Genomic DNA, 144,179 nt, shown 5'->3' with positions numbered 1-144,179 from the left:
TGGAAGTTTTAGGTGAAGTTATTTACAATGTGTGAGACATTGTAGATTTGTCTCAGGATAAAAGCTCCCTAACTAGGCCCAGGTGGTGGCACAACAGGTAGAGTGCACATGTTACCATGCATAAAGAACCAGGTTCAAATCCTGATCCCCACCTGTAGAGGGAGGCTTCATGAACAGTAAAGCAATACTGAAGGTGTCCCTTCTCTCTCTCTCTCTTTCTCCCCCTCCCCTCTCAATTTCTCTCTATCTTATCAAATAAAAGAAAACTGAAATATATATATGTCTCTGAGAATGATGGATTTATTGTTACTCTGGAGTAACTCTGGTAGTGATTGATTAATTAATTAAAATTAGAAAGCACTATAGTAAATAAGAATCAAAAGTGAGAGACAAGAGTATATAATCATAACTGATACTTTACTATGTTAAAAGAGAACCACTAATGTGTCCTGGAGCTCCACCTCCCCAGATCCCTACCCTACTAGAGAGAGAGACAGGCTGGGAGTATGGATCAATCTGTCAATGCCCATGTTCAGCAGGGAAGCAATTACAGAAGCCAGACCTTCAACCTTCTGCACCCCATAATGGCCCTGGGTCCATACTCACTGAGGGATAAAGAGTGGGAAAGCTATCAAAGGAGGGGATTGGATATGGAGTTCTGGTGGTGGGAATTATGTGGAGTTGTACCTCTCTTATCCTATGGTCTTGTCAATATTTCCATTTTATAAATAAAAATTAAAAAGGAGAGAGAACTGATGTATAAGTATATATATATATAAATGCTTGCATGAAAGTTTTCTACCTCATGTTTGCTTTTGCTCTGGTCATGTATCTCTACTGTTGTACATTTATGTGAAAAATGAATGTGTTATTCTGGTGAATCTTGAAGCTTTCCTTGGTTACAAATTATATGACTTTCTATGATACTGTTTTTTTTTAATTAGGGTTCATATATTGATAGATGCCACTTTGTATGTGGTATAAATACACTCTTGGTGTTTGTCTATTGCAGTCTATGTGTATGGTTATAATGGATCAGCCTATGATCTAATTGGAGCCAGATGCATGATTATCTGTCCTTTCTCTCTTCCTGGTCAACTAGGTACTGTTGAAACTTGGGAATTTACAGAATTCATCAGAGTTGATGATATCTGTAAAAATTAATGTAGTGTATCAACTTTTCTGGGCCGCAGATATTTGACTGAGTCTTACTTTGGGGTTGTCTGTGAAGGTATATTTGAAAGAGTTTGACATTTGAGTCAGTAGTCTTAGTGAAGCAAATTATTCTCCCTAAAATGAGTGGCTTTCATGTAATCAATTGAAGAAACAAATGGAATACAAAAGATGACTTAGAACTCCTCCTTGATTGCTTGAACAGGATCATTGATCTTTTCCTGCCTTTGGACTCAAATTTAGACATCAGTAGTTGTTGGATCTGGAACATTCCAACTTTTGGGCTGGAACTATACCAGTAACTCTCCTGGGCCTCCAACTTACTGATTGTAGACCTTAGCCTCCCTAAAATAAGTAACACTGGATATATGTGTGTTCTCTCTTTGTGTTTCTTTAAAAATATTTATTTCATATTATTTTAATTAAAGAGATGCATAGAGAAAGACAGGGAGAGAGACCAGAACACGGCTTAGCTCTGGCTGATGGTGATGCTGGGGGATGAACCTATGACCTCAAGAGCCCCAAACATGAAAAATATTTTCCGTAACCATTATGCTGTCTCTCTAGCCCAGTGTGTTTCTCATACTGATTACTTTTCTCTGGAGAACTCTGACTTATAAAACAACCATGGGATCTGTGAGTATGGGATATGCTTCAGGAATCCTGTTTACAAGTGGGGACTTAACAGGGACACTAGAAATACTGAGACAGGAATGCAGGGCTTGAAATGAATCAGAAACTGTTTTCATTTTCACAATAGTCGGCATATCTTTAAGAAGTCAGCAATCAATATTAGGATTACAATAGTTTAGCCTTGTCTGAAATGTGTACATGGGAACTTTCAAACCTGTGTAAGAATCCTTCCCATAAACTTCTTGCACCCAAAAATTGGTCCTTTAATAATGTCCTTCTGTTTAGCTCTACCTTTACCCTATACATAACTATATTTTTATTTCTTGTAGTTTGACATTCCTAAATAATTTAAATGTAAAATGATTAGAAACAAAAATAGTAAAAATCTTAGAGAAAGTATTGGTTTCTTAATTTATAATTTTCTTTGACTTGAATTATATGTTCTTTATTTTAAGGTGCTGGACTTTCTTTTTTTAAATGTCATTTTATTGGGAAATTAATGGTTTACAGTATTGTTGTTAACACATGGGTACAATTTCTAATATCTCCAGGATAGGCATCTGCAGAATACTCTCACCCTGAATTTAGGACCTCTTTCAGCTCATGAATGAGGACTCTAATCACTTCTCCCTGTCCTTTTCTTTCCCATAATCCTTTTCTTTGGTGCTGAAGACCACATTCAGTCTGGTTCATCTTGTGTTTTCCCTGTCTGTCCTTCTTAAATTCCACCTATAAGTGAGATCACCTGGTGTTCATTCTTTTCTCTTTCTTTTTTTTGTGGGGTGGGGGTTTAACATGTCATAAGGTGGGCTTTTCAATTTCATGAAACAATATTAAAATAAAAAGAGATTGATAATCTTTCTATCATCTCTCGTACTATGTGATTAGTATACAAAAGAATCATGAAGGAAAACTCATAACATTCTTTTTTAATTTTTTATTTTATTTATTTATTTATTTACTGTCTAGAGATAGCCAGAAATTGAGAGGGAAAGGGGACATAGAGATGGAGAGAGACAGAGAGACACTGCCTCACCACTTGCAAAACTTTCCCCTTGCAGGTGGGAACTGAAGGGTTGAACCCGGATCCTTGAGCATAATCACATGTGCGATTAACCAGGTGTGCCACCACCTGGCCCCTCATAACTTATTTTTTATAGAACTTTGATCATCTACCAGAACTTAATGACACACTCCTTGGCGCTTCTAGCAAGGGATTGTTTAATATTGTGAAGAAGCTATATAGCTCTCACAGAAAATATTGTAATTTGATTACTAGTTTTAATTTCATTCATCTCTCTATATCTTCAAATTTGAGATTGTAATTATTGGAAACCCTTTCTTTGACCATGTATCCCAGGTCGAGTGACAGACAAGCAATGATTCTTTCAATGATTTGTTTCATAAAAATAATCTTTCCTCTCAAGACAATATCTGCTAATACCTTGAACATTTTATATGTTTATACTTGGTGGGGTTTTTTAGAAGAGGTGCCAAAGAGTGAACTCATGACATGTGAGGCACCAGTGATTATCCTCTAGCCCCGTTTTTTTCACTTTTAATTTAGAGGGAGTTAGAGAGAGGAGATAAGGAGAAATTGGTAGAAAATGGAAGGCACATCAGCAGTGTCCTCCCATACATGGAATACGTTTTGTGCAATCCACAGTGACTCCTGGACTCAAATTCAGAACCTCATGCATGGTAAAGCACCCACTTTACTTGGAGAGCTATAACCTGATCCCTAGTTTTACTTTGTATGCCTTATTTCAAGTGGGACAACAAATTCTCAGCTAGTTCCTGAATTCTGTGGAGACCCAACTCTGGGTTTCCAGGTTTCTCTTGCCCTATGTCACTTTTAGGCTTCATGCATTTGATTTATCATTGACCACTAACAGGTCTGCTCATTTGACATTGGATGTATAGAGAAAATCTATGGTTCAAATGCATCAGAGGATCACTTAATGATGTAAGTGGGCATGGTAGTCCTGAAGATGACTGAGAGGGTACTACAGAGCAGAGGTTCTTTAAGAAGAGAGGAAGGAGAAGATAAAATTTTATGTGAGATGTCACAATTTTTAGATAGATTAATGTGTCAAGTATCTTACAAAAAAACATGGGTCATATTCTACAAACTGAACCTAGCTCAATGCCCTATCCTTGGTGACTTATCCTTACAAGTGCTTTCTTTCCACTGTGATTGAGAGAAGGATGTACAAATCATGTAAGAATGCTTGGGACCTTAAGTTAGAGAATCTAGCACTTCACAACTGCACGAACACTAAAGTTTTTTTTTTTTTATTAAAAAATAAATGTCTTCTCCTCCAACAAAGCAACTTTCATTTATTTTTCTTGCCTTAATTCCTTTCTTTATTTTTTAAAAATTATATAAAATGTTTCATCTAGGCGTCAGGCAGTAGTGCAGTGGGTTAATCACACATGGGTAAGAGCAGGTGGCAAAGGACAAGGACCAGCGTAAGGATCCTGGTTTGAGTCCCTAACTCCCCACCTACAGGGGGATCAGTTCACAAGCAGTGAAGCAGGTCTGCAGGTGTCTATCTTTCTCTCCCCCTATCTGTCTTCCCGTCCTCTCTTGATTTCTCTCTGTCCTATCGAACGACAGCAATAACAACAACAATGATCAGTAACAAGGGCAACAAAAGGGAAAAAATAACCTCCAGGATCAGTGGTTTCATAGTGCAGGCACGGAGCCCCAGAGATAATCCTGGAGGTAAAAAGAAAAAAAAGTTCCATCTAATGCTGGCAAAATAAACATATATTCTATAAGTTTCATGGATATTAATATACTTACATATAATATTTACTTGTCATAGCTAATTGTATATTTATGAATGGTTTGACATACACAACTATTTGCAACCCCTGTCTCTTATTTGGAAAGCAGATGTTAGACAGTTCGAGCAAGTGGAAAATAATTTTGAATATAGAAATGAGTACTGAAAATCTGTCATGAAACCTGTGTTTTCTTTGGAAAGGGGCATTATTGTCTTTCAGAGAGTCATGGAAAATGAAGTGGTAGGTTAGAAGCAGCATGGAGGGAAGGTGGGGCAATTACGATGATCCCTTATGAGACTGATAGCGCATCCAACTTTTCAAAAGGAGGTGGGTAGGCACCAAAGCAGAGGTCTTCCTTTAACTGTAACTTTGCAGGCCCAGTGACAATCACCTTCAATGGATTGAAATTCAGTTTTCCTTCTGTTTCAGTGTACCCACTGCCCTAATACCAAAGCAAACTTTTATTTTTTAAATTTATATTACATGCTGAGCCTTCTGAAGTCCTTGGGATTTCCAAGCTTTGTGTGAAAGAATATTGTGGAAGTCAGCAGAAATGAAGGCACTTGGAAAAGGGAGAACCTATGTAGTGCTGAACCTAAGAAGTATTTTGTAGAATGAATAAATGGCTTCTTTGTTAATTTGGAAAGATCCTGGGGCCTGTTGTTGGACATCCACCTTGGGGGGTTGACAAGCTCATGCCTTAACATATCTCGTTTCTTTCTTTCATAGGCTTCTTTCTTTTCTAAAACCATGACCAGTGACCACTTCTTGGAGTTATGTCACTTACTTCTCACTTGTAGTTTGGATAAAGTGAGAATCTTTCCAGTTTGGCATAGTTTACTGTTTGTAAAATTGTAATTTATTCTCAATATTATTTGTTTGCTTTGGATAGAGAAATCAAGAGGAAAGAGTAAGGTAGAGGGACACACACACACACACACACACACACACACACACACACTGCAGCACTGTTTCACCACCTTTTTGGAAACTTTTGCCTTGTAGGTAGGTTCTGGGAGTTTGAACCAGGGCTCTTGAGCACTGTAATATACATGCTGTATCAGATGCACCACTGCCAAGTCCCTATTCTCAGTTTTAGAATCTGTGTGTGTGTGTGTGTGTATTCATTTCCAATCCCCAAATTATAAGAGTAGTGACAAACATAGCCAAAATAAAGTCACAGTATTTGAAGATATCAAATATTTATTTTAATTCTAATCAGTTTTCCCCAGAAGCCCCTTCCCATATTTTACCAAAAACTTTAAAAGTATAGTTAGAATTTTAGTTTAGATGTCATTATCCTAAACTATGTATATTTCAACTCAAAGTAAAATAGGGCTAAATTGGTCTTGTTCTAATGGAAAACTCTACCCAGGATAAGCTTATTTACTTACCTTATTCCTGTGCTTCAGTTCCTGTGCTAATTGCTTCAAATGAATGAAGCCAGTTTCAACTATTGGATCTCCTTCAGCCTTCAAACATCCTTCAAGGAGACAAAGACTTTTATCTGGTCAAAAGATTCTTTTCCCTGGGTTTCATAGTGTTGGTAGTCACCATTCTGGAATTTCCATTTAAGGCCTCTTTTGGCCCCTGTCTTTCTGCAGAGTTAATTTTATGAGTGGTTTTTGTGAAGCACCCTTTTGTCTTTCAATGTTGTTTTTATTTTTCACTTATTTTAATTCTATATCTGTTCTTCTTCGAAGTCATGGAGTCCCTAGGGGGAACCTGATGATGCCACATCTCACAGTAACTCGTCTCTTACTAAATGCATTGATTCATCCTTTTAGAGTCTCATCCTCTAGTGAACTGTGTTGATTTCTTTGAAGAGAGGGAGAGAAAGAAAGTCTGTTTTATCAGCTCAGAAATACAAACCTATCAAATGTTAAGTGGACACTAATGACTAATTTGATGCTGCATTTTCAAGGCATGTTTCATAAGACCCTATTAATGTCCATAGAATAAATTTAGGAAACATTGCACACCGTAGTTCTTTTGGGAAAACCATCATTTGCATAATACATGAAAGACTGTGAGGTTCCTGAGTAAATCTAATTGACTTTTACTTTTATTCCAAGCATATTCCAACTTAACTGACCATGGAATAATGGGATTATCTTGTAGTCCCAGCAGAATTTTTTAAACACTTTTTAATATTCTGAAGACCACTGACAAACATGGATCTAAGTCTTCCCACTATCATCTAACAATTTAACAATGCAACCAATTTCCCATCAATATTCTTTTCCAGAACACCACTTAGCTCTGTCTTGTGGTGGTATAAGGAACTGAACCTAGAACCTTAGAGTCTCAGGAATGACAGTCTTAAAAATAAAAGCATAATCATATCTCCCCCACGTTCCCATTTCCTTAGAGGACTGTTTCCCTCCATCATTTGCTTCCTCAAACCCTAACAGCTCCCTCATTCTCCTTACTGTGTATTTATGATTTGATTCTGCCTTTATTCACAGAAAGAATAGAAACAATCATATCAAAACTTTTTATTATCAAACAGCACTTTGCTGTGCCTGTGGCATACTTCCTGTCTTCTCTCCTACTATAGTGAATCATATTTATTATACTATACTAAAAAAAAATTGTGATATCTCTTATTTAAAGACATAAAAACAGAAATCTCTCTCTTAATTCCCAGATTCCCTTCTAGTTACTACCTGCTTTCTCTACTCTTTTTTTACAGTATGATTTTTAGAGATGTGTTCTATATTGAGTATTATTTTTTATTTTTTATCTTTATTTATTGGATAGAGACAGAAATCAAGAGTGTAGGTGAGATAGAGAGGGAGAGAAAAGAGAGACACCTACAGTCCTGCCTCACCACTTGCAAAGCTTTCCTTCTGCAGTTGGAGTCCACGGGCTCAAACCCGGGTCATTGTGCACTGTAACATGTGCACTCAACCAGGTGTTTCACTATATTCAGTATTTCATTTATCACTTCTCATTCTTTTCATAGTTCACTCCAGTCATGATTTTATCTCTCAAAGTAATTTTATTTGGCAACATGATCTCCTCATTGAGAAAATAAAATCAGGAGGTCCTCACTTAATATCATCCACAGGTTCTTGAAAATGATCTCACTCTCAGGCCGAAGTTGAAAAACAAGATTAGAAAAGAAAACACAAGTTGAACCTGAAATGGAATTGGAGTATTACACCAAAGTAAAAGACTCTGGGGTGGGTGGGTGGGTGGGTGGGGAGAATACAGGTCCATGAAAGATGATGAATGACATAGTGGGGGTTGTATTGTTAAATGGGAATCTGGGGAATGTTATGCATGTACAAACTATTGTATTTACTGTTGAATGTAAAACATTAATTCCCCAATAAAGAAATAAATTATTTAAAAAAAAAAAACTGACAGCACCCACTGGTGAAGAGAGGAGGCTGCGACATTGTGTAGGGATCCCGGTTCGAGCCCCCGGCTCCCCACCTGCAGGGGAGTCGCTTCACAGGTAGTGAAGCAGGTCTGCAGGTGTCTGTCTTTCTCTCCTCTCTCCATTTCTCTCTGTCCTATCCAACAACGACATCAATAACCACAACAATAATAACCAGAACAATAAAACAATAATGACAACAAAAGGGAATAAATAAATAAATAAAAAGAGACATAGAGACATGCTGCCCCAAAGCTTCACCACCTGTGAATCGACTCCCCTGCAGATGGAGAGCCTGGGGCTCAAACCGGGTCCTTATGCTGGTCCTTGTGCAAAAAAAAAAAAAAAAAAAGAAAAAAGAAAAAAAAGAAAATGTAACTTTAATAGAGATAGTATACAATTAAATTATGTACTGAAATAATATTCCTTTTTTAAAATCAAAGTTGGTCAGGACTTATTTTTCTTACTCACCTTCTGTTGAAATGTGCTTATATAAAATGACACTTTTCAAAGACATTCAATTCTGAATGTCTCCATTTTACTAGGCTTATCACTTATTTTTTCCTTCAAATTCTTTTCCACAGTGCACATAAAGCATTCAGATTTTCTTTTTCATTACTGACACAAAAGGTGATATGGACTTATTTCCACTATTTCTCCTTGTACCCTGTCTCAGGGGGTATTACCAAGATGAGGTAAAATGAATGATATATATATACTCAATAATCTATTCTGCAGTTTCTAAAAACCAAGCTACTAGAAAACCTTCCTAAACTTTGGACCACAGGGAGCGATGATCTTTCTTATTATCCTTGTTTGACAAGACAAGTACCCTTTGCCCTAAAGGGAGACACCATTTCTATCTTCTAATATTGTCCACTATACCAATATCTTTGACAAATACTTCAAACAAGGATATTGGAAACATGTATAAAGGTCCCCCAAATTTTTTTTCTAAACTTCTTTTCTAGATATAGGCATATCTTTTGCCCTCAGGTTTTTCAGATCACTTTTCATATATTACCTCATGGAACTGTGTGGTGGTGGTGGCACACCAGGTTGAGTTCACACAGTTACTGTGTGTAAGGACCTGGGTTTAAACCTCTGGTTCCTACTTCCAGGGGAGAAGCTTCACAAGTGGTGAAGCAGTAGTTTAGATCTCTCTCTCTCTCTATTCTCTCTGCTTCCCCTCCTTCCCGCCAATTTCTCTCTATCTCTATACAAAATAAATAAATAAATAGTAAAATATTCAAAGAGAAAGGTCTTCCTTGATCACCCCACATTTCCATAGCCCCTTATTTTTTTTTGTTGCACTTCAATCTAACATTAATACTGTATTATCTATTATTCATAATAGATTCCAAGTTTTATGGTGACTAGTAATCTGCTTTGTTCATTCTTGAAATACAGCTCCCAGAATAGGACCTGACAGAATAGGTGACCACTAAGTAGTTGCTAAATGAAGATGTCAATAATTCTATTTAGTATCCATTCTCCTCCTCAGTTTAGTTTTTTAGACCTGATCATCCCAGTGTTGGCCAAATGAAAAGAAATAAAGTTGTTTTAGTTTTCTAGTTTTCTTTACAGAGTCATCACCTGTAGAATCCCACCACTCCGTGTGTGTGTGTGTGTGTGTGTTTCTTTTGTTGTTTCGTGACAGAAGATGAAAGAGAGAATGAGGCAGAGAGAAGAAGAGATACCATAGCACTGCTGCACCACTTGTGAAACTTCCCTCATCTTCTGAACTCCATTTTCTGGCATGGTGAACTCTGCACTCTACCAGTTGACCTAACTCCTGGCCACCAGAAGTGAGATTTGAAACATCATGTTCTCACAATATAAAAATGTAGCTGCAGGGAGTCGGGCTGTAGCGCAGTGGGTTAAGTGCAGGAGGCGCAAAGCAAAAGGACCAGTGTAAGGAACCTGGTTCGAGCCCTGGCTCCCCACTTGCAGGGGAGTCGCTTCACAAGCGGTGAAGCAGGTCTGCAGGTGTCTTATCTTTCTCTTCCCCTCCTCTCTCCATTTCTCTCTGTCCTATCCAACCAGGATGACGACATCAATAAAAACTACAACAATAAAACAACAAGGGCAACAAAAGGGAATAAATAAATAAAATACATTTAAAAAATGTAGCTGCAATAAAATAATGAGCAATGGTACACATGATGTGCATGAAAGGAGGAAGAGAATGCTGTGTTAATATATTCCTTTGAGTGATGAGTGTTATCTGGACCATGGGTGACAACAAAGGAAAATGTGTAATAAAGTTTAGAGTGGTTTCCAACAAAAGTGGTTAAAGAGTTTAGAGAGACTAAAATCTAAGATAAAAGCTTCAGCTAACAAGAAACTTTACTAACATCAAATGCAACTGTATGATATTATCTAGGTTCTTTAATGAGGTGTTCACTATTGAATTATCTACTTCAGTCCTTGACAGAACATACTTAAAATAAACTAAATGACTCTTGCAACTAGGTTAAAAATCAGCACAGTCATTACAGAAGCCAGACCTCTTCCCTTCTGCACCCCATAAAGATCTTTGGTCCATACTTCCAAAGGGATAAAGAATAGGGAACATTCCAATGGGGCAGGGGGGATAGAACTCTGGTGCTGGGAATTGTATGGAATTGTAACCCTCTTGTCCCATGATATTGTCGATCATTATTAAATCACTAGTTAAAAAAGTAAATAAACAAAAAATTAAAAATATTATCATGCTCACAGCATTGACTTTTTGCAACTTCCACCAAAAGTTATTTGGAATAACATCTATGGGTCCACTCTGCAGGACTATTAACAGGTCTCTTTAGTTTTCAAAAGTCTGTGTTATACCTGAGTATTTGTTTGTTTTTCTATACAAACATTTCTGTCCTACTTTATAGGACAGAAATGTTGAGAGTGGAGAGAGAGATATAGAGGGAGAGAGAAAGATAGACACTTGCAGACCTACTCCACAGCTTGTACCTGGGTCCTTGTACACGACAATGTGTGTGCTTAACCAGGTTGCCACCATGAAGCCACTCTGCCTGATTGATTTTCTTTAATATTTATTTTCCCTTTTGTTGCCCTTGTTTATTATTGTAGTTATTATTGCTGCTACTGCTGTTGTCATCATTGTTGGATAGGACAGAGAGAAATGGAGAGAGGAGGGGAAGACAGAGAGGGGGAGAGAAAGATAGACACCTATAGACCTGTTTCACCACTTGTGAAGCGACTCCCCTGCAGGTGGGGAGCCGGGGGCTCAAACCGGGATCCTTGTGCCCATCCTTGCGCTTCGTGCCATGTGCACTTAACCTACTGTGCTACCGCCCAACTTCCTACCTCATTGATTTTAATATCAAGTTCTGATGCCATTAAGATACTTGGCCAGTTGATCATAGTTTATCAGCTCTTCTCATCTCCCATTCAGTAGCCTTTTAGTCCTAAGCATAGATCTAAGCTGCACTTCTTTTATTCCTTAAGCTTTCTGTGACTTTATTTTCCTAGTAGAGTTATCTAGGTATGAAACCAATCAGCTTCCATGCACTGTTCACTAGTTCTTCAATGGATTAGAAGTTTGGGAATAGAAAGACAACATTTCAGCAGCAGCAAGCAGGGAAGCAGGCCTCTGTGGCCTGTGCCTTCATTCCTGATTGAATCATCTGAGTGCCTGGATAATAGGCAGGCCGATTTCAGGCCACCATGTGGGTGTGAGGCCTGGCTGTGTTCTTCTTCTGGACTTTACTGTGGGTGCTAATTGCTGTAGTGAGAGAGACTGTGCAGAGCAATTAAGCAGCTTCTTTCTCCCATAGTCCTGATTCTCAGAAGCTAGGAGCTGGGAGAGGGCTCCTGCTCTCCCAGTGGGTTGCAAATTGCTCAGAGTGAATAAATACATTTGTTCACTTTTCAAACTGTGACCAGCCACCTGGTCTCTTGTGTTGCTCTCAGAGCAGAGAAGGCAGATGACGGGCTCCTAGTTGTTGAACTCCAGCCTATAAAAATGCTTCACCAAGCTCTGAGCTATTTTTTGCAAGGACATCTGTTGCCAAAAAAGAATTTTAATTAAGCAAAAACACATCTCTGTTTTGTCCATGGCAAGGAGGCTTGTGAAAGCTTTCTTGTCTCTGATGCATGTTAAATCTGGAGAAATGGAAGTCTTAAGGTATTTTGTGAGGAATATTTTGCTGCTCAATTGGAGGGACACAACAGATTTTTTCCATGGGAAGGAAATTATTGGAAGGATATGTTTCTCCTTTTCAAAATAAGGTCCGGTCTGCATTAATAATTAATTGTCTGTAATACAGTCTGACATGTTACCCCGTGGTTTGATGAAGTTGAAAGCTCTTTCCATGAGGCAACTTGCCAGTTCTTTTGCTCTCATCCAATCTTCTTCCCAGGTGATGTTTATCATTTTAACATCGAGCTTCCAGAATTCCACATTAGCACATAAATTAGAGGACCTGATGCTGTGTTGGCTGTTATAACTAGTCTAGATGAAACTGCCCCATCTGAGAGGGGTAAAAAGATGTGAAGGGCTGAATGAAATCAGAAACCAGGCTGTAGACATTAATATTGTGTATACTGCTTAGGATTGGTTTGCAGAGGCTGGATAGCAGCCTGTCTCTAGTTTTCATAAGAGCAAGTAGATTGGGCATATGTTTGTCCCGTCTTCAGGTGCTGATATAATGGCAGATACAAATCCTTGAAAGATGACATTGATCCCGTAACTATACACCCTTCAAATCCCTTAAGTGCCTTCAGGGGCTGCAGCCTACGAAATAGGGTGATTATAAAAGAGGCAGGTACTGAGGGACCAAAGGGGACTGTTGGGCATTGTGGGGTAGTGGGGGGGGGGAGGGGAAAACAGATTCCCTCATAACATTAAAATTGTTTCTGACCACTTCCATTATTGACCAGGGTCACTCCTTGAAAGCTAGACAGAGAAGATGAGCGAGGTTACAGTAGTTCATGTATCTACATGATGTTAGCCTTACAGACAGGAAGCTGGTGTTTTTTTTTTAATATTTTTTAAATATTTATTTATTTCCTTTTTGTTGCCCTTGTTGTAGCTGTTATTACTGTTATTGATGTCGTTGTTGGATAGGACAGAGAGAAATAGAGGAGGAGAAGACAGAAAGGGGGCGAGAGAGACAAGACACCTGCAGACCTGCTTCACCGCCTGGTGAAGTGACTCCCCTACAGGTGGGGAGCCGGGGCTGGAACCGGGATCCTCACGGGAGTCCTCGCGCTTTGCGCCACGTGAGCTTAACCCGCTGTGCTAGTGCCTGACTCCCATGTTTTTAAGGAGTGGAATAGAGAACTCCACACTGCTTATCAAACGTGGGATGCATTTCTTTGTTATGAAAACTATCTCGGGAGTCGGGCGGTAGTGCAGTGGGTTAAGCTCACGTGGCACAAAGAGCAAGGACCTGAGTAAGGATCCCAGTTCAAGCCCCCGGCTCCCCACCTGCGTGGTAGTCGCTTCACAAGCGGTGAAGCAGGTCTGCAGCTGTCTCTCTTTCTCTCCCCTCTCTCTGTCTTCCCCTCCTCTCTCCCTTTCTCTCTGTCCTATCCAACAACAACGACATCAATAATAACTACAGCAATGTAACAACAAGGGCAACAAGAAGGAATAAATAATAAAAAATAAATATAAAAAAAACAATCTCATAATTTAAGAATTCCTTTTGGAGATTTCTAGTCACGGGGGTGAGGGAGAGAATCCCTTGGGGGGGGGGTGGATGGATAGTGGGACGCCTGGTAGAGTGTACACATTACTGTGTGCGAGAACCTAGTTTCAGTATCCAACAGCAAGAGGGAAGCTTTACTAGTGGTGAAACAGTGCTGTAGGTGTCTCTCTTTCTCCCTCTCTATATCCTTTCCATCTCAATTTCTGTCTCTATTAAAAAGAAAAAGAGAAAGAAAAGAAAGAAGAAAACAGAGTCCTCTCATAACTCTGCCCTCAGCACATAATTTTTCACAGGTTTTCCCTATAGGATTCAATGTTAATATGTTCTGTTCCAGCTTGGATCTCTCCCTCTCCCTCTCTCCACGCACCACACTCCCCCCCCCACATAAATGGTGACTATTTTATTTATGATTGTTAGGCCCCTCCTTCCTCAGATCTTAACAATATTAATTTTAATAATATAAATAAATAGAGCATGGATTCCCTGTGGCCTTGACCCATTACATAAATTAGTTACATGCTATATATGTTGACATGTATAAACATATTTTCACCAGTACTTTCAATACGTACTAGATGTATGAGCACAGCCAGCAATACTTGCATGTGAAAGTTTGATGTAAAGTTTCACTTTCAGGGGACCAATAGATAAGTCACCAGGGAGGCTATGTGCCTTGCCAGGTGCTGGTTCCATCAGACTCTGACACCACATGGGAGTGAAATAAATGAAAAAGCAGGCTGGCAGTGGTGAAAATGCATTTGCATGAATCTTGATTGCAGGAAAAAAATGACTTTCAACCTAATTTCTTTTAGGCTAAGGATTTGTAATACCCTGATTTTTAAAAATTATTTTTAGAATGGAAATATTGACATGACCATAGGATAAGATGGGTACAATTCCACACAATTCTCACCCCCAGAACTCTGTAACCCATCCCACCCCTTGATAGCTTTCCTATTCGTTATCCCTCTGGGAGTATGGACCCAGGATCATTATGAGGCCCAGAAAGTGGAAGGTCCAACTTCTGTAATTGCTTCCCTGCTGAACATGGGTGTTGGCAGTTCGATCTATACTCCCAGCCTGTCTCTATCTTTCCCTAGTGGCACAGGGATCTGGGGAGGCAAGGCTCCAGGACACATTGGTGGGGTTTTCTGTCCAGGGAAGTCTGGTCGGCATCATGGTAACATGAAAAGAGTCAAGATATAAAGCAGAACAAATTGTTGACTAGTCATGAACCTAAAGGCAAGAATATTGCAGATGAAGATTTGGGGTCTCCATTTTGTAAAGAGCTAGTAGGTCTATTTTAGTTATATTCCAAGGGGCCTATGACTTTACCAGTTTTTGCCTGAGGCTGACAGATAACAGGCAGATTGACTTCATTAATTATTTAATTATTATTTATTTTATTATGAATAATTTAATAATTATTTTTATCTTCAAGGAAACCGTTGAATTAATGAGGAATAGGAGATGGGGGGAAGGCTACAGTGTCTCATTGTCTGAGTAAAGAAGTTGGCCTAAGAATGGTGAAATTAACACATGTTCAAGACACTGAGCATAAAAGGAAGAAAAAGAAGAATGAGGAAGAGGAAGGGAAATGGGAGAGAAAGAGGAGGTAAATGAAGAGGAGGAGAGGGAGGAGAGAGAAAGAAGTTTAGACAGGCTCTGTTTTCCCCCCAACAAATGCACATATTACCATGCTGTAGCACCCGGGCTCAAGACTCTAGTCCTCATCTCCCTGCAGTGGCTAAGCTTCACAATTGGTGAAGTAGTGCTACAGGTATCTCTCTTTCTCTCCCCCCCCCCACTCTCTCCCTCTATTTTATTCTCTGTATCAGAAAAGAAAAGGAAAGGAAGAGACAGCAAAGGAAAGAAAAGGAAAGGAAAAAAAGGAAAGGAGAGGAGAGAAAAAAGACAAGAGGAGATGAGACAAGACTGTGGCCACCAAGAATGGTGGAGGCACTGAGTTCCAGATATAACCTAGTGGTAAAATAAAATGAAACTAAACATATACACAGAAAGGGAAAATTTACTAGCTAACCAGATTTTCCAATTCCAGGCTAAAGATTTCAGAAACTACTAGTACCAAGTCCTCTATCACTGTTATCAGAACCTATATTATTCCATATACTTTCTTCTACAATGGCTGTTTTCTTAAGCAGTTATTTCTGCATATTGGTATAAAACATCTCATTCCTTAGTTTACTTCGACAATATTTCCTTTCCCGTGAACCTAGTTAATACCTAGATTCTTAGTACCATGGTCAGAGTACAGACTGATGTAAGCTGCCAAGGTCTGCATCCTAAGCCTACTATTACCATCGTCATGTGCCATCCACAAACAATACTACTTAGGTTACAGGATAAAATGCATTGATTGAATAGACCTGTGCCTCCTCTAAAGATTGAAGATCTTCTTCCATTGAAACCAATAGTGTAGATAAAGACAAGAGAAAAATCAGGGAATCTCTTATGTGTTAAGGTAAAGTATGGCAGTAATATTAATAAGTTTTACAACTAGCTAAGGTACTCTGCAATACTGGAATTGCTTGGAATCTAGTTAAGCAAAACAGTGACGGTGAAAATGTTTTTTTAAATAATAAAGCACTGTTTAAATTCAATTTGGTTGTGTCGGTGACATGTTCTAGGACTCAGTAAAAGTGCAGCACTAATCCTAAAGGTTGACATTTGGCAGATCAGGCCTTTCTCAAGATGTATTTCATTACATTATAAAAACACATATTTTTTTGGGAGAATAAAAACTGACTTGTATTGAGCAATAAATAGGGCAAATTATCTTTACATATATTAACAATGGTAAGGTTGAGAAGTATAGAATTTGAGTAATTATATATTATATAAGATTTATTAAAGGAAATCATTTTCTAATAGAAATTTGCAACCACAGAATAAAGTAACATTGAATTTTTACCCACAAAATAATTTTTTACACATCTATAATAGGTAGTTTAAGCAATTTATGGTTGTTTTAATTTCATTCCAAGTTAAAGGGCCAATTCAAACATTTATCCAATTATCAAAACATCTTTTCTTGTTTAGGGATTGTGCATGTTTTCCTCAACTAAAATCGAAGAATTCAGCACATTATTTTCAAAGATTACCAGAGGATCATAATAATTTCTTGCAGACCTTCATAATCTTTGAGGAAAGTGGGATAAAACATAAGGAGAAACTTCTATACCCGTGTTCTTTAGTTATCCACACACACACCCCTGTATCTTGTTCATTTTCATACATTCTAGGGCACCTTTTCTTTCATTTTTAGTACATATAACGTATAAGAGGAAAATGTTAACATTTTACTGCTTGACAATGTTTATGCCTATACTTTAGAAGGCAGTTTGCTCAGCTATTGGTAGAGTAGTGTCAGTCAAGATTATCTTTAGGAGATCTGTTCCTATAACTGTGGCAAATTGACTTGTAAAGGTAATTTAGCACAAAAGTGATGGGTATCTGAATGACTGGTTTATCTAATCAGCAACCTATATAAAAAAAACAACATGACCTTTGCAGCAGTCTGTGTACAATCTCCATTGTTACACTTTATGGGAACTGCTAAAGCATTCATTCAAATACAGAGTCTCTAGCTATACTCGATTTGGTGGTGTCTTATCATTATAAAATACCATCCTCTCTCCCTTTTATCCTTGTGCAGTTGGATAATGAGATGTTTATAGGGCATTTTGAAAACCTATTAGCTTATTCTTGTGAACTTAGAAAGACAGATGCGTGTTCAGGGCTCTGTGCCTCTACAGGAAGGAAACAAACGTCTCTTAATCTCGCCTCCGGCTAATTTTGAGTTTGGACATTCAGGGAGTGAAAGTTATAGTGGCCTGCTAGGTATTATAATACTGGATTACTTCAGGCGTGAATAAACATACACAGAGTCCTCAACAAAGATTGGGAAACTAATTGGGTCGAAGAATTTGAAGGCATCTACGTGAATTAACTTACTGATTATTAGACTAAAGATGGAGAAAGTTACTAAACTAAAACACTTACCTGTGTTCACTGAAACACTATAATAGCTGCGATTTGGAAACTACTCAAACCTCCTGTGACAGATGAATGAATGAAAAAAATGTAGCATAGAATAGTTTGGAAAATATGAAATCTTGTCTTTATGAAAACACAAACTATGACTATCACGTATAGCTGGAACTGCAGTGAAATAGGCTAAACAAAATAAAGCAGAAGGAAAAAGGAAATTACTACATGATTTCACTCATAAGTGGCATTTAGAAAACAAAGCATGGGAACAGACTGGATAAAACATAAATAAGCCACCAGTTAATATCTGTAGTTATGAGTTGACTACAGAGTAAGTATGGTTAATAGGGGAAAAGGAATTAGGTGTTAAGTAAGGTGTGCTAACACATGACTTAATGAGGTATGGAGTTGTACCCCTGGAGTAACAATCTTGTAAAACAGTATTTCCCTCAATAAAAATGTATATAGCACCAACCACAAAAATCAACAACAAAATCATATGGCAATTGATCAGATATCCAACACTGCTACTGATAACTAAGAAATAATAAGACTGACTATGATGACTCAGAAAACATTTATTCCAGAATAGGAATGATAATTATGGTCAAAAACATAAAGGTAGTTCCAGATTGTGTTTTAAGAGAATTAGAGCATAGGGGATTTTTAAAAGTATGAAGTAGCATAATTTTGTTGAATCATTTGAATTGGTTGAAAAATATTCAGTATCTTCATATAGAAAATTAATGTGGAATCTTTATTTTTGTACTGTTATTTTATTGGGGAGTTAATAGTTTACAGCACATGGTGTATTTTACCAAAGTAAAAGACTCTGGACCAGTGGGTGGGACGGAGTGTTGAGGTCTTAGAACATGATGACAGAGGGGGACCTATGTGGGAGGGTTAGAATGTTATATGGAAAACTGAGAAATGTTACACATGTACCAATTACTATTTTATTGTCAACTGTAAGCCATTAATTACCCTCCAATAAAGAAAAAAAAAGAGAAGCCATAAAAAATTTAAAACAACCAAAAATAGTTTATAGTACAGATGTTGACAGATGGATACAATTTCTCATCTCCCTGTGATGGCTGTCTGCAGAATACTCTCTTTCGTTTATATTTTGAAATGCCAAGGTTCGATGTTATTATATGCAGAGGTACCATGTATAGAAGGTAATTAGACCATCAGTCACACTCATGAAAATGACTAATGTCCTAATACAAGAGGCCCTAGGGGAACTGAGAAGGTGGCTCAGTGGTAGGGTGTGAGTCTTGCTTTACCCCCAGCATCTGGATCTGCGCTCTCTCTCTCTCTCTCTCTCTCTCTCTCTCTCTCTCTCCCTCCCTCTCTGTCTCCCTCTCTGTCTCTCTCCCTCTCTGTCTCTCAATGAAACTTTTAAAGAAATTAAAGAAGCCCTACAGAGATTCCTCACACTTCATACTATGAAACATAATGCTTTAGCTCCAAACCAGAAAAAGATATTTGACTGGTACTATACTGACTATGAAAAACAAAAAAATTTTTTTTGTCTATGTAAGCTATTCAGTCTATGCTGTTTTGTTGTAGCAGTCTTAATAGATTAAGCCAAATCATAAAAACTTGCTGTATTTTAACTTTGGTTTGTATTTCTCCTTTTTGTTTTCTACATGATTTAAGAAACAAATTTATAAAAGTTAATTCATCTGTACTGCAGTGAAAATATAAAGACCTAATTATATGACATAAGTAACTGAAAGATGTGGGAAGGTAGCACTATTAGGCAGGCTTTTTTCAGATTTTCGTTAAGATATTATAAATTCAAACACGAGTGTTATGACTTCAGGATATTAGATGTAATCTCCATGGTAACAACAACATAAACAGTTACGAAATTCAAAAACATTGAAACAAAGAAAATGGAATGGTGGTTGCCAAGGGTTGAAAGGAATGAATAGTCACTGTGTAATGGGCACTTTTAGTTTTTCAAGAAGAGTTTTTTGTGGTTGAAAGGTAATGATGGCTGCAAACTTAGGCAAATGTATTTAATGCCACTGAATTACATAGTAGAAGAAGATAGTTGAAATGGTTTAATTTATGTTATGTATACTCTTACCAGAATTTTTAAAAAAGTTATATCATAAAAAGTCATTGAAGTATTATTCATACATATTAAAATGGCAAATAGTAAGCACTGATGTGAATGCAGAGAAATATAATCTCTCATATCCTCTTGTTGAGATTTTTAATTTTTTTAAATTATCTTTATTGGATAGAAACAGCCAGAAATGGAGAGGGGAGGGGATGATAGAGAGGAAGAGAGGCAGGGCGACATCTACAGCACTGCTTCACCACTTGCAAAGCTTTCCCCCTGCAGGTGGGGACTGGGGACTCGAACCTGGGTCCTTGTACATTGTAACATGTGTGCTCAACCAGATGTGCCACCACACGGCCCCATAGTTGAGATTTTTGAATGATACTGTCCATATGGAAAACAGTTGGGCTTGTCCTCTAAATACTAAATATATCATTGTTTGAGTTGTCATATGATACAAAAATTGCAAATATTTTAGTTTAACCATCAAGATAATTAAAGAAAAATATCCACATAGGGGCCAAGAGATAGCGAACCCAGTAGAGTATCTGATTTGCCATGTGTGAGTCCTTGGGTTTGAGTCCTGTCACTGCTTGGCAGCACCATGAGCTGCACCAGCAATTCCATGGATAATGGAGCCAGATTGTAGTATCTCTTCTGCTTGTCTTTCCCTCTGCCCTCCTTTCTCTATATCTCCCCCAAATAAATAAATAAAATTACTTTTAAAAGCCTACACACTATCCTCTACGTAGCTGTAAATATAGATATTGTTTACAATAGCTGATGGAAACAACCAAAATGCCCATCAAATGATAAGTGGTATAACCACATGTGGCATAGCCATACAAACTAATATTACTCAGTCATGCAAAGAGATGAAAGATGAACTGTGAAAACATTAGTCTAAGTGGGGAAAAAAATCCAGTTGCAAATTGACAATTTTTATGTATTTATTTATTTTTGCCCCCAGCATTATCACTGGGGCTCAGTACCTGCATGATTCCACCACCCTCTGTGGCCAACTTTTTATCTTTTCTTTCCTTTATATAGTGGGGAAGAGATACAGAGAGAGGCAAGGTACTGAATTACTGCTGCACAGCAGTTGAAGTTCCCCACCTGCAGGCACTCCTCTGTGGTGGACTGCGGTACCCAGCTTAACAAGCATGACAACATGTGCACTGTGCAAGCTGAGGCCACCACCAGCTTCATACCTGGGTCTTCTTATATAGCTATGCAGAGTTATAGAATGAAGCAGGTTAATGATTGTGAAGGACTTGGGGTTGGGGGGGAATGAATAGAGATAGAGATGGAATCTTTTTTTCACAATGACGAAACTTTCATGAAGTTGGAGTAGTGGTCATTATAATACTGTGTAAATGCATTAGAACGCTCAATGCTGTACCCTGAAATTGTGATATGTGAGTTATATCTCAATAAAATTGTTGCCGAAAAAACAACGCACATGAGACGGCAAATTTAGCTCTTCTTATAAAAGAAAACTGATGAGTGAAATGAGCAAAGGATGTTAGTGACTTAGTAAATAGTGATGTTCATTTTCCATTAGGAAAAACTATTTTAATTTCAGTACAGTGGTTTGCATAACATTAAAATAGTTTCTCCTTTTCGCCTCCAGATGTGTTTCACTGATGCTTCTTATTGCATAACTGAGTATAGATTTGTATAAGTTACACAACATAAATCCTTTCAACTACATCTGGAACAAGACTTATCAAGGGCAGGTATATCTTGTGAATCATAGGACTTACCTAGGTACTTCTCGTATTTGTTATCCCAGTTGTACTTTAACAGTAGGAAACAAGTTCATTTGAAAATTGGTTTGGGCACTGTATTGCTGTTGTGATGTTGTTACCAGTGTATGCTTGCTTTCGAACTTAAAGATTTTCATTTTTCATAAATATTTCCCAAATTTTTCTTTAGTTAAAAGTTTGAATTCAGGGCCTGGGTGGTGGTTTCACTGGTAGAGTGCTTACATTACTATGTTCCAGGACTGGGTTTGAGGATGCCAGTTAAAGTCACTGTTTTCCATCTGCAAGGCAGAAGCTTTAGGAGAGGAAGAGTGGAGCTACTGGTATATATCCTTCTCTCTGTTTCATTCTCCTTCTTAATTACACTCTGTCTCTCACTCTGTATCCAAACTGAAAAAGGAAAAGAAAATATTTACGGGGAATTATAATGTTAGGAACTATGCCTGGAGATAACACTGGTGGAACATAAAATTGAATCTTTCTCTAGTTTTTTTTTTAATGTCCTGCAATTAATATACTATTTTTGCATAGTTTGATATAAAATATATGTATTTGGATTTATAGTGAAATTTTCAGTCTCTGTGTATATGTATGTATATGTATATTAATATTCAACATATTTATATTCTCTGTGTGTGGAGAGGGTAAATTATGTTTAATTATGTCATATATATGCTGTTTCATGAACTCAGAGCTGAAAGAATCCGTGGAAGGTCCTCAGGTGAAGTACTTTATGCTAGTAGATGACTCCCAAACACAATCTCATGTCAAAAAGAAATCTTTGCCAATTTTTCCCAACTCTAAAACCCCTTAAGGGAGATTTTTTTTCCCACTCAGATCCTGTATTTTTCCTTTTGAAAGCTCTGACTTTATTGTATTATGTCTTGCTCACAATTCTATCTTTTTTCTCGTCACTATTGGGTTTACAAACTATCTAAGGGTAAAGATTCAGTCCGTATCATTTCCCCATCATTTTTCTCTATTACCTAACACAAGGCTTGTAATAACCAGACTTATTGAATTAAATTCCATTAGTAACTAATCTAAGTACCCAAATGTTAAGAAATTTGCTCAAGTCATATGCATTTTTATTATAAGAACCAGGAAGATTTCTCCTGCATATAATTTATACCATAATAATATAGCCCATTATCTCGGGTATTTGTCTCTTTGCATGAAGTGAGGCTCCAAGTATTCTTTTATAAATATGTTCCTTTGGACATTCTGTTATTATTCTTGGTTTATTTTTGCACACTTATTTTCTATGTTGTTACTTATTTGTTAAAGCTAGAATTTAAAAAAAAGTAAAATGGTAAGTGTAGGAATATTTCATTATCTTTCAGATGTGATGAAAAGATGAGAACTCTAGATTAGGAGGAGCTAAACCAACTTTTTTATTATCTACAAAATCAGGGACAAATTATGGAATTAGGCAGTAAAATCACTTAAATTGACGGGGAGCAGGACTTGCATACTTGAAACTCCTAGTTCAGGTCCTGGTGCTGCATATATGGAAGTGGTGTTTTTGCTTTTCTCTATTTCTCACTCATGTGAAACTCAATTTCATGTGAAATATATCTTTTTTATAAGTTGGAATAATTATCTGTTATTTTAGCTCTAGTTGTATTTGAACCATACCCTATATAATCTTAGAGAGAGCTTAAACACAACTCATGATGATAAATGCTTTCAAAGTCAATGCCCATAATCAAGCCTTATTTGTCTGTATATGGAAGATTACTTGATTTATTTTAGTTTCCTGGAGCTAGGTTCTCCTAGGTGTGCAATACCAGGTCACATTTTTTTCATCAGAGTCAGAGATAGATGATAGATAGATAGATAGATAGATAGATAGATAGATAGGGATAGGGAACTACATCCCCAGAACTTCCTGTAGTGACATAGCACTACTAATGTGGTGCTGGGTCTCCAACCTGGGCCATCTGCAGTCAGTCACACATCCTACCTTGTATCCTATGGCTACAGTACTTTGTATGCTGACTTTGGGGGGTGGGGCAGTAGAGTTAGGGGGCATTTCAGTTGGAGGTAATTGGCTTTTTAATTTACATTTTTGTGTTTCCCACAAAAATACATAATTTAAAAGTTCAGAATGAAAGTCACATTTCAGCATATCATTTTCCTCCTGCAGAGCAAAAACTCTGGATTCATGAAGACTCTTGAATTTCAGAAAATGCATACGAAACTCACTCTTGTACTCACTGATCACTTCACTACTAATCCCCTGTGATTTTTCCCATCACTGTTCCACTACCTATTCTACTAAAATTCCTGAGAGAGAGAGAGAGAGGGAGAGAGAGAGAGAGAGAGAGAGAGAGAGATTGTCCAAGATAACCTGAGAGTTATTATACCTCTCTACACATTCTCTATTGTATGCAGATTACAAAGCTGTCTTTCCATCAGATGTCAGTTCCTACTGTCAAAACTTGGGGTGGACCCACATGCTACAAAAGATATTTGACTGTGTGAGGGATAGGAAAGTTTCTGGGTAACTCTTGCATTTGGTAAACCCATTAAAAGTTTATTTTTCTTGTCTATTTTAACCACTGCAGAAGGAATGAATTATATATATATGTGTGTGTGTGTGTGTATATATATATCTTGTCATTTCCAGACTGTTAGTTATTTCCTTGCCTTAGTATCTTTTGATTCATTCTTAATATATTTGCTTGAAGTTGCCTTTGTATATCACTATACTGTAAGACCTCTAAGGAGTAGACTTAAAATTGCTTAATGTGATATTCTAGACACTCAAGGAGCTCTTCAGCAAATACATTTGAATGAATACATGTCTTTCAAGATTATTGGGAACTGTTTGCATTTGCTAAAAAAAAAAAAACAAACACAACACTTTCATGTTTCAGGAGCATGAGTATCATCTTTTATTCATCTATTACTGATAGTAATGAATGTCCTTTGTATTAGTGATTCTGCAATGCAACCTGAGATCTAAGCAGGTCTTCAGAGTATTGGCATGATTCTGTGTTCTTAGAAGTGGTTTGTAAAGATGGCACTGACCAGCTAAGTCAGGCAGGGGAAGCATGGTTGAGATGGGAACCAGGTTACATGTTAGAACTGATTATGTAACAGGAGCAACAACCCAGCCATCTGGAAATGTAAAGTAAACGGAGACTGCAGGTCATATCTGTTTCTGTCTCTCATTTAGAAAGCTCAGAGAGGGTTGTCAACCCCCCTGTTTGGAAACATACAGATTCTGCCTGTGATATGACTCCTGTGTTACCCACACAATTACAGCATTGTGCCAAGTACACAATAAGCATGCCATAGCCTGGAGCTCTCATGCAAATACAAAGGCTTTGTACAGAGATATGAGAGCTCTTTGAGAAGCCATTTTCCTTCTGCATAATTTCCAAGACATTTTTAAATGTCACCTACCAAAGCTCAATCTCTTCTCATGATACCTAGCCTGCGAAAGCACTATTCAGCACATTTGGGTGGGAGGCATGACGTCAAAGTCAAGTCTGAAACTGCCTAAAGGTCAGAGGCCCCCTATCCCGCCAAGCCCTCGTTGATGCTAGAGCAGTTGATTGTTGTGTTTTCTAGCCTGTTAGGAAGCATGTCTATGACATGAAAGAACATAGAGTCTATAGCTGTTATTTTTATTTTATTTTATTTTTATTTTTTTTCCTTCAGGGTTATTGCTGGGGCTTTGTGCCTGCACTATTATTCCACTGCTTCTGGAGGCCACTTTTCCCATTTTTGTTGCCCTTGTTGTTACTCTTGTTATCATTGCTGTTGTTGGATAGGACATTGTTGTTATTGGATAGGACAGAGAAAAATCGAGAGCAGAGGGGAGACAGAGAGGGAGAGAAAGACAGACACCTGCAGACCTGCTTCACCACCTGTGAAGAGACAGACCCCCCCCCACAGGTGGGAAGCTGGGGGCTCGAACCGGGATCCTTAATGCTGGTCCCTGTGCATCATGCCATGTGCGCTTAACCTGCTGCACTACTGCCCGATCCCCAGAGCCTACATCTGTTTTAGTCAGATTTACATAATGGCAGTTAATACTAATTTAAGTCAATAGCATTTCAGGAAATTTAACAATTTCTCAAATTCTTCTCAGATTCCATCTAATGTACATGGTTTATAAACAACAAAGGAAAGGGATTAGGATAGAGGTATAAAGATGTGATTATGTTTAAAGATTGTACACAGATACTGATGGGAATAGAGACTGTGATATGCGTATTTTATTATGTATTTATTTATTTTCATGAGAGAGAGAGAGAGAGAGAGAGAGAGAGAGAGAGAGAGAGGGAGAGGGAGAGGGAGAGGGAGAGAGAGAGAGAGAGAGAGAGAGAGACCAGAGTTCTGTTGCTTAGATCCGGTGTATTGTAGTAACAGTAAGTCCCAATCAGCCTGGGTCTTAGGCTATCTCAGGCATGCAATATCTCCATGATCTGATGATGGTTATTTTAAAAAAGAAATGGTGACCACTTTACCTCAGTATTCTAAGCAAATAGGCAATAACAACAAAGAAAACTCAATATAAACTATAGTTTATTTTTAAATAGTACTGTAGGAAACAACTTAGTTTTGGTACCTTAAAAAACTGGGCTGTTCCTATACCCCTTAAGCTCTTCCAAAATAATGAAGACACAGAAACTTTCCTTAACACCTGTGAAACCAACATCACACTACATCTATCTGGGATTGAGAGCTGGAAAGAAAGAAAGCTCCTTTCTCTAGTGCAGTGCACATGTGTACAGCCCAGGTTTGAGTTCAGCCCCTGCCACATTGAAGGAGCCTTCTATGTTTTAGTTTCTTTCTCTCTCTGTTTCACTCTCTCAATATGAAAAAAGAAATCTGACTTTTGAATTCAAAGAATTTTTTCCATACGACCTTCCAAATTTACCTTGAATCTTTCTTGTGAGAGAAATATATTGAGTGAAGCATTGATAAGGATGGTAGTGGTGATGATGATTTTCCCTGCTGTGACTTTACTGGGGCTTTGTTTTTGCATCTCTCTCTCTCTCTCTCTCTCTCTTTCAGGTGAGCACTGCTCAGATCTGGTTTATGGTGGTTCAGAGGACAGAGCCTGGGACTTTGTTGCCTCAGGTGTGAGAGTCTTTTTGCATAAACATTATGCTACCTATCCACCCACCCCCACCCCCTGGACTCTCTTTTAGATAGAGGTTGAAAGACATACAGGTCCAAAAAGGATGACAGAGGACCTAGTGGGGGTTGTGTTGTTATATGGATAACTGGGAAATGTTCTGCATGTACAATGCAAACTCTTGTATTTACTGTTGAATGTAAAACATTAATTCCCCAATAAAGAAATTAAAAAATAAGAAAGACATACAGGGAGAGAAGAGAGCTACCACAGCACCAAGCCACTGCTTGTGAAGCTTCCTTTTTGTATAGTGCTCCAGTGTGGTGATTGGAAGCTCTCACCTAGTTCCTCACTCTTGGTAAAGATAAGGGAGAGCTATTGACAGCCCTTAGGGATTGTTCAATATATAGTAGTCTGTAGGTAGTCTGTAGTATAATTCCTTTAGAGAACATTGCTTTCCTTATGACCTGCCTGCCTTTGTTCTGTCTTATCCAAGCTTTTATTGACTTTTTTTGATTGATGGGAACCTGTAGAGGAACACCAAACCTGGGCTTGCTTTCTAAACAAAAAAGGAAAAAAAAAAAAAAAAAAAAAGCTAGACACCAGCATTGGCAAATGATCTGGGGAAATAGCAAGTCCTTACTGAAACATTGCCTTTGAACCCCGTCAAGACTGGTGCCAGTGTCTCCTTGTAAATAGTGGAGTGACTTACTCTTTGTCTCAATTTGGTTTGTACTAGATACACCCACAGATGCCTGTCAAGCTTGGAATTGCATGTTCCCACAGGCCCTGTGTATGACTATAAAGAAATGTTTTCCATTGAAATACATCTTGTCTTCTGTGTTTACTGATATCATTGCTACTGCTTTATTTATCAGCTTATTGAAGTTCTACTTGCTGTGTTGTAATTTCCCAACTATAAAATTTAAGTGTTCAGTTTTTTAGTATAAATTTCAATCATTTTGAATCCTGAATTAATGTATTAACTTATCGACTATAAAGTTTCAAATATATAAACCAAGTATATCAGTTGTGACGTGATGCATCCTACCACAGTATGGTGACTAAGAGCACAAGCATTTGTGTCTACAGTTAATTGTCTAATCCCAGAGCCTAATATGTACATAAGCCATGACAAGTTTTTTTTAACTCTTCTGGACCTCAGTTTCTTTTTCTTTATAGAATACTTGTTTTGATTAAATACGTTCATATATGTAAGTCACTGAACACAGTTCCTTCATGAAAGCACTAATACAAAAATACTGTATACACCACTATTTTCATAGCCATACCAGTCACAATGGCCAAAAAATGTAATTAACCTAAATGTCCATCCACAGATGTCAAGGTTAAAAAAAAGTGACATTGTGTCTTATGAGACAAAAGAAATAGAAGTAGAAGTTATTATGCTCAGAAAAATAAGGATGAAAATACAGTTAAAACATGAAATGGTTCTACTGATGTAAAGTAGAAATAATTGAAACAAATGATCTTACAAAAATAGCAATGATCAAACCAGCACGATAGTTGTAGATATAAACTTAGGCTTCATGGAACCCAGGTCTTCTGGAAAAGGGGGGAAAGTTTGTGATGGTTTGGAAGTATAGAAATATAATAAAGAGGAAGTCAGACAGCAGTGCTGTGGGTTAAGCGCACGTGGCACAGAGCTCAAGGACCCGCGAAAGGGTTCCAGTTCAAGCTCTGGGGCTCCCCACCCACAGGGATTTGCTTCACAGGCGGTGAAGCAGGTCTGCAGGTGTTTATCTTTCTCTCCCCTCTCTGTCTTCCCCTCCCCTCTCCATTTCTCTCTGTCCTATCTAACAATGATGACATCAACAGCAATAATAACTACAACAATAAAAAAAGAAATATAATAAAGAGAACAGAGAGGCTCAACTTCATCAACATACTGCTCTCTGCTAAGATACAGACCGAGAGCCGACAATGGAGACCTAGCAGCATAGAATTCCTTGTTGATCTTGAAAGGAACTGTTGAGAAAGTGGGCATTGAGATGAACCTTTGAGAAACCAGACAGCTGCCTGGAGTCAATTTAAGAGAGAATGAGAGGGAAATATTTGAAGGTAATAAGTGGAGGGAGGATAGATATATTGCAGGAATTTAAAGATTTTATATTTGTAATGGAATCTGAGAGGGTACATGTGACAGTGGGAGTTTGATGTTCCCTTAGTGAGTATCTTATAACACATTGTCCTGAGACTTTTAAACTGTAACTGTATATCCACTCCATTTTTAAAAATTATTTATTTATAAAAAGTAAATACTGACAAAACCATAGGATAAGAGGGGTACAACTCCACACAATTCCCACCACCAGAACTCCGTATCCCTTTATAGCTTTATAGCTTTCCTATGGGAGTATGGGCCCAAGGTCATTGTGGGATGCACAAGGTGGAAAGTCTGGCTTCTGTAAATGCTTCCCCACTGAACATGGGCATTGATAGACTGACCCATACTCCCAGCCTGCCTCTCTCTTTCCCTAGTGGAGCTAACAACCATAGAGTTGTGCTCTATACCAGCATTCCATTTTAAATGAAGATCCATCTTTCATTAAGAGTTTATCACATTATAGTGGAGAAGTGATTACAAAATTTACTCTGGTATAATAGCAGATTATTAATAATATGTTGTTGTCATTGTCATTAGTATTCCTCTGGTTGACTCAGGGAGAAAAACAAACAAATACATAAAACTTCACTATTCCAGTGAATAAGAGTGAAAGTTTTTCTTTTCTTTTCTTTTGTATTATTTTTATTTAATTATTGGATAAAGGCAACCAGAAATTGAGAGGGAAGGGGATGATAGAGAGGGAGAGAGGCACCTGCAGCCCCGCTTCGCCACTCGCAATGCTTTCCCCTTGCAGGTGGGGACTGGGGGCTTGAACCTGGGTCCTTGTGCTATGTAACATATGTAATCAACCAGGTGTGCCACTGCCTCTTCACGCCCAAGTGAAAGCTTTTGGTAGACTGTGGGGCTGACACAGAGAGCTGGAGTTTGCTGTCAGGCAGGGTACTAAAACATAAAGAGATTAAAATTTGGGGATGTTGTTAAATTTGCTAGCGAAAGAGAGATAGAGGAATCTGAAAATAAAAAGGATGTATGTGAGATGATTGCCCATGACTGCACTCTGAAAGTGAAGAAAAGTTGCAGAAAAGTGAAGAAAAGTTCTTTTTCTTCTTCTCTCTCTCTCTTTCATTTTCTTACTTGATAAGACAAGTAGAAATTGAGAGGGGAGAGGGAGATAGACACAGAAGAGAGACTTGCAGACCTGCTTTACCACTTGTAAGCATATTCAGGAAGGAAGTCATCACTGGGTTTGAGGACTTGACCCAGTCTCTATCAGTATAGGCCTTTTGAATAATCCCCTTTAATTTCAGGTTTAAAATTAACTTTTCCTCATTAAACTGATTTAAAATTATAGAATTGTTACCATGCATGCCTATGGGGTCTCCACCAGCTTATACATTCTGGGGATAAACCAGTTTTTAATTTTTTTATTGTTAATTTGATCTATTTAATTTTTATTGCCAGCATGGTTATTGGGGCTTGGTGCCTGCTGAGTGAAGCCACTGCTCACAGTAATCTTTTTTGCCTTTCTTCTTTTCCTTCTTCTCTCTCTCTCTCTCTCTTTCATTTTCTGATTTGATAAGATAAGTAGAAATTGAGAGGGGAGAGGGAGATAGACACAGAAGAGAGAGAGAGACTTGCAGACCTGCTTTACCACTTGTAAGGCTTTTTCCCTGCAAGTGGGGTGTTGGGGCTCGAACCCAGGTCCTCACGCATGGTAATGTGTGTTCTTAACTGGGTGTGCCACCACCCTGCCACCCACTTCTTTATTTATTTTTCCTTTTTAGTTCACAATGCCTTCAATCAAGAATTGTGACCAGTCCTATTAGCATGTGGTGAATAATAAATAGGAGGAGAGGGTAGATAAATGGAAATCGATGGCAGGAGGCTGGTCACTTGGTAATTCATTTAGTAGCAGTTGGACAGCTCCTCAGTTGGCTGTGGTCTTCATTTATCAGAAAGGCCAAGAGTAATTTTAAGATTTTTTTTTTTCTATTTCTTGATGTTTCCTTTTGGGGATTAATAACTGTCAAGTCTCTAATGTGAAATCTTTTTTCTTCAACAATATTGAAAGAAAAACTCTTATACCTTATAGATTGTAATTTGTGGTTAAAGTCATAACATTGGGTTTCTCATTGCTTCCGTTTTAAGATGAATGAACATTATAAACCATTCCAAATTCATACCTATTTATTTTGAGGACAGTTATTATATAAAGTGATAAATCAATGAACTTCTAATTTCATTTAGAAGCTGTCACTTTCTACATCTATTTCCAAGGTTTCATTGATTTAGTCCACAAATAATAAAATATTGAATGCTATCTATCTAAATTTTACATAGTACATTTTGTGTTGTTCTAAATTTATTTATTTATTTTCTTTTTTTTCTAAATTTTTTTTTCTAAATTTATTTTCTATTGACAAATTGTTTTTATTAATTGATAACAGAAACAGTGTGGTAATGGTCAACAGTGTGGTAATGGTAATGGAAATGTATCTTTTCCATTTGTGGAAACTCTTAGTATTTTAGTATTTGTGGAAACTCTTAGTATCTTTCAAATATCTTCTCTCAGATTTCATATTTCCCCACCCTACATTATCTTGACTTGCCTTATCTTTTTCTGTATGACTGGTAGCATAGTCTTATTTCTGCAACAGCATAGATATATTAGCTGGGGTTACCTGTAAAATTTATAGAATAACCAACTACATAATACATATTCAGAATAAATGATCAGCTGATGCGCAGCTCTATCTCTTTGTCTTAGTAACAGTTGTCTTGCTGAACAATTACTATGCTAGTAGCATGACTTGAGATCTTCTCTCATTTGTCTAAAAAATATTAGGAATAGTTTACAGACATGAGTAAACATGTCTAGTTCTCAGGAATGATGTGGGAAATGATTTAAAACATAAAATTTGAAGCTCTTAGAGAAAAATTATGTGTATTAGAAACACACCCTACCATAATTATGATTATTTTTAATACATTAATGATATGTAATATCCATTCACCATGTGTCATGTCATTATCTTAGCATATAGTGAATGTTTCTTTTTTTAATATTTATTGATTCCCTTTTGTTGCCCTTGTTGTTTTATTGTTGTAGTTATTATTGATGCCATTGTTGTTGGATAGGACAGAGAGAAATGGAGAGAGGAGGGGAAGACAGAGAGGGGGACAAAAAGATAGACACCTGCAGACCTGCTTCACCACCTGTGAAGCGACTCCCCTGCAGCTGGGGAGCCGATGGCTCAAACCGGGATCCTTACTCTGGTCCTTGCGCTTTGCACCACCTGCACTTTACCCACTGTGCTACTGCCTGACTCCCATAGTGAATGTTTCTATCTATACTTTCTTTGAAAAATACTTTTTGATTTACTTTCATAAGAAAGAGTAAAACACACTAAGAAATCAGAGCACTGCTTAGCTCTGGCATATGGTGATATGGGAGACTGAACCTGTGACTTGGGAGGCTCAAGTGTGAACGCTTTGGGCTGTTTTCCTAGCCCATCATTTGTATTTTCTCTTCTTTCCTTCTCTCTCTCTCTCTCTCTCTCCCTCCCTCCCTCCTTCCCTCCCTCTCTTTTTGTCTCTCTTCCCCCTCCCCTCTCTCATATTATTTTCTTTCCTTCCTACCTCCCTTCCTCCCCCCCCCCTTTATTTTTCTTTCCATAGCACTGCTCAGTTCTCACTTGTGGTATATTAATTAAATATTCAGGGTACTGAATCTGGGACTTTAGAGCCTCAGGCATAAAAGACTTTTATAGAACTATTATGCTACTTATCTGTCCCACTGTTTTTGTTTTCAGCCTTCATTAAAATGATGTAATAGGGACCAGATATTGGTACACCTGGTTGAGAAAACATACTATATGTTGGTCCCACCTTCAGGGAGGAAGCTTCATAAGCACTGAAGCAGTGCTTCATCTCTCTCTTTGTTCCCCTCTCTATTTCTCTCATCCCTCTTGATTTATCTCTGTTTCTATTCAATAAATAAATAAAAATTGAAACAAATAAAAACACGATAGGTTGTCATTACTAAACTATACTCTTCCTTTCTCATTATGCAAATATTTTTTCTTAGTAAAACAAAAGCCAAATATATGTATGAATTTTAATATGGTCAAATCTTTATCAATATGTCAGAAACCAATCAATAGGTGTGTCAATAATTTGATCTGTACTGTTCAAAGAGAATCTTTTTATTATAGATTAGAAGCAAAATCCTGATGGCAAAAATACCCAACATCCTCTTCCCTTTTTATTGACTCCAAAGATCTTAAATATAAGAGCAGTGTTTGAGTCACTTATTATAGCAATCTTTAATTCCAAAATGAGTTTAATTGGAAGATGAGAAAGGACAATGGGATTGTAATGTTTTCTCCTCTTTGTTCCAGTAAAGTTGTGTTCCTCCAAGGATTGAAAGCATGGTCTAAGGTCTAAGGTCTAAGGAATTGCCTTGTCTACTAACCTTCTCTTAAATAGATGCATCAAGGGCATAGGTTATGTAAGTTCCTTCTGAATGGTGACTCAAACCCCAGTTGTATGGCAGAGCACAAAGTTAGGTCTCAGCACCAGCATGGATATTGTGTTAATGTCATATCTTGTCTATTAGATGAAATGGGATTTACCCAAAGATGCTGTTATCTGCAAAAATCCCTGTCTTTTCTTGTACTATGACATTCTTACTAGCATTAAATGTCTAAAAACTTGCCAAATAAATCATACACTACACTGTGAGTGGTCTCTTATTCTCCAAACTAAAGCTCTCTTGAAATGCTGGTTGGCATTCTAGGAAGTTGTAGTGCTCTACCTACAATCATGAACCTAAGTAAGCCTTTGAATTAGGTACTGCAGCAGTGAATTTCACTTCCCTTTATCTACTTAGTAAGAAGTCTATAATGTGATTTGGAATGCTATTGAAGTTCATAGACCACATTTGCTAGTCTTACTGGAAGGTTAGTAATATAACTATGTCTGAGCATTGAGATGAAAAAAATTATTATTGTATGAAGCTTCCAGGGAAGTTCAGAGAAAGAATAAAGGCAAAGGTTTTTTTTTTTCTTACACATATACTCTCTAATCTATTCCCATGACTTAATATGATGATTGGAGCTTCAACACTACTTTCATTGAGACTTGAAGTTACTGATTGAAGTCCTTTGAATGGATCCCAACACTGTTTCTCTGAGGAACACAGAAGTGTCAGCTGACTACCAGTAGAGTATTATTTATTTATTTGATAGAGAGAAATTGAGAAAGGGGGGAGAGTAGAGAGGGATAGAGATAGAGAGATATCTGCAGCCCTGCTTTACCACTTGTGAAGCGTTCCTCCTACAGGTGGGGAACAGGGGCTTGAACCTGGGTCCTTGTGCACTGAAAACCAGTAGAATATTTTTTAATGTGTGAGATAGACATATACCTTATATAAGAAAATTTTAGATGTTTATCTCTTATATGCAGCTTTATTTCTCTCTTTCCTTTTTTTGTATACCAAAAATATAGTAGCCAAAAACCATAAATTAATTTACTTAAAGAGATACTAAAAGTTTTCATATATGAAATTCACTCTCTTGATTATATGTTTTACTTCCTTTTTAGGAAACTGTTTTGTGAGGCCAGGCAGTCACTCTCCTAGTAGAGCTCTCAAGTTATCAATTTTGAGGACCCCCTTTCAAGCCCCTGGTCCCCACATCTACTGTGCTGCAGATATCTCATCTTATCTTATCTCACCTTATCTTATCCTATCTTATCTTATCTTCCTTTCTTGTCTATATTTCTCTCTTGTCTCCCATCTTTTATAGAGAAAGAATAAAGAAATACTGGCTATTTGGAGTAGTAGTAGAGTCACAAAGGGACCAAGCCCCAGTGACTTCACAACAAACAAACACCCCTGATTTGACACTTTAAAAACAACAACAACAACAACAACAACAAAAAACCTTTGGGGAAGTGGATCCAAGATGGCAACTCAGAGACAATACTTGGCCTGAGCTCTGCAAAGAGGTTGCTTCAAAACTTTGAAGTTTGGGTGAGAGTAGGAGTTCTGGGTTAGTAGTGGGATAGGGGCGCACTAGGTAGGCAGACAGGAACTAAAGAAGAGTCATATAATTCATTTTGGGGCTGGCAAACAGAGACCAAAAAGGACAAAGGAAACAGGGAGATTGGCTGGGAGTTTTCTGTTTTGCTAGTTCCCAACCCCCACACCAGTTACTCCTGGTCGGACTCCTGTGGAGATAATTTCTTTATCAAGATTCCTGGATCAGCAGGAGTGTCATTCTAAAGAATGTCATTCAAAGGACTTTGAAGGGAGCAGGAGCTCTTTCTGAGTGACAGAATATCTGACCAATCAGTCTTACCATTCAAAGGAGTGTCATTCAAAGGATATTGAAGGGAGCAGGAGCTCAGTCTGAGTGACAGAATACCTGACCAACCAGTGCCTCAGTCTTGCCTGCTATAAAGTACCTGTGTCTCTCCTCTAACACTTGAGTTTGCCTGATAGTTACATCTTGTAATTGCTGCTTTTTAGCTTGCTTTAGGAAGGAGATGAGGCTGTGTGGAGCCAATCTGTACTGGTTCAATCTGCAGACTGACTGTTAGAAATTTGTATTTGATTTTATTCTAATAATAATATTATTATTTTATTTGTGCTTGTCTCTTATCCCTCCTCTCCATGTTGAGCAAAATTAGCTGTTGCTACATTTTCCATTGGGTGTGCTACAAATTCTGGGAGGAACTCAACTCCTCTCTCTCTCTTTCCTCCACTACTCTTTCTTTCCTTAAAGCTGATCTTAAAAATCTCTTTCCTTTCACTGTTTTTATTTATTTTTTTAATTCACTAGCACTCATTTGCTAATTACCTTGTAGAAGAAGTTTAAGAGTGGTCTCTTTCTTCCTCTCTTTTTCTCTCTCCTTGTGTCTCTTTCCTCTTTCCTTCCCTCTCTCTTCCTACTATCTCAATAATATATAGTTGACAGCTTATTTCTGTAATTGTCTATTCTTGATTTTCCTTTTTTCTTTCCCTCCTTTTTCTTTCTTGTTATATTGTGTGTTTTTGTTTTTAGAGTGGATGTGTTGTTTTACTAACTGCATTAATCTTTTCTTTGGCTGCTATTGTACTTTCTGAGGTTTGTGACTTTATCCGAGAAAAGGCTCTAGTATGGCCTATACTCACAAAACAACTGAAGAAAAACAGGACAGAAAAACACAAACCATACCAAAAAAAAATAAATAAATAAATTGAGAGCAAATAAAATTGTTACCACAATGAATCAGGACAGGAATCCCAGAAGAAACTTCAAATCAGTCAGAAGCAATTATAGATAAAAAAGTATCCAAACAATAATTGACCTATTAATCATAGAAATGAGGATAACTATTGAGGAAAGGGCTATCAGAAATAGGTAAACAATATGAGACCTTCAAGGAAAATATCAGCTACCTCTAGGTAGTTAGGGAACTGAAAACTGAAGTAGCTGAGCTAAAAGGACAACTAGCAGAACAAGGTAACATTATAACTGAACTGAAGAAAGAAGCTGAGGGAAAGGAAAGCAGATTAACAGAAGCAGAAAACAGAATAAGCCAAGCAGAGGATGAGATAGAGAAAAATAATAAAGAAGTAAAAGAGCTAAAAAAAGAGATTGAGAGACACTGAAAACAATAATAGAGACATATGGGATTATATCAAAGGAGGAACATTAATATAATTGTCCTACCAGAGGACGAAAGAGAGGAAGGGGAAGTAAACATCCTAGAGGAAATAATAGAAGAAAACTTCCCAGACCTAAACAACAGAAAGGACATTAAGATTCAAGATGCCCAGAGAGTCCCAAACAGAATCAACCTACACCTGAAGACACTAGACACAACATAGTTACAATGAAAACAAGTAAGGATAAAGAAAAGATTGTAAAGGCTGCAATAGAAAAACAAAAGTCACATACAGGGGAAAACCTATAAGACTATCAGCAGACTTCTCCACTCAAACTCTAAAAGTCTGAAGAGAATGGCAAGCTATCAGAATATATGGGACACAGATAAAGCAGTACTTAGAGGGAAACTCATAGCCATACAAGCACATATTAGAGAACAAGAAAAAGCTCCATTAAACAACCTTACTGCATGCATTAAAGATTTAGAAGAATAAAGGAACCCTAAAGCATCCAGAAAGACTGAAATCATTGAAATTAGAGATGAAATAAACAACATCAAAAATAAGAGAACCATACAAAAAATCAATGAAGCCAAATGTTGGCTCTTTGAAATATTAAACAAAATTGATAAACCCTTAGCCAGAATTACTAAAAAAAAAGATAGAGAGAGAGAGAGAGAAATCACAGAAACATATGCCCTTCCATAACTGAACCAAGAAGATCTACAAAGGCTAAAAGGACCAATCACAGACAAAGAAATTGAAACAGTTACTAAGAATCTTCCCAACAACAAAAGCCCAGGACCAGATGGCTTTACAAAATAATTCTACGAAACCTTCAGGAAACAGTTAATACCTATGCTATACTTCGGTGCAATACACCAACTCCAGTTCATGTTGAATTGGTGTTTTCTCTTCAGATCCTGTTTTTCAACATCTGCCTGAGAGTGAGGTCATCCTATATTCATCCTTCTGTTTCTGACTTATTTCACTCAACATGATTTCTTCAATCTTTATCAAAGATGGGCTGAAAACGATGACATTTCCATTTTAATAGTTGAGTAGTATTCCATACCACAACTTGCTCAGTCATTCGACTGTTGTTGGACACATGGGTTGCTTCCAGATTTTGGTTATTACAAATTGTGCTGCTAAGAACATATGTATACACAAATCTTTTTGGATGGTTGTGTTGGATTCCTTAGGATATATCCTCAGGAGAGGAATTGCAGGATCATAGGGTAGGTCCATTTCTAGCCTTCTGAGAGTTCTCCAGACTATTCTCCATAGAGGCTGGACAAATTGACATTCCCACCAGCAGTGTAGGAGGGTTCCTTTGACCTCACAACCTCTCCAACATTTGTTGCAGTTACCTTTTCTTATGTATGACATTCACACAGGAGTGAAGTGGTATTTCATTGTTGTATTTATTTGCATTTCTCTGGCAGTAAAAACTTGGACAATTTTTTCATGTGTTTCTCAGCCTTTTGGATCTCTTCTGTGGTGAATATTCTGTCCATGTCCTCTCCCCATTTTTTCTTTTACCAAAGCACTCCTCAGCTCTGGCTTATGGTGGTGTGGGGGATTGAACTTGGGACTTGAGAGCCTCAGGCATGAAAGTCTCTTTGCATAACCATTATGCTATACCTCCCACCCATCTCTCCCCATTTTTGGATGGGGTTATTTGTTTTCTTGTTGGTGAGTTTGGCAAGCTCTTCATATATTTTGGTTATTAAACTCCTGTCTGATATATGACAAGTAAAGATCTTCTCCCATTCTGTGAGGGGTCTCTTTGTTTGAGAAGTGGTTTCTTTTGCTGTGCAGAAGATTTTTAATTTCATGTAGCCCCATAGTTTTATACTTTGTTGGTCATTACATCATTATGCATTGCTTGATGCTGTGGTCTGTTTACATAATCATTGTTTTGCCTGAGACCTGCCCTGCCTGCAGGGTATTGGTTTAATCCCCACTGGTTAGAACCTTCACAGCAGCTGCTATGGAAGCTTGCTACCTTCATGCTGTTTTCTTCTCTCCACCCCCTCTCCTAGCCTTTTCCGACCTACCACTTCCATTTCAAAAGATATAAAGGCGTTTTCTCTGAAAAATAACGGTATTGCATTGCATTCCCGCTCAGCCACGTGTTCCAGAGTCTTCAGTGGCACTAGGTTGGCAATATTTGACTTAACTTCTTTATAATTGGATTCATTTCATCGAAGATGTCTTTAAAATTTACATGGAAAAGAGTTCTGCCAATATTTTCCTCTAAGTATCTGATAGTTTCTTGTCTAACATCCAAGTCGTTGACCCACTTGGAATTTGCTTTTGTATTTGGTGAAATATAGTGGTTCAGTTTCATTCTTCTACATGTTTCAACCCATTTTTTCCAACACCATTTGTTCAAGAGACTTTGTTTTCCCCATTTAGTAGTCTGGGCACCTTTGTCAAAGATTAGATGTCCATAGGTGTGGGGGCTTACATCTGGGCTCTCAATTCTATTTGGCTGGTCAGTTTGTCTATTCATGTTGTAGTACAAGCAGTTTCTCTCCCCCTCTCTGCCTTCCCCTCCTCTCTCCATTTATCTCTGTCCAACAATGATGACATCAATAACAGCAACAATAATAACCACAAGATTAAAAAAAAAGCTCAACAACAGAAAGGGAATAAAGAAATAAATACTTCTAAAAAAAAAGAAGCAAGGTTATATTTTAGTTAAAATTATATTGTGTGGCCCTATATCTTAGTATCTTTGATATTTTCATTTTATTTTCATGATCTCTTGAATATTTATGACATAGAGAAACATCTTTTTATTTTTTATTAATTTTTTAAAAAATATTAGTGAGTTCATATTGATTAACAAAATTGCAAGATAACAAGGGTACAGTTCCACACTATTCCCACCACCAGAGTTCTGAATCCTTAATATCTCCATTGAAAACTACAGCAGTTCTCCTAAGGTTGCAGATATGGGTTAACTATTATTTTTAAAAACTATCTATATTTCTATATATCTGACTCTCCTCCACCCTCTGTTTTTTACTATGGTCCATCTTCTCCTCTTTTCCAAATCACACATACCCTTACTTCTATATCCATATGTCCTTCACTTTTTCCTCTTCTCTCTTCAGCTCCTGATGGAGTCGGAGTTCAGAACTCTCTGGTCATCTTCCCCCTATCCTGTCTCCTCAAATGGGAGTATGGACCAAAATTATTTTTGGAGTGCAGAAGGTGAGAGTAATTGCTGTAATTCAGGTTCTTGTGCATGGTAACACATGCACTTAACCAGGTACATCACCACCTGGCTGGCCCCTCCTGATTTGATACCGTAACATCAAATAATTATGGATTCTGTATTTGCCTCTCCATTGCACAGGGGCATTGGCAGGTTGATCCATACCCTCAGCTTTTTTCTGTCTTTCCCTAGTGGGTTAGGGTTATGTAGAAGTGAGGTTCCAGGAGATATTGATGAATTTGTCTGCCCAAGGAAGTCAGGATAGAATCATGACAGTGCCTGCAGTTTGGTGGCTCAAAGGTGGCAAGATATAAAGCAGGAAAAAATTATTGATCAGCAGGAAACAAAAAGTATGAACAGAGAAGATGAGAATAGAGGTCTCAGGGTAGAAAAAAGCTAGGAAGTCCATTTTAGGCATGTTCCTAAGGGGCCTACGGCTATTGTAGTTTTTGTTTCTTTGATAATTAACATAGAGTTGGACAAAAATATTTTTTGAGAAGATGGTGTCAGAGTAGAGAAATGGGCTAGATAATGGTACTCGGGCAGGGAGTATCTCTCAATCTTGAAAAAAAAAATCTATGGATTAAATCGTCTGTTTGCCTTATCCACTTGACCTAGGGCCCTTATATATTTACATTTAGTACAGGAGCCTTTATAATTTTTGTTTCCCTGTTAGTCTGAGCTTATAGTTCATGGCCACAACTGGGAACAGTTAGACTGCACTCATTTTAGGACCAGTCTTTGAGTGTGGCATGACCCATCCTTTCTTTGGAGACTGGGGCAGTCCCTACCATCGCTGCTTTATAGTGAGGGCAAGGCCCTGGGAAGGTCCCCAAGAGGGCTTATGATAAAGTTCCTCACAGAAGTGACCAGTGATGGTGCAGAGAGGAATCCATTAGAGGTTTAGGCCCATCATCATTGTGTGGGAATCCAGGGATTTCCTGACTAGGCCCCCCTTGATAGTGTAGTCTGGTATTGACCAAAAAGGTCATTATTAAGTGAACTAGTCTCTTGCCTTTAATCCTTTCTTTGAACACCTTAGACCTTCTCCCGGTTGTTTAAACATTGAGTGTTATTTGTTGTTGCTGGGCTAGCTTCGCAGGAGAGAGAGACGAGGAACTCATGGCAGAGCAGGAACACAATGCAATGCCTTTATTGATTAGAGACAATGCCTTTATATATATATCTTCAACTGGAAGTGGTAAGTGGGAAAAGTAAATGGCTAGGAGAGGGGGTGGAGAAAAGAGCGCTAAGGTAGAAAGCTTCCATAGCAGCTGTTGAGAAGGTTCTAACCAGTGGGATTAACCAATACCCTGCAGGCAGGGCGAGTCTCAGGCAAAACAATGATTATGTAAATAGACCACAGCATCAGAGCAGGGGGGCTGCCCGACATGTTGTGCCCAACCAGAAATAGGTTTTTGGGATCTGTCTTCTTGGGAACTTTCTCCTAGATTGCCAAGCTAATTTGGTCTATGTCTGATGAATTAGAGAATTTATGATGCCTCCTTTAGGCCCTTCTATGACAATTCCAGGTTTATTATGTCTTAAGTCTAGTCATGGAGGTCTATGAAGCACTTTTACTTTAAGTTATACAATTATCCCTTGCTTATGGATAAATACACACCTGTACCCAGTCACATATACCCTAGCCTGTATCCAGTGTCTGTAACTTTGTTACATGATGTGCCAGCTAAAGTGAAACCTGATAGTCTCATGTGTTGGGAAAGATCTCACCAGATTTGAGGAATTGGGAGGTTGACATCTCAGTCTTGGTGTCTCTGGCAACAGTCTGCATTAATAATTTAGTCGTGGGGAGTTGGGCGTTAGTGTGGTGGGTTAAGCACACGTGGCACAAAGCACAAGGACTAGCAAAAGGATCCCACTTTGAGCCTTGGCTCCTCACCTGTATGGGGGGGTCTCTTTACCTATAGGCGGTAAAGCAGGTCTACAGGTGTCTATCTTTCTCTCCCCCCTCTGTCTTCCCCTCCTCTGTACATTTATCTTTGTTCTATACAACAACAACAACATCAATAACAACAATAATAACTACTACAACATTGAAAAAGAACAAGTGCAAGAAAATAAATAAATAAATTTAAAAAAATAAAATAAAAAAAGAATTCAGTCGCAGGGCTGGGTAGTGATGCACCTGGTTGAGTGCACATGTTGCAATTCGTGAGGACCCAGGTTTGACCCCTGTATCCCCACCTTCAGGAGGAAAGCTTTGAGAGTGGTAAAGCAGGGTTGCAGGCATCTTTCTATATCTTTCTCTCTCTCTCTCCCTTCCTCTTGATTTCAGACTGTCTCTATACAATAAATAAATAAATATAATAAAAAATTCGTAGCAGCATAACATGGGATGGCAGCACTAGTACCAATGATTTAGTTGAGGTCAACAAAGGTATTATGAGGATAAGAGAAGAAACATCATGAAATATGGCCATAGTCCTAGAGGTACCAGGACCAGGAGAAATATCATTTCTTAAACAGAATGGGAAGGATTCCTTGTAGTCTTAGAGTTTATGGTAGTGTAGTGAGTTAAGCTCACATGGCACAAAGCACACAGAGCAGCATAAGGCCAATTTGAGCCCCCGGCTCCCCCTGCAGGGGAGTCACTTCACAGGCAGTGAACCAGGTCTACAGGTGTCTATCTTTCTCTCCTGCTCTCTGTCTTCCCCTCCCCTCTCCACTCTCTCTCTCCTATACAGCAACAATGACAGCAGTAACAACAATAATAATAATAACAACAATGATAAACAACAAGGGCAACAAAGAAGGAAAAAATAGCCTCCAGGAGCAGTGGATTCATAGTGCAAGAACTCAGTCCCAGCAATAACCCTGGAGACAAAAAAATAAAATAATATAAAATAAACAAAAGAAGTGGACCTACCCTATGGCCCTACAATTCTTCTTCTGGAGATATATGCTAAGGAACCAAAAATAAAATCCAAAAAGATTTGTGTGTACCTATGTTCATAGCAGTATAGTTTTTAAATTTTTTTTTGATTTTTTCCTTTTTGTTGCCCTTGTTGTTTGTCATTGTTGTTATTGTTGTTATTGATTACCAGGCTAGTGTGGGGGTGCCTTTTCCCAGCGTGTACTCTCTGGGTTGGAGAGAACATGACCGGAGCCAGCTTGGGTTGCTACTCACTCAATGATATGAGGGAGATGACTCATGAACCAAGCTTGTGGCAGCAAGGCAATGCAATATATTTATTGATCAGAGAGTCAAGGAAGTGGCAAGTCAGAAATGGAAATGGCTAGAAAAGGGGTGGAGAAAAGCAAAATGGGGCTGAAAAGGTAGGAACTTCCTTAGCAACTGTTGTGAGGGTTTTAACTGGTAGGATTAATAATACCCTGTAGGCAGGGAGGGTCTTGGGGGCAGAAAGAAGATAGATCAAAGGAATGGAATGGATGAGGATCTTTCAGGCAAAACAATGATTATGTAGATAGGCCATAGTATCTGGAATGCAGGTTGGAGCAGGGGGAGCTGGCTTAATGTTTTAAGGAATGCCAGGCTCCTGGAGGCAGAAAAATGCTGGGTGCTTTGTGAGGCTCCTCACAATTTCCCAACAATTGCTGTTGTTGTTGTCGGATAGGACAGAGAGAAATGGAGAGAGGAGGGGAAGACAGAGGGGGAAAGAAAGATAGACACCTGCAGACCTGCTTCACTTCCTGTGAAACAAAGCCCCTGCAGGTGGGGAGCCGGGGGTTAGAGATGGTATCTTTAATGTTGGTCCTTGCACTTCACACCACATGTGCTCAGCCCGCTGCGCCACCATCCAACCCCCAGCTGTATAGTTTGTAATAGCCAAAACCTGGAAGCAACTCAGGCGTCCAACAACATATGAGTGGTTGAGAAGGTTGTGGTCTACAAACACAATGAAATACTAATCAGTTATATTAAAATGATGAATTTATATTTTTTTGCCTCATTTGGTAATATGTGTGCTTAACTGGGTGTGTCACTACCCAGCTCTATATTTGCCTCATCTTAGATGGAGTTTGAAGGAATCATGTTAAGTGAGATAAGCCAGAAAGAGAAGGATTAATATGGGGTGATCTCACTTATAGATAGAATTTGTGAAATAAAAACAGAAAGGGGAAACATAATGTAATGCTTGGACTGGGTCTGATGTATTGCACCAAGGTAAAGGGCTCTGTGGATGGGTGAGGTCAGGTCCTAGTGCATGATGGTGGAGGACCTAGGTGACGTGTTAGAATTTTTTGCAGAAAACTGAGAAATTTTATACATGTACCAACGACTTTATTTACCATGGACTATAAATCATTTATCTCCCTAATTAAAAAATAAAAAGGAATAATACCTACTGAAATTATTGTTCTAACTTATTTTTTAGGACCTAATAGAAACTTTAATAGAAAATAAATTAGTTGCAAAAAGCAAGAACTGTAAGTAATCACAATTTATATTACAAACTTTGACAAAACAATTAAAATATTAAGTCTTGAATAACAGGATTTAGTAAAATTCCTATGTCTTATATGTATTTATAAACATTAACAAAATGATTGTCAACTAGAAGGTAATTGAACATAATTTTAATAAAAATGGAGTTATAAAAATACAAAAGCTTATGGTTATAAATTTTATAATAAAAGTATTGATAAGATTTGAATAGAAGTAAAAATTAAGCCCCCCAAAATAAAATATTACATATGTATATTAAGGGTAAATATTGCAAAGTTATGAGTTCTCAAATTAATTTTTATTGAAATTCAGCTTCAGTCTATATTCTTCTGACAGTATATGTGCCTTTTTGAATGAGTTTTTTGTCAAGAAAATTTTAAGGATACAGTATAATTATTAACAGTAGTACAGAGTCCCCTATTATCTTTCACTCAGTTACCCCTTAAACTAACATCTTACATAACTTTAGATAACATTTATCAAATGTTTGAAATTAAACATTATAAACTTAATCATAGTAGTTAGATTTCACTGATTTTCCCACCTATCTTTTTTTTTCACTCTTAGGAATCAGAACAAGTTGCTACACCGCATTTAATTATCATTGTTTCTTTGTCTCCACCTCGGCACTTATTTTTCAAAGTGGTTTGAACCCTGGGGCCTCATATGTGGAAGGAATGAGCTCTAATGAAGAGCTTCTTCCCCTGCCCAAGTAGAATACTTCTGAAGAGTCACATAGTCTATGGGCTGGTCCTCAATATGAATCTATCTGACTAGTTCTCTCCACCAGTTTCCAGTCTGAGTTATTGAAAAGAGTTCACAGAGATGATGTGTCTCTTTCAGTGTATCATCTTATATAGCTATAACTTTGATATATATATCTGGTGATCTGACCTGCATGATTTTCTGTTTCATTTTCCCGTACAGGTAGAGAGAGGCAGAAACAAAGAGCAGAAGTGGAAGGAGTGAGGGAGAGACATAAAAGCACCTGATCTTCTTCCCATGTGATGATGGGTTTAGACCGAGGCTGCAGAAATGTCTAGGGGCTAGCTGTGTGCTAGCTGTTAACCATTTTGTTCATTTAATTGAGTTGGTTACTAACAGGATTCAGTTCTCTTGGACAGCTATTTACCTCTTTGTTGCTACATTTTTAAAAGAGTTGTGGGGGGGGGGAGGAGGAGGAAAGGAGAGGAGAGGAGAAGGGAAGAGAAGAGAAAAGGAGTTACAGAAAGAAAGAAGAGGAGTTACAGAAAGAAAGAAGAGAAAAGGAGTTACAGAAAGAAAGAAGAGGAGAGGAGAGGAGGGGAGGGGAAGGGGAAGGGGAAGGGGGAAGGGGAAGGGGAAAGGGGAAGGGGAAGGGAAAAGGGGAAGGGGAAGGGGAAGGGGAAAGGGGAAGGGGAAGGGGAAAGGGGAAGGGGAAGGGGAAGGGGAAAGGGGAAGGGGAAGGGGGAAGGGGAAGGGGAAGGGGAAGGGGAAAGGGGAAGGGGAAGGGGGAAGGGGAAGGGGAAGGGGAAGGGGAAAGGGGAAGGGGAAGGGGAAGGGGAAAGGGAAGGGGAAGGGGAAGGGGAAAGGGGAAGGGGGAAGGGGAAGGGGAAGGGGAAGGGGAAAGGGGAAGGGGAAGGGGAAGGGGAAGGGGAAGGGGAAGGGGAAGGGGAAAGGGGAAGGGGAAAGGGGAAAGGGGAAGGGGAAGGGGAATGGGGAAGGGGAAGGGGAAGGGGAAAGGGGAAGGGGAAGGGGAAGGGGAAGGGGAAGGGAAGGGAAGGGAAGGGAAGGGAAGGGAAGGGAAGGGAAGGGAAGGGAAGGGAAGGGAAGGGAAGGGAAGGGAAAAGGAGTTACAGAAAGATAGAAAAAGATCAAAGTACCACTCAGCTCTGGCTTATGGTGCTACTTGGTGTTGAACCTGGGACCTGAGATCCTGAGACAAGAAAGTCTTTTGCATAACCATTATACTGCAGTCTTCTGCATAACCTCAACTCCAGAATATTATTAAATAGTCAAGTAAAATTCCTAGTCAAAGACATAAGTTAACAATTCACGGAAGTACAATGGCTAATTAGCAAAGGAGAAGACTCCATTTCTGAGCAATCAGTTTTAATACTGATGGCATACTAGTTCATTCGTTAGGAATGGTAATTTTAAAGTGAGTTTATAAGTTATTCTTATTGATGATAGTGAGAATTGCTGAGTACTTTTATATATTATTGATGTAAGACATGTCTAAACTATCTTTTAAATTTAATTGGGTAGTGTCTTTCAAATGTGAACATATGTATATTTTTAAAGGTCTAGACTCCTTTGGTCACAAGAGTCAAATCCCCCCTTAAACTTGCATATGCAATTCAAATAAATTGCTGATTCTTTCAAGTGATGCACGTGAAATGTCTTCAGCAAGGAAAGAACTTTAAATGAGGCTCCATCTTGAAAGTTATTTCCTACTGTTTCTCTGTTCTTTCTCTGTCCTATGGTTGCCTCCCCCTGTGATAATGAAGTTATGAGCTCAATTATGTTGAAGTCCTCATCCTACCTAAGTACTTCAGAATGCAAATATACTCAGAGATAGAGTCTTCGAACAGTTAGTTAAAACAAGACCCTCAATGTGAGTCCTAACATTGTATGACTGGTCCTCTTAGAATAGGAAATTTGCACAGATGAATAAGCAGAAGGAAGACAATGTGGAGAACCAGGTAGAAGCTGGCCATCTATACGACATACAGAAATGTTTAAAGATTCTTTTTTTTTTAAATTGACTTAATAATGATCAACAAGTAGGATAAGAGGGTACAACTCCTACCACCAGAGTTCATGCCATATCCCATCCCTTCATGTAGGTATATTCCTAGGTGCCCATGACTTTACTAATTTTTGCCTGAGCCTGACAGCTAACATGCAGGTAGGCCAAGGGCACTGTTGGGGGATCACCTTGCTGATACTTTGATCTTATACTTTTAGTCTCCAAAATTGCGGAAAATAAAATTTCTGTTTTTGTGGACACTTCGTTGATGGTATTTTGTAGTGACTACTCTAGCAAACTAATACATGTATTGCATTTACCATTAGCCTAAGATACATTGTTCCTGCGTTTATACAACAAAAACAACACACAAAATAATACCCATCTCAGAACTGCCATCAAAATCTCGTTTCACTTTTGTAAAAACAATACTAAGACATGCTATCCTCTAAGTGTGTCCCTATTGTAATGAGACATAATGAATATTTTCACTGTCTCATCTTGAATGGAATATCAGGCCGGAGGGGACCAAAGAATGGATGCCAGGTCAATGTCTTCTCTGTTCTCTGATCTGCAACTGCCCTTCTCACTTCTGAAGGAAATACAGACATATGTCAAAAGGACCCCTCTGTGCTTTTTATTACATTACTCTTTGCTGTGTTCAAAACTTGGACTCACCCTCATTGTTGGTCAGAAAGATAATAGCTGGATATTTGTGGTAAAACCGTAGAAAGGATTAGCATGTTCCTATGCAAATGTAAAAGGATGAATTGAGTTTACATGGTCTTAATGGAAAAGTTTTTATGATCATACTGGAAAGTAGGAGTTCTGCAATATGCATACTCCAAAATGAAAACAAATCAGTCATACTTTTGCATGTACATGTGCACTGAGTGTGTACATGCCTTTTTAAAATGTCTAGAAGGATACCTACCCTACTGGCATTAATTAAGTGATTAGTCAGAGGTGATGTCTAGGGTTGAGTGGATTTATTGTGGGGTTTCCCTTTCTTTGTGGTTTCTGGCTATTTAAGTTTCTGGCTTTATATTAAAATAATTAGTATTTGTAAAAAACGAGAAACTGTTTATTACCATGCTTTGAATGTAGTGAACACCCTGTGATTGTTAGCATAACAACTATTATTATTACTACCATTACTACTATGTTGACTGGTAAGAACAAGGGAGAACTCCCAGATCATGTCCTTGATGATGGGCATATATATTAGATTAGAGGAAAAATTAAGTTTGACAATAGAACCAGGCAACTGGATGATATATATCAATTATATATATATGTGTATGTACATAACGTACAATGTAGAAAATCCTTCATGGAACAGGTAACTGTGATTCTCATTGGTGGTCAAGGTGTTAGAGAGGAAACAGAGGGAGTTGGCTACCTTCATTTCATTCTATTGTATTCTTTCTCCTTCTTGTAAAGACACATGATGTTAGCACTATTAGAAATGATTAGTTTTATGTAATCTCTGGCTTGCTTCTGTAACCACTCTCCTCACTTAATAAAAGCAAAACCTAGGAAGGAAAAGAAATTTGCAAAAGCATTAATTTTAGCCCTGTTTGTGTTCCAATATTCCAGGCTATTGAATGAGAATAAGAATTGTTTGTCAGACCAGGACCAGCTGGGATTTTCTGGCTGACTCCCAGAAGTAACTGTGAAGAAGCGGATATTGGGTGTGCTTCTTCTGTCTGCTCTTGGCACCCCATAGCATCCTGTGCCCTGCTAAGGTGTTAACTGACAATTGACAGATTTTACTAAAAGCCTGCTCTTCACAGTAGTAATTTTCCTTTTAAAACTTAACTTGGAAACTACAAAAAAGAGAAAAACAAAAAGAATAAAAAGACCCTCAGAAATTCTGAGATTCAAGGCATAATGTTCTTTCATCATAACCTATAAAATCACAACTTTCCTGTCTTTGGGTAAATAAGCAAAGATACCCTGAATTCTTGAGGTCTCATTAACTGTTGGTTTCACGCAACATTCTCAGCAGAAAAGTTCATTGTTTCTTCTATGATTTCTCAGTTCTTATAACTCCACTGTAGTCTCTTTTTCTGACACTGTTCTCCTTCAGGTCACCATTAAGATCTAATTGCAAGGCGGAGTGATTTTTCTTCAGTTTATTCAGCATTCTCTAGGACATTTGTCATAGCTTCTAATATTTTTTTTCCCCATAATGATCATGAACTTTTTTGTTTGTTTGTTTTAAATCTCTATATCACTTAATGGACAAAAGGTTGCTTTACAGACTTGTTGATAGTGAGCTTTTCAGTGTTTGAATTTTTGCCTCATTTGTTTTCATATCACAGTTGTTTATACCGATGCCAGAGTTATCATACTGCTGACAATAGAATCACACCTGACAGCTATTGAAAATTTAGATGCTATGGTGGGCGCAGTGCTGGTCACATAATAAGGAATAAAATATTTGCACATATGCAGGGGGAATGTTCAAATAGGGGAGGCATTTTGAAATAGAAATTCTTCAATAGTGCTGCACACCCACTCTTACAATAATTAGGAAAATATGAAGTTAAAACTTTTTGCAAAAATAATTCAAGTTTGTTTGGAAGAAAGAAGTAACTGACATTATTGTGAAATACATTAGAGGAAAGAGACAGTCTATAAAAAACATATAGTATAAAACACATAGTATAAAAAACATAAATTCAGTGATGACTCTTTTAATTACATATTATTTTTATCTCTGTGCAGAAGAGGGCTCTTCTAGAAGTACACTTCAATCTCTAACTCAGTGGAATTGCCTGTGATCCTTGGTTACTTTTAATAACATCTTGAAGCAAGTCTTGAGCTCTGCTGAAGAGAAAGGTATGATTGTGAGCTTTTAAAACAGAAAACACACACACGGGAGCCGGGCAGTAGCGCAGCGGGTTAAGCGCACATGGCTTGGAGCGCAAGGACTGGTGTAAGAATCCCTATTCAAGCCCCCGGCTCCCCACCTGCAGGGGAGTCGCTTCACAGGCAGGGAAGCAGGTCTGTAGGTGTCTATCTTTCTCTCCCCCTCTTTGTCTTCCCCTCCTCTCCCCATTTCTTTCTGTCCTATCCAACAATGATGAGATCAATAACTACAACTATAAAACAACAAGGACAACAAAAGGAAAGACAAAAGAAAAACACACACACACATACCACTGCTTCTGAACATACATTCTCTATTTACCCTATCCTGTTTGTTTTTGCCTTAATTTAATGTAGATTTCATTTGCAGCAGAGGGTGAAAGAAAGAGAGAACAAGTCAGAGAGGAAGGGGAAGATGCCACTAGATCTGCACATAGGTTATATCTATGCCAAGAGGCACAAAGAATGATGTCCTTCTGAAGAATAGCTCTGGAACTAGGCTTGTTTATATTGAGCTTGCTCTGAATGTAACAGAAACAAAACCATTGTCACAGGAACACATCATAAGATCGATGCGTTTTCACTTCTAAAACAAATGTCTTGGCTATGTGTCTGTGTTTGTTTTGGTGTTAGAAACTGAATCCTTTATCAAACAGTAGGGGACTATTATCTGGTGATAACGTATTTTGATTCTACTGTTGTTATCTTAAAACTGGATTCTTCTGGGCCCATCCTTTTGGCATGTGTATTTAATGACATGTTTAAAATCCTTTGTAAGAGCTGTATTCAGAGTGACAGATATATTTTATTGCCAATATAAACCACCATCTTAGAGGCTAATGATAAACTTCTATCCTGGTCTGCCTAGACCAGGATGTTTTACAGCTTTTAGGTGCTTTTCAAATGTTGGTATAGATGTCAATCATTCTGTATCATGCTTATAGTTTGTGTGAAGAAGCCATTTGTTAAATTACAGCCTCCTCGACTCAGAGAACATTTGCCAAATGCTTTCAGATAAAATACCACCTTATTCTAAAAAATACTGGGACTTCTGTGAGGGGAAGAAATACCTAAGGGAAACAGCAAATTATGGAAGAGAAAAGTGGCATAAAATATTTCTTCATTCTCTCTTAAGTGTTTCATAAAAACTGAGTCAAGAGTCAATTCCTCTCTCTTTTGTATTTTTTGGTTACCTGTTTGACTAGGTAAAGCTCTTTGAGGACAGAATATAGAGATCTCACAGGTAGCCTCAAAGTTACAAAGCAATGACCACCCTAAGATTGTAAGTCATAATATTCAGTTCATGACCAAAATATATTTATTTCCTTGGGTTTTTCTCGTATCTCTTCTCTAAGTCTTGCAAACTCATGATAAAATGAAACACAAGTGAAAATTTTCCCCTCCCACCCCCAACACTGCTTCCAGGTTCCTGCTACAATGCTGCCTAGTACCTAGCTCCATCAATCTTATAATATTTTCATAGCCTCCTTGTACTTAGCCTTTTCATCATATTATTTTACTCAAGTATGCAGAAGACACAGACATGAGATTTCCCCCTGAAGTGCTGATGAAAATGGCTAGCATTGTCATCTGTCTTTTAACTTGCAGTATTTAAGTCCAGTTCTCAATTAGGTTGGGGGGATGGGTATCACATGTGCATTAATCAATGTTTGGAAATGAAATGCTACGTCAAACAATATATGTCATATGTGCATAGGTCATATGGTGTGAAATTATGTAGGCACGTTTTATTTCGAATCAATGTTTGTGATAGGTGAAGCAGTATGTGACAAGTTAATAGCTTCCATGTGCAGCAGTGGGAATTGCAAATCATCCCAGAACAGAGTTCTCTCATTATGAGAGGATTTGCTTGAGTGACTCTCTTTAGCTAAAGCGTCGTAAAGCAATAAATAAATAAATCCATTTTCCTAAGGAAATACTATAATAGCAGTATTTTTGGTGCCTCATATCTTGGTTCTCAATGTGAGAGAAATGGCTGATGGCTAGTCTCAAAATGAATCCAAGAGATTTTATGGGAGATTAGAACTAGCACAGCAAGTGCCTGAGCCTGAATGTATCTGCTGGTTTTACCACTCAGGAGAAGAATGATTGGAATAGGTGCTGGCAGATCAGACAGGACATCAAAGGTTGGTTAAGATAGCATCCTTTATGCCCCAGTGTTTCACTGTTTTTTGGGGGGGAGGGCTTGCCTCCAGAGTTTTTGCTGGGGTCAGTGCCTACACTAGGAATCCACTGCTCCTGGAGGCAAATTTTTCTTTATAGGATAGGACAGAGAGAAATTGAGAGAAGAAGGGAAGATAGGCAAGAGAACCATAGGTACTGCAGACTTGCTTCACTACTTGTGAAGTGACCCCCTTGATTGTGGGAAGCCCAGGGCTCGAATCTGGACCCCTTTGTGGGCCCCTATAGGACCTTGCCCTCAATGTGGATAAACAAGGGTAGGGAATGTTCCATTCTCTGAAGGGAGATTGGATAACATACTCTACCTATCACCCAGTTACATAGGCTCCTGTGATGACTATGGGCCTCAGATCAAATCTATGGGGTTTACAGTTAACAATATTTATACTTTTCCAATATTTGGGAGCTACTCTATTCCCTGATCCAGCTTTCTAGCCCTTTTTTCTAACTATGACACCATCTCTCCAGACAGTAACTTAGGTCACCTGCATGTTAGATGTCAAGCTCAGACAAAAACTAGTAAGGTCATAGGCCCCTTGGAATATACATAAAATAGACCTACTAGCTATTTCCAAAATGGAGACCTCAAATATTCATTTGCAATATTCTTGCCTTTAGGTTCATGATTAGTTAGCAATTTGTTTGGCTTTTTATGTTAGCTCTTTTTCCAGCCATCAGGTTCCAGATGCTAACATGATGCCAACTGGACTTCCCTGGGCAGACAGCCCCACCAATGTGTCCTGGATCCCGTTTCCCCAGAGCCCTGCCCCACTAGAGAAAGAGAGAGACAGGCTGGAAGTATGGATTGACCTGCCAAAGGCCATGTTCAGTGGGAAAGCAATTACAGAAGCCAGACCTTCCACCTTCTGTACCCCACAATGACCCTGGGTCCATACTCCCAGGAAGATAAAGAATAGGAAAGCTATCAGGGGTGGAGATTGGATATGGACTTCTGGGGGTGGGAATTGTGTGGAATTGTACCCCTTTTATCCTATGGCCTTGCCTGTGTTTCAATTTTATAAATAAAAATTTAAGAAAAAAGAAAGAAAGAAAGAAAGAAAGAAAGAAAGAAAGAAAGAAAGGAAGGGAGGAAGGAAGGAAGGAAGGAAGAAAAGAAAAGAAAGAGGGGGAAAAACACAGTTCCATAGGTATCTCCAATCACTTACACTGTCTATGTAAGCTATTCTGCTGACCCCAAAACAGAAAGAAAAAGAAAGGGCAGTGCAGTACTCTGGGATATGTTGTCCCTGGGACCAAACTCAGATCTCCATGTTCATAAATGAATAGCTTATTCCATGGGCCACTCCTTGGGCTCTGGTTGGTTAATTTTAAATGACCAGTTTTCTATTTTAGAAATAAAGTCAGTTAAAATAGCTTTGGGGGTAGAATGACTAGTGAGGGTAATATAGTAAGCTTGCTAACAATAACAAAAAGATGAATGTTAATTCTAACTTATTCACATACGGAGTCTACTCACCCTTTAATCCCTTCAAGTTCTAGCACAATCTTTGTAAATATGTTTGATTGATTACCTTTTGGTTTATTGAGTTTTAGAAAACATCTTCTCCCCTCCTCTAGCTATGTCTAAATGTTTGTTAAGTGGCCACTTTATACCAAAAGCAAGACACTCTCTCTCTCCATATATTAAATAATGGTAGTTATCATTGTGACCAACTGGTTTTAGAAGGCTTATGTCAACATATCAGATTCATGAATTCATGCAGAAATCTTTAAAAGAAAATGATTATATTTTTTCCCTTAACAGAAACAGCTGGTGTCAGTGATACGGATGGCTGAAGTTTTATTTGGATGACAGCAGTTGGTATAACAACTCTTCTGCTGCTTACATTTAAAATACCCCATGCAGACACATGCCACTGAGAAGAGAGAAGACTAGAGCGCTTCTAAGTGGACCTTGTGAGTTTTAAATGGATATTTATTTCTGAGATGAATGTTCGGTTATCTTAATGAATAACATTGTTTTCAAGAAGATACTGATAATGCCTTTGATTTGATTATTACAGCTAAAGAAGTTTTCTACTCAGTTTTTTTTTTTGAGTGATTTCACTTTTGTAAGTAATTAATTCCTATGTTGGAATAAGTATTGAAGATATATACATATTAGCTGTTTCCATATTTCATTCACATGCCAATTCATGATATGTACCTCATGACGTTGAAGGAGAGCTAGGCAGAATCTAAAGTCAAGAAATAGTGGTTCAGAATCCAGTGTATTTAGTCACTCAGTCTCACCCTCATGTAGTAAGTATGCCTGAAGAAATAGTTCACTTGTGTGGTTTGTTGCTTTGTCATGTGTGTTGCCATGGTTTGAGCTCAGCCCCATTGCTCTGAAGAAAGCTTTTTTTGCTGTGGTCTCTTTCTCTCTGTCCCTCTGCCTCTATCTATAAATACATATAAATAAATGGATAAAAAAAAGTCACTTTATAGTTCCATTCAGAGCAGCTTATCTGCATAATTTTAATGTAAGTAGTTATTTCCCTATCTAGCTGCTCTTGTTTTTTTTTTTTTTTTAAGTTGTAAAGTAACCCATCACAAGTAAATATTTGCACCGAGACAGAATGAAATAGGTTCACAACATCCTGATTTTGAAACCAGACATTTTGGTGCATCTTGGAAGCTCTTCCATCCTCTCAGTTTTCCTGGTGCTATAGTGAAAATAGCACTATCTATGGATTCAGTTACAAGAGAGTTAGCTTGGGAAATTAGCAACAAATTTATAAATCAAATTTCTTTAATTTTTATGTAAAAGAGAAGAACCAAGGTTGTGAACACTTCCGACTCAAAAGACAAAAGCTGGAATAGTAGATCACATTATTTTCAATTACCGCCATTTCAATTAGCCAGAAGACTTGAAGAGATTGAGTATGTGTGTGTTAATCAACTCTTCTCAGAAATTCAAGACTATCTAGTATGAATTTTGCTTCATTCTGATAATCTTAGCATGAAACTGTTTGACTTTTCTCTCTTGTGACTGATATTCTAGAGTAAGCCAGTTTCATTCAGTGAATAATAAGGGGTGAATAGAACTTTTAAATGTAAATAATAGCATCCCTCCAATAGAATACTATTGGAGCTGACCAGTTGCTTCCAGTTGAGAAGTTTATTCGTACTCCAGTGGAAAATGAATGATGATGGTCAGAGAGAGTGCTCATGGAGTGACGTTCCTCTGCTGCCGGGTACATGGACCAGGTTTGAGGTCAGGCACCACACAGGAGGTGCAGTGGCAGAGGAAGCTTTGCTACCAGGGTGAACCGTGTTCTCATTCTGTCTATCTGAATTTTATTCTTTACTTTTATTTACTTATTTTTAAAACAACTTTCCTTCATTCGTTTTAGTATTTTTATTTATTTATTATTGGACAGAGATAGAGGGAATTGAGAGGGTATGGGAGATAAAAAGGGGAAAGAGACAGAGAGTCACTAGAAGCCCTGCTTTACCACTTGCAAAACTTTCTCCCTGCAGATGGGCACCAGGGACTTGAACCTCTAACGTGTCCACTTATCCAGGTACACTACCATCTGACCTCTCTATCTGAATTGCATTTTTAAAAATGACCCATGCCAGCAAAATTGGTAATCTATAAGAACCTGATACCACATGCACAAAGAAAAATGCAGAGAGAAATGATGATAAATGACCAAAGGAGTAACATGGTTATAGTATTACAGTAGTTAATGTTATATTATTAGTATTCGATATAAGTTTTTTGTTTTGTTTTTTTTTTTGCCTCCAGGGTTATTGCTGGGGCTCGGTGCCTGCACCATGAATTCACTGCTCCTGGAGGCTATTTCTTTTCCCTTTTGTTGCCCTTTTATCATTGTTGTGGACGTTATTATTTTTATTGATGTCATTGTTGTTGGATAGGGCAAAGAGAAATGGAGAAAGGAGGGGAAGACAGAAAGGGAGAGGGAAAGATAGACACCTGCAGACCTGCTTCACTGCTTGTGAAGTGACCCCTCTGCTGTTAGGGAGCCGGGGGCTCGAACCAGGATCCTTACGCAGGTCCTTACACTTCGTGCCATTGCACTTAACCCGCTGTGCTACTGCCCGACCCCCTCCATATAAGTTTAAAGTGACCACAGCTTTTGGAATTATTATTTTTAATTTAAAAAGAACATAAAAGAATAATTATTACCTAGAGTCTTTAAAATTACAATAATAGTTATGTAATATGCTCTCTACATTTGACCCATCATGACTTATTTCTATTTTTATTTGAGGAATAATTTCTTTTGGTTAAGAGCTAGGGGAAAGGAGTAGTGTTCTTCAGTTGTCTGTCATTATAGGTAATAAGGGAAACTATTAATTACTAGTAAATGTAGATGTCCTAGCCAATTTCTTTTTTTTTTTTCTCTCTCTCAAAGAATTTGCTCTTCTTAATTAATTGGAAAACATCTTGGACTGGTATAAGAAGTCTTCTGCTTTTTAAATTTATGCAGCTTTCAAAAGAAATCTAATCTTTCTAAACCCCTATTCCTCAGCTGTATAATGGGAGCACAGGACAATACAAATTTGCATGGGAGTATACTCAGATGTTTTACTCAGTAAACTCAGATGCTGGGTTTCGTTTCTCACCCAGGGAGAAGTCACAAACAATCCAGAATTTGCTATAGGAGATTAGAAGCATTATCACATATATATAGAATGAATCCATCTCTCATAATAGTACTTAAATGAACTCAAACCCATACATTAAATAAAAGATAGCGGTAAACAGATTTATAATGAGAGCTTTTTTTAAAAAAAGAACAGTAACATCAACTGTCCCTGAAGGTCAAGACTTACAACAGGAATTAAGTCCTAGTGAGAAAATTACTCAGGAGTTTGAAATAAGAGAAACTATGATGTGAACAATTCAATGTTATGGCAAACAGAGATGGTTTTAATACTGAGGGAGGGATATTGTTGATACAATTTTGTATTATATTATTACTACTATACTAAGTATATCTTTGTCATACTTAGCTGTGGTTTAAGGCTTATCCTTTCCAGCAATGAATTTCCCTTTTTAGTGGCTATCTGCTCATTCAATAACTCCCTCTTTACACTTCATTCCTTTGTGGTTAGCTATAAAAAAATAATAATAATTCAAGTTGTAGTCCATCTCCAAAGCTAGGGATCCATACATTTTTTGTTTACATAAATCTGTTTAGTTTTACTCCAAGAAGTCTTAAAGGCTAGTTTTCACAAGTTGTCTGCTTTTTTTCCCAAAATTATTTATTGCATTTATGACTATGCCTACCCCACACTGTTATGAAAGGTGATTTATCTAATACAAGGAAGCGCCTAGCACCATCCAGATATTTGATGAATGATGCTGTACTTGAATATGAGCATCTTCTCTGAAACATGTCATCATTTTATCTCTGTATATTTTCTGGTTAGAGAAACCACTACATACTAGATTTTTTGGATCATTTCATTCCAATTTCAAACAATTGTTCCTATTGTCAAATTATCATACCTATCTTCCGCTAAGGCAATAAACTATTCTGAAAATTCAATTTTTCAGTTCTAAACTACATTTCCAAGATGTTCTTACCTATCTGATATAAAGCAGTATTTTTTGAACTGTGATATCTGACATTTGGTTAGAGAAACTGTCCATCAAGATTTAAAGTCTGAGCTTGCCCAGTGTGCATATTTTGCTCTTCATATTATCTTTAAGGAAATTGACGACTTTTTCTCATTGTGTCTTCCTTAGGTACCTAATACATTTATATTGAAAAATAGTAACACAGCCAAAGAAAGTGTTTTAAATACTAATGAAGATGAATTTGATTTAAAAATTCTTTTTTAAAAAAAATTTACACTATTTAAAGTTGCCACTTCTGTTTATTAACATGGGGGGCCTTGTGGTGGCACACCTGGTTAAGTGCACAAATTACAGTGTGTAAGGTCCTGGGTTCAAGCCCCTGGTCCCCACCCGCAGGGGGAAAACTTCATGAGTGGTGAAGCAGGGCTGCAGGTGTCTCTCTGTCTCCCACCCCTGACTCTCTCCTCCCTCTCAATTTCTCTCTATTAAATAAATAAAAATATTTTTTAAAAAAGAAAATATCAACACTAAACCAGGGTTTACTCCTGAATCCCTCCTCAGCTATTTGTTCTACATTTTTGTTAAGTTAAGGGATTACTAAAGAAAGCTAATTCAAACTCTTGACATATTTATGCTTACCTCTTCTCAGTTTAAACTTAATTCTGTTAGTTTCTATCAACTGAGATAAAAACAGTTAAGTTCTGTGCATAGGCTTCAGTGAGGAAAGGAGACTTTCCCAGGCTACCCTGGATTCTAGTCAGATATATTTTAAAGACATTTTGTGTAGAAAAAACAAAAAATCACAATGATCAAAATTTATTTTCCTTTAACTTCCCCCATTAGCCTTATGTAACTCTATCATAATGGTGTCTCTTGAGTCACAAATGAAGTTCCCCTAATGAATGGAACCTCTTCAATAGCCTTTTCTATTTTCCACTTGAACACTTTTAATGATGGAATTCCAACTTTAACATAAAGCAGTCTTTTAGAACCCAGATTGGTCTATATCTATAATCACCACAATTTATTTTTCTCTGTGAAGTCATGTAAATGTTACATATAGTTTTCCTTTTCAAATATCTCAATAATATGTAACCCACTGTAATAAGCATGACAGAAAGTCAAGAGATAACCCTTTTTCCAGTCTCTAAACTTTTATAAACTGTCACCCTGTTTAGAACTGCCTTATATATGATAATATGAAATGAAACTTTCCTGTGTTTCTGCATTTTCAGATCAGTGACATTTCATCTCCTAATTAGTGTTCTGTTGCAGTTATGTGAATGCAGACATGTTCCGTTAATATTTTGCTGTTACTTTGCTGAGATCTTGCCAGTATAGTTAAAAAAACAAAAAACAGCAGTTTTCCTCTTTATCACCTTGTTATCATAATTTTATTAAAATTCATAAAATTTAAATATGTTTATTGAAAATATGATACATGTATACAATTATTAAAGAGAAGTAGATTGTAGAATTATAAAGTATATGCATCAAGTTTTTGATACCACTGTTATCAAGAGGTAGAGTCTATTTTTTAAATATGTTTCATTTGTTCTGTTTAATGAGAGATAGATAGGCAGACATATATATAGAGAGAGATACAGAGAGACTAGAGCACTATTTACCTCTAGTTGATATTAGTGTGAGTGATTGAACCTGGGATTTCCAGAGCCTTAGGCATGAAAGTCATTTTGCATAGCCATTATTCTATCTCTCAGCACTTAGAATATACTCCCCCCCATTTAGATGGAAATGCAGTGCTGTGGAAGTGATGATCCATGAAATATGAGACTAAGTTCTTAAAAGGTAATGTTATTTCAACCTGGCTTCCTTTTAGGACTCTTAATTTGGGAACTATATTACCACATGAGAAAGCAGAGATAGAGAACTGTTATGTAGATACTCCTAGGTTAGCTACTAGCCTGAGAAAATTTTACCTGTGAAAAATATAAGACCTTTGAGCTTACTTCAGTTTGAGACATTATTTGACTGTAACTTTAATAGTGATAACAAACTATAGAGCTATCAGGGGAGGGGATGGGATATGGAGTTCTGGTGGTGGGAATTGTGCGGAGTTGTACCCCTCTTATCCTATGGTTTTGTTAATGTTTCTTTTTTATAAATAAAAAATTAAAAAATATAAAAATAAAATGTAAAAAAATAGTGATAACAAGATTACAAGATTATAGCGGTACATGTCCACAACATTCTCATAAAGTTGACTGGAACTTTATGAGAAACACCCTAGTGAAAATTCATTAGCTGAACCAAATCTCAAACTATATTATATGGCCATTGTAATCAAAACTGGCTGGTACTGACACAAAAATAGACAGTGGCCAGTGGAATAGCATTGAGAGCTCAGAAATAAGCCCCCACACCTCTGGAAATCTAATGTTTGACAAAGGGCCCAAGCTACTATATGGAGAAAGGAGAGTCTCTTCAACAAATGATGTTGGGAAAATTAGGTTGAAACTTGCAGAAAAATGAAATTAAGCCGCTACATATCACCACACATATAAAACTCTAAATGGATCAAGGGCTTGGATTTTAGACCAGAAACTATCAAATACTAAGAAGAAAATATTGGCTGTACCTTTTTCCATCTAAATTTTTGTCTCTAGGGTTATTGTTGGGGCTCAGTGCCTGCATTATGAATTCACTGCTCCTGGAGGCCATCTTTCCCATTTTTGTTGCCTGCTAGGAATACTGCGAGAACCAGGTTGAGCATGATGAGGTTTCTCCTATTGAAAAATGGGGAACTGAGGAAATGAATCTCTCTGTCAGACTCTCTCTTTCTGAGGTTGAGCTTGGGAGAAGAACAGACCTCAGTTTTCTGCCTCCCTGTTAGCTTACTCCCTGTCTCCAGAGCCCCTGCATTTTTCTGCCTCCAGGGGCTCGGCATTCCTTAAAACATTAAGCCAGCTCCCCTGCTTCACCCTGCATTCCTTGATATAATGGCCGCTTTGCTTTCTTACTATCTACATATCAATGCTCTGCTTTGTCTAACAAATGACTTCAGGTCTCCTCCCGGTTTCCCCACCCATTCTGCTCATTTGATATATTCTTTTCCTACCCTCAAGACCCTCCCTGCCTGTAGGATATTATTAATCCTACCAGTTAAACCCCTCACAACAGTTGCTAAGGAAGTTCCTACCTTTCCAGCCCCTTTTACCTTTCTCCGCCCCTATCCTAACCATGTATGGTATTGTCAAGCCACTTCCATTTCTGACTTGCCACTTCCATTTTCCAGCTTTTAAGAGCTGGGGTGTGGGGATGAATAAAGAATTATACTGCCTCACCACCACCAGCTCGGTTCTTGGGTCATCTCTCACATTGTGGAGTGAGTAGCAACCCCGGCTGCCTCCGATTGCATTCCCTCCAACCCAGAGAGCACGTGCCCAAGAGGGGGCACCCCCACACTAGCCCAGCATTGCCCTTGTTGTTTTCATTATTATTATGGGTGTCATTGCTGTTGTTGTTGGATAGGACAGAGAGTAATTGAGAGATGAGGGGAGACAGAGGGGGGAGAGAAAGACAGACACCTGCAGACCTGCTTCACCACCTGTGAAGCAAACCCCCTGCAAGTAGGGAGCTCAAGGCTCAAACTGGGATCCTTATGCTGGTCCTTGTGCTCTTGCCATGTGTGCTTAACCAGCTGCACTACCACCTCAACCCCATCCATCTAACTTTTATAGGCATCTTTAATGACTCAACTTCAATTGTAAGGAAGACAAATTAAAAATAAACCAATGGGACTACATCAAACTGAAAAGCTTCAGCAAAGTAAAAGAAACCATAACCCTGTGGGGAGCAGTCTGGAGAATTCTCACAAGTCTAGAAATGGACCTACCTTATGACCCAGTAATTCCCCTTCTGGGGATATATCCTAAGTGATTGAATGCACCCATTCAAAAAGATATTTGTATACCTATGTTGATATCAGCACAATTTGTAATAGTCAAAACCTAGAAGCAAACTAGGTGACCAACAACAGATGAGTGCCTAAGAAAGTTGTGGCATATATACTATAAAATATACTATTCAGCTATTAAGAATAATGCATTCACCTTTACTTATCTTGGATGGAATTTAAAGTGAGATAATCCAGAAAGAGAGGGATTAATCTGGGATGATTTCACTCATGAACAGAAGTTGAGAAATAACACAAAGGGAAACAAAGCTGAACTTAGACTGGGTTTGGAGTATTGCACCAAAGTAAAAGATTCTAGGAACATTGTGGATTTTCGGGTCCACCACCATGTAAAGCAGCAATGGTAGGGACTGCCTAGTCAACCCACATCTGTGACCTTGGGATAACTACTGCAATTTCCAGTGGATGAAATGTAGACACAGAATTTGTGGGATTATAGATTATACTCTTGTTATCACATAATTTGTTAAACAATATTAATTCACTAATAAAAATATTAAAAGCACTACCCAAACAAAGACACTTCTTATAGAATGGAGAAAATATTTACATTCCATACATCAGACAATAGGCTAATAAAGTAGAAAAAGAACTCACCAAATGCATCAACAATAAAACAAAAGACCCCATCCAAAAGTGGGGAGAGGATATGAATAAAATATTCATCAAAGAAGAGACCTTAAGGGCCAACAGATATATGAAAAAATGTTCCAAGTCATTGATTGTCAGAGCAATGAAAATTAAGATAATAATGAGATACCACTTCATTCCTGAGAGAATGTCATACATCAGAAAAGATGGAGTTTTCAGGGGTTAAAGAACCCTGCTGCACTGCTGGTGGGAATGTAAATGGATTCAACCACTGTGGAGAGCAGTCTGGAGAACTCTCAGAAAGCTAGACATGGACCCAACCTTTGACCCTGCAATTCCTCTCCTGGGGATATATCCTAAGGAACCAAACACAGCCATCCAAAGAGATCTATGTATACCTATGTTTACAGAAGTGCAAACTGTAATAGTCAAAATCTAGGTGTTCAACAATAGACAGTGGCTAAGAAATTTGTGGTATATATACAAAATGGAATACTATCCAGCTATTAAGAATTATGAATTTACCTTTTTCACCTCATCTTGGAATGGACTTGAAGGAATAATGTTAAGTGAGATAATCCAGAAAGAGGATGAATATTGTACAATCTCTCTCTTTTTAAAAAATATTTATTTTATTCATTCCCTTTTGTTGCCCTTGTTGTTTTATTGTTGTAGTCATTATTGTTGTTGTTGGATAGGACAGAGAAATGGAGAGAGGAGGGGGAAGACAGGGGGGGAGAGAAAGATAGACACTTGCAGACCTGCTTCACCACCTGTGAAGCAACTTCCCTGTAAGTGGGGATCCAGGGCTTGAACCGGGATCCTTATGCACCACCTGTGCTTAACCAGCTGCACTATAGACCGGTTCCCTGTACAATCTCTTTTACAAATAGAAATTGAGAAATAAGAATAGAAAGGAGAAATGCCAGTAGAACTTTGACTGGGTTTGATTACACTGTAGAAAAAGACTCTGGAGGAGTCCTGGTGCACTAGAAGAAGATGGTGTAGGAAAACTGGGGCTGGGCATCTGAGAATGTTTGCAGAAAACTGAGAAATTTTACACCTGTACCAACAACTGTATAGTGATCACTGTAAGACATTCATCCTCCAATTAAGATAGAATTGATTAGCTGAGACTAATTAACCTATGAAACTGATTGATAGCATTAGTAGGTTGCTATTGTTTTTACGAGGTGCTAACGTTGATACGTTTTATCCAGAACATTCTTTAATGACACATGTGTAATGAGGATTTATACATCCCAGCCTAAAAGATGAGGCATTAACTTTGAGATTAAGACCTGAGCAGTTGTTGGCAGATGCAATGCTCATTATCTCTTGAGGTTTTTTTTTTTTTTTTTGGTACTAACACAAATAAAATTGAGTAAACACTATTAGAAGCTGGGGGAAAGGAAACCTTTATTATATTTACTGGACTATTAGTCTTTGCAGTGTGAAAAATAAGTATACCTAACACAGAGGCTGACTGGCCTAAGGAAATTTCTAAGCAATGTTGACTATTATGCCCGATTTCTTCATTAGTTTGTAATAAACTGAGAGAGGACCTAAAGAAATAAAAGCTTTTAAAATTATGTTAAATTTAGAGAAGTCAGAAATTAGGTTCAAAATTAAAACTTTTTTTCATTTCTAACCTTTCCAGATGGTAAACTATTCTCAAATTAGGAAGTAGTTTTCAGACAAAGATCAATTCCATGGCATTGACAGGAAAATACAGTCTAAAAAAATGACTTAAAAGCATTTGTTTAAGACTTCAGAAGATGTTTTTTTTGTTTTTTGAATGTTTTTAATTGTCTTTGCTTATTTATTTATTTATTTTAATTCTTATTTATAAAAAAGAAACACTGATACAACCATAGGATAAGATGGGTACAACTCCACACAATTCCCACCACTGGAACTCTGTATCCTGTCTGCTTCCTGATAGCTTTCCTATTCTTTAACCCTCTGGGAGTATGGACCCAGGATCATTATGGGGTACAGAAGGTAGAAGATCTGGCTTCTGTGATTGCTTCCCCACTGAAAATAGGCATTGGCTGGTCAATCCATACTCCCAGACTGTCTCTTTCTTTCCGTAGTGAGGCAGAGCTCCAGGAAAGCAGTGTTCCAGGACATATTGGTGGGGTCGTCTGTCCAGGGAGATCCAGTTGGCATCATAGTAGCATTTGGAACCTGGTGGCTGAAAAAAAGAGTTATCATATAAAGCCAAACAAATGGTTGACTAATCATGAACCTAAAGGGTGGAATATTACAGATGAAGATTTTGGGGTTTTAAGGTAGCTAGTAGGCCTATTTTAGTCATATTCGAAACAGCCTATGACTATACTAGTTTTTCCTGTGCCTGACCTCTGATATGCAGGTGGACCCATGTTATTGTCTGGGCAGATGAAGACATGGCTGGAAAAAGGGCTAGAAAGCTGGATCAGGGAAGAGAGTAGCTCCCAAATATGGGGAAAGTGTATATATATTCTTGACTGTAGACCCCATTGATTTGATCTGATCTGGGGCCTATATACACCTTAGGAACCTATGTAAGCTCTGCATCCCTGTAGGTCTGAGCTCAAATTCTGTGGTCATGAGTCGGAACATTCCAAGTTGCACCAGTTTCAGGACCCATATTCCTTAGGTGGTAGACAGAGTATATTGTGCTAGATTCTGAGTCCAAGATAGTTAATCAAATTTCCCTCATATTTATAAATGAATATCTTGACTAAATAATCTTTAACACATAAAAAGAAGCAGGGATTTCTGGAGTAGTTTTCAAGGTTAAGTCTTTTTTTTTTTTTTTTGGTCACTGGGGTTATCTCTGAGACTCAGGACCTGTACTCAGGATCCAGCACTTGTAGCTCCTAGTAGTAATGTCACTTTTTTTTTCTTTTCTTTCCTTCTTTCTATTATACTTGATAGGACAGAGAAATTTCAAGGGGTAGGGAAGATAGAGAGGGATAGTGAAAGCTAGAGACTTGTAGGCCTGCTTCACTGCTGTGAAGAATCCAGGTCAGGACCAATGGCTGGATCATGGTTATACCTGGTGATGTATGCACTTAACTGAGTATGTCACCACCCAGCCCCCTTCAGATGCTTACTTACTGTCATCCTGTGAGGAAACCTAGGCCTCGTAATAAAAGTTAATTATAGGTGGCCCAGCTGAACACCTACCTGAGGTCTCAATAATCAGCATCAACCACCAGGTTAAGGGTTGTGAAGCAAATGAGATTATCTCAGTTACTTGTCATATGACCGTAATGTGTAACAACCCAAGAAAGAACTATGCAGATGATCTTAGTCAACTTTCAGAACTTAAAAACATAATAAAATCACATTTTCTATGCCATTACATTTGGGATAACTTTTAATTTTTTATTTAAAATATTATTTTTATTTATTTATTCGATAGAGATAGCCAGAAATTGAGAGGAAAAGAGAGATAGAGATGGAGAGAGGTAGAGAAATACCTGCAGCCCTGCTTCACCACTTGTGAAGCTTTCGCCCTGCAGGTGGGGAAAAGAGACTTGAACCCAGGTCCTTGCACATTGTAACACATGTGTTCAAACAGGTGTGCCACCTCCTGGCCTTGGGATAACTTTTTATATCTATAGTAATCAGACAAGGGCAAATAATAGAAAAATCACCATGGTATATACATTAAAAAACAAAAGATAAAGTTGGAGTACTTAGTATTTTTTTATTTAAATATGTTGCTGAGATTACAGTTGCCTTAACATCAGTGAGTAGAGTGTACCACTGAGAAAAAAAAGTGATGTCAATTATACTACTTTCAGAATACACTTGAAGTCATATTTTTTTCTTAGGGCTTTAACACCAGAATGACTGTTATTCTAACCATCTCTTCCTTTGATGTTGATAATTATAAAGGTTTGACAGGCACTCTAAAAGCCATTTTAAATCTGTATTAAAAAGTCAGAAGTAGGATATTGAATATTTTTTCTCCTTCTTCTCATGATGGGATTAAGAGGGCCTCTTCCCAAATTTCTATCCCAGTTCATGTGAGAACAGCTTGAATAGATTTACTGAGATGTAAATATGTAAATTGATCAGAATGATTTCCAAAATCAAGACAATCTGCTTATGCAATGTAGTTTTTTATCTATGTTGTGTGCCTACTAAAACATGAATAGACATGTTTTGAAGAAAGAAGAGAAGTCAGAAGAAGGAATGTCAGTAAGTGAGAATAATTTCCCATTTGTCTGGTAGAAGTTGTGTGAATATTCCATTAGAACATGGACGTGTAAAAGGTTTAAGCATTTTGCTGGTCTCCTTTCATAGAAGGAGATAACTCTGCTAGTAAGACAATATGAATGTTATAATGTAGAATGGGATAAAGTACATCAGGAAAAAAATCAAGTTTAAGTCATATACATATTGTGAACACAGAGGTCAAATCATTTTTTCTCCACTTGTAGATCATTTAAACTCTATATATTCCCAATATGCATTTGAACATGCAAATAAGAATTATATACTCCAAATAAACATTGGCTGTGTGTCTGCCATAAAGAAAATTTAGGGGGCCGGGCATGGCACACCCCAGTTAAGTCCACATAACACTATTCCCAAAGATCAGCGCATAGACCCGGGTTGAGTCCCCACTCCTCACCTGTAGGGGGCATGGGGGCCTAGGGGGGATAGGGAGCATAGGGGCTATGCTTCATGAGAGCTGAAGCAGCAAGTTTGCTAGTGCGTCTCTCTCTCTCTCGCTCTCTCTTTCTCAATTTCTCTCTACCTTATGGAATAATATAGGGAAAAAATAAACATTTAGTCATTGAAACCAGAGAAATAGAGAGTGGCCCAAATCATTTATTAATGGACCTCTATAGAAAAAAAAAGTAGTTGAATTTTCATCTAATATACTAATATCCTATGTGAATACTAATGGAAAGAAAATTAGAGTAGCTGCATTAGTAGCTAAGTATGTTGCAGGGCAAAGAATATTGCCAGGGATTATAAGCATTATTTATTAATGATAAATGGGCTCTATTTATCAGGACTGCATAAAAATTATAATAGGTTATGTATGTCACAGTTTCAAAATACGTGAAAAAATATCTGGTAGGAATGTAAAGAAAAGTCAACAAATGTGCAATTACAGCTGGGAATTTTAAAATATATCCTTCAATATATGATCTAATATGTAGACAGACAATTAGTGTAGATGCTGAAAATATGAACATCACTATCAATCAACCTGCACTAACTGACATTTATAGAATACACCCAGCAGTAGCAGCGTGAACATTTTTTCCAGGTGCAAATAAAGTTTTGTTTAAAGAGATATATACTGTACCTGAGCCATTAAATAAGTTTCATTAAACATGTAAAAATTCTTTAAGCAGTTCAAAGTGTGCTTTATGATCACAGTGGAGTTTAATAGAAATCAGGTAGTAATATCTGAAAAAAATTAAGATTTAAAATATAACAATAAGAGAAAATTTCACCCAGTTACTCACAAGACCTTCCATTCCCTTTATCTGAACTATTATTGATTTCACACTGATGATATAGGTATGTCTAAGGGTCAAGAGAAGAAGAATAAAAAAAATAGCTTTTTGTACTTTCTTAGTCATGTCCATGACTGATGATATGACCAATGTTGCTTTTAGGATTATTCTTTGAAAATTGGCTTAGTGTCAGGATGGCCGAGTGGTCAAAGGTGCCAGACTCAAGCAGTGAAAAGTGGCTTGGGGCTGGGAAGATATTATAATGTTATGAAAAAAATTTTCATGCTTGAGGCTCTGAAGTCCCATGTTCAATCCCCACAATAAGCCAGAGCTAAGTAGTCTATTTATCTCTCTCTCTCTCTCTCCCCTCTTTTTTCTCTATCATTAAATACAAATAAATAAGCAAGCAAACAAATAAATAAAATATGTATTAAAGTAGCTCAGGGGCCAGGCAGTGAAGCATCTGTTTAAGCTTACACATTGCCATGCTCAAAGACCTGAGGAAAGCTTCTTAGCAGTGAAACAAGTACTGAAGGTGTCTCTCTACTTCTCTTCCCCTCCCCTCAAATTTTCTCTCTCCTATCAAATATATATCAGCTTGTAGCAAGTTGTTTGAAATCTAATGGTGTACTTTGCCTTCCTAACAGCTCAGCCATAGTTAATTATAACATACAATTCTGGGAAAACATGTTGGCAAAACTATGGAAAATTATTTCCAAAGCCTTGACTAATTTTTTTTTTAAACTTGACCAGGTTTCTTGACATGGAGTGATTCACTGCAGATAACAATAAAGTGAAGTGTGTCATGTCGTACCATAAGCTAGATAAATACGATTCTCATGTTATTACTGTAATTGATGACTGTACTTAACTGAGCCATCTGAATCATAGGTATCAATGGATTGGTCACATGGCTTCCCACACCAATGGCTATGGAATGCACACTAGTCCTGCAGTTAGGTTCTGTGCTAGTGAGGACTCACTAGCACATCATACCTTCCAGAGTGGAGGGAGTAAAGTGATTTCCTCAATCATAACATCCCAGTATTATCAAGAAAGAGTTTAACATTTAGTAGCCTACTAGCTGTTTACTTACAGGATCCAGTGAAGTGATTTTCATACATTCTGAGCAATTGTAACCACACAAATGCTTACTATCTCATACTCTTTATACATTAACTTCACAGTGGTCAAGGAACTGACCATGTTAGCTTCAGAGTTCCAGTCTTTGTAAACTTAGTTGAATATAATGATCTGATTGCTATTCATATTTTCTGTGAAAGAAGCACAAAGAGAATAAAAAGAATACATCATATTTACTCAAACTCAGTACCACTTAGTGAAAATCAGGGACTCAAATAAGTGCCTTTAAGTAATGCATTTCAATAATTAGTGATGGTTCTTTTAGTTTCATGACATTAAAATAATGCTTAAATCATTATACCAGATTGCTGTTCCACAGGGTGATTAAAAACAAAAAATATGAATGCACAACATACTAGTAAATGTTCCACTGAGGTACAGAAATTTACTAAGGCAGAAAGGAATGTGTGTGGAGTGTTCACTAAACCTCATGTCTGTGTCTTATCTATCCTCTTGTCAGCTGCTGTTAATGGATCATTAAGAAAACATTGTCATAAGGTATTCTTTATTCTCTCTTTCAAAAGAGAGAAAGCTAAGGTTCAAAAAAAAATGAAATAACTTCTAAAGGTCTCACAGATTGCTATAAAGCCAAGATTCAAGCTGAAGTCTGTCTCCAAAATTCATATTCACTCTCTAGTTCTGTGAATTACAAAAAAGAGAATCATACAACAAAGAAATGGGATGAGACAAATTTGGAGACAAAAATAAAAACAAGCAGACATTCCATTACCAAATATATTGTAGTATATTTAAATATCTTCTAACTTATGTGCTCTTTCTTCTTTTTTTTTTTTTTAAATTTATTTAAGAAAGGAGACATTAACAAAACCATAGAATAAGAGGGGTACAATTCCGCACAATTACCATAACCCGATCTCCACATCCCACCCCCTCCCCTGATAGCCTTGCCATTCTCTGTCTCTCTGGGAGTATGGATCCAGGGTCGTTGTGGGATGCAGAATGTAGAAGGTCTGGCTTCTGTAATTGCTTCCCCACTGAACGTGGGCGTTGACTGGTCGATCCATACTCCCAGTCTGTCTCTCTATTTCCCTAGTAGGGTGGGGCTCTGAGGAAGTGGTGCTCCAGGACACATTGATGGGGTCGTCTGTCCAGGGAAATCTGGTTAGCATCCAGAACCTGGTGGCTGAAAAGAGAGTTAATAATAGATTTCTAAAACCACTTCACAGTAAACACACAGTTAGAAATTAAGGCCACCAGCAAGCAAGGAATAATATTCTATAACTATACAGATTTTGCACAAACATCAGAATGGCATAATTCAGACTAGAATACCTTTGTCTTGATTTTGGCTTTCAAAAGTAAAAGTCAGTTTTTTCTTTAGCTCAGTAGTCTTATTTAACTAAAATCCCATGCTGCATTTAAAGGACAATTAGTCTTTGGTAATGCTTAACTCCATGTTAAGTTTTATGTATTTTTAATGTCCATTCACAAAAATAAAAAGAACAACTAAAATCAGAATAATTCTGTGGAGAGAGACAATATTTCCCCATTGGGAAATTCAAGAAAAAAAATCACACAGAATCTATGGAAACAGTTATTAATTTCTCTCTTCAGAAATGGTGTATTATGCCCTTTGGAATGACAAAATCTAAAAAAAGGCGAACAGGTGAAGCTTTTTGAGCTCATTATTTACTGTAAGCCTTTTAGCATGTGGTTCATGAGGGGTTACTGGACCCAGTTACAGAATTCTGAATGCAGTTCTACCAACAGCTTTCTAATTGAATCTCAAAAGACTGTAATTGTGTTCCACTCTGTAGTCAGCCTCCATGTCATGTGGCTACAGTCAGTTGTAGGTAATCAGATTACTCATGGGTTACTGCCTGCAGCCTGCAGGAGAGTGCCAAGAGTAAGAAGGCAACGTGTTTAGGGTTAATGAAGCTTAATATGGTGCCAATATCACACTGAGCCACTGCCTACAGAGTGAGAAAGGATTATATCCCATGTTAATATGCCATTTGACCCGTGCCAGAGAAGCAATCTAAATCACTGGATAAGCATGTAAGTCACCACTGAGAAGTGTTTGCCATGCCAGCTCTCATTGCTGTGAAAACAAGTTGTTCCCTAGCTTGTGAATTTTAACTTTGGTGCTCTTTAAAGTACAGTTTCAACATTGGCTTCTAAAATCCCTGAAAAGGCCATATAGACATAAGTTTCTTTAAATTGGAACCAATACAAGAAAACTCACATACTTAACTTCAGCTTGATCAAAACTCCAGAGAGTAAACCAAAGGTCAATGGACTACAATTTCCCAACAATCTTCAGTTATTTCAGTCCTCCAACTTTACCTTTAATAAAGATATTTATGCCCTCTGGAACTTCCAGAATTTTTTTTGCTGCCAGTTAATTTTGGCCAAATGATGTCACAAATACACCTCTGCAAGAAGTAAAACCTGGCTCAAAGAACTGATAAGAAAAATAGCAAAAGTTAAAATTTTATTTTTTTATTTTAACAAAAGCTGTCTTATAACAATAGATCAATGGGCCCAACACTCTAAAGTCTCCTTATTCCTCATTATGGTCTTGACATCTTGAGATGGAAAGAAGTGATTTCAGTATGTAACCAATATATTGAGAAACAACTCTACTGCAAAACTTTACATCTAAAGAAACAAGACTAAGGTCAACAAATGAAATCAAAATCAATTGAAGGAGGAAAAATTAATGGAATTTAAACCAAAAAAGGGTGTACAATCAATGAAAGAAAAATATAATTACTGAAGAGGATAAACAAAATTGATAGACCCTTAGCCAGTTTTACTACAAAAGTGTTGAAAACCTTTGGGAGAGAAGAGGGTAGGCATACTGACATCTATCTTACAGGAAATGTGGAAATATACTCTTATCACAACAGTAGTTGTGAAGCCAACATTCCCTCAGTAAAGTGATACTGAAGTTGGAAAAAATAATAAAATATGAGAAAACCCTAATTAAAAGAATCAGAAAAAAGAGGCAAAATATAATAGGTAATACAGAAATGCAAGAGAAATAAAACTATTATGAAGGCCTATATATATACACATAAGAGAAAACCCACTAAATGGGAAAATTTTTGAAATCATATAGACTTCCAAGACTCAATATGGAAGAAATTGTTTATTTTTAGACTAACCTCAAATACAGAAATTTAAACAGTAATCAAATGTCTCTTTGAAAACAAAAGTTCAGAACAAGCCTAAACTAGAAAATCCTATCAAACTTTCAAAGGAAGTATATTATCTATCGTTTTTATATTCTTTCTAACATTTAATTGTGGTATTATTTCCAAAAACTTTCTAGGAGGCTAATAATACCCTTAACCCCCCAAACCAGACAGGGACAGCCTGCACAAAAATGTACAAATCAATAGACAAACATACACAAAAAACTATAAACCACTACAAAACCCCTCAATAAAACCTAGGCAAATCAATTTCAGCAGTAAATTAAAAGAACCATAAGCCATGAGCCTTTTGATTAATGAATATTGCTAACAGGAAAGAATGTATAGCTATCATAAAAACAAATATTTTAAGAAAGAAAAATATAAATCACACAACCATATCAATGGACCCTGAGAAAGAATTTGATAAGACTCAGTACACAGTCATGAGAAGAACCCTTAATAGATTAGGAATAGAAGCAATACACTTCAGCATGTTTAAGTATTTTATTACAAACCCAGAGAGGGAACAATACCCCAGTGCCAAAGCTTCCTTCAATTTTGTAATTGTTGGGGTCAAATCTTTTTCACATGCAAGGAAAAGCAGGTGCAGTATCCAAGTGAGTTATTTTGCCAGCCCTACACATACCATTTAATAGAAAACACACAAAAAAATTCAGTCAAAATGAAGACTTGGAGGTGGAAACTGAAAAAAATACATGCAATAAACATAAAAATAAAACATATAATAACACTTTTAATTTAGACTTCTGAGATATATTTGAAGAATCAACAGTAATGGCGAGAGAAATAAATATAAAAAGTCTACTGTGGTCTGGGAGATGGTGCAGTGGATAAAGCAATGGACTCTCAAGCATGAGGTCCTGAGTTTAATTCCCAGCAGCACATGTACCAGAATGATGTCTGGTTCTTTCTGTCCTCCTGCCTTTTTTATTAATAAATAAATGAAATATTTTAAAAATAAAATAAACTATTGAGACTACATAAAATAAGAAAGCTTTTACAAATTAAAAACCAAAAGAAAAACTAGTGCCCGGAGCAGGCAATCTATTGATTTGGAGAAAATATTTATATCTCATATGTCATATCCAAATGCACAGAAATGATTGACACAAAAACCATCTTGACTTATTTAAGCTTTATCCATTATATGTTCTTGCATATCACTTGAGTTTTACACAAATAGCATTCAATAAATGTATCCATTTATCCAAATGCTCATTACTTTTATATTACTTGGAGCTTATCTGAATATACATAACTGAACACCAACTCTAACTACTATAAGAAAAAATGAATATTTTTAATGTATGTGTGTGTGTGTGTGTGTGTGTATGTGAGAGAGAGAGAGAGAATGAAAGACACACACACACACACACACACACACACACATCTGAAAACTCCCAAGGTTTGTATCTTGTTTAGATGTAATTTAGTTCACAAGCAATTCACTAGGGTTCTGCTTCCTCTCCATCTATTTTTCTCCTCTGTGTTGATTTCACCCTTATGCAGTTTGTCTTCAAGTACAAACAGTAAAATATTAAACAGTATCGCACTTACCTAGTTCTTTCAACTAGCACCCTCATGTAGGGGTCTTTCAATGGACAAGGACACTTACTGGCCTTTATTGAATCACTTGCTTCAAAATAACTAAAATAGTCATTTTGTATAGAATGTTGGTCACTCGGATGGATTTTCTGGCCCGAGGTTTGGTGAGGGAGGAAGAGACTTTGATCAATTTTATCATCTATGCAAGAAAAGAAAGGTCATAGAGGAGTGTGAAATAGTAGACTTTTAGTTTATAGAATGGTGAGGGATAATGAATAACAGCAATATAAGACTGGTGTAATGTTTCTTCAACATTCACTGTTCCACTGACATGCGAATGGTACCTTCGAGTAAAGACTTCCCACTGGAGGACATTCATTTGACCTGGGAGACATACAGTTTAGTGGACAGTGAGGGAGAGCTAATTTTGCTAGGAACATCTTTCAACCAGTGATAGGAAAGAACTGGTGGGTACATGCTTAACTGGTGGGTCAGTTAAACCTTGGAGGCACTGTTATCATAGTCTCCCATAATTCCCCAGTAAGAATGGATCTAGTGGTCGTAAAAGTAATCCACTGGCCCACATGTACTGTCACATGATTTTTTATAAGGAAAATTGTATAGAGTATATTAAACAAATAGTATTGGGAAAACTGATTTGACATGTGCAGGAGAATGATACTGAACAACCGCTTTTCACCATGTACAGAAGTAAAGTCAAAATGGATCAAAGATTTAGACGTTAGGCCAGAAACCATTAAATACATAGAAGAAAACACTGGCCAAATTCTCCACAGTGTGAATTTTAGAAACATCTTTCCTCATTCCAATCCAGTTGCAAGGGGAAAAAAAAATAAACTAATGGGACTACATTAAACCAAAAAGCGTCTGCATGACAAAAAGAATAACCATGATAACAGGGAGACTTCTCACAGGGTGGCAGAAAATCTTTATATGGCATACATTGAACAGAAAGCTAATAACCACAGTATACAAAGAACTCATCAAATTCAACAACAACAGGACAAATAATTCCATTAAAAAAATGGAGGGGGGGGAGCATGAGCAGAATCTTCTCCCAAGAGATCCAGAAGGTCAGTGAATATATGAAACAATTCTCAAAGTTAGTGATAATTAAGAAAATGCAAATAAAAACAAGGTACCACTTTACACCTGTGAGAATGCTATATGTTAGAAAAGACAGAAATACCAACTATTGGAAAGGGTAGGGATGTGGGGGAAGGGACTCTCCTACATTGCTGGTAGGAATGTAAATTGCTCCACCCCTCCATGGGAAACAGTCTGGAAGTTCACCAGAATGCTAGAAATGGACCTTCCCCCCTTTTTTATTGATTTAATAATGATCAATAAGGTTGTAGAACAAGAGGGGTACAGTTCCACACAATTATAGTCACCAGAGTTCTGTATACCATCCCCTCCATTGGAAGGTTCCCTGTTTTTTATTCCTCTGGGAATATGGACCAAGATCTTTATAGGGTGCGAAAGATGGAAGGTCTGGCATCTGTTATGGATTATCTGCTGGGCATTGACAGGTCAATCCATATCCCCAGCATGTTTCTATTTTTCCCTAGTGGGGCAGGGCTCTGGAGAGGTGGAGTTCCAGGACACATTGGTGAGGTCATCTGCTCAGGGAAGTCAGGTTGGCATCATGGTAGCATCTGCAACTTGGTGGCTGAAAAGCATTAAGATATAAAGCAGAACAGATTGTTTAATAATCAAAAATCTAAAGATAACAATATAGCAGATGATTGGGCCTCCATTTTGGAGAAAGCTACAAAATCTATTTTATGCATATGCCAAGGGCCCTATGACTTTTACTAATTTTTGCCTACATCCAACAGCTAACATGCAGTGGGCTAAAGATATTAACTGGGGAGATGGTGCCAGAACTGAGAATAGGACTAGAAAGGTAGATCAGGGCAGAGAGTAGCTCCCAAGTTTGGGAAAAGTATATAAATACCATTATCTGTAGACCCCATCGATCTAATCTGGGGCCCATGTCTATTCGTACTCAGCACAGGAGCGTAACCTCTGTGTAACCTCTGTATCCCTGTGGGTCTGAGCTCACATTCCATGGTCACAGCCAGGAACATTCTAGGCTGCACTCATTTCAGGACTTATCTTCCTCGAGTGGCCGATTATGTTGACCCAGCCTCCCTTTGGAATTTTTTTTACAAACTCATTCACTTTCTTAGCAGGATTCAATCCTTTAAAATTGTAGTGGTGAGGTCTCCATTCCTTAGACATCTGCCAGAGTTCTCTCTCTCAGCTCCTAAAGACCAAAAGGCCTCCTGAAATCTTCACATTCGACCCTCTGTCTTACATCCTGACAAGTCATCTTGTATCTTTCTCATGCTTCAAATACATCTCACTTTCCTTTCTTGCCCAACATTCATCCCTTGATCCATACTCACTCCTTTGCTATGACCCCCCCTTCATTTCTCTTAAGAGTATAATGACTCAGCATTAACTACCTATAAGATCTGATCCTCTTTCTTCTTCTCAACCCCTCTTCAGTTGCTTCTCTGTGTTCACATTGTTAACACTGGGTTCACATGTAATCTGAAATAGTCTTCATTTTTAAAGTCAGTTGATTAAGTAACTTCAGTTTCACCTGTGAAATCCCTTTCACCATGTAATGGAACACATTCACAGGCATAATACCAGGGAATAAAGGTCTCAAACACCAGAACTGTAACCAGTACATTTCCTAAGCCCCAAGGTGTTTGCTTTCCAGTCACATAGAAACAGGTAAATAACGGTATGGTGGAGGACACCTATGTTTGATTTTGCTTACAGAAAGTTAGTTATCTCCCTGTGAATTTAGAAGAAAGGCTTCAAATCTTTCCAATTTGTGCATATTGAAAGGTGCAACATGCTTATGTTTGATTTGATCTTTGAGGGTGAAAGCATCAAGAAGTAAGAGAGGTAGCAAGAGAGAATTTTCTGTTTCACATAAACTGAAAGTAGAGATTTCTACCTTTGTTAACATTGTGAGTCCTAGGACTCTGACTCTCACATGTCAACTGTGGTTTTGCTGTCTATTAGTGGTGCTGCTGTTTAATAAACCAGATACCCTAAAAGGTTTTCTTGTCCCATTGGACATATGCTCTGCCTATAGCCATGATCCTAGTAGGTGTGACATGTTCTAGTGATCATCCAGGGGCTTGGGGATAGAATAAGACTCATAGATTTTTCTCCTTCTTGATAATAACATATTATTATGTATATTGTATTTATTATATCATAATATATTTGAATTTAAATATGAGAAATTACTTCATTTACTATATGAATGTTTAAAATGTGTGGAGAAAATGTTTTTGTCATTATGATAATGTTTGAAAACCAGAAAACTTTAAGTTAATTGGAAATGATAAATGAGTCATTTTATTTTTCAATCTTGAGTATGGTTTCGCTCAGCCAAAAATCTGCTACTAGTTTAGAACTTTTCTCTTCTTGTACAGACTGAACTCTCAAGGGTTCTCAATCTCCTTGAGTGTTCACACTTACTTGTTCCAACTGGCTGTTTCGGAGAATCTTTCTCCTGACTTAACCTTTGAGTAATCTCCAAATGTACCATTCTGATGGTTCTTATTCTGAGAAATAGATAAATTATGCTGGAAAAGAAACCACCTTAATTTAAGAGAGGAATTGGACACTCCTCCCCCCCCCCCCCACCCCCCCCCCCCCCAATTAGGGTAATTGCTGGGGCTCAGTACAGTGCCAACACTTTGAATCTACTCCTCCTGGTGGCCATTTTTTCCTTTATTTCTTTTTCTTTTCTTTTTTTCTTTTCTTCTCTTTTTTAAATTAAGTAGGACAGAGAGAAATTGAGAGAGAACAGGGGGACAGAGAGAAGAAGTGAAAGACAGACACCTGCAGACATGTTTCACTGCTCATGAAGCAGACTGCCTTTAGGTGAGGTGCAGGGGCTTGAACCCGGGTCTATGCTGTGGTCCTTGTGCTTAGTACTATGTACGCTTAACCAGGTGCACCACCACCCAGCCCCTAGATACTTTAATCTTATAATTTCTTTCACTATCTTTTCTTCATCAATCATCAACAAACCTGTGTTGTACATTCTTTGTTTACATGTATTTTACATGTATTTTTATTATATGCATTTAATGAGAGAAAGAGAAGAGACTGCTTAGCTCTGGCTTAAGGTGGTGGTGGGGATTGAACCTGCCACCTCAGAGCCTCAGGCATGAAAGTATTTTGCATAACTACTACACTCTCTCGCCAGCCTATTTATTTATTTATTTGTATAATAGACATTTTCTGTTTATCACAGAGATAGATTTAGAAATATATTGAGTTTGGATTTGTTGAATGAATTTTGGTAAAGAAAGTTGACTAAGTGTAGAAAGAAGAGAGAATAAATGGTAGAGATAAGGAAACTGAGATACAGTGAGGGGAGAGAAACTAATTTATGTGTAAGCTTATGTTAAGGCTATTATTTCTCTTTCAAATAGTTGGAAAAATAAATGGAATAGTAAGAGTAACTGGAATGGAGAAGGCAGAATTAACATATAAAACATATACCCTCACGAAAGACACTGACTTAGATGCTTTCAATTCTAGATGTTACTTGATGCAACACTTTTTTTTTTTCCTCCAGGGTTATTGCTGGGCTCGGTGCCTGCACCATAAATCCATCGCTCCTGAAGACCTTTTCCCCCCCTTTTGTTGCCCTTGTTGTTGTAGCCTCATTGTGGTTATTATTATTGCCACTGTTGATGAAGCAACTCCCCTGCAGGTGGGTAGCCGGGGGCTTGAACCGGGATCCTTACGCTGGTCCTTGCGCTTTGCGCCACATGCGCTTAACCCACTGCGCCACCGCCCGACCCCCAATGCATAACTCTTAATCACCTTTGTTGTGAAGATGAGGTTCGGTAGTCAAAGGAAGAATGCAGCATGATTACTATGTGGGTGGAAAGTGATAAGTATTTGATTAGGGGAGGCAATGAGTTCAGATTTGGAAAACAAGAGTTCAGGATTCCTGTTTGATAATCATGAATCAGTGCTGAATTGATGACTGAAAATAAGGTTCTGGAGCTGAGGTATAGTTAAGGAATTTTCTGTCTAGTTTTCTTCTGGTATCTATGGAATTTAATAAAACCACTGTGACGGCTAATGATGCAGCTCGAACATTTCTCTATATTTATGTCTTTTATTGACATTCTTCATTTTTATTCACTAGTTACCTTGGCTACTTCCCTAATTCCAATTTTCTATGCAAAATATATGGGTGAAATCTCCCATCCTGAATATGGACAGTCGCCTATGCCATGTATTAGTTTATTTTAAAAAAAATTTCCCTTGGATTTGGAAACCTAGTCTTGGGTCTGGACTCTGGACTGTATCTTGGTTTTCTTGAGTTTCTGTTCTTAGATTTTGCACAGTGACCCTAGTCATCACAAAGATGAGAGCTCATCTTCCAATTTTACCACTCAGTATTTCTTTTTTTTTTTCATTTACTTATAAAATGGAAATATTGATAAGACCATAGGATAAGAGGGGTACAATTCCCACCACTAGAGCTTTGCATCCCATCGCCTCCCTTGGAAGCTTTCCTAGTTTTTATCCCTCTGGGAACATGGACCCAAGATCACTATGGGGTGCAGAAGGTGGAAGGTCTGGTTTCTGTAATTGCTTCTCCACTGAACATGGGCCTTGGCAGGTCGATCCATACTCCTAGGCTGTCCCTATCTTTCCCTAGTGGGCCAGGGCTCTGGGGAAGTGGGGTTCCAGGACACATTGGTGAGGTCATCTACCCAGGGAAGTCAGGTTGGCATCATGGTAGCATCTGCTACTTGCTGGCTGAAGAAGCATTACTATGTAAAAAGAACAAATTGTTCAATAATCAGAAACTTAAAGGCAAGAATATAGCAAATGAGATTTAGGGGGGTCTCCATTTTGGTAAAAAACTAGTCGGTCTGGGGAGTTGGGTGGTAGTGCAATGGGTTAACCGCACGTGGCGCAAAGCACAAGGACCTGTGTAAGGATCCTGTCTCGAGCCCCTGGCTCCCCACTTGCAGAGGAGTCGCTTCACATGTGATGAAGCAGGTCAGCAGGTGTCTGACTTTCTCGCCCCCTCGCTATCTTCACCTCCTTTCTCCATTTCTCTCTGTCCTAACAACAACGATGACATCAATAGCAATAACAATAACTTAACTACAACAACAATAAAGAACAACAAGGGCAACAAAAGGGAAAATAAATAAATAACTATATATATATATATATATATACATATGACTAGTAGTTCTATTTTAGGTATATTCTAAGGGCCCGTGACTTTACTACTTTTTGCCTAAGCCCAACATTTAACATGCAGGTGAACCAAAGGTATTGTCTGGAGAGATGGTGTCAGAGTTTGGAATAGCACTAGAAAGCTAGATCAGGGGATGAGTAGCTCCTAAATATGGGGACAGTATATAAACATTGTTAACCATAAACCGTATTGATTTGATCTGGGACCCATATTCATCACAGGAGGCTGTGTATCCTCTGTATCCCTGTAGATCTGAGTTCACATTCTGTGGTCATGGCTAGGAGCATTCTAGGTTGTACTTATTTCAGGACCCATCTTCCTCGAGTGGTAGAGTATACTGGCCCAACTTCCCTTCAGAGAATGGGGCAGTCCCTATTGTTGTTGATCCTCATAGGGGGCAAGGTCCTATAGGGGCCCACAAAGGGGTCCACTATGTTGTTCGTGATGGGGATGACCAGTGACAATGAAGAGAGGAATCTGTTAGAGGTCTAGGCCCATCATGTATGTGTGGGAATCGCAAGATTTCCTGACTAGGGCCCCGGAAGGTGAGGTAGCTTGGTAATAAGTAAAGAGCCATCATTGAAGTAGGCCAGTATCTTGCACTTATCCGACTTTTGTAGTCCTTATCTTGTCTGACAAGGTTAATCTTGGAATAATTGATTGAAGAGAAATAGGAAGTAGGTGAGGAGAGGGTCTAGGTATAAGTAGAAAACTATTTGATTAAGTACTTTATGGTGTCTTTTTTTAGGTCTTTCTACTTGCTTACTGCATTTATTGAGCCACTGAAAACTGTTGTACACTTTAATGTAAATATTTTCCCCGAACTTATGGATATATGTGTACATAAGTCCTATCTGATAGGCCCTGGTCTATATCTAGGTTTTGAAGCTTTGTTAGGAAGTGCACAACTGGAAATGGAACTAAGGAGTCCTATGAGCCAGGAAAGGTCTCACCAGAGTAATGAAACTAGAGGGTTGACATTCCACAGCTGATGTCTCTGGACACAATCTGAAGTAAAACATGTGAGGTGGTACTGGTTGCATTGACTATGTTGAGATCAGCAGATGCAATATCCATTGGTATGAATTGAGAGAAGCATGTAGGAAAGAGAGCCCAACCCCAGAGATTCCAGGACTGGAAGAAATATGGGTTTTAAAGAGAATGGGGAATGTTCCTACTGATTTAAGAAGGCGATAAATGGTTATTGTTATAAGCAAATTATTTCTTTTTCTGTTTGTTTGTTTTTGTTTGCTTTTTTTTTTTTCAACTTCTGCCTGAGGGTGAGATCATCCCATAAGTTTTAAAAAAATATTTATTCCTTTTTTTTTTGCCCTTGTTTTATTGTTGTAGCTATTATATTTGTCGGTGTTGTTGGATAGGACAGAGAGAAATGGAGAGAGGAGGGGAAGACAGAGAGGGGGAAAGAAAGATAGACACCTGCAGACGTGCTTCACCGCTTGTGAAGCAACTCCCCTGCAGGTGGGGAGCCGGGGGCTCGAACCGGGATCCTTACGCCAGTCCTTGTGCTTTGTGCCACCTGCGCTTAACTCACTGTGCTACAGCCTGACTCCCCACCAAATTATTTATACACTTGGTTTACTTTGAAAATTCCATTGTTAGGATTTTCTGTATCATACAAAACTTCACACACATAGTGCAACCACTCTGTATTTCTGCTAAGTTTTTACATGTGAAATTTCTAATGTGATATAGAGTTCACCACCCCCAGGGTTATTGCTAGGGCTTGGTGCTGGCACTAGGAATCTACTGCTCCTTGCAGCAGTTTTTTTCCCATTTTATTAGATAGGGCAGAGAGAAATTGCGAGAGAAGAGGTGGGTAGGGAAAGAGAAAGATAAACACCTGCAGATCTGCTTTGCTGCTTGTGAAGCATCCCTCCTGCAGGTGGAGAGTGGGAGCTGAACCTGGATTCTTGTGAGGGTTTTTGTACTTAGTACTGTATGCACTTAACCAGATGTACCACCACCTGCCCGCCCCCTTTTTATTTATTCAAAAGGCACCACAGCAATTTTTTAAACTTATTTTTTCTTTATTGGGGGATTAATGTTTTACTCATGTTCTCAGACCAACTTATTACTGATTATTAAAATGGCTTTTAAATATGTAATGTTTGTTCCCTCTACCTTCTCACCTCTTCACTTGCACTTCATCTCATAACTGATGGTACATAAACTGCATGGGAGAAGATAGATATGAGGTGTGCTCCAAAGTATAGGTATTTCTCATTGTCCTCTAACTTCTTTGACACTTTGCAGTACATTTGCAAAGTCTTCTTGGATTGGGGAACCAGTTACTCTGAAAGTAAAGAAGAAGGCTTATATAAGGGTTTAAAGAATCGGTTTGCCTAATATGATACAAGAAACTATGGGTGAACAAGATCAGGAATAAATTATTCATGGAAAGGAAGAGAAATCATATCTTCCACTGAGATGTTTATTTTTTCTGTGTGAATGTAATAATTCATATAGTCATCAGTAGAGCTATTAGAAACACAAAACAGTGGAAGTAGAGATTAAGATTTTTTTCCTAGCAGATTGAATATATTAGATCCTGCCTCAGTTTCCAGCTTTTTGAAATAGATACACTGATGTTTACTTCAGAAATCACAAAGTAATATCAATGACCATTAACTTCTGTTTCTTTCCCTTGAGCTCTTGGTTTGTGGTGGATTAACTGTCAGATCAGTGAAAGTGGTATGCAGCTGTGCTCATAGTAATAATTATACCAATCTTCCTGTAAATATTTTCAATGTTTTCCTAAGTCACTTTGTTGGGGGAAATAATAAATTACAAAAACAGTTGTTGTCACAAATATTTTCAGTTTTATTGGGAGTTTGAGCATCTGAGCTGACAAGACTTCTCAGCCATTATGAAAGATTTTTGTTCCTTTGTTGTATGAGATGTTATATTATGTGCCCTGGCTGGGTCGGAAAAGAGAACCAAAGAATCCAGGACCTGGAGCCAGACCTAGCTGATAGAGTGAAGCAAGTTGTGGGAATAAACTTACTTTGAGGCCCTAGAATGAAGATTAGCTTAGAAGTAGAACAATCTTTGAGATATATCACAAGATTGTTTAAAAGCAGCTTAGGTCACAGAGATCCACTATGAAATGCAAGATTGTCTTGACAAGTGAAAGGAACATAGCAGAAATTTTAGAGAGGTCACCACATGACATCTAATCGGATATCTAGTTGCAAGGATTTTTATTAACAAGATATAAGATTTTTAACTTATGTGACTGAGAAGGAATATAAAAAGCTCCAACATTTTTAATTCTATGAAATGTAAGCTACACATAGTCAGAAAAAGAACCTGGACATGGGATCTGAATAGAGGAATAGGAATCATAGGGTCACACCACACCACACACCACACCACACCACACACCACACCACACCACACCACACACCACACCACACCACACCACACCACACCTCACCTCACCTCACCTCACCTCACCTCACCTCACCTCACCTCACCTCACCTCACCTCACCTCACCTCACCTCACCTCACCTCACCTCACCTCACACCACACCACACCACACCACACACCTCACCTCAACTCACCTCACCTCACCCCTCCCCTCCCCTCCCTACCCCACCCCACCTCACCCTACCCCACACCACACCACACCACACCACAACACACCACACCACACCACACCACACCTCACCTCACCTCACCTCACCTCACCTCACCTCACCTCACCCTACCCCACCCCTCACCTCTCCTCACCTCACCTCACCTCACCACACCACACCACACCACACCACACCACACCACACCACACCTCACCTGACCTCACCTCACCTCACCTCACCTCACCTCACCTCACCTCACCTCACCTCACCTCACCTCACCCTACCCCACCCCACCCCACCCCTCCCATCCCCTCCCCTCACCCCACCCCACACCACACCACACCACACCACACCACACCACACCACATCACATCACATCATATGGCTTACCTGGAGCTCTTGGTCAGAGTTGATTTCCATTAGGAAATGCTGAGCTTTGTGGTGAATCTCTTGAGTGTCCATTCTCTCTCAGCTCCAGTTCTCATACATGCACACAAACAAAATTTCATTATTGACCTTATCACACATATATTATTAGCACAGAGATACCCTACTTATGGAAGACAGATGAGCTTTTGGAGAATTCTCTAGAGAGAAGATTATAGATGTTAGTAGACCAAACCTAATATGTTGCTCCTACTCTTCATATATATTGATGGAAAGGCAGACTTGAGAGTTATCCGTAAGTAATATCAAGTCTGTTGCAGATAGCTCCAAGCAATCAATAGCCATTTGTGCTGTCAGTGCACCTCTGTGTCCACCCTCCATAACATAATATTAAATACCCTTCAAGGCTCAGCCTTTTTTTTTTTAAGCTGTAGTTCCTTTTTGCTATTCCCTTCATTCCAGCTGGGAAACACCTACTCACCCTTTCAAACCCGGATAAAATGTCACCAATTCTGTGGATTCACCAAATTCCATTGAGCAATGTGATTCACTCCTACTCCATGCTCTCTAAGCAGAGTTCAGAATGCCCTTTATAATTCATTATATCACTCATCATACCTCCATCTGAACCCCTGAAGGGCAAAACCTGCTTTTCACGTTCTTGCTTCTTAGTGTTCTTCCTTTGAGTTTCATCACAGCCTGGTTTCTAACTCAATGCTTTTGTACCACATTGCCCTGCAGTGTGGTAGTACAGTATTCTTTTAAATGTCACAGTGCCTGTGGTGTCACTTACACATGTGTTCCCATATTTTAAGTTGATGACCTTCATCTGAAGTAAGCACAGTGGTGTTACGTGCTTCCTTTTAGAGCATTCTGAATTGAGGCAGTAAGTAGATTGTTTAGTCTTAAGACCAGACATCGGTGTAATTTGTAACTCTGTGACTTGTGCTGAAGCTTTGCTACCAGGCCACCCTGTCATAGAGTACATATTGTTAGCTAGCTGACATGGTAATAAAAGCAACAGAAAGAAACCAGTTAAACTATGATAGTCACTGTTCAAGATGTTATTTATTTCTCCCACAGTTTTAGGAAAAATAGTTAGAGCTCTCCCTAGAGGGATTCTGCTAATGTGGGTGATTTATCACTGTCCTTTCTTTCACAAGTATGTCTCTGGAGTTACAAGTCAAAAGCACAAGACCACCTGGGGGCATTGTGAATTCTCTTTCTCCATCATGGTTTTGTCTAGCTGACAAAGCTATTTGCTTGCAATACATAAGAAAGCTCTTTTCCTATAGTGTATTTTAAAGAAAGGCACTTTCTGTTAGTGTTCATTCCCTAAGGGAACTTTTTTATTGGGAATCTGGGATGAAATACTATTCTTAAGGAACACCCCCCAGCTGTGGATGGGTCACATTTCATTATTGTTTACAAGGTAGATTTCTGCATAAAACTTCTTGGCACCATGTGGGACATTTTAAAGGCAACACTTGGTACGTAAGTTATTCTTTAATGTACTAAGTAGGAGTTCCAGTGACTTCAAAGATAATGTCTTTCTCAATTACCATGTAAGTGGGATACTCTATTCTTGGTCCGTGGTGGAAAGCTTTTTTTCTTTTCTTTCTTTCCTTTTTTTTTTTTTGTTCAGGGACCATGTTTGTTAACAAAAATAAAGGCTTTCCTCTTAAAATTTTCTTGAATACAAATATATGGCTAGAAAACTGGCATAAAGTAATTCCAGCCTTTTGCTCTGATGTGCTTAAAATAAGAAGCCAAATCTAATTAGGTACATCTGGAGAAATAAAAGTGGGACTCAGCAATTTGAGATCTTTGTTCATTTTTCATAATGAGAATAGGGAATAGAATTTCTCAGCAAGGCATAAGGAGTAGGGGTTCTATGAATCTGCAATTAAATAGAATAGCCCTGGAGTTTTCGAACAAGTAAGGCTACATGAATAGGCCCCTGTCTCCGTGTAAGCCAAGATGGACTGAGCTATTGTTTGTTTTGCTAAGGAAAAGAAATAACGAAAATACCTCCTAATAATATAATTTACTTTTATGCACATGATGATATTGCTACATTGTCTTCAAAACTGAATAATCAATGCACAGAAACACATCTTTTATGCAAAACATCTTGCTAGGTTGGACTGTGTGAGGCTTTAAAAGTTATTTATTCTTGGAGAAATGAGAGAAGAGGATCAATATTATCTGCCAAGCAAGACCTACTTTTGTTGTTTTTTTATGTTTGTTGTGTTTTTATGACATATTTATAATGTTTTTCTTTAGTTGCCATAATCTATTTCTTTTTCTTTTTTTTTTTTTTGCCTCCAGGGTTATTGCTGAGGCTCAGTGCCTGCACCATGAACCCATTGCTCCTGGAGGCCATTTTTCCGCCTTTTGTTGCCTTCATTGTAGCCTTGTTGTGGTTATTATTGTTGTTGTTGATGTCGTTCGTAGTTAGATAGGACAGAGAGAAATGGAGAGAGGAGGGGAAGCCAGAGAGGAGAAGAGAAAGATAGACCCTGCAGGTGGAGAGCCGGGGGCTCGAACCTGGATCTTTCCGCCGGTCCTTGTGCTTTGTGCCACGTGCACTTAATTCACTGCGCTACCGCTCGGTGCCTACCATAATCTATTTCTTTGAATTAAATTTCATCTTATTTCATTTAGTGGAGTAAAGGAAAATCGTGTGACTTGTTTCAAGAGTGTCCGGTTATGCAAGATAATGCTGATAATTCCAGCAAGATAATGCTGGATAATTCCAGCAAGATAATTCCAGCAAGATAATGCTGCAATACTACTCATGAGGTTGGTGTGACTGATCGCACAGATGACCGGAGTTGCTCACCCTGGTGCTGCTATCTTTACCCTTACAAAGTGACTTTGCAGCTTCTCTCATCAGAAAATGTCATCTCTTTTGCTGTCCTTATACTTGGCATGGCCTGCAGCTCATCAAGTTCATAAGATGACAGATATAATATACTAGTTCTTTTCTATGCCTCAAGATGTTTGCAGGTTTCTGCTCTTTTGCTAGAATATTTGCATCCACCAAAAGGAACAGCCCTGCTCTGCCTACTTTAAAGGGAAGAGACCAAGTGGAGCAAAGTTAAGTCACTTTATCTGAGTCTTTCTTATTCTGACAAGCTTCTTGCCAAATAGCAACTCATCACAGACACATGAACAAGCTCTGTTCAGATAAGCCCATTTAGAAACACCCACATAGCTCACAGACTCCTGAGCAAAACCAAATACTTTTGGATGCTCTGAAATTTGTGTTTGTGTATTATGCAACACTGTTGTGGCAAAGATAAATGATAAAGTTGGTCAATATTTACATATGTTGACATGTTCAATCATAATTGAAACTCATCTAGTTATGAAACTTTCACTTAAAAATGTGCACAGATAAATGAAATACTACATCCTGCAGAAAAAATAATATTTCCACTTACATTCTATTAACAGATGGTATGCTATGCTCAGTGCACAGGATTATTGGGTCCTATCACACGGGGCTGTACCGGCTTTCATAACCAAATGTACCTGCTTCTGAGTAGAGGGCTTCCCTATCAGCCCCATCAGAAAGTATTCAAGAGTTTATTTTTCATAGTTGAAATGTAAACCCAATTAACTTCAAAAGTAGCAAATCTTCCCTTACTAGTACATTTACCTCAATATAGTTTAACCATGTTTTACTCAAGTTCTTTCCATTTTAGGCATATTTAAATTTTTTTTTCAATTCTCTTTATTTATTGGCTAGAGACAGCCAGAAATCAAGAAGGAAAGAGGTGATAGAGAAGGAGAGAGAGAGACAGAGAGATACTTGCAACACTGCTTTACCACTCACAAAGATTCCCCTCTGCAGGTGGGAAATGAGGACTTGAACCGGGGGTACTTGTGCACTATAATGTGTACACTCAACTGGTCTGCCAACACCCCACCCCCATTTCAGGAATATTTTGATCTGTATACAGTTTCAAGGAATCCTCCTTTGGGAAGAGATGTCTTATACATTTGATAAGCCATGAAACCCCCTCTAGTGAAAAAGGAAGGCAGGCATGTGAGTCACTTTATGGAAAGGTTGTCTAGATGATAGTATAGATCTTTGAGTGGCATTGGGGTTGGCGTTACTCTACCATTATTTCTTGACTTTTTTTTTTTGTCCAGCTAAAACATGTTTTTCTCCTGATTGACTAATTGGATCATTTGCCTTGCTGATTGTTGTGCACTGGGTGGGGACAGGCTTAAGAAAGTAACTACACATATAAAAAAGTGACTATAAAAGACTGGAAAAGAGGTTGCCGATTGTTTATTATTATAGCAATGCCTCATATCCCCAGACTTGTTGTAAACTAAAGGTATACTTTTTCTTCAGTCTCTTAGCCTCTGGTAGGAGTTTATTCAGTTTTCAAAGGAAGAAAATTTAGGCCAGGGGAATGTGTGCACTTTGAATCTGGTCCCATATTTGAGGTGCTTGTGGAAACTTCACTTTTGAGACAGTAGACTACTAAGAAATCAACTGTGAGAAAGTGAAAATTAACTTAGAGGCAACACTAGAATTGTCAACTACTTTGCCTTTTTAATTTTTTTTTCTGTCTTCCTAAAAAAAGATGAATTTGGTACATGGTAATTAGCTGTTCTGCTTTGCTTCCTCTTTGCAACCTGATGGGCCCACCTTATCAAACAATTGGAGTTCTGCACTGCAGACATTTCTTGACAAATGGTGAGACTGTGTGCTTGCCCAGATGGATGAAAACACCACTCATTATGACATGAAACCATATTAGAGGGCAAGATTGTTGTGGATGTGAAGTTCCTCCAACAAAGGTGTTGGGGAGGTTTATTCTTCCTTTTTCAAATCTTTTGGGAAGGTGAATACAGCAATTCAAGAAAAGAGATGCCACAGTTCTGACAAGTTAATTAAGCTTTCACTTCTGAGTATTATATGTATAGCAAAGAAGAAAAAACCTTAATTTTCTTTGTACTGTCTGACAAAAAAGAAACACAAGATAAATGCAGGCAGATTCTTTCAAAGTGGTTCTTATTACAGATTCCTTGTCTGCAGAACAGAAGTTTTAGAAGCTCAAGTCAGAAAAAATGAAAAGTCTCAACATCTCTTATCTTTGGGTAATGCACATATGTATGTGCATATGTACCAATAGATAGAAGAAGTTATCCTCCGGGATATGACATTGAAAAGTCCACATGTGGGTTCCTCTTTGTGGCTGATACTCCCACTTTCACCTACATGGAGAATGAAACAGCCAGTTGGGGAGTAAGAACTTTAGGCTCCCTAGTTTTTGCCCCTCTGATGTTTAGTTATGTTGCATATCAAAAGAAGTTTGCAAATCTACCAAATAGCTGACTTTAAAAGAAGGAAGTTATTCAGGTGAGACAACATAATCACATGACACTTTGAAGAGCAGACGAAAAAAGCCCAATGATTGAAAGCATAAGGAAGATTCAAATCTTCTCCTATGAGCATGAGGATGAAGGCAACCAAGTATTGATGAAACAGGAACCTCTGTCCTACACACTTAAGTGTGTGATACAGCATGGACTTTGGGACATGATTAGCATCTGGCTGGGGCTGGCAAACGTAATGAGCATACAGCTGATGTCAGGCTGATGTCAGGACTGGGTTTAAGGACATACCAGGCAGAAGTGACGCTCTCTGTTCTGTCATCTTCTGGCTCCCTGCTTTCCGGTGCGCTTGCAGTGCCTGCAATGGGCGTTCCTCCCTGGATATGCACACGTGTAGCTGAAATCTGGTAACTAACTTATGGGTTCACAGGCCTGGCCTAGGCTTACCTCTGCCAATAATTGCTTGTCTTACTGTATTTAAAATATACCATTCTGTACTGCTCTACTGCCATATAATAAACCTTTGATTGTTTGAAAGCCAGCACCCGCGCCTCTGAAGTTATTTGTTTTTTTATAAACTATACTTTAAGAACTGAGTTTTTCTAACTACTAATAAATTTCCATGATCCTAAATTCCAAATGAAAGTCACAGCTCTGGCTGATGCTTTTAGAATTGCACCATGCTGTACCACAACTTTGGCATACAAAGATTAAGGGTTAGTAAATTGGTGGTGTGTTGAGTTCCTTAAATTGTTGTGATAAGATGACAATATGAAACAAATACATTCAAGTTTTAAGAGGTTTTTTTTTTTTATGGTCTCATACTTAAAGAAGCGATCATGTTAAAATGTGTAAATGTGTTAGCCATTTTCTAGGTTGTACACACATTTCAGAAAAACAACACACTTAAATATATATGTTGTAAATATGCATATGTTGCTAAGTACATAGTGAAAGAGGCTTTTTTTTCCCCTCCTCAAAAAGTGTTTCTTCAGGTAGACTCTCAAATGAATTTTGAGTTACTCTTGAATTGGACTTAATATGAGCCAAGGGATGAACCAAGATTTCTGCCCTTCCAGGGATATAGACCAAAATTCTTCATGGTGTGCAGAAAGTGGAAGTCCTGGCTTCTATAACTGCTTCTACTCTGGACTTGGGCATTGGCAAGGTTGATCCATATTCCTACCTGTTGCTATCTTTCCCTCCTGGAGCAAGGCTCTGGATAGGTGACATCCTGGAGCACAGTGGTGAGGTCTTCTGCCCAGGGAAGTCAGGATGGAATCATAGTAGCATCTGCAACTTAGTGGCTGAAAGGTGGTGGCATATAAAGCAGAACAAATTGTTTAATAAACAGGAACCAAAAAGTAGGACTAAAGAAGATGAAAATAGGGATCTTAGTGTGGAAAGAAGCTTGTTCTTTTATTTTTAAGGTAGAGAGATGTGAAAATGAGGAGACAGAGAGAGACACATAGAGAGAGACAGACTGAGAGAGAGGAAAGACACTTCAAGACAGCTCCACCATCCATGAAATATTCTTGTACCATGGTACAGTACTTCCTATAGTTCTGGGGCTTGAACTCAAGGCCTCATGCACAAGATATACTGTACAAGTAAACATATTCCTAATTCCACTACTTTACTCTGTACGCAGTAATTTTTGTGTGGTTACTCAGACATAGTGTATAAGAGATGAAGGTGAATTGCTATAGGGAATAAACCTTTAGACAGACTTCTTATTTGGGCACTGAACTTTGATGTTCTAGGCCATTCAGGTCTTTTGCTTTAGTCCAGCTACGTTCTAACCATACACACACACTCTCTCTCTCTCTCTCTCTCTCTCTCACACACACACACACACACACACACACACACACACACACACACACACACACTCTGAACATACACACACACACTCTGAACACACACACACACACACCTATCAAGTGTACCAGTACTAGTTGAAAAAAAAAAAGAAAAAGATGGGAGTCGGGCAGTAGCACAGCAGGTTAAGTGCAGGTGGTGCGAGGCGCAAGGACTCTGGTGTAAGGATCCCAGTTCGAGCCCCGGCTCCCCACCTGCAGGGGAGTTGCTTTGCAGGCAGTGAAGCAGGTCTGCAGGTGTCTGTCTTTCTCTCTCCCTCTCTTATCTTCCCCTCCTCCCTCCATTTCTCTCTGTCATATCCACAACAACAACAACAGCAATAATAACTACAACAATAAAACAATAAGGCCAACAAAGGGAATAAATAAAATATTAAAAATGATAAAAAATCTTTAAAAAAAAGAAAAGAAAAAGATAATCTTGTTCTCCCTTTGCACATCCTCCTCACAATTTTCCTTGAAATAATCCAGCGAGATGAATTGAGAAATCGATGTCTCTCAGGCAGAACTGCCAGGACTTGTCAAGGTAAGGTTTCTCATAAGGGAAAATCCATTTATGACAAACTCTTGTTCATTTACTGTCAATATGACTTTATAAGTGTGTGTGTATTTCCACATATGAGCTGCATATACCTCACATTGGGAATCCTTAGTAATAGGGTAGTCTATTTCAGATTATGAGCTATAAAGAATAAGGCATGACATTATTATATATAAAAACATAAATAAAATGAAAATAAATCAGATTTGTAGTAGATACATTTTTTTCTCTTCTTTGAGGTCCTTCTCTAAAAATAGAACAAAACATATCAGTAATCCTCGACAATGACTGCATTGAAGGTGTTCAATAATTTATCATTTCATGGAGATACTCAAATGGGAACTGCATAGATTTTGCCATGTATCTCACTGGAGACATAAACAGATGATAGCTAAATACATAGACAAGACCAATGATCATGTCAGCCAGCTAAGATTGAATCTGTATTCCTCGTTTCCTTTTGATTCTTTAAGACAATATTAATTATATGAAGGTACACCAATAAATATGTTCTTAGTCTTAGGAAAAGAATCAGAAATAAACTAAGGTTAAATATAGGAATCCATAAAATAATAGTAATGAGCTAATTCTAACTAATTTGGTTCAGCTTTATAATCACTGAAATTTTTATCAGACTTTTTTAAGTGTACCTAACTTAGTAGACCTTTTAGTAAAATTAAAGTTTTAAAATTATTTAAAATTAGAACATTATTAAATATATTTAACCAACATTTATTAAAATACCATTCTATTTACTCTTTACTCAAGATTTCATTAATACAGAAAGACACTTATTTTTATCTTAACAATAATTAATAAAATACTATAGAAGCATTTGCAAACCTCTTCACACTAAGATTTAATAACAGCCTTTCTTTTGATGGTTTTAATAATGGAACTCTTCTTTGGTGAATATTCTCTTCATATGCTCACCCTAATTTTGTAATGGATTTTTTTGTTCATTTTATTTTTTTTATTGAGTTTAGTTATTTTTTATATTTTGGTTATACTAGCCCTTCGTGAAATGTATAGATCTTCTGTTATACAAGTTGTCTTTCTGTTTTGATGATAGCTCCCTTGGCTGTGAAGAAGCTTTACAGTTTGATGAAGTCCCATTGGTTTATATTTGTTTTTATTTTCCATGCTGTTGGTCTTGAGCCTTTGAAGATATTTCTGAAACAGAGATTCTGAAGTGTACTTTCACTGTTTTCTTGTATGTATCTGATAGTTTCTAGTCTAATGTCCAGATGTTTGAGCCATTTGGAGCTGACTTTTGTGCATGGTGATATATGGTAGTTCAGAGTCAGTCGGCTGTGCATTTTCAACCCAATTTTCCCAGTGCTATTTATTGACTAAAGTTTCCTTTCTTCATTTAATATCTTGGGTCTTCTTCTCAAAATTAGTTGTTCATTCATGGGGAGGGGGGTCTTATTTCTGACCTTTCAAATCCATTGCACTGATCCCTGTCTCCATTTTGGTTACATTTGGTCTAAATTTCCTAGTACCAGGCAGTTTTTATTACACTAACATTGTACCACAATTTGAGATCAGACGTGTGGTACCTCCAACTTTTTTTTTTTTTTTTGCCCAACCCTACCCCCCCAGATTGCTTTAGTGCTTCTTGGCATTTTCTGATACCAAGTAAACTTCTGTAGCATCAATTCTATTCCCTTAAAGAAATTTGGTGGAGCTTTGACAGTGATTGCACTAAATCTTTTATATATATGGCTCTGGTTATGATGGTCATTTTGATGGTATGGAGTGATGAAGCCCCTGGGATGACAAAAAAAATAAAGAATATTAAAAAAGTGAATTCAGAATATCTATGGCATACAATGAATGACTTCCCTTAGGATTTGTAAATGTGTGTGTGTGTGTGTGTGTATGTGTGTGTGTGTGTGTGTGTGTTAGAGATCTGAGTGAATGAAGATGACAAAAACAAAACAAGACAAAAATGTTGATTGTTTTCTAACAGAAAAGCAATTGTATTGAGTGCCTGTTGTTGAAATTGTATTTGAGATTATAAACAGAAATAAAATAGATAACATGAATGTTATCTCAGTGTAGCTATGGACAGCCTAGATTTTCTGATATCCTATCCAAGGCTAAGGAAAAATGTTGTAATATTCTTTCTAATTTTATTTTAAGAATTATTTATTGAGAGAGAATGATTCCAGAGCACTGGCATTTGGGCTGGGGGTTAGACTCGAAGCTTTAAGTATGCAAGTCCTATGCTCTATGCACTGAGTTACCTTTCCAGCCCGAGTGTTATTAGTGTTGAGTTTTCAGTTCCTTGAAACTAATCAGCTTTAGCAGTTGTGCTAAGTGAAATCTCCCATTACCATCATCATGCTGATAAAGATAGCATGGAGCGTTGTTCTTTTGTTTTTCCAATTTTAAGTGACCTACCCCAGGTAAGCTTGCAATCCTCTTAGTTTTCATCATTCTCCTTCCAAGACATCCTCTGAAACAATGACTCATTGTTCGCTGTACTGCTTTTCCAATTATGCACATCTTACCTGGAATCCTTAATTCGCCATAGAAATATTCAATTTCTACTTAAACATGTCTATATATAAGATAGATAATAACTGTACACTCTTCTTCACTTATAAGCTACCTTATAAGAAGAACAAGCAAAATTAAATATAGCCCCTCTGCTATTATTCCTTTAAGTCTTTCTCCTTTCGATCTCTCTTTTTCTTTCTTTCTTTCTTTCTTTCTTTCTTTCTTTCTTTCTTTCTTTCTTTCTTTCTTTCTTTCTTTGCTGTTGTCATTGTCTTTTTTTTTTTTTTTTGCCTCCAGGGTTATTGCTGGGACTTGGTGCCTGCACTATGAATTCACTAATCCACTGCTCCTGGAGGCTATTTTGTCCATTTTTTGTTGCCCTTATTGTTTTATCATTGTTGTGGTTATTATTGTTGTTGTTATTGATGTCCTATCGGACAGAGAGAAATGGAGAGAGGAGGGGAAGAGAGAGGGGGAGAGAAAGATAGATACCTGCAGACCTGCTTCACTGCTAATGAAGCAACCCACCTTGCAGGTGGGGAGCTGAGGGCTTGAACCGGGATCCTTATGCCGGTCCTTAGGCTTTGTACCATGTGCGCTAAACCACTGTGCTACCATCCAACCTCCCAGTCTTTGTTTCCTATGTTCATTCCATACAGACATAATTGAAACTGTTCAGTTTTCTTTTTAAGATAATTTTTAATCACAATTACACAATCTTCCTGATTGTGTAATTTTTAAAAGTTCTTGCTGTTTTGTTGGATAGAGACAGAGGGAAACTGAGATGGGGAGATAGAGAAAGAGACTGAGACACCTGCAGGCCTGCTTCACCAGTTGTGAAGCTTTCCACCTGCAGGTAGAGACAAGCAGCTTGAATCTGGGTCCTTGCTGACTGTCATGTGAGCACTTAAGCAGGTGTGCTACTGCTTGGCCAAAACTGTTCAGCTACTTAGTACCGGCTTTACGTTAAGCTTAAAGTATGACTTTCTAAGACGGATTTGGCCTTGAAATACTGCTGTTTAATCTACTGTATAGAAGAGGATGATGGGAATAAACTACATGGATACTGAAATAATTCTAAGTCATTAGACAATGAAGAAAACTTGGGAACATTGTGTATGCACTTTCACAACCATCTCAACAGATTTTAGTTCAAAAGTGTAAATTTTATATTCTTTTCTGATCCAGCATAAATTTCTCTTCCTGATTGTGTAAAACATGAGGATTTTGTTGTGAGTAGAGTATAAAGTCTTGTGGGACTTTGCTAAATATTTATTTATTTATTTTTCATTTCCATCCTTCTGCTTTTATTGATTGATATTCGCTGAAGTGGAGGGAAGCAGATGATCATATGACAATTCAATATGAACAACAGAAGGGAGAAGGAGGAGGAGAAGAAGGAGAAGGAAAAGGAGAAGAAAAAGTAAAAGGAAGGAAGGAAAGAAGGAAGGGAGGGAGGGAAGAGAAAGACGAAAAGGAGGAGGAGGAAGAGTTGGCCCAGGCGGAGGAGTAGAAATATCCCAACATGTGGGGGCAGAAAGCATAATGGCTATGCAAGCAGACTCTCACGCCTGAGGCTCCTAAATCCCAGGTTCAATTCCCCACACCATCGTAAACCAGAGCTGAGCACTGTTCTGGTTTAAAAAAAAAGTCTCAATTGCAAATTTTGGGGCTGGATGGTGGCACACCTGGTTGAGCACACATGTTACAATGTGCAAGGGCCCAGGTTTGAGCCCCCAGGACTTTGCGAAATCTTACAGTACATGTAGTATGAAGTATGAAGACTATGTCAGGTCAATAAAAATGATCTAGACTCAGAATTTCTTCCCCATATATGGAGCCAAATCAACTGCTAAATTTACTAGATTATCTTTTATTTCCAGTGAAATTAATGTGATACATTTTTATCCTAGAATCTTAAGAAATGTTGAATATCACTTTGTGAACTCCAACAAAGGCCTGAAACACACAAGTGAGCATGCACATTGACAAAATTACTGGCACTTGGAATAATTCTATAAAGTGGGCATGACTCAGTTCAAGGTATTGAAAACCATTTCTCACACAAAGTAATTAGGAGGGAAAATATCAATATGTGGTAGTGTAAGTGGAAAAATTAATAGGATAGCTGGGAAAAAAAATGATCACAGATGAATTCCCTGGTAATTACACACTCACATTTACAAGGATTTCAGAAATTTTCCTTAAGATGTTTTTTAAAAGAAATTTTGCTTAAGAATGTAGTTCTGACCCTTCATTTTTGTGTAAGACTGTACTTACCTCGTATCTTTTGCAATCGTTGTTATAACCATATTTATCACATTTATATGGCATCATAGTATCAAACCAAGTAATAATAACAAAGTTCAAACATAAAGCAAATGATCTCACATCTTATTAGTGTGCCAAGGGTATTACAAAATAACCCTTACCTGGAAACATTTTAAATTCTTGCTACAAAGGTGTAATAAAACTGGCATTGCTGGTGTTTAAGAATCACTTGATCATTTACTCAAATCTTCAATGCATCTTTTTGTTTGGAACCTTAAAAATCTGCGCCATCTAATGGAAACAATGCAAACTGCATCTTGATGTCTAAGAAATCAAGTTCGTCAACCCAGGTCAATGCAGAAATCTACAGAACTTAATAGATCAAATACCAACCACTAAATGATATGTCTTGAGGGAATTGGCCCACAGTTTTAAATTATAAGTGGTTCAAATATGCCCAGGATATTATGATTTCAACATGAAAATGCAGTGAGATACAATGCATCCTTTCATAGCAGCTGACAATGGAATTAACTAACATTATTTGCCAAACCAAAATCCTGAATTCTCCATATTTTGTTTTGTATTGTTTTTTAAGACCAAGAGTTCTTTTTTCAAGTCAGTGCTGTGATGGCTTTTGACATGTGTACTTCAAATACAATGCTGTTTAATTTTAAGGTATTTATCACTACCAAAAAAAAAAAAAAAAAACCCACGTATTTCATAAGTTACATGTCATAGTCTACACAGCTAACCTTGTAAACTCAAACACAAGTAGAGATAAGGAGGAGATTGAAATTGAAATGCAAAGAACACAGTACAGTTAATAAACGATCTTAACAAAATAGAAAGCAGTCTCTCTGATGTTTGAAAGGGAGTGCTACCCAGCAACAGGTGATTATGATTTACGTAGAATATTCTATAGAAATCCAAACTCTATATCATTATATATATTTATGTCCTTTTCAAGCACTCATTCACAACTCTGAATTTATGGTCCAGATATGACTTAGACCTAGTCACCATTTTTGATTGCTGGTTTACCATAATCCAAGGCAACAATGAGAATATAGTCATAAATTCAGAAGTTAGGGGGATTTGGGATGCAAATCCTTTGACAAACAAGTGCTCTCACACTTTAATTAATATGCATAGATTTGTTTTTACTTCTATAGGCTTGTGAGGAGTATCAAATCACGGATATTATACAATCTCTCTATTATTCCTGGCCAAGTATTTCTAAGTGTAAAATGCCCTGAATCCATAGCCAGACTGTCGCCTCAAAAGCCTTGGAATAAAGGCAGCTGTCCAATTTTGTCAAACCACAATTTCTATTACTCTCAGCCCTTGGATTGGAGACAAACACACACAAATGAATGGAAAATGGACTTTAGCTTTTGAAAAGTGTTTTCATGTGATTATCAACACACTTTGAAATTGCTTGGTCAAATAAAGAAGAGGAGCTGACTAGCAGGATCCAAACATGAAGAAAATACAAAGAATAGTGAAAAAATGATGGTGTATATGAATAAAGTAAACCACAAACGGATGTGCTTCCCTCACTAAAAATATTATAATTTGAGGGGTCTTTCTTAATATTTTCTTTGTTTTTCTCACACACACACACACACACACACACACACACACACACACACAAAAGTTGATCACCCAATTATCATTTTAAAACATTTCTGTAGAAATAGTTTCTATTAGTGATCCAGGAGGTGGCACAATGGATAAAGCACTGGACTCTTTCGCATGAGGTCCCAAATTCAGTCCCCAGCAGCACATGTACCAGAGTAGTGTATGGTTCTTTCTTTCTCTCCTCCTATCTTTCTCATAGATAGTTAAATAAAATCTTTAAAAAAAAAAAGGAAATAGTTTCTCTTAAAAAAATGCTTTTTTTTTTTAAACTCACAGAGATGGGGAGTACATTCTTTCACCAAGCTTAGGGAAGGCAAATAGCCAGTGTGTGCTACTATTTACAGCACATCTGATCATCAATTAGCATTTTACACATCAAAGTGTTTTTTCTTAGTGGCCAGTATTCACTTTCTCTTGACCAACCAGTTGTTTTTCATAGAACTCAATCCTGAGTCCAGGAAACACTCACAGTGCAATGTGCATTAAGTACATAGCACAATACTGAGAATAGATTAGATCTTCAATAAATGTAGTAAATTGTTATCTGCATTTGAAGGCTGCCAGAAAAACTACTCATCTGTACATTTTAAGGAACAAGTAGGGATTCTGAAGTGACAGAAAACTGACATTGATTTTATTTTCTGTATGCATGATCTTCTGGAATGAATGTAGAGAAATTGGACTTGCTTTACCACATGATGAAGAAGGAAGTAAAAATGACATTCCAGCTGAAAAGACTAGTCTGGCCATTGCTAATGTTGTAATTGAAGTATTTTATGTTGATTTCCTAGACATTGAATTTGAAAGTCCTTAAAGTCAAGAGCTATGTCATTTCTTTTGTACATTCATGATACTATAGTATCATTACACATGTGGAATTTTTTTAAACATATCTGGAGACTCAATTCCATGGGCACACAAAACTAAAGTAAGAATAAATGAATGTGAATACATCAAACTAAAAGGCTTCTTCTTAGCAAAAGTAATTACCACAAGAATCAAAAGAACGTAGCAACTGAAAGAAGGTATATGCACATCATATACCTGGCAAAGGGTTGATACCAAATATATATATATGGAACTCATACAACTCAATAACAGAAAAGCAAGCAACACAATAAAAAAATTTGAAAAAAAAAAACATCTGAATAAACAGTTCTCTAAGGACATACAAATGACCCATAGACATATGAAAAGGAGACTCCATATCACTTCCATTAGAGAAATACAAATTAAAGCCACATTGAGATTCTACTTCAGGCTAGTGGGAATGACCTACATTAACAAAACAGGAGGGAGTCCAGCGGTAGCGCAGTGGGTTAAATGCACGTGGCGCAAAGCGCAAGGACCGGGCATAAGGATCCTGGTTCGAGCCCCCGGCTCACCACCTGCAGGGGAGTCGCTTCACAAGCGATGAAGCAGGTCTGCAGGTGTCTATCTTTCTCTCCCCCTCTGTCTTCCCCTTCTTTCTCCATTTCTCTTAGTCCTATCCAACAAAGACGCCATCAACAACTGCAACAATAAAACAACAAGGGCAACAAAAAGGGAATAAATTAAATAAATAAATACTAAAAAAAAACAGGACATGACTAGTGTTGGTTAAGATGTAGAGAAAAAGAAACACAGTGAAGGGGATACAAACTGGCATAACTCCTTTGTACATCAGTTTGGAAAGTGCAAAAAAAAATGGAAACACCTTATTATCCAGCAATACTATTCTAATGCATATGTTAAATGAGCATGAAAATACTAAGCCAAAAGGATATATGCACATCTGTGTTCACAGCTGTACTGTTTATAATAACCAAAATATGGAGACAACCTAAATGCCCATAAGTAGATGACTAGATAAAGAAGTTACAGGATCATAGTCTATGGGGTACAATTGCGATTTAAAAAAAAAAATGATACTGAGTTGTTTGGAACAAAATGGATGGAGCTAGAGGTCATTTGTTTTTAAAGGAAAGATGTGAAAATAAACTGCCAGTTGGCTTCATTAATGCATAGGATATAGGCAGCTGAAGCAATGAGCTTACAAAATGATTAAGAAAATGATGTTTCTTGGACTTTGTGAAAACTATGATTATTATCAGAAGGAAGGGTTGGGGGCACAGGACTTTAATGATCAACTGCACATGCATGTATATATGCACATGTATGTAATAATATATCCCTGAAATTTTAGCATTCTAAGAACCATTACTAAATCACTACTAATAAAAAGCATTTAAAAATTAGTGGTAACTAAGATGATATTTATTTCAATTTCATTACATATTTATTACCTTTAGAAAATAAGATGGTCATTAAGTTAATAGACTGTAATAAGGACAAGAACTGGCATACACTAATGATGACTCTTTAGTCACTACTAGGCCACCCCATCACCTGAGGCCCTAGTCAGGGAGTCCTGGGATTCCCACACAGATATGATGGGCCTAGACCTCTAACAGATCCCTCTTGCCACTGTCACTGGTCATCTCTATCAGGAACAAAATAATGGACCCCTTTGTGGGCCCCTGTAGGACATTGCCCTCAGTGTAGATCAACAATGGTAGGGACTATTCCATTCTCCCAAGAGAGGTTGGACAACATACTCTACCTACCTACCATCCAAGGAAGATGGGAAGATGGGTCCTGAAATTAGTGCAGCCTGGAATGTACCTAGCCGGGGATCCCAGAATGCCATATTAGACCTACAGGGATGCAGAGGTTACATAAGCTCCTATGCTGAATATGGGCCCCAGATCAAATTGATGGGGTTTACAATTAACAATATTTATATAATTTCCCATATTTGGGAGCTACTCTCTTCCCTGACCAAGATTTCTAGTCCTTGTTCCAGCTATGACACAGTCTCCTTAGATAATAACTTGGGTTCACCTGCATATTAGATGTCAGGCTCTGGCAATAACTAGTAAGGTCATGGGTCCCTTGGAATAGACCTAAAATAGACCTACTAGCTTTTTCAAAACAGAGACCCCAAATCTTCATCTGCAATGTTCCAGCCTTTAGGTTCATGACTAGTCAACAATTTGCTCTGCTTTATATCTTAACTCTTTTTCAGCCACCAGGTTCCAGATGCTATCATGATGCCAACCTGACTTCCCTGGGCAGACGACCCACCAACGTGTCCTACCGCCCTGCCTTCCCAGATCCCTGCCCCGCTAGGGAAAGATAGAGACAGGTTGGGAGTATGGATCAACCTGCCAAGGCCCATGTTCAGTGAGGAATCAATTATAGAAGCCAGACCTTCCACCTTCTGTACCCCATAATGATCCTGGGTCCATCCTCCCAGAGGGATAAAGAATAAGAAAGCAATCAAGGGAGGGAAATGGAGTTCTGCTGGTGGGAATTCTGTGCAATTGTATCCCTCTTATCCTATGGTCTTGTCAATATTTCCATTTAAAAAATTATTTATTGGGAGTCGGGCTGTAGCGCAGCGGGTTAAGCGCAGGTGGCGCAAAGCACAAGGATGGGCATAAGGATCCCGGTTCGAACCCCGGCTCCCCACCTGCAGGGGAGTCGCTTCACAGGCGGTGAAGCAGGTCTGCAGGTGTCTATCTTTCTCTCCTCCTCTCTGTCTTCCCCTCCTCTCTCCATTTCTCTCTGTCCTATCCAACAACGACAACAACAATAATAACTACAACAATAAAACAACAAGGGCAACAAAAGGGAATAAATAAATAAAATAAATATTTAAAAAACTATTTATTTTCCCTTTGGTTGCCCTTGTTGTCTTTTTATTGTTGTTGTAGTTATTATTGTTGTTATTGATATCGTTGTTGTTAGATAGAATAGAGAGAAATGGAGAGAGGAAGGAAAGACAGAGAGGGGAAGAGAAAGATAGACACCTGCAGACCTGCTTCACTGCCTGTGAAGCGACTCCCCTGCAGATGGGGAGCCAGGGACTCGAACCGGGATCCTTATGCCGGTCCTTGTGCTTTGCGCCACCTGTGTTTAACCCGCTGCGCTACCGCCCAACTCCCAATATTTCCATTTTATAAATAAAACTTTAAAAAATTAGTGGTAACTAAGTAAGATGACATTTATTTCAATTTCATTACGTATTTATTACCTTCAGGATGTCAGATGGTCATTACATTAATAGAATACAATACTTTATTTGTTATATATTAATGATATTCTGTCTTCTTTGGAAGTAAAAATTCACTCATGACAATAAATTACATTTTGGTATGGGTTAGAAATTTGAGAGTCAATGTTAAAAATATATTTTCTTCGTTTATTATTAACCAAAGTGATTTAAAATTGCTTGCTTGATCGCAAATCAAATTAGTAACTAAAGACCTAGATAAAGTCAAAGTGTTAATCTTGGTTAAGTATTAAGTATTTATTGTTTTAGAAATTAGTATATTCAGGCAGACAAAAATAGGTCACTTGAATAATGAGTTATTTTGCTATGTGCATGATCCAGGTCCAAGCCTGTGTCCGATCTCATTGAAAGAAGTTTTGTTTCTGTGATCTCTTTTGCTCTTTGTCTCTCTGCTTCCTCCTTCTCCTTCTCTCTCTCCCTCTGCCCTCTTTTTCAATATTTTATTTATTTTTATTCTATTGGATAGAAACAGAGAAATCAAGAGGGAAAGGGGAGACAGAGAGAGAGAGAGAGACCTTCAGCATGCTTCACCACTATAAAGGTTTCCTCCTATATTTGGGGACCAAGGGCTTGAATCCTGTGTCCTTGCATGGGGTAATGTATGGGTTCAACCAGGTGCATCACCACTGGGCACCCTATCTACCTTCTCTGTCTCTATTTGAGAGAGAGAAAGCTATGGGGAGTTATCATATTACCATCCTCACGTACCCAGGTTCAACCCCACAGTCCCCACCTGCAAGTGGGAAGCTTGACTAGGAAAACAGGTCTGCATGTCTCTCTCTCACGCCTCTATCTCTTTTTTAATTTTTTAAACTTTATTTTATTTTATAGAGAGAAATTGAGAGAGAAATGGCATGAAGAGTGAGAGAGACACTTGTAGCACTGTTTCACTACCTGTGAAGACTTTCCCCTATAGTTGGAGATCTCTGTCTATCTCTATCTCCTTTGTCCTCATCATTTCTCTCTGTCCTATAAATAAGGTGAAAGTGACCACTGATAGAGATGGCTTCATCATGCAGACACCAAGGCCCAGTTGAGTTATAGCCTTTGTGGCAATAAAAATTTTTAAAAAAGAAGATGCTACTAGTATGGGTTTTTTTCCTTCCTCATTTTCTTTGTGTGTGTGGGGGGGTGCTATTTAGTGGATTAAATTAGGGTTGTTGACACATGAATACAATTTTTTTTCTCCCTGTGATAGGAAGAAACACTCTTTCCTAAGTACTTTTTAAGTGGTTCTTATATTGAGTATTGTAATACTCTTTCATCTTTTCAGATTTCTCACTTTAGAAAAATGAGATCCAGCCCAACAGATGTCCTTTGAATTTGTTTGTTTGCTTGCTGCTCTTCAGAGCACTGTATAGCTCAGCATTGTAGTTGGGTGGGCTATTGAATTTAAGACTTTTGAGCCCCAAGTGTGAAAGTCTTTTGCATAACCATCTCTGTTATGCAGTCCTTTGAGTTTATGACCCAGCATACTGCCTCACCAGCATTATTCTTTCTACAAAACAATTTTGTTTTAACCACATAGTCACTATTTGATATACTGCCCCTGGATTCATACTCTACTATTGACTCTTCCTAGTATTGATACTAAATTTCTGTAATATTTTAATCTTAAATGTTGTTTTATTCTTCTACACAAGTTCTCCCCTTCTCTGTCATAAATGTTCCCAGATTTTAAAACAGAGTCTATTCTCCTCTCTACCATCTTCAGCATTGTGAAAACCCCAGCTCTCATTCCTTGTCCAAGAAATGGTCAGTCAAAATAGTTTCTTTGTTTTAACTCTGTTTCTTGAAAAACTCATCTTGTTTTGTGCATGGTACCCTAGGAGGCTCACTGTTGCAAACCTCCTGTAAATCTTACAAAGAACATTTATTCTAATATGTTTTACATGCCAAAATATTATGGGAAGATTGTTCCCAAGTGTGAGTGATCTGATTTGAAGGCTTATGTGGCAAAGACTGCTGGGAAGAAAACTGCAAAAGGTCATTTGTCTTAGCTGAATCATGGGCACGAGGGATTGGCTGAGAACATTTGAGTGGAATGAAGCAATTCCTATGGAATGAGCCTTGGACAAGAGAAAAACACTGGTTTTGGACAGATAAAAACGCAATACAAGTGGCTGCAGCTTTCTTAGTTCAAAATCTTAATTAGCCACTTTAATTAGTCACTCTCACTTAGACTTTCTGTCTTTTAGATTTAGAGAAAATGGGTTATAAGAAATGGACATCTAAAATCTATATCCCCCAGCCCCTGGTTTTGATAGCAGCTTCTTTTTCATGGAGGAAAATATTAATTCCCATGAAATCTTATAATATTTCTGTGCAATTTTTGAGCTTTAAAAAGAATGCATGCTCATTATACAAGGTGAAAAAATGTCCAAAGTATAAAAAAGAAAATTACAGTTTCAAAACTCAATAAATTAATTTTAAGTTTTGTTATATCTCTTTTCAGTACTTTATCTTTTAACCTATTTGTAGTCATGCTCTTCTGCCTTTTACTGCTTAAAATGCAGTATGTGTTTCCTATTCATCTTTAAATGCTTTTTTGAGCATATTTTGAATATATTCATGTCATTCTAATTTTGCTTATATAAATAGACTATAATTTACTTAACTATCCTTCTTTGTTACCCAGACTAGTTGTGGTTGTCTGCAATTATGTTTTATTTTCTCTGCCTTAAACATACTGAATGTAACTCCCAAAGTTAAGGGTAGATTCTCTCATCTTGTGAGATCATTAATTGGAGTGAAAGTGATGGAAAAAAAAAAAAAAAAAGACTGAGGCCACACATTTTTGTCTGGTCAACATATAGTTCAAAGTTTAACATTGATCTGTATAGTTATTATATCTAACATCTGTTTCCAAGTCTAGTTTTTGACATATCACTTGGAAAATTATTTCTTTATGTGCTGCTTTAAGTGGACCTTTGGGACTTGGAGAGAGTTATTATCTGAAGACAGTCCAGTTTCTGCTTTTGCATTCTCTTATGTTAAATGCTGTGTAATCTTACAGTTTCATTAGACAAGAACTCCAGTGCTCTTCATTTATCCATATTCATGTTTAAATTTAAAATACTCTTAGCAAATGATTCTCCTATATTTACCATATAAATTGTATCTAATATTTATAGAGTAAAGAAACAATGGGTATTTAATGTACTTTGTGTTCAATATGTTGTTCCTTTCAAATCTCCATAGGCAGCAATAAGAAAACAATATAAACCCATCAATATTAAATAGCAAATCTTAATCACAAATGAGTTGTAATTGGATTCAATTGCAAATGGATTTTTTTCCTCATAGCACAATTAAAATTTACTTGCAGATTTTTTCATTAGAAAATAAAATCAGTTGCTTAGTTCTAAAAATGTACTTTGACAAATGCAAGGACATTTCTTTCTGATAGTTTTGCTTCATGGAGGATGTAATACTCTTGACTTTCAGAGCTCTGATGTCAAAAGTCTCTTCTGCCAGGGTAAATACCCTTTAAGAAAAAAAGATCAAGACGGTATGATGGAACAACATTCATAAATTAGATTTGTGTTTCCAGTGACGTTTTCATATCAAATACACGTTCAGCTCATGTATGTTAAGGCTGAATAAGAAGCAAATTTCTGTAGCAATTTATACAAACCTCAGTCCAATATTTACATGAGGATTTTGCTTTTGTTGGTGATAGAAAATTATTAAAGCAATCAACCACCCTTCACTTCTACCATCACACACACACACACACACACACACACACACACACACACACACACACACCACACACACACACACACACACACACACACACACACACTTCCACTACGTTCCACTATGACTTTACTTGTGTATTTCAGGTAAAGACACAAAGTAAGAAATAAAGCAAAAACTAGCTTTTAGACTATAAGAACAAGAGCGGTTTCCAGAAGAGAAAAGAAAAGGAGAGGTAAAAAAAAGAAGAGGAAGAAGAAGAAGAAGAAGGAGAAGGAGAAGGAGAAGGAGAAGGAGAAGGAGAAGGAGAAGAAGAAGGAGGGGGAGGAGGAGGAGGAGAAGGAGAAGGAGGGGGAGGAGGAGGAGGAGGAGAAGGAGAAGGAGAAGGAGAAGAAGAAGGAGGGGGAGGAGGAGGAGGAGAAGGAGAAGGAGAAGGAGTAGAAGAAAATGAAGGGACAAAGTTTGGTTTTCTTACCTTTTCAAGGGTTTTATTAGTAAAATGAAGCAATTGTTGACATTTAGATACAGTCTCTTATCTCTCTATGCTAGGATTCTGCAAACCTCTAATTGGATTTTCTCTACTTAGTTCCCAGTACCTTTTTCCCCTTTTCCACCTCTCTCTCCATCAGAATCCTTTACTTTGCTACAATACACAACACACAGTCCAGATTTCACCTTGTTTTTCCCCTTTTCTTAAAAAATAAAATAAAATAAAACAACTGCATGATGACTGATGGGAATTATATACTTGGTCGTGAAGCAATTCATTTATCACGTTGTACTCTGGAACCTTACATAATGCTGTAAGCCAGTGTTCAATTAAGAAAAGTCTTCAAGGTTCTGTCAGCATTTGGCATTATGAAACATTGAATCAGAATCATACATTAAAGCAGGATCCAACCTTCTAAAACCTTTGTAGGTGAAGCCAGAATATAAAGGCACACAAGAGGGAGATAAACTGTATTTTGGCAAAAGTAAGACCCAAATCTCTCCATTTCTGGTAAGAAAAGACCTCATCTTACTTTCTCTAAGGCTTTGTCTAGACATTGATAAATGCTACCCTGAGTGAGCAACTAGTTAGAAATATTTCTGGTATACACTCTGACAGATTTGGGGTGACCAACAAATTTGGCAAAGCTAAGGGAATCAAATATGATTATCATTTGCATCCAAAAACATACTTGGCTATTTGTCTTTAGTATTCATTAATTCACATTTTATAGCTATCTTTTCAAAACAAACTTTCACATACCAGATCTCAGCATAATCCAGATACCAAAAAGAAATGAACTCTTTAGCTCTATAAAAATGTTGTGTGTGTGTGTGTGTGTGTGTGAAATAGAAAGTACAAGTTCATGTGAGGCTAAGCACAGCTGGTTAAGTATTTAGGTTATTATGAGCAAGGGCCCAGGTTTGACCCTTTGCTCTCCACCTGTGGAGGTGGGGGAGAGGTATTCCAAGAGCAGTGAAGCAGGTCTGCAAGTGTCTTTCTCCCTCTCTATATCCTTCCCTCAATTTCTCTGTGTTCTATCAAATACATCAGAAAAAAATATGGACTCCTGGAGCAGTGGATTTGTAGTGCCGGCAGGGGAACCCAGTAATTAACCAGGCTGCAATTAAAAAGAAAAAAGACAGAGGAAGGAAGACCTTCTGGGACTTAAAAAAGGAAACATTTATATATGTGCGTATGCGCACTCTTTGTGTTTCCTTTGCCTGATCCACTTGTAATCAAATACCAAAATGACAACGAAAATGATGATACAGTTGTTTGGGCATTATTATTATTATTGCTTTTTCCTTTGAGTTGCAAGTCAAACAAATGTTGCATGGAAATATTTTTCAATGAAAAAGTCAAGATCTACTATTGAATGTAAAATAACATGAAAATATTTCTCAGAGGTTAACTGTCGTGGTTCAAGGTCACTTTTTAAATCTGCTTAAAAATATTTCCGTCAAACAAGATTTTTCTTGGTTTTTAAAGTAGCATTGTAATATTTAAAGAGAACATTTTAGTTCTTTAGTAGTGTGTTTTACACAATGTTCTCTAAAATATTTAGGAGAATCTTGTGCTTTGTATATTAAACTTTTAAAAGTGGAACAATTTTAAGTTTTAAAAAGGACAAGTTTCTATCTTTACTCAAAGTGATATTCTCATCTGTAAATGAGCATAAATGTAATATATATTTTGGGGGATTAATGGTTTATAGTAAATGTAGTTATTGATACATATGTAAAATTTCTCAGTTTTCTACAAAATGTTCTCACCCCCACTCTAGTTCCTCCACTTCCATCATGCACCAGGATGTGAAAGGACACCCCCCCCCCCTACAGAGTCCTTTACTTGGGTGCAATACACCAAACAGTCCAAGTTTCACTTTGTGTTTCCCCTTTCTATTCTTATTTTTCAGCCTCTCTCAGTGAGTGAGATCGTTCCCATATCCATCCCTCTCCTTTTCTGTCTTATCTCACTTAACAGGATTCCTTCAAGCTCTATCCAAGATGAGCTGAAGAAAGTGAGTTCATCATTATTGACAGCTGAGTAGCATTCCATTGCCTATATGTGCCACAACTTTCTTAGCCGCTTATCTGTTGCTGTAGCAAGTGATATTTCTTTTTTTTTTTAATTTTTAAATTTTTTTAAAAATATTTATTTTATTTATTTATTCCCTTTTGTTGCCCTTGTTGTTTTATTGCTGTAGTTATGATTGTTGTTGTCGTCGTTGGATAGGACAGAGAGAAATGGAGAGAGGAGGGGAAGACAGAGAGGAGGAGAGAAAGACAGACACCTGCAGACCTGCTTCACCGCTTGTGAAGCGACTCCCCTGCAGATGGGGAGCCGGAGTTCCAACCGGGATCCTTATGCCGGTCCTTGTGCTTTTTGCCACCTGCGCGTAACCCGCTGCGCTACAGCCCGACTCCCGCAAGTGATATTTCTAAGGACAATAGTCATAGCTTCTCATTACTGTCCCCGTCATTTAGGTTCTTTCCCTTTCTTCTTTCTTTCTTTCTTTCCTCTTTCTCTCCTCATTTTACTGTTAGAACATTTTCAAAAATCTTTTTTTTTGAGTAAATAATGATATATTGCACAGTTATTAATACATGTGCATAGTTTCTTATTTCCCCATGATAGGGATCTGTATACTACTCCCACCACCAACTTCAGTCTTTTTTCACCATCATATTCTGGATACTTCACACCTTTCCCCACTTATCTCCACAGTTCTTGCTTTGCTGCAACACACCTCCTCCAGTTTAAATTTCATGCTGTGTTTACATTTCCTTACCTTTCTTCTCAAGTGCCAACTATAAGTGAGATCATTTGACCTTATGTCTTTTCTCAGTTGAAACAACAAGTACAGGAAAGGCCAGACTGGAGACATTTGGGAGAATAATAAGTCATCATTTGTTTTCTTAAAATCAGATGACTGATAACCAGCAAAATTTCATTGGACAGAGAGATGCCTGTCCTGACATCTCAGTAAGAGATCATTGTCTTCCAGACCAAGTTTACATGCATGCACGTTATGATTGGTCAAGCCATGTGTCTGTCTATAGCTAGAGAACAATATAATTCTGGATATAAATAAATTACTATAGTTTTGCATGTAAAACACTCAAGTGTTTCCATGTCTAGGAAAGTCATTAAGAGTTTTTTTTTTTTTTTTTTCCAAGTGGGAAAGGACTTTTATACAGGTTCACCTCAGTTTAGGTGACTGGTGACTGTTGGTATGCAGTTTGTGAAGGTTTTTTAAAGACACAGAAGAGTTTATTGCTGTGGAACTAAAATAATGCTAAGACTGGTTTAGATGATAAAAATACAAAGACATTCTCTGCCATGTTGACAAAGGAAAGATCTGATTAAAATTAATAAAGGCAACAGCAAAGATAAGATTCTGATTCTGGATGACCTTATGAAGAAAAAGTACTCTTTCATTGTTTCGATTATGGTTGAAAAGTCACGCTAGCACATTTGAAGCTGATGTTAACTATATTTATCTATATGGAATCAAGGAACAGAGTAGCAGGTTCCAATTACAAAGCTGTAGTATAGCTAATAACTTCCTGTGTCTCTTGATCCACTCAATAGAATGGATCTATTAAATCATTTCAGAGTAGAAAAAGAAATGACTAAAAGTCTGAATAGAATTGGGGGGGAAAGCAGCTTTACTTAATCCCAAGCAAAATTGTGTTGACCTTCCACTTCATCACTGAATTTTAGGGTTAGAAAATGTGAACCTATTGGAAGAAGACATTATATAATGTGGTGAAGTGACTCCTTCAGGAATACTTCTATTAAAATTGGCTTTCTAAAGTCATCTGTAACATGAATCTGTTGCTGCACTGGTGATAAACCCCTAAGGATAGAAGACGAAAAACCCAGGAGTATTTGGCAAAGTCTGGAAACAGAAACAGACCATCTGTCTCATGGAGAAATTGACAAGAGACTCAGAGCAGATGCAGGCACTCCTTCACCATGAGGCAGATGGATAAGGAGAGCAAATAAGAACCAAAACTGATTCTGTGAGCATGGAAGAAGGCTGTCTCTGAAGGATAATGTACAAATGCATCAGTCTAGGCTCAATACCTTTCCTAGTATAGGTCCTTTCTGGTTTTCTAAACCTATCCTTTACAACTTTACCCAGATACGTCTTTCTATCCAGAAATATCAAGTTAGCAACATCTAGACATGACTTTAACATTCACAGTGCTCCTTGTCTGCTCTTGTTAATGCAAATTTTACCTATCCTTTAAGACTTTTCTCTGTAAAATCTTTCCTTAGACAACTCATCATTGTCACTTTCTTCTATGAATGTTCAGAATATGTTGTTTATACTTCTTATTTTAAAGTAACATTTGATTATTCTTGGAAAGGCAATTAAAAATTAACCAATGAACTTTTTTTTTTTTCTGCCTCCAGGGTTATTGCTGGGGCTTGGTGCCTGCACTACAAATCCACTGCTCCTGGAGGCCATTTTTCCTATTTTGTTGCCCTTGATGTAGTTGTTATGGCTGTTGTTGTTGTTGTTGTTGGGTAGGAAAGAGAGAAATCGAGAGAGGAGGGGAAGACAGGAGGAGAGAAAGACACCTCCAGACCTGCTTCACCACTTGCGAAGAAACCCTCCTGCAGGTAGAGAGCTGGGAGCTCAAATCAGAACTTTATGCTGGTCCTTGTGCTTTGTGCCTTGTGCTTAACCCGCTGCGTTACCGACCAGCCCCCCCCCCCCCCCCCGTGAACATTTTTAACTAACTAAACCCTAATTCTCCAATTCGTTCTGTACAAGTCTCTCCACAGTCATAGACCAGCTATACTCAGAGGTCTTGAACATAATGTTTCTGTGCAACAGATAATTTTGGCACAAAACTATACTACTCTTGAATATCCCCAAGAGAAAAAAAAAAGAAAGAAAGGAAAGAAAGAAAGGAGAGAAAGAAAGAAAGAAAAAGAAAGAAAGAAAGAAAGAAAGAAAGAAAGAAAGGAGTAGGGTGTTGGGTTGGAGGAATCAGAGAGAAGTTAGGTTTGTTTCACAAGTATAACTGATAGCAAATGTAACTTGGAGATAAAGCAAATTTGAAAAGAATATATAAATATATAAGTAGAGGGAATGGTAGTTAAAGTGAGAGCAATAAGTGGATAATCGAATTTCTTCATCTTGGTGAACTGGAATAGCATTTGTATGAAGACAAACAGCTGGAAGCAAACAGGGTAAAGTGGAGGAGAGTGACCTTGGAAGTGGTTACCCACTGGACATCATGAAATCCCTGGCATCACATGTACCAGAGTGATATTCTCTCTCTCTCTCTCTCTCTCCATATATATATTTGATAAGTAAATAAAACCAATCTGTAAAATATATTTATTAATTGAAAGAAAAAAAGCTAAATAGGACAAAGTCATATTGATAGTGATAGCCTGATAGTGTGTTTTGCTTTCAGATGATTAGTATCAGGATGGGTAGTTTCTCTCCAGGCTACATATTCACAATCGTTTTATCTGTCATTAAGGAACAGAGCAAACATCAATAGGAAAATACAACCACACCTGATAAAAGACAGACTTAAAAACCCCTTTTTAATTTTTTATTTTGAGATCCAGCATCATTTAGAATATTCTCAGTGAGGAGCAAGGTTAGTATACACAAATGGACATAATTCTTCATGCCCCTTATATAAAAATTCTTTCTGACAATAAGAATGGTTATATGAATATTTTCTACAATTAAGTACATGTGTGTGAAAATGCAAGTGTGTGTGTGTGTATACCTCTCAGGCATATAAGTTCTTCAAGTAATCTTTAATTTTGCACATGACCATATGCCACCAGGTTTCTGTTGTCTATGGGTAGGAATGATTATGATTGACATTTATAATATCTTATACTGACATTTCAGTATCTTAACTCACCTCTACTGCTTCTGTGAAACCTCAGTTGCTTCTGTTCCCCCCCCCCATGTATTTCTGTGGCCTTGAGAGTGCTTTACATATTTATGAGAGTGCTTTACATATTTATGAGAGTGCTTTACATATTTATGTATGAAGGCAATCTGATGGGCAGAATCACCTCTACTTGTGCATAGGCTATTGGCCCCTGACACATACTGTTATGTTTTTTAGAGTTCTGTGTTATAACTTCTACAAGTAGCCTGGAGTGGTTGTAGGGATAAATAGTGCTTTCTACTCAGTAGGACAATCTCAATTTAGTTCTAGCTTGTACCCTTAATATATATGTATACATATATATATATATATATATAGAGAGAGAGAGAGAGAGCTATATAGATATATATAGATATGTATATGAGCAAACACCATTCAAAAATAGAGAAAAGTTGTTTAGAGGATGTCCATTTCTAAAGCTATATATGATTAATAATTATTTGTGAGAAGACCTACAAGTATTCTCTCTTCCCTTAGAGCTCAATTTCAAGTATTTCTAGAAGGCAAAAGCCTTATTACAGACACCAAATTCTTGTTGCAGACTCCATTAATAAAGCATATGTTCCAGAAAATTGTGTTGTATAAATCTCAAAGCATTATGGATCCATCCCATCTCTTTATTATTGACAGCCATCATGGTTCCAAATTTATACCATATGTTAATATCTTAAAGCGTGAATAAAATAGCTATAATAGAAATTTCACATGATTATTGACACTAGCATCTATGACCAGATCAAATGATGGATAAGAACCAGGTCACTTTGGTCTTCTCTGTCAGTGATGAAAGGACTCAGTTATGTGCTGCCTTCTTGCATCATCTTGATTCTCCAGAATGGACTGAATCAATTGAAAGATAAACTCACTGTAGTAGTCAGGCATATGCTGACATGTTGGCCCCTTCACAAAAGCTCATGGACAGATTTCCTCTAGACCCAAACAAACTATGTAAAGAGTCTGTTTTGATTCTCGTTAGCTTTGCACTCTCTCAGCAAGCTGCTAAGAAAATTCAAATATGGCTACTCTTTTGGAAAGAAATGACATTCCAGGATCTTTCAGGCTTATTTTTTTTAAAAAAAAATATAAGACAAAGTTAGCTTTACAGAACAGTACTAGTCTACAAAATATTCTTGAGATGGTATCCAGTTCTGAAAGAACAGTTAACTTGAAATCTGGCTTAATATATCATTTCAAATGCTGTAACTATAAAATTTTATGTAAAAATTGGCACCTGATGTCATAGTAACATGTGGCTTGCTTTAGATCAGAGGAGTCACAGCTTACCAACCACGATGTGGCCTTTGTGGCTTGGCCATTTTAATCTTTCCTGCACCAAGATAGCACAGTACATATATATAGTTAACACAGTACATATATATAGTTAACAGGTATTTGTTAAAAGATAGAATAAAAAATAAGTGTGTATGAGTTGGAAAATAATTTAAGGTCTGATTTAATAATTTCAAGCCTCATCTTTACTCATTTGAAGACATATTTACATGTGTTCCATTTTTAGAAATAAGAATTACCTGATGATAGTTTATACGACTGACTTCTTAGTGAAACTCTTATTTTATCGCATTAATTCTTAAAATCTTGTTAGGATTTTTTTCTTATCTGTAAAATTATGATGATAAAATATAGTAAATTACTATCATTTGCTCTTCAAATTTGATGAGGCTTTACACATGTGCAATTCCACTTTTCTTAATAGTCTCCCTTCCCCTTTTATTAGAGAGAGAGAGAGTGAAAGAGAGAGAGACCATAGCACCTCTCTGCCACTAGAAAAGCTTCCTTTCACACATGATGCTCTCATGTGGTGTCAGAAGTTCCAGACTGGGTCCTCAGCATGGTGAAGTATGAGTTCTACATTGTGAGCTATCTCCTGACCCCATTAAATTATTATTATTATTATAATTATTATAATTATTATTATTAATTTTTACCTCCAGGGTTATTACTGAGGCTTAGTGCCTGCACTATGAATCCACTGCTCCTGGAGGCCATTTTTACCAATTTTTGTTGCCCTAGTTTTTGTTATTATTGTCATTGCTGAAGTTGTTATTAGATAGGATAGAGAGAAATTGAGAGAGGAGAGGAAGACATAGAGGGTGAGAGATAGACACCTGCAGACCTGATTCATCTCTTGTGAAGCTATCCCCCTGCAGGTGGGGAGCTGGGCCTCCAACTGGGATCCTTGAGCAGGTCCTTGCGCTTTGCACCATGTGCACTTAACCCTTATATATAACAGTATTATTTGATATAATAATAGTATTCTTAGACTACAGAATCAGGCAAATGGAATGAAGACTTGGCTACATTTGAAGGGAGGAAGAAATATTGTTACCTAAGGCAATTACTGAGATTTCAGTTGTATGGAGAATATATATGGAGAAAGTATGAGGTTTTTTTAAAAAAAAAAAGTGGGGAGATTGGGTTGATCTTCTCTAGAGGAAGCTGGTGAAACTTGGAGCCAGAAGATTTTTCATGTGTACTAGTAAGTTACAGGAGGTAAGAGAAAGATAATAGAGGAGAGGAAGCGTTGAAGAGACTATAAATTGGATCTTCTAGGATTGCCTTGCATAGACTTTTTTTCTGGAGAAAAATGTTTACCTCTTTGATCACATTTTAAATAATGTCTAATCATCCAAAAATGTGAAGTACTACAGTGAGTCAGATTAAATATTTCATTCTCCGAGAACCCCTGTCTCTAGAAACATTAAAACTCAAATGGAGAAATTTGCAGCAGATGGAAAAAACAAAACTAAACAGGATCAAACAAACAAACAACAACAACAACAACAAACAACCCAAGACTCCTTTGTAGAAAAACTGACTTAGACAATGATTTGTGTCACTTACCTATGTCATTCACTGAACTGTATCATTAACTCTGACTTTCTTCTGGTAAGGGAGTGAGACAGTATGAAAAACAAACAAACAAAAAAGTTTACTAAGAAACTATATGTTATAGACCTAAATAGAGTATTTGAAGGAGTGAAAGCATATTTATGTCCAAATGATGATGCCTTCAATCTCTCACTTACTTTACTACTAAGATCTCCAATTCCTTCTGGTAGCTTTTCCCTACAAAATGTTCAAAGCTTTTGGGTATGCCACTATGTGACAAAAATAATTTTTCTGTGTTTTGTCATTTGTCTTTCTCCACATGGTGGCACGTGGAAACTGAGCTGTAATCCTGAAGACCTACCTGTGATATTATTGATTTTATTTCTTGATAGCTATACAGAGATGCCAAACCATGAGAGGTTCAAATCTTGGCTGTCTAGTTGAATACAACTGTTAGCTGCCAGGAGAAGCCAAGGCTATCTCTTCAGAAGAGTTTTATAAACTTGGGGTTCATCTCTCGAGTTGTCTCCTCCCATTGTGATAAACACACTTTTAAAGATTTTATTAGTGACTTAATATTGATTTACAAAATTACAATATAACAGCGGTATAATTTTTCACTGTTCCCACCACATGAGCTCTGTTTCTTCATTCCAACATTGGAAGCTACAGTAGTTCTCCTAAGGTTGCAGATATGAGTTGACTGTTATTTCTATCACTATCTGTCTACATTTGTATATACTTTTCCCTATGGTCCTGCCTTTTCTTCCTTTCTAAGTCACACTGACACCTATTACTACTTCCAGATGTATTCTCTTTTATCCTTTTACTTCTACAGTTTCTGATAAAATTGGAGTTCAGAGCCCTCTGGCCATCTTTCCCTATCATTTCTTCCCATTTGGGAGTATAGGCCAAAATTCTTTTTGGGATGTAGAAGGTGGGAGTTTTAGATTATGTAATTGCTTCTCCATTGGACATGGTTGGTGGCAGGTTGATCCATATACCCCTAAGCCTATTTTTATCTTTTCCCTAGTAGGGTAGGACTCAGAGAGGTGAGGTTCTAAGACACATGGGAGAGGTTGTTTGCCCAGGAAAGTCTGGATGGAATCATGATAGCATCTGAAACTTGGTGATTGGAAGGCAGTAAGATATAAAGCAGGGCAAAATGATTAATGAAGAGGAACCAAAAAGTAGGAATGTAACAGGTGAGAATAGGGATCTTAGGGTAGAAAGAAGCAAGTAAATCTATTTTAGGTATGCTCCTAGGGACCCATTACCTTCATATTTTTTGCTTAAGTTTGATAGCTAATGTGGAGGTGGACAAAAATAATGTCTGGGAAGGTGGTGTCAGTGTTGAGGATAGGGCTAGAAAGTTGGATTAGGGCAGAGAGTAGCCCCAAACTTGAAGAAAATATATGAATAAAAATAGCTGTTTATCCCATTCACCTGACACAGGGCCCATACATATTCATATTTAGCACAGGGGCCTGCATAACTTCTGAGTCCCTGTCAGTCTGAGCGTACAGTTTATGGTCACAGATGCAAACATTCTAGACTGCACTCATTTAAGGACAAGTCTTTTTCAAGTTACAGGGTAGTATGACCCAACCTCACTTAAAGATGTGGGGCAGTCCCTATCATTGCTACTTTATAGGGAGGACAAGTTGCTGGAGTGACCAACGAGAGAGCTTATGATGATGTTCCTGATAGAAGTGACCATGATGGTGGAGATAGGGACCTAGTAGAGGTATAGGTCATCAGATCTATGTCAGAATCCAAGTATTTCCTAACTAGGGCCCCAGATGCTCAGGTGGTCTGATACTGACCAAAGGCCATCCTTAAGTGAGCCAGTCTTTTGCCCTTTCCCAGCTTTTGTAGTTCTTTCTTTATCTGATGATTGCACCCAGTTGTTAAAGTGTTGAGTGTCATTTGTTGTGCCCAAACAGGTATTAGGTTTATGAGGTCTGCCTTCTTTGGGCCTTTATAACGGATTACCAAGGTACTTAGGTCCAAATTTAATTAGTTTGACAAGTTATGATGCTGTCTTTACCCCTTTCTACTAGGATTCCATGTTTACTAGATCAAATCATTGAAGGCTATAAGGCACTTTTACGTTGAGTTACATAATTACCTCTTGTTTATGGATATGAGTACACCTGTATCCAGGATGCTAAGTCCTATCCAGTGTCTAGTATCTGTAACTTTGTTAGTTCTGAAATGGAACGACGTAGTCCCATGTGTTGGGAAATATCTCACCGTATTAGAGGAGTTGGGACATTGACATCTCAGGTTTGGTGTTTCTGCAAAAACTCACAGTGACAAGTTAGTATCAGAATAATGTGGCATAGCAGCACGGGTATCATTGACTTACTTGAAGTCAACAGAAGTAGTATGAATCAGAGAGAAGAAACATCAAGATATATGGACATAATCCTAAAGGTTCAAGGACTGGGAAAAATAAGGATCTTAAATAAAATGGGAAGAGGACCTTGCAGTCTTAGAAAGAGTCTAAATTACCAATAGTTAATGATTATTGTCATAACCAAGTTAGTTCTTTGTGCCCATTCTAGATACCTAGTAATCACTGTATCTTACATATTGATAGGGCCACTTGGTTTTTATTGTCTTTTTTGTTTTGTTTTGTTTTTAAAAGTTTGAGACATTCAATCAATTTTTCCCCCCTCATATTAATTAAATAGTGATTTATATGACTACAAATTAATGGGAGTATACATAAACACCTTACCCACCACCAAAAGACTGTGTCCCATCCCGTCCTCCCCCCTCCTCACCTCCCCCTTCCCCTTGGGAAGCCAAAATTCTGCACTTGTCCTAAACCTAGAGATATTTACTTTGGTATCCTACTCCAAATTCAGTCAAAACCTATTTAGAGTTTACCTTTCTGTTTTTCTTTCTCAACTTCTGTTTATGAGTGGGATCATCCCATACTTGTCTTTGTCTTTCTGACTTAGCTCACTTAACATAATTCCTTCTAGCCTCATCCAAGATAGGTCAGAGAAGGTGGGTTCATTGTTCTTCATAGCTATGTAGTATTCCATTGTGTATATATACCATAGATTTCTCAGCTATTCCTCTGTTGTTAGGAAGCTGGGCTGTTTCCAGGTTTTAGCATTTACAGATTTACTGCTATGAACACAGGTGTACACATATCTTTTTGGTTAGGCATTATGTAGTCCTTTAGGTATTTCCCTAGGAGAGGAATTCCTGGGTCATATGGAAAGTCCCATTGATTTGTTTTTGTTTTAGTCTTCCTTGCAGTTGGGTTTGTATCATCAAAGATGTCCTTGCGGTTTAGTTGGGAAAGTGTTCCACCAATGTTTTCCTTTAAGTATTTGATAGTTTATGGTCTAACATCCAGGTCCTTGATCCATTTGGAGTTGACTTTTGTTTCTGGTGAAAAAGAGTGGTTCAGTTTCATTCTTCTGCATGTTTCAACCCAGTTTTCCCAGCACCATTTATTGAAGAGAGCTTCCTTTCTCTATTTAGTACTTTGGTCAACCTTATCAAGGATTAGATGTCCATAGGTGTGGAGGTTTAGTTCTGGGCTTTCAATTCTGTTCTAATACCAGGCTGTTTTGATGATGATGGCCTTATAATATAGTTTGAGACCTGGGAGTGTGATGCCTCCATTTATGTTTCTTTTCATCAAGATTGTTTTGGCAACTCTACTTATTTTCTGGTTCCAGATAAATGATTGTAGTTTCTGTTCTATTCTCTTAAAGAAGCTTGGTGGAACTTTGATGGGTATAGTATTATGTATATGGCTCTCGGAAGAATATTCATTTTGATTATATTAATTCTTCCAATCCATGAGCATGGGATGTCTTTCTATTTCTTGGTATTATTTTCTATTTCCTTGAATAGTGAATCATAGTTTTCAGTATAGAGGTCTTTCACTTCTTTGACCAGGTTTATTCCTAGAAATATTATTGATTTTGTTGCAGCAGTGAATGGGAGTGATTTCTGGATATCCTCTTCTTTGCATTTAGTGTTTGCATTGAAGAAATGCCACTGATTTTTGTACACTGACTTTGTAGCTTGATACCTTGATGTATTGACTAATAACTTCCAGTAGTAACTTTCTGCTGTATTCTTTAGGTTTTTCTATGTATATTATCATGTCTTCTGCAAATAATGAGAGCTTGACTTCTTCCCTTCCAATATGAATTCCTTTGATTTCTTTCTCTTGCTTGATTGCTATGGCAAGAACTTCCAATACTATGTTGAAGAGTAATGGTGATACTGTACAGCCCTGTCTAGTCCCTGATCTGAGGGGGAATGCTTTCAGCTTCTGTCCATTGAGTATGATGTTGGCTTTAGTTTTGCTGTATATGGACTCCACTATCTTGAGGAATTTCCTATATATTCCCATTTTTTCCAATGTTTTGAGCATGAATGGGTGTTGGATTTTATCAAAGGCTTTCTCTGCATCTGTTGAGATAATCATGTGATTTTTGGATTTGCTTTTATTGATGTGGTGAATGACATTGATTGACTTATGTATGTTGTACCAGACTTAACATTCCTGGGTTAAATCCCACTTAGTCATGATGAACAGTCTTTTTGATATACTGCTGTATCCAGTTGGCCAGAATCTTGTTCAGTATTTTGTCATCTATGTTCATCAGAGATATTGATCTGTAGTTTTCCTTTTTTGTTGTGTCCATATCTGCTTTTGGTTTCAGGGTGATGTTGGCTTCATAGAAGGTGGATGTGAGTATTCCTGTTTCTTCAGTCTTGTGGAAGAGCTTTACAAATATAGGTATTAACAATTTCTGAAGGTTTTATAAAATTCATTATATGCTCCCAGAGGGATAGAGAATGGGAAAGCTATCAGGGGAGGGGGTGGGTTATGGAGATTGGGTGGTGGGAATTGTGTGGAGTTGTACCCCTCCTACCTTATGGTTTTGTTAATTAATCCTTTCTTAAATAAAAAAAAATTCATTTGTGAAGCCATCTGGCCCAGGACTTTTGTTGTTGGGAAGATTCTTAATAACTGTTTCAATTTCTTTGTCAGTGATTGGTGGATTTAGTTTCTGTAGTTTTTCTTGGCTCAGTTTTGGAAGGGTATATGTTTCTAGGAATTCTTCCATTTCTTCCAAATTTTCTAGCTTGGTGGTGCATAGTTCTTCATAAAAGTTTTGCATGATTTTCTCGATTTCTGTGGTGTCAGTTGTGATACCTCCCCTATCATTTACAATTCTATTTATTTGAATCTTCCCCCTTTTTTATTGAGTCTGGCTAGGAGTTTGTTGATCTTTTTTAATTTTTCAAAGAACCAACTTTTGGCTTCATTAATCTTTTGTATGGTTCTCTTATTTTTGATATTGTTTATTTTTGCTCTAATGTTAGTGATTTCTGTCCTTCTGATTGCCTTAGGGTTCCTTTGTTCCTCTTCCTCTAAGTCCTTAAGGCATGCAGTAAGGTCATTTATTTGAGCTTTTTCTTGTTCTCTAATGTGTTATTGTATGACTATGAGTTTCCCTATAAGTACTGCTTTAGCAGTGTCCCAAATATTTTGATAGCTTGTGTCTTCATTTTCATTGGTTTCAGGAAACATTTGAATTTCTTGCTTGAGTCCTTCTTTGATCCAGTGGTTCTTAAGCAACATTTTGTTGAGTTTCCAAATTCTGTGACTTTTAGTAATTTTCTGCTTGTTGTTGAATGTTAGCTTTACTCCACTGTGGTCTGAGAAGATACTTGGGATGATTTCAATGCTCTTGAATTTTTTGATACTGTCTTTGGGGCCTAGTATGTGGTCTTTCCTTGAGAATGTGCTGTGTAGATTTGAAAATAATCTATATTCCAGTTTTTTGGGGGGTGAAGAACTCTGAAAATGTCCAGGGGGTCTAGTTGTTCTTCTCTTTAATTCTCCTGTTTTTTTGTTGATTCTCTGCTTCATTGGTCTAAGTGTGAAAGTGGGGTTCTGGAGTCTCCCACTATTACTGTATTTCTACTGATGTATTTTTGTAGTTCCTTCAGTAGGTGTTTGATGTATTTAGATGGTCCCTCATTGGGTGCATAGATATTAATAATTGTTAAATCTTCTTGGTTAGCTGATCCTCTAATCATTATGTAATGGTCTTGCCTATCTTTTATTACTTAATTTAATTTAAAGTCTATTGTGTCAGAGATGAGAATGGCTCTTCCTGCCTTTATTTTTGTTGTCCATTAGCTTCTATGATAGTTTTCCAACCTTTCACTTTAAGTTTATGTTCGTCTTGTTGGGTCAGGTAAGATTCCTGCAAGTAGCATATGGTTGGGTTGTGTTTTCTGATCCATCCTCCTACTCTGTGCCTTTTAATGGGTGAATTCAGGCTATTGACATTTATTGATATTATGGATTTAAGTTATTGCAGTGCCATTGTTCAACATTTTTTTATTTGCTCTGATATATGGCAAGTAGTATGGTTATGTTCTTGTTTATAAGAGGTCTTTTCGTACATCTTTTAGGGCAGGTTTGTTGATGGTTGCCTCCTTTTACTGTTGCCTGCCTGAGCAGTTTTTGATCCCTCCATTTAGTCTGAATGAAAGTCTTGCAGGATATATTATCCTTGGTTGAAATACTTTTTCACTGAGGGCTTGATAGAGATCTTGTCATTCTCTTATGGCTTTTAGAGTTTGAGTGGAGAAGTCTGCTGATAGTCTTATGAGTTTTCCCCTGTATGTGACTTTTTATTTTTCACTTGAAGCCTTTAGGATCCTTTCTTTATCCTTGCTTCTTTTCATTTTAACTATGATGTGTCTTGGTGTCTTCAGGTCTTGGTTGATTCTGTTTGGGACTCTCTGGGCCTCTTGACTCTAAGTGTCCTTTCTGTTGTTTAGGTCTGGGAAATTTTCTTCTATTATTTCCTCTAGAATGTTTACTTCCCCTTCTTCTCTTTCCTCCTCTGGTAGGCCAATTATATGAATGTTACTTCTTTTGAGGTCATCCAATATGTCTCTGTTGTTGTTTTCAGTGTCTTTCAATCTCTTTTTGAGCCCTTTTACCTCTTTCTTAGTTTTCTCTAGCTTACCTCCTGTCTGGCTAATTCTGTTTTATGTTTCTGTTAATCTACTTTCCCTCCCTCAGCTTCTTTCACCAGTTCATTTATAGTATTAGCTTGTTCTGCTAATTGGTCTTTTAGCTCAGCTATTTCAGCTTTTAATTCTCTAATTACCTTGAAGGAGCTGGTATTTTCCTTGAGGGTTTCTTCTTTTCTTTCCCTATTTCTGATAGCCCTTTCCTCCATAGTTGTCTTAATTTCTGTGATTATTAAGTTTACTATTGCTTGCATACTTTTCTTATCTATGGTTACTTCTTACTGAATTGGAGTTTCTTGTGGGCTCCTGTCCTGACTTATTGTGGTAGCAGTTTTATTTGCTCTTGATTATCCTTTTTTTTTTTTTTTAAATAGATGTGGTTTCTATTCTTTTGTTCTGTCATTCTTTAGTGGTTGTGTTTTGAGTACTAGCCATACAATAGTAAAGACTTTTCACAAATATGGTCACAAACCTCAGAAATTACAACAATAGCAAGTAAAGCTAGGATTGTTGCAATTCAATCAATACCAGTTAGCCAAACAACATCTCCAGTCCAAGAAAAAATAGCAAACAAAGCCAGAAGAAAAAGAAAGAGAAAGGAAAATAGGGAAATCAAGAGTAGACAATTATGTAAATCCACTGTCCACTATAAGTTGTAGGGATAGCAAGAGGAGAAAGGAAAGTAGAAAAGAGACAAACACACAGAATTCACTCCAAGTCAGATTTCTTCCACAAAGTAGTTCACTAACAAGTTTCAATGAGTTCAGAAGGCAAAAGAAGGAAGAAAAGAAGAAAGTGTGGGGGGGAGAGCAGTGAAAGGAAAAGATTTTTTTTTTAATTAGCTAGGAGGAGAAGAAAAGAGGGAGGAGGGAGGCAGGAAAGAGAAACAAGTTCTTCTCACAATGGATAGGACACCAGTCACCTGTCAATGTAAAAGGCAACAGCAGTTAATTTTGGTCAACCTGAAGAGGACGAAAAAGGGACATGTGTATATAATAATAGTAATAATAAAGTAAGATAGAGTAAAAAACCCTGACAGTCAGTCTGCAGCTTGGACCACTCTAGATTGGCTGCATGAAGCCTGAGCAAAGACAACCAATTATAAGAAGTATCAAAAAACAAACAAACAAACAAAAAAACCTCCAGGTAGGCTTTCCCGCTTGCTTTCCCAGTCAGGGCTGAGGCTCTGATTGGTCAGATATTTTATCACTCAAATATATCTCCACCACCAAAAAAAAAAAAAAAAATAGAGAGAGAGAGAAGGAAAAGAAAAAGAAAAAGAAAAAAGAAAAAGAAAAAGAAAAAGGTTTGGAATAACACCCCTGCTGTGCCAGGAATTTTGGTAAAGAAAGTAGCTCCATAGGAAGCCTGCTAGGAGCAGCTGGCCAGCCCTTCTGGGGTGGCAGGGAATCCTGAGTTCAGAAATAGTGAAGCCAAAGATTTTCCTTTCTTTGTCTATTTGACTTCTGTTTGCCAGCCCAAAAAATGGGTTATAGGACTCTTTTTTGGTGTCACTCTGACCACCTCCTACTCACCCTTTCATGTACATACTGGTTATCCTAACATATCCAGAGAATCCCAGGTTGTAAGCCACTTTTTTTTTTTGGAGCTTATGCCAGGTTTTGTTTCCAAGTCGCCATCTTGGCTCCACCCAAGAACAGTTGGTTTTGATCTATCTAACCTAAAGTTGTAGATAACTTAGATATTTAAAAAACTATATATACAAGTATATTTTTAGAGCTCATTGAACAATTTAATCCCACTGTCAGAATTTGATCATTCTACTAATTTGAAACATTAAATACTTAAGCTAGAGAAAATAGGTATACTCAGAGCTATGATCTAGGCAGTTAAAGAACTTGAAGTATTAAATCTATTTCCCTCCTCCTGATTTGTTAAATTAATAGTAATTTATGAAATTATAAATTAGTAGTATTATGAATTCACAGCTTTCCCACCACTGATGGCTTGTTTACCCCCATCCAATTCATAGATAAGGATTATCATTTTCTTTCTTTTTTAAAAAAAATTATCTTTATTTATTTGATAGAGACAGTCAGAAATTGAGAGGAAAGGGGAGAGTGGGAGAGACAGACACCTGCAGCACTACTTCACTACTCATAAAGCTTATTCCCCTGCATTTGGGGAATAGGGTCTTATACACTGTAATGTGAGTGCTTAACCAGGTGTGCCACCACTGGACCCATAAGAGCATAGTTTCTCACAGTCTTGGATATGGGTTGATTTTTTTATTTGTTTGTTTTAAAGTTCCTCTGTTCAGTTCCTCTAAATTCCCCTATGAATGAATCCATCCTGTATTTGTGTGTTACCTACTTATTTACTTCACTAACATGATCTTCTCCAGTTCTACCCCTATCATTCCAAAGGACACAATATCATCTTCCTATTGCTGAGTAGTATTCCATTGAGTATATGTCCCATAACTTTCCTCTGTTGAAGATATTTTAGTTGCTTTCATATTTTGGCCATTGTGAATAGTGGAGCTTGAACATGTGGGTACATATATCCCTTCAAATTAGTGATATTCTTCCTCTTATATAAATGTCTAGGAGTGAGATTGCTAATCATAAGGTAGTTTCATTCGTATTCCATTAAGGATTGTCCATACCAGTTGCATCAGTTTGCATTCCCATCAGCAGTGTGTTTCTCTTTCTCCACATTCTTTCTAACACTTATCCTATCCAGTTTTGTTGATGAAAGCCATTCTAACAAATGTGAAGTGGTATCTCATTGGGTTTTTTATGCTTTAATTTTTTAATCTATTTTTATTTATTATTTGATAGATATTGAGAGGAAAGAGGGAAACAGAGAGGGAAAGAGGCAGAGATATACCTGCTTCCTCACTTGTGAAGCTTTCCCCCTGTAGGAGCTTGAACCCAGGTCCTTGTGCACTGTGCCTTTTACCAGGTGTACCACCACTGGCCATTCACTGTAGTTTTAATTTGTATTTATCTGGTGATGAGTGAATTGAATCATTTCTACATATGCCTGTGGGCCATGTGTATCTCTTCTTTAAAGAATTCTCTATTCATATCTTGTGCCCACTTTTGTATTGGGTTGTTCTTTTTCTTTTTGTGGAGCTGTTCATACAGCTCTTTATAGATGTCTGGAGTATGGTGTGCAAATATGTTCTCCCAGTTGCTAAATTTCTTCTTTTATTCTTATGGAATTTTCTTTTATTGTGTAGAAGCTTTTTAATTTGATATAGTCCCATTTGTTCAATCCTGTTTTTGCTTCCATTGCCAAATACATCTTTAGTGTTAATGCCATGTAATGTTTCACCGATATGTTCTTCTATATATCTTATACATTCAGGTCTTCTATCCAGATTTTTTTATCCATTTTGAGCTCATTTAGATGTATGGTGTTAGATGAGGTCTACTTTCATGTTTCTACATGTGGCTGTCCATTTCTTCCAGCTCAATTTATTAAAGAGGCCTTCTTTTCCCTATTGGGCAGTTTTGGCCTCTTCATCATATATAAGATGCCTTTACATGTGTAGGTTTAGTTCTGGACTCTCCATCCTGTTCCACTGGTCTATATATCCATTTTTGTTACAGTATCACACTATTTTAACTACTATTGCTTTGTAATATAAACTAAAGTCAGGAATTGGGATACCACCATTTCTCTTCTTTATCTTCAGGAATGCTTTTGCTATTCATGCTTTTTTAACATTCCACAATAGTTTTTGAATAAGTTAGTCAATTTCCTTAAAATGTCATTGATATTTTTAATAGGGATGCATGTAGTCTGTAGATTTATTTTGGCAAATTGCCATTGTAATGATATTTACTCTTCCAAGCTATGAACAGGGGATGTTCTTCCAGTTCTTTGTGCCATCCTCTATTTCTTTTAACAGTGTCTTATAGTTTTCCCTGAAAAGTTCCCTTATCTCCTTTATTCAATTTATTCCTAGGTATTTTATCTTTTTGGGTTCAATTGTAAATGGGATTGCTTACTTCTGTTCTCTTTCCTCTGGCCCATCTTTTATGTATAGAAATGCCACTGATTTTGGGGTATTGCTTTTCAACCTGCTACTTTACTGGATTTTTTTTATTTTTTATTTTTTATTTAAGAAAGGATTAATTAACAAAACCATAGGGTATGAGGGGTACAATTCCACACAATTCCCACCACCCAATCTCCATCCCCCCCCCCCCCCGATTTCCAGTAGTTTTTTGACTGAGTTTCTGGAGTCCTATAGGTATATCAACATATCACTTGCAGATAATGATAATTTAGCATAACCCTTTCTAATTCTGGATCCCTTTGACCTCTCTTTTTTCCTGATTGTGATGGCAAGGACTTATTAGACTATATTGAATAGAAGTGGTGAGAGTGGTCATCCTTAACTAGTTCCTGATTGTTAGCTATGGCTTTTTCATATATAGCCTTTATTATGTTGAAAAATATTCGTTCCATTCCCAATTTCTTGAAAGCCTTTATCATAGGTGGACATTGGACCTTGTCAAATGATTTTTCTGTGTCAGTTGACAAAATCATGTGATTTTTTTTATCTTTCTTTTAGAAGATATAGTGGATTACATAGATTGACTTCCAGATGTTGAACCATTCCTGTTTCCCAGGGATGAATTCCACTTTGTCTTGGTGTATTATTCTCCTAATACATTGTTTAATGTGATTAACCAAGATTTTGTTGAGGATCTTTGTATCAATGTTCACTGGGGATATGGGTCTAACATTTTCTTTTTTCTTTTTTAGTAATTTAAAAATAAATTATTATTATACTTATCTATTGGATAGAAACAGCCATAAATTGAGAGGGAAGGGGGTGATAGACAGGGAAAGAGACAGAGAGACATATGAAGCCCTGCTTCATCACTTGTGAAGCTTTCCCCCTGCAGGTGGGGACTGGAGGCTTGAACCTGGGTCCTTGTGCACTGTAACATGCACTCAACCAGGTGCGCCACCACCCGGCCCCAAGTTTTCTTTTTTTGATGGAGTCCTTTCCTGCTTTGGAGATCAGAGGATGTGTTTGGGAGTGTTCCTTATATTTTATAGAAGAATTTGAGGAGGATAGATGTTACTTATTATTCGAATTTTTTATAGTATTCATTAGTATAGTATATGGGATTTGTTCTTGGGGAGGATTTTGATTACTGTTTCAATTTCTTTAATTTTTGGCCTGTTAAAGATTTTCAACTTCCTGTTATGTCAAGCTTGGCAATTGGCATGAACCTAAGAATGTGTCTCTATCTTAGAATATATATATCCATTTTTTCCACTTTTCTTGTGGGTCTCCTTTCTGTAATATTTGTAAGGTGAGGTTGATAATGGAAAATTGCTTTAGCAATAAAAACTTCATGGCTGAAATTTCATCTCTTTTAATTCTTTGAATATATCATTACCCTCTCTCTTTGCCCATAGGGTTTGTGAAGAGAAGTGTGATTAAAGCCTGATAACTCTACCTTTGTATATAACTTCTTTCTTTTCTTTTTTCCAGACTCAGATTTTTTTCCTTGTCATTGACTTTTGATAGTTTTACAGTGATATTCCTTGTTGTTAGAAATTTTGCATTCACAGTCCTGTTTGTATGCTCTGCCTCTTGAATGAATATGTTCTGAGGATTGTCTAAGTGAGAAAAATTCTGAGCCAAATTTCCATAAATATGATCTCTGTTCCTTTCACCCTGTCCCTCTTACATTCAACCTTTGATGGAGTCTGCAATTTTACAGAGGGTAATTTCCTTCTATCTTGACCTTTCCTTAACCCCTTTAATGTGAGTTCTTTCTAGGAGTTTCTTTCTTCTTAAGGAATGACCATATAAGAGATCCAAAGAAACCATATAAGAGATCCAAGGAGATTCAATACAACTGATTTGTCATCAAATTATTGGCTATAGCATTAAAGAAAAAATTTATTGCTATTAACTCTGTGTCCTACTGGTTAGTTACTAACCCAGTCTTCTTTCAATTACTTCAGATACTCTCAACAATGAGTTTTCTTTTCTTTGTTTTGTTTCATTATCTTTATTTCTTTGATAGAGACAGCCAGAAATCAAGAGGGAAGGGGGTAATAGAGAGTAGAGAGGGAGAGAGACACAGAGATACCTGCAGCCCTGCTTCACCACTCACAAATCTTTCCCCTTGCATGTGGGACTGGAGGCTCGAACCCAGATCCTTGCACATTGTAACGTGTGCACTCAACCAAGTGCACCACCACTTGGCCCCTAATGAGTTTCCTAACTTAGATAACTATTTAAAGTTTAATTCAAAGTTAGGTATAAAAGTTTAATTGAAACTGTACTTAATTTAATTGGTATAATTGGCATTTTTCATTCACTTTAGTAATATAGCATAATGATTTGTTATGCATATGTTGTAAAATTAATGCCATATTAAGTTTAGTTAACTTCTATCTCAACACAGTTACATTCTTTTTCTTGTGATGGGAACTCTTGTTTTTTAGTCTTGTAGCAACTTTAAAATATACAGTATAGTACTGTCAATAGTGGTTGCCATGATGTATATTTCCAGGATTTATAATTAGAAGTTTACATATTCACCTATATCCCCTTCCTCTTCATAGAACACCCTAAGCTCCCTCTAGCAGCCACCAGTTTGTTCTCTGACTGTGTGTGTGTGTATGTGTGTGTGCCAATGCATGCAGAAGAACATGTGTGCACCTATTGGGGGAACTTTAGATTCCACACATAAGGATAATATAGTAAATTACCCTTTTTGTGTAATCTAACCTCCATTCAATAGTCATACACTTCCCTTAGACATGAATTTCAGCACATGTGTATCTCTATGGAGTCCTGAGTGACATTTTTTTGTTTATTTGGTTTTTTTAATTTATTTTTTATTTAAGAAAGGATAAATTAACAAAACCATAGGGTAGAAGGGGTGCAGTTCCACACAATTACCACCACCCAATCTCCATATCCCATCCCCTCCCCTGATAGCTTTCCCATTCTCTATCCCTCTGGGAGCATGGACCAGGGTCGTGGGTTGCAGAAGGTGGAAGGTCTGGCTTCTGTAATTGCTTCCCCGCTGAACATGGAAATTGACTGGTTGGTCCATACTCCCAGTCTGCCTCTCTCTTTCCCTAGTAGGGTAGGTCTCTGGGGAAGCTGAGCTCCAGGACACGTTGATGGAGTCTTAAGTCCAGGGAAGGCTGGCCAGCATCCTGATGGCATCTGGCACCTGGTGGTTGAAGAGAGAGTTAAAGCCAAACAAATTGTTGAGCAATCATGGACCCAAAGCTTGGAATAGTGGAGAGGAAGTGTTAGGGAGGTACTCACTGCAAACTCTAGTGTACTTCTGCTTTCAGGTATATATTTTGCACTTGTTTATGGATACGTGTGAACATATGCTCTCTCTCACAGAAACTGGTGTATATCTAGGTTTGGGGACTTGTTAGAAACTGATCCACCTGGGATGGAATCAGAGAATGCTATGAAAGGAAAGGTCTCACCCGAGTAATGAAGCTGAAGGGTTGTCATTCCACACCTGAAGTCTCTGGACACAGTCTGAGCTGAAGCATGTTGAGGTGGCAATCGTTGCATTGATTAGGTTGCGACCAGCTGATGCAATATTATTTGGTATGGATTGGAAGAGGCATGTGGGAAAGTGGGCCCTATCCTATTTCTTTTTTTTTTTTTATCTTTATGGGGACTTGAAGTCTCCGGTATAGATAATGGTTGAAAAGCAGTACTCACTGGGGCTACAGAGATAGCATGCTGGCTATGTAAGGAGTCTCTAATATTAGTTGCTGAAAAGCCCAAGGTTTAATCCCCCACAGTGCTATAAACCAAAGCTCAGTAGTGCTCTGGTAATAAGAAATACTATATATATATATTAAGATTAGCATAGTATCCAAGCTACAGTGTAGATATATGTTAGTGCAGAGATGTTTTCATCCCACTGACTAACAGACTGAAGTCTCAGAGTCCTAATTAAACAACTTCACAAAAAAACTCCCAGATATTATGTAATTTTTTCTCTATTAATAAAAATTTAAGCATGCTGTGGATTTTGAGTTCTCAGTCTGTTTGACTGATTATTTTATAGTCTAATAATTTACTTCTCTCAAAATTTTTATCTGAGTTAATAAAAAATTAATTGAAAATGCAACAGTATGTCAAATTAAATCTTTATTTCTATCCTTAGGGCCTACATAAAATAACCAGTGAGACAATAAACTTCATTCCTTTTCATGTAGAGGGCAAAGAGAAAATAGAGACATTTACAAAAGTTACAAACTTATCTAATATCCAAGGCTTCACTAAACTAAAATCAGAGAGCTGTAGAGATAGCATCATGGTTATGCAAAAAGACTTTCAGGGGCCAGGCAGTGATGCACGTGGTCCCCACCAGCAGGGAGAAGGCGTCACTTCATGAGAGATGAAGCAGGGCTGGAAGTGTTTCTTTCTCTCTATATATCTTCCTCCCCTCTCAATTCCTTTTTGTGTCTATCCAATAATAAGTAGATAAAATTATATCTTAAAAAAGACCTTCATCCCTCTAGGTTAGATCGATGGAGCTATAGTCAACAGTATTTATATGCTCTTCCCATATTTGGGAGCTACTCTCTGCCATGATCCAGCTTTCTAGTCCTATTTTCAACTCTGACACCATCTCACCAGATAATACTTTCAGCCCGCCAGTATATTAGCTGTTGGGCTCAGTCAAAAATTAGTAAAGTTATGGGCTTTTGGGGGATATACTTAAAATAGATTTCAAGCTCCTTCTAACATGAAGACCCACTGTCATATCTGCTATATTCTTACCTTTAGATTCCTCATTATTAAACAATTTGTTCTGCTTTATATATTAATGCTTTTCAGGCACCAAATTGTGGATGCATCCATGTTGCCTGACTAAGGAAAGATAGAAACAGGTTGGGGGTATGGATCGACCTGTCAACACAAATGTCCAGAATAAAAGCAATTACAGAAGCCAGACCTCCCAACTTTTGCATCCTATAAAGATTCTTGGTCCATACTCCCAGAAGGATAAAGAATAGGAAACCTGCCAGTGGAGAGGATGGGATACAGAACTCTGGTAGTAGGAATTTTATGGAATTGTACCCCTCTTATCTGACAATCTTGTTGATCATTATTAAAGCACTAGTAAAAAGGTCTTTATGAAAATAAAAAAAAAGACTTTATGGCTGAGATGCCAAAGGTCCCATGTTCATTCTTACAATGAACATAAGCCAGAACTAGGCAGTGATTTTGTAAAGTGAAACTAAATTAAAAATAAGAATCTATCTGAAAAGCTGTCTTAGCAAATCTCATTTGTTTCAAAGAATATTTATTGTGAGTTACCTAGAAGAAGTAAGTTGGATGTGACCGCAGGGGAAACCTTGAAACTAAGAGACATTGATGCTTAGAGAAGTGAAATATTTGAGTTCACCTGAAAATAACTTAGCCTTTCCTGTTATAGGTTTTCAGCAAATCAAGAACTTCTGTAGCTATCTGCATTAATTATTTTATAAAATAGGAGAATTCTCTTGGTAAGTCATTCTAGAAAGATGTTTCTGATTCAAATATCTGTGAATCAGTTGCATGTGGTCTTCTATGGCAGTTTTTTAAAGTGATTTACAAGATTATAAGATAATATGGGTATAATTTCACACCATTCCCACCACCCAAGTACTGTATCCCTACACTCCCAATGATAACCACAATATTTTTCCCAAGATATTATAGGTTAGTTGATATATTTTTTTAATTCATGTGCTTCAATTCTGTAGATTCCACTTATGAGTGAAACTATCCAGTAATTGCCCTTGACTTCCTTAAATCACTAATCATAATCACCTATTATGCAATTTGTTTTGTCCTGAAGGACACAATATGCTATTTTTTAATTACTCAGTGGTACTCTATTGAATATATGTCTTATAAATTCTTTATCCAGTAATTTTTCCTTGGGAATTTAGGTTGCTTCTATATTTTGGCTATTGTGAATAATGCAACTGTGTTCATATATTCCTTTGCATTAGTATTTTCTTGTCTTTTGGGTAATTACCTACAAATAGTATTGCTGTATCTTATGGTATGTCCATTTTTATTTGTTTGGGCATTCTCGCTACTATTCACCATAATGGATGCACCAGAAATTCATTCCCAACAGCAGTGCAATAGAGTTCTTCTTTCTCCAGATTCTCCTCAACACCTGGCATTTCCTGTTAAATTGGTGTAGGCCATTCTCACAGGTGTGAGGTAGAATCTGAATGTTATTTAATAATGCATTTCACTAATGATTAGTGATGTGGAACTTTACTACATATGTCTGTGGACAGTGAATATTTCTTATTTAAAGAACTCATATCTTCTGTCCACTTTTTAAAAAATATTTATTTTTTCTTTCCTTTTGTTGCCTTTAGTGTTTTTATTGTTGTTATGATTATTATTGTTGTTGATGTTGTTGTTGTTGGATAGGACAGAGAGGAATGGAAAGAGGAGGGGAAGACAGGGAGGGGGAGAGAAAGATAGACACCTGCAGACCTGCTTCACCACCTGTGAAGTGACTCCCCTGCAAGTGGGGAGCCAGGGACTTGAACTGGGATCCTCACGCTGGTCCTTGCGCTTTGTGCCACGTGCGTTTAACCCGCTGTGCTACCAACCGACTCCCTTCTGTCCACTTTTTATATTGGGTTGTTCTTTATATTTTTGTCGAGATGTATGAGTTATTTATAGATGTCTGATATCAACTGATTTCCAGATCTATAATTTGCAAAAAAATATCCTCTAGTTGCTGGAGTGCCTGCTTGTCCTTATAGAGTTTTCTTTTGATGTTTCTGTGGTAGTTTTATGGGTTTCTTTATGGAGAGTTCTAAAGATGAATGAGTATTCAATTCCTCTACTCAGCCAATATAAGGAAAACAATATGAGGACTACTTATAGGTTTTATTATTACCTATACTTTATTGTTATTTACCTATTATTTTTTTAACTTTTGCATCATATTATTAAGGGATGTTGATTTACAGGACTGATGTTTTGAGGGGACATTTCCATATTCTTCCAATGCAAGTATGAACACATCTCTGCCTCTATTTTATATAGTACAAATGATACCACAAACCAGCTGTGTCCTACCATATCATTGCTGGTTCTGATTGTTCAACTGGGAACACTTATATCAAAAGAATAAGGAAGCTTACATGATTCAGAAAGTTGTGAAGAGCAGATGCTCATCCTTTATTTTTTCTTTTCTGCATCTTCTTATAATTTTTCTGTTTTGCTGCTGTAAACTGGCAATATATTAGAATAACTAATAGAATATAAATCATTGATATAATGTATAATCTTTCCTCGGACATTTACATCAGACAAGAAGGTTAGCTGAGAAAAGAAAAAAAAAAAGAACACTATGTAATACATTGATAAGTATAGTCTTTTAGTTCTCTGTGGAAGTTATTTTTAGTCAGTATGATTTTCTTTATTTTATTTTTTTGCCTCTAGGATTATCACTGGGGTTTAGTGCCAGCACTATGAATCCACTGCTCCTGGAGGCTATTTTTCCCATTTTGTTGCCCTTGTGGTTGTTATTGTTGTTACTGCTATTGTTGTTGTTGTTGGATAAGACAGAGAGAAATCAAGAGAGGAGGGGAAGATAGAGAGGAGGAAAGCAAGATAGACACCTGCAGACCTGCTTCACCACTTGTGAAACGACACCCCTGCAGGTGGGGAGATGAGAGCTCGAACTGGGATCCTTCCGCTGGTCCTTGTGCTTTGCACCATGTGTGCTTACTCCACTCCACTACCACCTAGCCCCCTTATGATTTTCTTTCTTTAATTCTAATTAATATTTTTATTTATTCATTATTGGATAGAGATAAAGAGAAATTGAGAAGAAAGCGTGATGTACAGAGGGAAAGAGAGATTCTTGCAGCCCTGCTTCACCATTCATGAAGCTTCCCCCTTGTATGTGGGGACTGGGTGGATTGAACCTGGGTCCTTACATAATGTACTATGTGCATTTAATCAGTTGTACCACCAACTGGCCCAGTCAGTATGATTTTCTAGTATTCTACCTACCAAAACAATATTCTATACATTCTCTAAGAAGTCAACAATTATAATGAATACATCCGTAGAAAGTATCATTAAGCTCTGTTTAGAGACATGATACATTTCTTTCTTGGAATTGTCATTTCCTGGTAATGAGATGTTGAATAAAGCACTCAGTCACCCTAGGCCCCAGTTTCATGATTATTAAATAGGAGTCGTGCTAACACCATAGTTATTCTGAGGTTCAAATGAAATAGTCACTTATAGCATCTTCTACTGCCAAGTAAGGCTTGGTTGTGAGAAATATGGACATTTGGGAATGGAAAGGTTGCTACATGGATTGAGTCATAAAAATTAACATTCTGGGGAGTCGGGCTGTAGCGCAGCGGGTTAAGCGCAGGTGGCGCAAAGCACAAGGACCGGCATAAGGATCCCGGTTCAAACCCCGGCTCCCCACCTGCAGGGGAGTCGCTTCACAGGCGGTGAAGCAGGTCTGCAGGTGTCTATCTCTCTCTCCTCCTCTCTGTCTTCCCCTCCTCTCTCCATTTCTCTCTGTCCTATCCAACAACGACAACAACAATAATAACTACAACAATAAAAAACAACAAGGGCAACAAAAGGGAATAAATAAATATAATAAAAAAAAATTAAAAAAAAAATTAACATTCTGGCACAGCAGGACTACTATAGTGAATATTGAGCTTATAACTTATATTTCACAAACTGACACAATGTGGATTAATTATAGAATTCAGTTGTGTTTCCTTATTTTAGGGAGCTGAATTATGGATTTCTACATATTCAGTATAACTATGATAATTCTTCAAAACAGTCTTCATTGGAGCATGCTGTGAAATGATGTTTATAAAGTAATAAGATTGGTGGGGACAGGATGACTGCATAAAGAGAACCTATGTATTCTTCTGCCAGAAACAATAACATAGTTACAACATAAATGGAAAAACTTGCATATAAATTTATTTGAATCTCAAGCAATCTTCCACATCAAGGACAGAGGTTAATGTCCTAGAGATGAAAATACACCATTCTCAAAAAAAAAAAAAAAAAAATCTCAATACAATTAAAAATAACACAATTGGGAAGGTAACTAGAAAGTATGAAACTTTAATCTGCTGAGTAGGTCCAGGTTGTACCATTATCTTTGCATCCTAATTTTATTATAAATATATCCTGCAACTCTACAATAACAAGAAATTAAGAGCTATAAATCATGTTCTGGAGGAAGAAATATTGGAATTTATTCTCCTTAGTAGCAGACCAAGGGGACACAAATCAAGGAAAAATCTCTCATTGACTCAGAGTCTACCAAATTCTGTCCAAATATGCCAAACACTTCCAATCTCAAACTTTTGATGGTCTTAACATTGACATTGTTATATAATATTTGCCAATACACTTCTTAGGTTCTCTGAAACACATACCCTCCACCAGGCTTTCATGGAACATCAAACATAATGAGAAGACAAAAGCACCCACAATATACAGTATTGTGATGAACACCCCCAAATTTAACAGATCTATAAACTTCCCAAAGAGAACCTCAAAAATATGGTCCCCCTATTCAAATAGTACTTTGACAGGTAATGTATTCTTTGTCCAAATTATTCCAGCTATTTCTTAGCAGAAACTTTATTATTGCATCACCCAGGTTCCATTTTTACCATAAACATCAATTTAATAATACAATCATCACAGTTCTTATAATCAACAGAAACAAATTCTGGCTATTGAATTTATTGGAGATATAAGAATGCTACAGAGACAGGGTTGACAGGAGCTGAGGGAAGTGACACAGGCAAATATATTTGCCTCAAAGCTGGACTGTTGAAAGTGTCACTAATGGTGTCATTGCTTTTGGGAAAAGAATTACTTTACAACAAATGTGAATAACCTCTCATTCATTTTCTATTTGTCACTCTCTACATATGAAAAGTTCTGGAAGTCCTGTAACTAACTGCAGAGAGGTCATGTGCCAAGCTATCGAACTGAGTAGGGGACATGCCATATTCCTTGCTTTTCTTTATGATAAGATTGCCTTAAAATGGAAAGACTCTCCAGATGTTCACTAAGCAGGTTCCATAAATGAGTGGCAATCTTCTCTTTAGAAGAGCTGAATCTTAAGTGTTTCCCTTAGCTTCTTAGTTTGTTCCTTGCAAACCTCACCATTATTTACACCGGCATTGGTTTCTTCTTTTATTTGCTCAAGTCCTCTATTCCTCTATCAGAGATAGTAGTAAGCATTTCTTTCCTAGTCTTCGTTTAGGTTATTCCTTCTAGTACACTAAATGGTCAGTTTTCTTCACTCCTTTTTTCCCCTGCATGTTATACATGCAGAAAATTTCTTCCATTAGGTCCTAAAATAATATCCTTGAGAGATTCATAATTATTTTCTTATTTTAATTTTTATTTGATAGAGCAGATAGAAATTAAAAGAGAAGGGGAAGACAAAGAAGGGGGGAGAAAGACAACTACAGCCCTACTACCTAATAACTCATGAAGCTTTTACGTGGGTTTTTTGTTTGTTTGTTTATTTATGTTTTGTTTTGCCACCAGGGTTATTGCCAGGGTTCAGTGCCTACAGGACGAATTCACTGCTCCTAGTGTCTGTTTTTTTCTTATTTGATAGGACAGAGAGAAATTACGAGGGGGAAGAGAGATAAAGAAGGAGAGAGACAGAGAGACACTCGCAGTACTTGTTTCACTCCTGGGTAAGGGTCTCCTGTAGGTGGCGTGTGGAGCTTTGAACCGGGTCCTTGTGAATGGTAAAGTGTGTGTTTAATCAGATGCACCAGCCTCTGGCTCAGGGTTACTGCTTGGGCTCTGTATTGGCAGGACAACTAATCTATGGCTCCCGGCAGTTTGTTTGTTTGTTCCTATTATACTTGATAGGACAGAGAGAACTTGAGAGGGGAGGAGGTGATGGAGAGGGAGAAAGAAAGGTAAATACGAGCCTACCTGCTTCACAGCTTGTGAAGTGTTTCCCTTGCGGGTGGGGAACAGTGGGCCCGAACCTAGGTCTTTGCACCAGCACCCAACCTCCCAACTATTTTCTTTTGTAGCAATGTTTTTATATATATTATCTATTATTTACCATTACCTCTTATTATAATGTTATCCCCAAATACTTTGAATTTCACTATATATGTTTTATTTTTGTGGAAAAGTAGTTTTATCCTATAGATAAGATGGGAAAGGGGAGTCGGGCAGTAGTGTAGTGCGCTAAGCGCAGGTGGCACAAAGCACAAGGACCGGCATAAGGATCCCGGTTCTATCCCCTAGCTCCCCACCAGCAGGAGAGTTGCTTCAAAGGCGAAGAAGCAGGTCTGCAGGTGTCTGTCTTTCTCTCCCCTTCTCTGTCTTCCCCTCCTCTCTCCATTTCTCTCTGTCCTATCCAACAATGACACCATCAATAACAACAACAATAAAAAAACAAGAGCAACAAAAGGAAAAATAAATAAATATAAAAAAATTAAAAATCTTTTTTAAAAAAAGAAGATAAGATGGGAAAGTTAATATATCTTCACATGCTGTTTCTCCCACTGGAAATGCCTAGATTTGTGTATGTGTGTGTGTGAGAGAAAGAGAGAGAGAGAGATGAGGGGGAAAGTGCATATATTATTGTAGTTGTTTTAGAATTTTAAATATCTTTAAAAAATTTTAGTAAAGCAGATTAACTTGAAAGATCACAGAATTTGGAATGAGATCAACCTACCTTTAGTGCCTGCTGCTGCTACTTCCAAATTTTGTGACATTTACCAAGTCTTCAGATTCTCTAAATATCAGTTTCTAATCTCACTGAATTGTAGTAAGGATTTAATGGGAAAATACACTAAGTAGTCATGATGAAACCACACACATACTAGGCATTCCATAATAGGACATGCACTCCTATTTCTGAACATGGCTATTTTTCAGAGACCTATGAGATTCAAATCCTCATCTCAGGAATATTTCCAGAAGCACCTGTGTTTCTTCAGAATCTAATTTTCTTGACAATGCATTAGTTTTCTGTTATTAAATTTTATCTCATATTGGACAGTCACTTATCCAAATAAAATGAGGATGAATAAATTAAAATTGTAAAAGAAAAGTTAATGCCCTCACAGCTAGTTACATAGAGGTCACTCACTAAGCCTTTGTCTTTCAAATGTAGCCCTCAGTCAAATTCCACAAGCTGTAAGTCTGCATTGCATTATTGGCATGTTGCTAGGTGTTTTTCCATTACATTGAATATTTTATAGCACTTTTGGTTTGTTAAAATTTGCTGCTTACATATGTGAGTTCCATGAAGATAGTTTGCCATTGGCTTCACAGGACAATCAATTTTGTCTTTTTAGGCTCTGATTAAATTCTGGACTCAGAATGTTACTGTTTTCCTCTGGATATAATTGCATATTTCTAAATTATGGTACGTATTCTGAAATATCATAACAAGGAATAGGATATTCTGATGAGGTTTATTCTTTACAAATCGGCCAAGAATGTTAGAAGACTGAGTTTCTCAGTTAATTCTGGGGTGAAGAAATAAGGACCACCATATATCTCACTGAGACTTTTGACTTTTTCATTAGCTTTATTTTTGCCACTTTATAATCTTGTAAATTGACAATCAGCTAACACAACCTGGTGTTGATAACAACGTCCCTCTTCCTTGAACAGTTTTAGGAAAGAATGGTGCTAAAAATTGAACTACGGACAACTGAGGTGTGTGTGAAGAGACATTGAATGCCTCTGAGCATGTAGCAGTAGTCTCTCAGTCTCTCTCTCTCTTCCTTTTTATTCTTATTTTTAAATTGCCAACAGGGTTATCACTGGGTCTTGCTGCTGTCACTAAGAATTCACCTATCCAGGTGGCAAATTTTTCCTTTCTATTTTATTTTATATGACAGAGACAACTTGAGAGGGGAGGGGGGTAAGAGAGAAGGACATTTTGTGCTTATTCCATTAAGGTAGTATTTTCTGAAGATTTTTATCACCTTTATCAAAATAAAATGAGGATGAATAAATTAAAATTGTAAAAGAAAAGTTAATGCCCTCACAGCTAGTTACATAGAGGTCACTCACTAAGTCTTTTGTCTTTCAAATGTAGCCCTCAGTCAAATTCCACAAGCTGTAAGTCTGCATTGCATTATTAGCATGTTGCTAATAATGTCAAAATGTTTTTCTCTTTACTGCTAATATATCCTATGTGTTGTAGCAGTTATGTATAGACTTTTATGGATTAATATGCTATATAGATTATTCAATGTTTTCAAGAGCAAACAAAACTTAAAAAAACACAAGCATAGTTTTGATATTTTTCACAACTACTCTAATTGATCAGTTTATACATTCAGTTTGATGCTTGCACTATAGTTTTAAGCTTATTGATCTAGAAGTTTTAGATGCTCTTTATAGACCTACAAAAATAGAGATCTGGACTATGACTACCTCTTCTATGAAAGACTATAAACCACATCTGTGCAAGACTCAAGTTAAACCAGTTTTCTATTCACATAACACATTGCTCCACAGAATGTTAAATGAGAGAGATAAAGAAGAGATGGGAAGCTTCGGGACACGTGAGTTTGTGGACATGGGAACAGTTGCTTTCAAAGAAGTTTGAAAAGTGCAAGGACCAGTGTAAGGGTCCCTGTTCGAGCCCCCAGCTCCCCACCTGTAGGGGAGTCGCTTCACAGATGGTGAAGCAGATCTGCAGTGCCTATCTTTCTCTCCTCCTATCTTCCCCTCCTCTCTTGATTTCTCTCTGTCCTATCCAACAATGAACGACATCAACAACACTAATAACCACAACAAGGCTACAACAAGGGCAATAAAAGCAGAAAGAAAAATGGCTCCAGGAGCAGTAGATTCATGGTACAGGCACTGGGCCCCAGCAATAACCTTGGAGGCAAAAATAAAAAAAAGAAGTTTTATTAAACTCTTTTTTTAATACCAGAGTTATTACTGGTCTCAGTGCCTATATGATGAATCCACTACTCTTAGAAGCCACTTTTATCCCCCCTCCCCCCTTTCTTTTCTTTTACTTGATAGGGCAGAGAGAAATTGAAATGAGAAGGGGAGATAGAGAGGGAAAGAAAGACACCTGCATCTCTGCTTCTGCACTTGTGAAACTTCCTCCCTGCAAATGAATGCCTACTCAGTTGAACTATGTAGAATTTGCATAAAAGTTCTTGAGGTCAGGGAGTCAGGCAGTTGCGCAGTGGGTTAAGCACACGTGGCGCAAAGCACAAGGACCAGCATAAGAACCCAGTTCAAGCCCCTGGCTCCCCACCTGCAGGGGAGTCGCTTCACAGGCGGTGAAGCAGGTCTGCATGTGTCTATCTTTCTCTCCCCCTCTCTGTCTTCCCCTCCTCTTTCCATTTCTCTTTGTCCTATCCAACAACAACAACAACAATAATAATAACCACAACAATAAAAACAACAAGGGCAACAAAAAGGGAATAAATAAATAAATATTTAACAAAAAAAAAGTTCTTGAGGTCAGAGTCTATCATACATATTAATTTTTTAGTGTAATTTGGACCAAGATAGACAGGAAGCTAAAGCAGGATTAGAATAAGCTATGACAGAAAATAAATGCCAATGGAGATCTAGGCAAGAAGACAAGGATTCTCTCATTTTCATGTGCTCGAGGATCAGGCAAAGATCTCACTAAAATGATCCAGTTCCTAGTAGCCTTCTCATGAAAGAAGAGGCTGGTTACCAGATTTTCTTCTTCCTCCATCTTAGTTCTAGTGCTATATTTTGCCATCTTAGTGTTTGAGTAAGATATCATCATTGGTCTTGTTTTCAGTAAGAGTAGGAATTATTTTATATGTGCCTTTTCTGAACTAATATTTCTGAATTTGGGGGTCAGGGTTAATTGCAATGGATGGGAGATACTTGCATGTAATCAGATGATGTTTACAGAGAAAAACTAGAGAAATCTGGACAAGAGACAGTATGACACAGAATTCTGGGAATTGAGCAGTATCTTCCTTACACACTACAAAAAAAAAAAAAAAAGGAAGAAATAACAAAAGAAAGAAAAAGTAGCACTTTCATTTTGTCTGTTTCATTCTTTTGATATTTGTCTCTGTTTTTCAGTCTGTATCTAGACTTTTGTTTTCCAGTTCAGATGATCATTATATTTTGATGAATCCATTGTTTACTAGAGAACCCACTTTCTCCATTTGTTTCCCCAAATAGGTTCTTGTGTTCCTCTGACTAAATCTTGAAGCTAAAAGCTGTCCTTTTTTTTTTTTTTTTTGGATACTCTGTCCATTAAGGAAACAGAATCATAATACCTAATGTGTTAATTATATTAAACATTGAAAAAAAATGTATTTTGACTGTAAAAAGTAGGACAAAATTAGAATTGATACAGAATTAAATTATAACACAAATACTATTGGTATGGGTACAAATATAGCACAATGAAAAGACAATAAGAGAGTCAAGAGAACCAAATAGCAAGTCTTCTTAATTAAGTTAAAATATCTATTTATAAGTCAGTTATCTGTGTGTGTGTGCGTGTGCGTGTGTGTGTGTGTTTTTATATATATATATATATATATATATATATATATATATATATATATATAGTATTGTTTGAAATGATTAAAAAGCCTGTGGCTTATCGAATCTTTATATAAAAATTTTTATTCCCAGTTTTCCAGTGGGAAATAAATGAACTGTGCCCCAGATGAAAATTAGTATTCACAAAAGAAGAAGTATTGTAAGTCAAGCTCTAGTGGTTCCCTACCACCCAACTCCTGAAATAAAAACAGCTTTCTTTTCTTTGCCTCAAATCAGCTGAGCCACTGCTTCTATAGTAAGTGTAATTAGAAGGAGATAAGTTTGCAAGAGAGTGCTGGGAACCATCCAGGATATGTTTATTCCAAGTGAAAACAGAAAGTCATATAAATTAACAAAATAGTTGACTTTGAAAATAGCATATTATTAATTCAGAGAATATGTACTTAACTTATAATAACTTAATGGTTTCAGAAGCAGGGAGGGTGGTGCTTGCTAAAATATGTTATTATTTCTGAAGGTATGTTTTGGAAATGTTCACAAAAAGGACGAGTTGAAACGAGTCTACCTGTTCATTTCAGCCCAGGGTGCTATTTGGATGAATTCTGCATGCAACAGGTTCGTACTTGTCACCTGGAAAATATCTGATATTAGGGTAGATTTAAAATGACTTTCAGAAGGCAGGACTATTTCTTTCAAGTTAATGTCAATTGCTGAAGTTCTTTTTTCTCTATTCTCCTGTCCTTTGGTTTTAGATCATACTTCGAATGGTCTTGGCAACATGAGAAACAATAATACTTTTGGCTTGTTCTCAAACATGCAGACCTCAATTTGGAAATAATTCCCATGTTTAGAAAAATAGATACTATTGTTTCTAAATGATCCCTTTTCATAGAGAGAACAGAATGTAAGGAATGAAGGCCTTTCTCTTTCAGCTGGTAAATTATATAGGAATAAAATTATAATTCAGCATTTTTCTAATATGTTTTTCAAAGAATGACATATACCATTTTTACGGTAGCAAAAATTTAACCTTTAGAACAAATAAAACAACATGAGCAATAAGTCTGTAATTTCAGAAGGGAACACACTGCTTTTTGGCAGCCCTGCTAAAAACTGGCTATTGTAGATTGTGTAATCATTCCAGCAACATAATTTCTATGTATGCTGGGTCTATTAGAACTAAAGGCAAGTGATGGGGTTAGATAGCATAATGGTTATGCAAACATACTGTCATGCCTGAGGCTCCAAAGTCCCAGGTTCAGTACCCCCCCCCCCAGCACCACCATAAACCAGAGATGATCAGTGCTCTGTTTAAAATATAGTAATAATAGGGAGTTAGGCGGTAGCCAGCAGGTTAAGCACATGTGACACAAAGCACAAGGAACTGCGTAAGGATCCTGGTTCGAGCCCCCAGCTCCCCACCTGCAGGAGAGTCGCTTCACAGGTGGTGAAGCAGGTGTCTGTCTTTCTCTCCCCCTCTTTGTCTTCCCCTCCTCTCTCCATTTCTCTGTCCTATCTAATGATGACAACAGTAATAACTACAACAACAATAAAAACAACAAGGACAACAAAAGAGAAAATAAACAAAATAAAAAATAGTAATAATAAAAAACAAAAAAACTTAAAACCTAAAGGCAATAATCCAGGAATTCCACACTTTTGTTTTGTTTTGTTTTGTTTTGTTTTGTTTTGTAAATAGGTAGAGAGAGAGAAGCAGAGAGAAAGTGAGAAAGACCACCACATCAATGTGTGCCAGTGAATGTTCGTTTGGCTCAGACATAAGTTGCTCACATGTCAAAGTAGCGTATTATTCAAGTGAGCTATTCTGCAGTGCATTCTAAACGTTTTCTGATTCATTTCTCATTGGTATTCATATATATAGATATCTGTTTTGTAAATCATTTCAACATATATGTAAATCATATACAGAGGATTTAATGATATTTAGATAATCATCTAAATCATTTATTTATATGTGTTTATGGGATTGCCAAGCAGTTTATAAAGTTGATTAGCATATTTGTAAAAATGGAAGTAGAAACAGAAAATCTCTTGTAATAGGCAAACTGAGAGAGGCGGTTGTTTGAGGTATCACTGCATAGTGACACTTGGACAGGCTTCAGTGCACACCTCTGCATGCATGCTTCTCTTTTGTCCTGAGTTAGATTCTCTGCCCTTTTCATTTCTCTCGTGTCAACTAGACCCAAGAATTTATAGATATTTATTTACTAAATCCATTTGTTTTTATATACCTGCCATAGCAGTGAAATAATACATTGGTTGTCCTTCAGTGTCTGACTTACTTTACTAATAATAGAACTTCCAAGGTTCACCCATGTTGCCAAGACAAAGTTACCTCTTTCTTTGTAGCTGAATAGGTTTCCATTATGTCTATGTGCAACTTCTATATCCACTTGTCAGCTGATAAACACTTGAGTTACTAGTTTCCTCTCCTTGACTGACTGTCTTGAATATTACTGCAATGATCATGAGAATGCATATATCTTCTCTTTTTAATCTGTTGCATAACTTCGATGCTATCTTCCTGGCTGGACTACCCTTTTCAGTACACACACACACACACACACACACACACACACACACACAGTTGTGGTCCTAGTTCTCTCTTTACTATCATTGAATTTTGCTCCCATTACCTTGTTTTTATATTTCATAGGACTGAGGGAAGTTGAGATGCAGAAGAGATAGAGAAAGAGAAAGA

Source organism: Erinaceus europaeus, chromosome 18 (assembly GCF_950295315.1).
Source record: "Erinaceus europaeus chromosome 18, mEriEur2.1, whole genome shotgun sequence".
In the NCBI taxonomy this organism is placed as follows: domain Eukaryota; kingdom Metazoa; phylum Chordata; class Mammalia; order Eulipotyphla; family Erinaceidae; genus Erinaceus; species Erinaceus europaeus.
Note: the sequence above shows the minus strand (reverse complement) of the source record.